The sequence below is a fragment of the Equus przewalskii genome, chromosome 7 (genome assembly GCF_037783145.1).
Source record: "Equus przewalskii isolate Varuska chromosome 7, EquPr2, whole genome shotgun sequence".
Lineage (NCBI taxonomy): Eukaryota > Metazoa > Chordata > Mammalia > Perissodactyla > Equidae > Equus > Equus przewalskii.
In genome coordinates, this window is record NC_091837.1 from 36,231,915 (window position 1) to 36,375,798 (window position 143,884).

At 45.0% G+C, this 143,884-nt stretch overlaps 2 protein-coding genes and 2 long non-coding RNA genes across 5 annotated transcripts; 2 read left to right on the forward strand and 2 right to left on the reverse strand.

Annotated features, from left to right (window-relative positions):
* The first annotated feature begins 992 nt into the window (after positions 1 to 992).
* On the forward strand, positions 993 to 121,609 carry RAB31 (RAB31, member RAS oncogene family). 2 transcript variants are annotated; one of them, XM_070627444.1, is made up of 7 exons: positions 993 to 1,583; positions 56,172 to 56,251; positions 64,390 to 64,471; positions 82,978 to 83,049; positions 84,105 to 84,211; positions 104,861 to 104,970; positions 117,865 to 121,609. In XM_070627444.1, exons 1-7 carry the CDS (start codon positions 1,545 to 1,547, stop codon positions 117,960 to 117,962), a joined length of 588 nt encoding a protein of 195 aa, XP_070483545.1. In that variant the 5' UTR covers positions 993 to 1,544; the 3' UTR covers positions 117,963 to 121,609. The 2 variants fall into 2 exon arrangements, with proteins under 2 accessions (XP_070483545.1, XP_070483546.1); XM_070627445.1 differs by having other exon boundaries at positions 1,251 to 1,583; positions 115,194 to 119,066.
* LOC139084502 (uncharacterized) lies at positions 57,951 to 73,115 on the reverse strand. The gene is made up of 4 exons (XR_011541931.1): positions 72,752 to 73,115; positions 64,997 to 65,087; positions 60,236 to 60,701; positions 57,951 to 58,801 (listed from the first exon to the last, which is right to left on the reverse strand). It is a non-coding gene; the product is annotated as an uncharacterized lncRNA (long non-coding RNA).
* Positions 95,674 to 99,294, reverse strand: LOC139084501 (uncharacterized). Its single transcript, XR_011541930.1, has 3 exons — positions 99,002 to 99,294; positions 98,589 to 98,712; positions 95,674 to 97,054 (listed from the first exon to the last, which is right to left on the reverse strand). It is a non-coding gene; the product is annotated as an uncharacterized lncRNA (long non-coding RNA).
* Positions 121,610 to 140,848: 19,239 nt separating the features above from the next.
* TXNDC2 (thioredoxin domain containing 2) lies at positions 140,849 to 142,854 on the forward strand. The gene is given in 3 exon segments (XM_070627447.1): positions 140,849 to 141,155; positions 141,440 to 142,393; positions 142,396 to 142,854. Coding segments are annotated over 3 exon segments (1,410 nt in total). The 5' UTR covers positions 140,849 to 141,070; the 3' UTR covers positions 142,767 to 142,854.
* The last annotated feature ends 1,030 nt before the right edge of the window (positions 142,855 to 143,884 follow it).

Sequence of the window (143,884 nt, forward strand, 5' to 3'; positions counted from 1 at the left end):
TGAGAACAGTGAGGTATTGTGACCAGGGCTCTGTAATTCCGGACAGGCCTCTTTCTCCCTGCCGGAATAGAAGACTGTCCTTGGGACAGTAAACCAAGGACAGATGCTGACACAATAATCTCCATGTTGAATAGGACTTGTATCTTCTCCATGGCTACTCTCAGAACAATTTAGTCCAGATTTGTGCGAGTGAGTATCTCCCACAAGCCTGCACCTGCCTAGGAGAAGCTCCTGCTGCTATGGGGAATTTAATTGCCAGTTGTCTGTTCTGGGGCCTGTTTCAACTCCAGAGTTCTAGGATTTTTTTTTCTCTGGAGGCCCTGATTCGGAAATCCCCATTGTATGGGGCTACTTGGGTGCTGGGGAGCTTCAACATGGCTTCAGTAGGAACAAAGCCAGATAATCAAGGTGGGTGGTTCACTGGGGGAATGGAACTATTGATCAAAACTGGCAAGTCAGGGGAGAGGCCTGAGAGTTTGGGATAGAGGATGAAGTTTAAAAAATCCTGAAATGTCAGTGCATTATTCAGGTCGATATGTTCAAAAGACTGACATTTCTATAGCAGCTACAAATGAAGTCGTCTGAGTGGATGAGGTACACTGGGCCAAGGATGGGGACGGGAGCAGGGCAGTCCCCACAAGCCTCCCTGACTGTCTGGAGCCAGAGCCTCTCCTTATTTCCTGGTTAAGCAGAGAGGCAGAAGTTCTGCCGGGAGCTGTGCATTTCTAGCTATAGTGCTGAGGGCTGCGTGTCTGCCCAGGCAAGTTGGAGCATTTTCTATACTGAGCACCGCTGCTTCCTCTCTTCAACGCGGCTTTCCTTCCTCAGACATGGACGCGCCTGTTTTGGAGGGAGGAATAGATCGTCGCTTCTATAACCATTTTCAACCAGATATAGAAAAATCAGAGTGCAGAGCTGCACGGGAGTAAATTGAAGCCCCGGCATTAGGAACTGCAGTGGAAGGCGGGCTGCAATGTTAACCCCTCCCTCTCATCCCCACTGCTGTCTCTGGAGCGGCTTCGTTTCTGCCGGGAACCTAGGGCGTCTTTTAACGATGGGTCTACGCAGACTTCCAAGTGCTCCCATATAAATGACCCCGGCTGATGGAGAATGGAATCCTCAGTGACGCAGCCAGTCGTGGGGCCAGGTCTCCCCGGGGCCGGTCCTATCCTCTGCCCACCCCACGGGGCGTTTCAGCCGGGCGGGGCGGGAGGGGCAGATGCCAGGGGGGGCTCTGTCGTGTCGGGTCCAGTTGCTGAGCTGGTCTGAGGCAGGAGGCGCTCTGCCAGGACGCCGCAGGTCCCGGGGCGGCTGACGCCGTCCGGGGCGTTCCTGGGAGCTGGGGGCCGGCGAGGTTAGACCCGAAGCCCGGGAGGAGCCGGCCGGCGGCCACGTGACCGACCGCGGCGGGGCCCAGAAATAGCAGCGGCGGCGGTCCCGCCCGCGGGCGGCCGCGAGGGAGAGGCGGAGACTGGGGGCCGCCGGCTCGGCGCGGGCGCGGCCCCGGAGGATGCTCAGCTCCTGCCCGGCCCGACCCCGAGCACATGATGGCGATACGGGAGCTCAAAGTGTGTCTTCTCGGGGTGAGTCCTGCGCCGCCATGCCGGGGACCTCCTCGTCCCCCTAGTCCGTGCGCCTCCCACGTCCCCCGCGCCCCTCCGTGTCCCCCCCTCGTCCCCCCTGGCGTCCCCTACACTCCTCTGGTCCGTGCGCCCCCCTGGTCTCCCGCGCCCTCCCTGGTCCATGCGCCCCGCTCGTCCCCGCGCCCCTGGGACCGCCCCCCGTCCCAGCCCTGCCGGGGTCTGGTTCCAAGCCTGCTCCAGGGCTTTCTCTATTCCTTCCACCCCCTCGCCGGCCGGCCGGTTTCCCGGGGTCCGGTCGGGCCTCGCCGCGCCCGGGGCAGGGCAGGGCAGCGCAGGGCAGGGCAGGGCAGGGCAGCGCAGGGCGCCGGGACCCTCCGCGGGGGCGAGAAGAGCGGCGGCCGTCCCGGCCCCGGCCCCTCCGCTCGGAGGGCTTTCTCCTTCGCTTTGATAATTTCCTTCCGGCGGAAACTTCAAGTTACTCAGCCAAGGCGCCGAATCCTTTTTGCCTCCCGGGAGCGATTGGTTTATTCACTTTTCTTTAAAGAAAGCCCAGCCAAGGGTGAGAAAACGCGAGGCGATGACCGACTGGAAGGTGAAGAAAGTGGACTATAGAGCGTTGCGCCTGGAAAACTTTAGTGCCGCGGGTGAAGGCGGGATGAGAAAGGCCCCCTCCCACCACTTCCCTCCCAAAGCGGGCCGTTCTGAGCCCGAAGAAACGCGAAAGAAGCCAGAAACGAACACCCGGGCCGGGGGAGAACACCCGGGCCGGGGGACGCAGGGCAGCCCCTCGGAAACCGCCCCGGGGCATTCAGGAACGGAAGAGTCATTTTCTTGTGGGTGCCCAAATCAAATTCCAGAATCACCTCTTTTGGAGGAGCTGGTTTTAAGCGGGGTTTTCAGCAGCCTTTGGCGTCGATGCCTAGTGTACTGCCCTTGGCAAAGCTGGTCCCCTAAGAAAACCGTCTCCTGAACAAAGGGCAGCAAGTGGGTAGTTCTTGTTTGTCTCAAAGAAATACTGACTGGCCTGTCAAGATGGATGTACAAGAAGCAGATAAAGAGGAAATGGTTCTAGGTTAGGACTGAATTGTACGGGACCAAGGACACCCTGCCCCCCACCCCGGGCTCTTCTGGAACCTTTGGCAGGACAATGTTCTTGACTGTCTCCCATCACCGTCCTTTGCCAGAGCTCCGTTTACACTAGATTGGCTGGTTGTCTGGTTCATCTGAATTCTGGGGCACCTGGCAAAGGCCCTGCCTTCCCTGTTACCTCGGCTCACACTGCCCAGGGGGTGTGTGTGCTCCTGCCTCCATGGCTTGCTCAGCCACAGCTGGGGTCGGGATAGGATGCTGCTCTGGTCTTCTTCTGCGGACCTTTACCAGTGTTGCAGGAGCGGGTTTCATCATCTGCCAGACTCTCCAACATAGTCCAGATGTAAATTCCAGGAGTCCTCCGTTTTCCTTGTGAGGAGTTATTTCGGCCTCGGAAGGCTTTCAAAGGCTCAGAAGGAATGGCCTGTCACCAGGACTGGCCTTGGGAATAAATGGAGGAGGACATATTTGGCCTTTTCCCCCTCTGTGTTCTTTCCTTTGTCATCTCCTTAGGTGGCACTGGCCCTGCCCCATCACATGAGTTATTTTCAGTTTCCCTGCTTTGAGATGAGTCTCTCTATCCTTCCACGAGGAAATGGATCAGGTGGAAAGAGCCCCGAGTCAGGAGGTAGCAAACCCGGGTTCTCGTTCTTTCCCACTCACTAGCTGTGCAGTTTTGGACAGGTACCTCGGTCGCCTCACCTATAAAATGGAAGTAATAACATCTGATTTTTTAAGGCAGAGGACTATACCAGATGATCTAAGGTACCAGGTACCATTTCCTGCTAACCTATGATTCCAGGGTGACAGTTAGTAAGCCTGGGAGATGAGAAAGCTGGAGGAAATCCTGTACGTCCTTTTCTCTTGTCTCTCAGAGTGAAACACACTCTTTTCGTGGCTCCCTGGACACGGTGCCTCACCTTGTTGGCTAGTTCCTTGCAGCGGCTCTGCTGGTAGGAGGTTGGACCGGAAGAAGAACAGTGCCAAAGCAGAGCAAGATGGCGTCTCTGGGCAGACCGAGGCTTTGAAGCATCAATCATATCACACCACATTCGTGGCCGCCTGTTTTTGAGTGCCTCTAGGCTTTAGTCTTACTGAAGTCAGAGGATATCTTCTTTGAAAGGGCCAATAACCTCACTATCCACACTGAGTAATATTTCTTAAGTCCCCTGTTTGGCTGGTCCTGTCCCGGGCAAGATGTGTGTGACAGGCTGTATTCTCAGCTGCTCATGCAAATAAGGTGATTCTCTGGGTGAAGTAGAACCTGGGCGAGGCCAAAGTCAGTTTAACTGCCTTGGGTTTCCTCTCCTGGTCTGAGAGAGAAGCCTGTGGGTCAGTGGCTGGAGGAGGCAGTCAATGCCAAATCGAAAAGTCCTCTCAACATTTTAACGGGAGCCCGGAGCTCCTTTGTTCTTTGTGTCAGGAGCTCTGTCTTTTCTGGATAAAGTCTTGCATACAGCTAGCCCTCAGCTTCCTGTTTTTTAGCCAGCACCACACCTCCCTGAAGTCTCAGTATGACCAATACCCTAACAGCCACGCCCTCTGTTGGGATCACTTTCTCTTGGGCCCCTAGAGAAGGTGACAGAGAAGGCGGACCTCCTAACTCAAGTCTTGCTGTCTCACTGGAGAGGCTGAGGGGCTCGCCTTCTGGTGCCCGGTGTTTGCCTGATTGTTGGGGGTTTCTTGGGGCCGTGCTTCCCATCGAAGGCAGAAGGTGGTTTTAGGCATGGGCAGTGCAGACTTTTATCCTGCTTGGCTGCAGTCTCCTGACAGGAGGGTCATTTGCAAAGGTGGACGCGAGAGTGGGCCGGATGGCACATCTTTTCTACCTGTCCCTGTACCTTTCAGAACCTTGATGTTAGGCTTGTCTGGTCTTATTTCTTTTGGTGAGTGCTCCCAGATGGGATTGACAAACAGTCTGTGGAACATTCTCTGAATGCCTTGTGCTCTTGGAAAAAACCCAGGACCCGAGAGCACGGGGGTTTAGTTTGGCTACCTGTTATCAATTCTCAACCCTTGTTGTTTTCATGGGTGGACTTTCTCATGTTGATCCCAAGCCTTTGTGAACTTTCTCAACTGGGCTAAGCTGGGCCGACCCCATGAGTCTTGTTCTTGCCAATAAAGTGCCAATATTCCTCCTTTGCAGTTGTTACTAGTATTATGAAACATGTAGCTTAAAAACAACACCCTTAAAAACAGCAAAGTATGTCAAAAAAAAACTAACAAAAACAATGTTGAGGCAGCAGCTGTTCCAACCCCAAAGGTGGAAAGCTTCCCAGTGTGCGTTTTAACCCACATCACCACGTGGCAGAAAGCAAGGGGAGGGAGAGGGGGTGGGGAGAGCAGCGGGAGGACGGGAGGGGACGATGTTTTATTATTTCCCCTGGGTGTGTGTGTGCGCGCACACTTAAAAACCGCTTGTGGATGGAATCCCAAAGAGATTGATATTTGGACTTTGGTTGTCTTGACAACAGTTTGGAGATTTCTGCCACTTCCTCAACAGCTGAGTGACAGGACTAGAAGATCGCGGAGGGCGTCCCTGCCTCTGGTTAAGGAGCTGGGTGAAGCCTCTCCTTTCGGTCTCTGATAGGATGTGTGTGGTGCTTAAACACAGAGCAGTCAGATACCTGGGATGCGGTGTGACATCTGGGCAGTGGGGACTTCAGATACACGCAGGGCCTTTACATGGAAGGGCTGTGTGATCCCTGACGACACTAGGACCCAAGAGGGGGATGGACTTCTGCTCATAGTGAGGCAGATCAGTCAGAGCTGTGGACCCCCACGTGGACTGCTTGGAGAGATAGTGAGCACCCCGTTACTGGAAGTATTCAGTAAAGTGATATGAATCTGTTAGGGTTATTGTGGAAGGACGAATGCGTAGGATGGGGAGGAGTGGGTGAGGCACCCATCAAAATTGCTTCCCAAGTCTGAGATTTGGTTAGCACACACATTTTTTTTTCTTTCCCAGAAACTAGCATATCTCTTGCGGCTGTGCAGGGAGGCTGGCAACACAATTTATTTCTTACCAAACCTGATTCCTCTAGTGAATTGAACCCCTTGTGGAGCGTGTGCTTCAGTGTTGGTGTCTCTGGGTAGAGAATGAGTATAAATGACGCAGTGGGCTGTCTCCAGCAGCGCCCAGGCCAGTTGATGGAACCCCTCAGGACCCCTTTGTTCCGGGCCAGCATGCCTGCGTCCCTCTCTCAGCTTTCAGAGCTCAGCGCCTCTGGGTGTCTCAGAATTGTTTGTGGAGCATTTTCACCTTCCAGTGGTCCCCCCCCACCCTCATCTGTAGCTCTCAGGCTGTGCCCACCTCTGCCCCGGCCCAGCATCCCTGCTATAATGACTGTGTCAGGTCTGCCTCAAGGCCATAGCCATTGGAAAATAGAAAACTTTACGTTTTAAGCTGCTAGGCCATAAAAAGATTTTGAGCTCATGCATTAGAAAAGGTCTTCAATTTAATTGTGTCCAACAGGTTAAACTAATTTGGATGCTTGCATGTCTATGCAAATATTCCACTTTCTTTTGTCTTCGTTTTTATAATTTATAATATGTGTTTGAAAATGGAATAGCCATTCATTCACTCAACCATTCACTAGTTATCGAGCGCTTCTTTCGTGCTGGGAGCTACGGGTGGCTACAGGTGGGCAGGACAGCGTGATCCCCGTCTTCAAGGGGTGCCCTGCCTTTCCTGGGACGTGGACACACCAGCAGTGAACTAACCGACATCGCTTGTGTTGTGGGACTGCACTTACCACCGAGCCACGCACAACAGAAGTGACAGAGTGTGATGATGATAAATATTGACTGTTGTCCATCTTACCAGACGTGAGGGACAGAAATTTTTTGCACAAGGTCTGTTTTAAGTACCTGCTGTGGATAGGTGCTGTGCTAGCTCTCCTGGAGATGGAAAGTGGGGGGGAGAGGGGGGCGCGTTTCTTGTCCCTGCTCAGAGGAAAGGCTCTTGGTTGGGCAGGAAAGACAGGCATGAGCACAGGAACAAGCATCTGCAGCGATGGGGGTGAGTGGGATGCTGCAGACACCATGTGGCCTGGGGAAGACAGTGGAGGTTGAATTAAATACAACGCGGGCTGGGAAGGGAGCAATCTGGAAAGGTCTCTTGGAGTGGGAAGGATTTGAACAGCCCCCCCGGCTGGAGTAAGGCTTTGACATGAGAGGAAAGGCTGGCGTGGACCCCGGGCGCCAGGGGAGCAGGCTGGGTCTCAGGTATTTCCTGGAAGGCTGGGGCAGGGAGAGTGAGGAGCACAGCTGTGCTGTCCCTTTGATGCCTCGGCCCTCTAGCTTGGGGGCTTTTACTTTTAACTCCCTTTTCCCCATGTTCTCTTTCGAAGACTTTCAACCTTACAAAACAGTTGAAAGAGTACAGTGAATGTCTAGACCCTTTACCCAGATCAGGAGGGATAACATTTTGCTACTCTTGCTTTATCTTTCTGTCGCTAATGTATGTAAATACTAAATTTTTTCCCCGAACCATCTGAAAGCAAATTGCAGACATTATGACACTTCACTCCTAAGTACTTCAGTATGTATTTTTTAGGAAAAAGGACATTCTCCTGCACAACTGGAATATCCTTATCTTACGCCCAAAATTGAACACAGATAAGACAGTAGTATCAAGCCTACGGTTCATTTCAGTTTTTCCAGTTGTCCCCGGATGTCCTTTACAGCTGTTTAAAAAATCCAGGATCTACTCAGAGATCATGTATTACATTTCCTTGTCATGCCTCTCATCTAAAAGAGTTCCCCTCCTTTTTCCCTCCACGACACTGGCGTTTTTGAGGAATCCAGGCCAGCTGTCTTGTAGAAAGTCCCAAGATCTCCCTTTGTCTGATTGCTTCCTCATTGCTTCTTCCGGGTTAAGCGTTTGGGCGAGAACACAACATAGGTGATGTTAAGTGGTCTTATTTTTCATGTGCTCATGTATAATGTAAAAATATTCCTTCCCATTTACCTTGATGACACTCATTCAAAACATATGTCCTCGCTGCTACCAGTGCCAGGCAGCGCTGTGTCTCAACAAAACGCACACAGGGCTGTGACCTTGTGGAGCTTATGCTGGAGCAGGAAGGTGGGAAAAGTAAATTCTACGGCCTGTTAGAATGTGGTAAGTGTTACATGGGAAAAAAGACACAACACAGAGCCAACGCAGAGCTGGACGAGGGGTGTGGGAGCTCTGGGGGTCGGGGAGCAGGTTGGTGGGTGCTGGAGGGTTTGTCTCTGTCAGTGAAGGGGGGTGGGGGTGCAGCGGCATCTGCCTCTCACTTCCCCAGGGGTTGACTTTGCTTCTGCAGCTTCAGTCCCAGGCGTGGCCCCTGAGCTGCTGAGAGGAGCTTCTGTCCTGAGGAGCCACAGTTGACTTTCTTGCTGCCTAACTTGGCCAGCAGAAATAAGGAAAAGAAAAGTGGGATTTAACATCGGGGTCACTGAACGAGTTTCTCATTGTGGAATCTTCTGTTTCGATGAGTCTTTTTCTGATGCACTTCCTTGTTCCTGATGCCTCAGACCTGCTCTGATTCCTCTAGAGGTCATGAATGTGGCTTCTCCTTGCTCAGAATTTCACCCAGAAGGGAGCCTGGGGCTACTTTCAGTTCCCCCCAGAGGCCCCCAGAAGACTTGGGTTCTCGGCAAATGGAATGGGCCCTGCAGGAGGGCAAGCAGACCTAGGGGAAATCATTTCCCTCCCATTTTCTCTTCTTTCAACAAGATACCAGAGGGCTGGATCCCTTTGTATCAACAGTAGATTTCTTCTAGAAGAAAAAGGTACCTGAATTCTCCAGAATTCCTTCCTTTCTGCCCTCGTGGATTCACTATTCTAACTAGGATCTCAAATAAAATGCGTAGTCCTGAAAACTGCCTCTCCTGAAGACTCCACTGGGAGGGAGGGAGAGAGAAGAGAGAGGGAGTTGGGGGCACTGGCGTGTTTGCCCGGGGGAAAGAGCAAACTGTTCCTGGTTTTTTTCTTCTAGTCAAACTATTGGCCAGGGTATTTGCATTTATGACAAGCTTAATTAAAAAAGTCTTTTTTTATTTAAAAAAAGAACATCGCATAGCATCAATACTACATACTTCATAGATACTTCATTTTAGCAGCTAAAATATTTTTTAAACTTTTTCATAACAAACTTCTAAAAAGCTATTTTTTTCCTCGTTACAAAGTAATCCATACTTGTTTTAATTAAATTTTGAATCTACTTATGAGGTAGGGGAAATGATTAAGTAGTGAAATGATAAATGTTGATTTTGGTTTGAGATCATAAAGACCGGGATACGGGATGGTCCCTTAACCTCATTTCTTTATAATGACGGATGATCGTACTGACCTGCTGATGGCTTGTTTTCCTCTAGGTCGTTTGAAATCCTGCAGGTGTGAAGACATCATCCTGCCTGCGTCCCTCTACCTCCTGGCTCACCTGCTGGCTCTTCTTTCCCTGATTTTTGTTTTATATTCACACAGCTGCTTTTCTACGTTATGATCAACACCGAGCTCACCATCCTGCTCCATATCTCTTCGGTTATGTCTCTGTCCTTTTCTGCCCCAGCAGCAGCATTTTCTTCCATCATTTGGTTGTTTTATTTTTGCCGCTTCTCATTGAGGAATCCTCGGCCCATCCTCCTTTGGAGAGGTGTCCAGGCCTTAGTTAGCTCCTAGAGGAGGATGCTTCTGGCTCTGCTTTTCCCCCGCAGCCCCCCTCGGCCCCTGCGGAGGGGCAGAGTGCCGAGTGCGTCAAGCTTTCCCCCTGCTGCAAAAGCAGGCCCGAAAACCGGCCAGGCTTACCCTTTGGAGAGTAATGCAGGCATTTTTTGGGTCTTATTTTGGTTCTAAAAACAACAAAATGTAAGGTGTATAAAGTAAATGAGGATTTGACTACTGGGTCTTGTGCTGTGAGGGATGAATAGACATACTTACTGGAGAGGTGTCGCGCGGCTGCTCTGCGGTAGGAAGGAGGGGACTCCGCCCCTGACGTTTGCAGTCCAGCAGTGCACTTGGTCTGATAGGTTAAGTAGCAACACTGGACAACCCCGTGGGATGTCATGTGATGCGTGATTGCCAGATGTTTGCAAGGTAAGGGCCGGGGGAGTTTGGGAGTGCCAGGGAGGGCGCGTGGGTGCCTGCTGATGAGCCGGAGGGAAGTGTACTGTTGGGCGGGTGCAGGGGAGGGCAGTGTTTGGGAGGGAATGGGAGTGGCTCTGTGTACATTATACACGCAGGTACAGGAAGAGGCTCCGAAAGACTCGGGTATCAAGGCGGTTATCCGCGGGGAGTGCTGATTTGCGCTTATAAATAACTTATTCTTTCCCTTTTCTTCTTACTGGCTTATTTAGTGAGCACCAAAAATTTACGGCAGGGCCCAAGGACATGTTTGACCCGTTAGAGATCTATTGGTTGTTACTGGAAATAACTGATAATGCAATTGGAAAGTAAATTTGGGTCAGACTGTGAAGGGGCCTTGAAATGTGAAAGTTTGTGCCTTAAAATGGTGAAATGAGAGGTTTGTCATTGCGGGGACTGACTCTGATTGGCTTATCAGGGCTGTGCTTTTATTTTTCAATGTTTAAAAAAGATTATTTTATTGAGGTCATATTGGTTTATAACATTGTGTAATTTCAGATGTACAGTATGTCGATGCAAATAATCCATAATCAGTCTATCAATCAAAATTGGGGCAAGTTTATTATGGGTCTCATCTGAGGACTAGCCCCGGGCCTTCGTTCCCCAAGGAAGGAGGGGCGTCAAAGAAGTGGGGTGGACAGAGTGGTTATATACTGTCTTGGGACAAAGAGCATCCATCACATATGACAGGAATGTCCCTTTTACAATAGTCAGGTGATGCTTAACTGGCACAGCAGGTTGGTGGTCAGCAGATCAATGGTCACAAGGTGAGCATGGCAGGTCAGCAATTAATCCTTAGTGTCTGGGAAGAGATGCTTATCCTTAAAGAAATGCCGATATGGGGGACGCTATATCCTTAACTTTAAGGGCAGCATTCTGTCTTTGGGGCACAGTAAATGTTTAAAGCAGATGTACAATGCCTGCTCAAAAGGCCGCGTCAGGCCCTTTTGGAAAAAGAAGGCCAGACTGAATTAGTTTTAACCCAAATGTCTTCCTCATATACTCCAGTATATCCTATTGCTTGTCACTTATTTATCAATCATTTTATATATCAGTTTCTGTATAGACTGCGTCATGCTCACCACCAGTAGGCTAAGTTTTATCCGTCACCATACATATGTGTCCCTTCACCCCTTTTGCCCACCTCCCCCCCAACCCCCTTCCCCTCTGGTAACCAGTAATCTGTTCTCCTTATCTATGTGTTTGTTTACCTTCCACTTATGAGTGAACTCCTATGGTGTTTGGCTTTTATTTACCCAGGTTGTTACTCAGGCTCCTTCTTCCACGAGGGAGGCAGCCACCGCCTTTGGGGGCCGGTGAGGGACCTCTTCTGTGGAGGGCACAGTCTGCCAATCTGTTCTGTGGGGTCTGCAGATTTTCTGTGCCTGTTCATTTTGATGCTGTTCTTTAAAAAATAAACAGAATTACATTCTAGATCTCAGATGGTCATCCTGTAACAAAAGTCTGTGTTATAACTTCAATGACCATTAAAACTGGCTGATGAGAAAAGAGCCGAGGCAGCGTTAGTGCAGAAGTAATGCACTGGGGCCACCTGAAGACGGAGTGATTCCATAGCGAAGGCCTCAGGTGTTTACTGGGTGCCTGCCATGTGCGCTGTTGTAGGGGGCGGGCATACAGCAGGTAACAAAACGAACCCATGGCCCCTGACCTCATGGAGCTGACATTCTAGCAGGGGTGACCAACACACATCCATTCCTAGCATGACAGATAGTGGTGAGTGCGGTGGAGAGACAGAAAGCAAGGAGGGGGCTTGCGAGTGCTGGTTAAGAGTGGTGGCTTTAAGTAGGCGCTTGAGAAGGGGCTCACTGAGAAGACTTTTAAGTTAAGATAAAGAGACAATATTCATGAATTGTCTGGGCCCTCCTGACAGAGGGGACCCTAAAGCTGGGGTGAGGGTGGGGCACGCCTGGTGAGTTGGAGGACCAGCAGGCAGGCCAGTGTGGTTGGAGCAGAATGACAGTGGAATGACAAAGAGGTTTGGGGCCTGATCATGTGGGTCTTTGCAGGTCAGTGTGGGAACTGTGGCATTTTCTGGGAGCCGATGGAGGTTTTTGTACAGAGCAGTGATGCGATGTGACTTCCCTTTTACAAGGATGGCCTTAGCGGCGGTGTGGAGGGTCATCCATGGGAGGATGCATGCAAGGGAGCTGGTGGGCGGTTGCTGCCATTGGGCTGGCGAGAGGTCACAGGGACTTTCTGCAGGCTGCAGCAGCCTGGGTGGTGAGCCGGCTCCCATTTGGGCTGCTTTGAAGGTAGAACTGAAAACTTTGCTGTCAGACTGTGTGTGGAGTTCGGGGAATTAAGCCATCACATGGCACACGGTGACAGAGCGTGCTGACCTCAGAATCCAACCACAGCCCTGAGCCATTTCAGTTCAGCAGAGCAACATCATCCATCATTGAGACTAATATTCATTTGAATGTTATTGATTTTATAGTTTAATTCGTACTTAATTAATAAATTTATCTTTATTTTGTAGTTTTAGAATAGCAAAAAGATTGTGTGTACTTTTATTACTTGTCTATATTTACATATTAATTAATATCTACAGTGGGGTCCATGGGATTGCTTTTCCCCTAAAAAAAAGCCTATTGAGTCTCAAAAGGGCCTGAGAAACACTACTCTCACCACTAAGGTAGGCCCTGGGCTAATGGAGGTGTTGTTCCCTCGTGAAGTGTCAGAGTCGTGGCAGGGCTCTGGGAAAGGAAGCCTGCCTTCCAGGATCGTGGCTTCCTGGGCACCAGCAGGGGAAAGGTGAAGGAGTGTTCTGAGGTATGCTGAGTGTCGGCCTGCGGTGCCATGCCCAGAGAAGCAGGCCCCAACTCGACAGAGTTACTGCCTTTCTAGTGTGACACAAGTATTGGACAACCTTGAAAATCCTGGGTCCTTCCACGTGCATACGCACTTGAAACCTCAAAGTGTATGTGGCAAAATTGAGCAATGAATGTATTAGGCTTCTAAAAAATGCTCTTCTCATAAAGGCATTATTTATATAAGCAAGTGAATGATGAACTCAGTCATTTAAAGATCTTACAAAATAATTCAATTTAAAAGGAACTAGTCATAAATATGGGATATAAATTTTTTAAAAGAATTTAAAAAGATGAATTGTATTATTTCTAGACCTCCACCTCATAGGTTAATCTTAGTGAAATAACTGAATATATAATATTGTACAATAAAATCGAAATATTTAAAAAATATTGTTGTTAAATTTTTAATTGATATAATTTACTGATTTCAATATGTTGCTGCTAGGAATGAATTGCATTATTGTACTTTCGCTTGCATCAGCCCTGTGCTTCTGATTTGTTAATCGTAACTGTTGTGTCTTAACTAACCAAATGTGTACATCCTGATTCTTGCTTATGAGCAGTGTAGTTAGACACTCTGCTTGTGCCTTCATCATGTGTCTTGACTTCTTCCTTATTAAAGATATCCAGGGGCAAAAGAAAAACAGTAATGATAAATTCACAAGCACTGTAATAATTTGTAATTGCCTCTCCCCTTAATCACGGCAGCATCAGTAATAGTTGAGAAGGGTTGGCGCACAGGCCTGGAATGGAAGCCAAAACTTACCCTGTTCTTTCCCACTCAGGAAAGCACTTCAGAGTGCCTTTGATTAAGAATGATGTCGCGATGCAGAGGAGCTTGAAGGCGCTCTAGACTGTGAGATCACTGTAATCATAACAGCTGCAGTGTACTGAGGATTACTCGTGTGTCACATACTCTGCTGAGTGTTTCAGTTATCCATTGCTGTGTGACAAACCACCCGAACTTAGTGGCTTAAAAGGAGGAGCGATTATTCTTTCTCCCAGTTCTGTGGGTTGGCTGGGCTCAGGTGGGCAGTTCTTGCTTGGGGTTCCTGTGCAGTTTCAGTCAGATGGTGGCTGGAGCTGGAGCCATCTGAAGGTTTTGTCATTCATGTGGCTGGTGCCTTGGGCTAGGACGGCTGGATCAGCTGGGGCCAACCAAGCATCTCTTTCTGCGGGGCCTCTCCGTGCAGTAAGCTTGGGCTTCCTGCTAGCATGGAGTCTCAGGGTAGTCAGACTTGTTGTGGTGGCTGGCTGTTTCCAGAGGGAGTGTTCCAAGAGCTTCCGGTGGAAGCTAAAAGGCTTCTTGTGACCTCGTCCCACAGATCCTAGATTGTCATTTCTGCCACATTTTATTGATCAAGCAAGTCACTAAGGCCAGTGCAGAAGCAAAGGGAGGAGAATTAGACTCCACCTGTTGACGGGAAGAATAGCAAGAATTTGTGGCATCTTTTATCTCCCCTGCTGAATAAGTGCTTTGCATCCATGACGGCATTAAAGGACTTGTAAGGGCGCGTTCTGCTATTATCCCCATCTCACTGGTGAGGGAACTGAAGCTCAGGGGTTAAATGACACGCGCAAAGACTCGGTGCTAGGAAATGAGGCTTCGTGGGTTAGATACCAGCTTTGTGCGACTCTAAAACCCAATGCACATAGCCTCTTTGCTGTGCTGCAAACTTTGTTATTAGTCACAACTTACTTGTTCACACTAAGCATGTATTAGGGAGCACACCAGTGGTTCACTAGAATGGTATTTAAAAAATAAACGGTCTTGTATTAAAAAAAGATATTTTAATAATTGGAACCAGGTTTGAAGTACTTCCATGGGAGAAAAAGGCAAATTCCCACAATGTCAGGATCCTGGCCAGGATTTTGGGGAGGTAAGAGGACTGTTTCTTGCTTCTAGGAATTATCGGAGGTGAAGAGGCAGTGCGTAGTATCAGAGGTGCTCGGATCTTGATGACAGTGAGAAGGCCCTGATACATCATGACAACACTAATTCACAGTGACAATGACAACAAAACAGTGCCTCGTATCTGCTGAGCACTTTACGGTTCCCAGTATGCTGTCCGTATGTTGTTTCATTGAATCCTCAGACAGCCCTACGTGGCAGGCATTTTGTCCCTGACTGTGGGTGTGAGAGACTGAGGCTCAGCGATGTTGGCTGCCTTGCGTGGGGTCACCGAGCCTGTGCGTGGGGCCGCCTGGAGCCAGTCTCTTGGGCTGGTGCGCATTTCCCAGCTCGCCCCTCCGGGAAGCAGCTGCTTTCCTTCAGTCCTTTTCTTCCTTCGCTCTCTCTTAGATACATGTTAAGCGCTCTCACTGGGTTCAGGAAATGTCAGTTTGTGAGTTGTGATCAATCTGTCTGGAAGGCCAACCTGCTGGATTGTAGGGGCCTGTTAGATGTCAGAAGTTTCTAGGTCTGCCCTACAACTGACACGGTTGTGCGGGTCACTGCAGTGCAGTGCAGTGGAGAATGGAGGCGCCTTGGGGTGGGCAGACGTGGGTACTTATTCTGGCTTGGCCACTTGCTAACTCTATTCCTGTGGCAAACCTGTGACTTCTGGGGCTCAGTTTCCTCCTTGTAAAATGCTGACAATTTGCATATAGAATCCCTCTACTAGGGAACCCTGCCTGGCATATTATATTAGAAAAATTTGCTTACCTCTTCCCCTGAAAACCATTTTACATCCTGATAACCTCAAAGCTTGGAAAGTTTAAATAGATTCCTCCCACAAGAGCACCTCCAACTAGAAGTTTGCCTTGATCTGCTTTGTTACGGGGTCTGGGCAGGCACAGGTGCTAAGAAGAGCTTTTGATCTATTACAAGGTACTTTTTTCATTAATTTGACCAAATTTGTAACATACTCTTTAAATTTTTATGTTGAAGTATAATATACATACAAAAAAGTGCAGACATCTTAAATATAGTGCACAGTGGATTTTCGCAGATTGAACAGACCGGTGTAAACACCCAGATCCAGAAACAGAGTAATACCAGGCCCTCAGAAGCCCATCCTGTTCCTCCTTCCAGGCATTATCCTTCAAAAAAAGAAAAAGAAAGAATAAAAGTAACCCACTTTCCTGATTTCCAACACCATAAAATTATTTTTGCTTGTCTTTAAATTGTAATGTATACTTACTGTAGGATCTTCATTATTTTGAAGTAACTGTGCTAAAGTGATGTTGTTTAGTAGAAATTCCCAGAGCAGGAGCCTCCCAACTCGTGGGCTGGGGCTGCCATCAGCCCACCGAGGTGCAGGACTTGGATGCTGGCCTTGGCAGGCTGCCAGCCACCCCCTGCCCGTGTGCCCAGTGCTATAGTAATAATATCATTTTCTGTGTTTGCCACCACGTGAAAGAGGTTGGAAAGCAATGTCTTAGGAGAGCTATTTTAATCAGTTAATTAAAATGAGAAGCATATTGGTTGTAGATAAATAAGCCTTTTTCAAGTGTTCAAGGGTGTTTGAAAACCATTCTACCAAATATTCAAAATATTGTTTCCATTTTAAATGAAGAAAACCTTTCTATGAAAAGAACTTTCACCACCATCAGTCTTTCTTAAAGTTCTTTTTAATGAGTAGACTTAATACATAGTTGTAAAGAATAAAAATAGTACAGAAAGGTACAAAATGAAAAGTAAAACACCATCTTCCTCCGCTAATCTCTTATGCTTCTTTTGTATTTTCCTAGATATGACCTATGCATATACAAGTGTTATTTTCTTGCCTTTTTCACCTAAAGGTAAATCTTGAGTATCTTTCCTTGTCAGCATGTATTTATCTACTTCATTTATTTAAAAAGTCACATAGTATTCCATCACAGCAATATATCATGATTTACTTAATTGGTGCCCTAATGATAAATGTTTAAATAGTTTCTATTTTTGGTTATTACAAACAATTCTGCAATAAGAATCTTTGTATCTGAATCTTAATGTATGTGTGTGAAGTATAGCTGTAGGATAATTTCTAGAAATAGAATGTTGGGTTAGGGATATAAGAAATTTAACTCTTTAAAAAGATAATGCAAAATTAACCTCCAAAACATTTTACCAATTTATATTCCCTTTAAGTGTTTAGGATATGATTTTCTGCACCTTTACCAACACTGAATGTCATAAAAATGTTTTATCTTCACTAGTAGTATAGGTTAAAAAATGATAACCTCTTCTGATTTGATTTCTTTAATTATGAATGACTGTGAGCATCTTTTCATATGTTTATTGACTAACTATATTTTTTTGTTACTTACCTATTCACGTCATTTACCTATTTTTTTACTGGGTAGTTTTTCTTATTGATTTGTGAGAACTCTTTGTATATTAAGAAATCAAACCTTTTGCCATTTTATTGCACATATCCCTCAGTTTGTTGTTTTCTATTTTACTCTTTTATTGTGTTTTAAAAATCACATCAATATTTAAAAGTCTTTAGCTAAATATATCAGACTTTTCCTTTATGGTTTTGGTGTTTTATGTCCTGATTAGAAAGTCTTTCCACATGCTAATATTATACAAATGTATGTATGTTTTATTTTGCTCTAGTACTTTTATAGTGTCTTTTTAAAAAAGTTAAAAAAAATTTTTTGATCATGTGGAATTTATTTTGGGATAAAAAGAGAGGCAGGGATTCAGTCTTTTTTTCTTTTTTTTTTTTTACTTCAAATGTCTAGGTAGTTGTTTTGATACCATTTATTGATTAATTCATCATTATTTACTGATCCCATATGCTTTTTTGGTCATAAATGAAATCCCCATGTGTATATGGATCTATTTCTGGACTCTATAGTATTCTATTAAAAATCAGTTGATTTCTGAATCAATCAGATTCAGGCAAATTTAGAAATTACATAAAGGCGTTGGCTTATGGGAGCTGAACAGTGTAGGGTGGGAGCTGAAAGTGTAGGATGGCTTGAATACCCAGAGCTGCAAGCCTGAACTAGTTAATTGGTTTGCTAATTCAGCAAATATTTATTGGGCCACTATTAATATGCAAGAGTTTTGCTAGGTGCTGAATGTGTTGTGAATTTTGATCATCTGTGACAATGCTAACCTTACTGAGAATAATAATATGGAACATTGCATATATTGAATTCATTTGTTGGTTACCGGAAGACACTTTTATCAGTGAAAAATTTGAGGGTAGCTAAAGGGAAAGAGAAGTGTTGTGAACTAAGCCTTAGCTCGGGGTGGTACCTGGCTCTGGAGTGCGATGGCTTATGTGTTTGGATCATTGCAGAAGAAGAAGCAGAGTGATGAGTTACAGTTTCCACCCTGTGCAGCACTTAGGTATTTTCCATGCTGTAAATCTTTATTTTTTTCCACTTCAGTGTGAGTGGGATCATTTCCATTGGAGTCAGTCCAGAAATTGCTATGTCAGTGGGAATTGTGAGTCTAAAACTTAGGGATAAATTGAGCTTAACGTGTAACAGTCCATTTAAAATGATCCTAGAGCCTAGGTTCTTCCTCTCCCCAAATAATGTGCAGTGCGGGAGTCAGTCTTTGCGCCAGATGAAAGTTTTCTGATGCGTGTGGTGTATGGCTATAGGAGATGTACGGGTGATAGTCCCACACTATAGTGCTGGGTCCAGCATTGCTTGTTGCCAGTCAGACTGGGGACGGGCCGCATCCAGGAAGATGGCGCTTCCTGTGCCTAGTGCCGTCCCTTTCTTTGGTATTGGTAGATATTCTAGAGGCACTGGCTCGCCTTCATTCTGATTAATTGCTCAGCCTAGAATTCTGATGCCTACTCTCTGCCTGGAGTCCCAGCCTGCACCCCAAGCCCCGTCCCCTTTTCCCGGGCCCTCGTTACCTCCAGGAGTCGGCCCAAGGTGGGTGTGGACAGAACTCCTGGGACCCTTGGGCTGCTGCCTGCCTCCCAGCTCTCTGCCTCTGTTCCCTGCTCTACTGGGTAGATCCTTGTGCCCTTCAGTTATTTGTCACAGGAGGTGTTGTGGCTGCTCCCTGGGTATTTTCTGAGCCCAGGATAGCGTTTTGCACGGGCACCTTTCTGGTCAGGGTGGAGGGAGAAGGAGGACCACGGTTCTGGGCTGAGAGATGCCTGCCAGGCACCTTCTAGGAGCAGCGAGGAGGAAGCAGCCCTGGCCCTCACGCAGCCTTTCCCGCTTTCACTACAACAGTCCTTGCTGGGCCCTTCCCGCCAGCCTCTTAGAGGAGTCGGGACCGGGCTGCGGGCTGGCGACCAGCCGGCCTGACCGCCGCAGGGAGGGTCGCCCGGCGATTGGCCGGCCCAGCTGCCTGGTGATTGGCTGCACGAGCAAGACCCGCTGAGAGCCGCGTGGCGATTGGCCAGGGCGCGGCTGTGCCCGCACGAGGCAAACGCTGGGCGCTTATAAAAGGCGGGCTCTGCGGCCTCGCTGCGGCACATGTGGTGCTTCTGCCTGATCCCGTTCCCCTCCTCGCAGTGTTCTCGGTTCTGCTCTTCACTCCAGGAGGCAGTGCGCCCCCGCCCGCTCGCGCTGTCCGCGGCCTCTCCTCCCCACCCTGTGCTCCACCTTCATGTTCCCATCCGTCTTTGCGCCCCTCTGGGGTCCTGCACCGGCCACCTCATGGCTGTGGACCCCGGGTCAACTCCAAGGCCCCTGACCCAACGCAGCACAGGGCAGCCGCCGACCCTGCTTCTGTCCTACCCCTACCCCCCGCCTCCCCGCCCCCCAAGTTGCTCACTTGGTGTCCAGCCCCAAGTCTTCCCTGTCCATTTCCCGAGTCTTCATCTGCCTGTGGCCGTCAGCACCTCTGCCAGGCCCAGGTGAGCTGGCTGGAAGAGGCTGCTCCCAGGTAGAAGACACATCACAGTAGTCATCGTGCACCCCCCCCCCCATGCTGCACTCAAAAAATCTGAGCACAGAAGTCGCAGACAGTGAGGAGAGCGGCCTCAGAAACCTCCCATCATGGGGCTGGCCTCGTGGCGAGTGGTTAAGTTCGTGGGCTCCGCTTTGGCAGCCCAGGGTTTTGCTGGTTCAGATCCTGCGGACGTGGCACCACTCATCCGGCCATGTTGAGGCAGCGTCCCACATAGCACAACTAGAAGAATCCACAACTAAGATATACAACTATGTACTGGGGGGATTTAGGGAGAAAAAGCAATAAAAAAAAGAGAAAGCTCCCATCGCCTCCTGGCAGCCTCAGCCCTGGCCGTGTCCTTCGTTCCCAGATGCTGCCCCAACCACCTGAAAGGGAAGAACCGGTCCCAGCGGCCCCTCCCGCCCACGAGGATTCAGTCAGCCTGTAAGACAGAAGGCAGGCCAGGAACCGGGGCAGGGAGAACAAGCTGAACACAAAAAGTGGGGCATCTTGACGCAGACGTGAGACATCCGAGGCCCTGGGCCAGGCGGAAAACCATCTTGCAGCGGAGGGGCCGGTCGGGGCTGTCTGTGAGGGCAGAGGCTGCTGCCCCTGTCGGAGGCAGCTCGGAAACGTCAGTGGTTGGTGTCCAGGTGCCTGGAGCCATTCAGAGTGCGTCCCCCTGATGGGTCACTGTGCCCAGGTGCTGGTGGGCTCATGGCCTGAAGACCTTTGGCCTGGGACTGACTTCAGCCTGATGTCCTGGTGGCATGTCACTTGGGGAGCCTTTCTCTGGGGAGTTCTCTTGTCCAGAGGGAGCAAAGGCGGCCATGCGTTAGAACAGGAGAACGAGCGGAAGTTGGAGGAGCTGTCCGTGGAAATCCAGCGTCTAGAGAAGGGTTTGACAGACTCTGAGAGAAAGCTCAAGTTGACCAAAACAGCTCTTAACACTGGCAGGGAAATTAATGAAAATCTGCGTGAGGGAGTGTCCGAGCCAAAGGGTTTCCTAAAACTGTGTGAAGAAAATCAAAAGCTGAAAAATTCACTTGTCAACTTGGCGTCACAGCGAGGACATGAGTTAAGGCACTTGCCAGAGGACCAGGCCTCCCTGGACACGGCATGAGATGAGGAGGGGGTGTGCCAGCAAGTTCCGGAGGAGACCGGGCCCTGAGCCCAGAGGAGTCCTGGCTGAGCCCTTCCAGGCTGAGGACAGGGCCTCCCGAGGAGGGGACAGGGCAGCGTCACAAGGACAGGCCGAGCAGTGGAGTCGGCCACGGCCAGGTGGTGAGCTGGGGAGCTTCCACCAGGAAATGCAGGATTCCTGGAAGCTTTTGCCTTCCAGGCGACATTTCCACAGTACCAGGGGCTGATGTCCCTGCACACAGCTGCCCCAGGAGGATGTGGAGCTGGGGTGGAATGTGGTCCCTCCTTGGGTGAGGTGGCGCGAGCTTCACAATGTTTGTGGGTTCTAAATAACTGTTGAGATGCAGAAGTGTCCTGGGTGATTGTGAGGTACAGCTTGGGGTCACAGTCACTGCACCGCCACACGAGCTGTGTCATTCTCCAGCTGCTTGGTCCCCGACAGGGCCACTGTCTAATTTGGCCCTGAGAGCAGAGCCGTGAGGGGGCAGGGGTTCCCACGGCTCTGAGAAGGAGTCAGAAACCACAGGGAGGTGACACTGAGCACAGTCTGCTCGTCTCGTCAGAGCTTCTCGCACGTGGTGACTCCTCTGAAACTCAAAGCCGCACTGAGGTGGGCGCCCTCCTGCTGGGAAGGAGGCGGAGCCGGGTCCACACCGGGGTGTTTCTGCGGAGACCGCTTCTGGCCGAGACCTCCCAGCCAATTTGTGGCAGACGTGGGCTCGGACCCCATCGGGATGGCTCCCAGCTCCGCCCTCCCGGCAGCAGGTGCTTCTCCCCCGCAGGCCCCTGTCTCCTGCAGGCCTTTGTTGAGCAGATGTGTGGGGGGAACTCGGAGTGGGGAGATGCCTGAGGCGTGGGCTGCAGGTCCTGACCCTGGGGCAGGTGGGTGGAATGAGGGCAGCAGGGGAGGGACTGGAGATGGGGGCCAGGGTGGGGGGCTGAGTGCTCAGGGCCACGAAGCCCTGCAGGATGGGGGAGAGACGTGGGATTTGCTCCCATGCTCTGGGGGCGGGGGTGGAGGGACAGAGCGGGCTGAGTAGGAGACATGTGGGCACAGGTGCGTCAGGGAGACTGGAGGGTGTCCGTGGACACGGAGGGAGGGGGCCCCTCCAAGAGGCAGAGCTGAGAATCGGTGATGAGTTGGATGCTGGGGGCAGGGAGAGAGGAGGAGGCCAAGGTTCCAGGCTCAGCCCTCCAGGGCATGGGCCCCTCAGCTCCAGGGATTGTGGGTGGAGCTCAGGTTGGGTGCAGTACCAGGTCTGAGTTGTAGAAACTACGAAATTAGATGAAAGAAATCTAGTCTTTTATTTTAGGAAATTCCTTATAGCATTAATTTTGGAGGGAAGTAGATCCTTCTGAATCGAAGCTAAAAAAGGCCAAACATCTCTTTGGCAGCTCGGTTGTGGGCACATGACCGGTTGGAGGCACGTGCCCTGGACTTTCCCCGGGAGCCAGGCCCTAGGGAGCTGGGATGGAGGAGGATGTGTTGTCTGGGATGGACAGTGACCATGGCAGGCAGGCCCTGGTGAGCTGCGTCTGGCAGGCTTACCTTGCCAGCCAGGCACTGTGGTGTGATTTTGGCTGTGGTCACTGTCTGTTTTCCTAGCCCAGCTCTCCAATTTCCTGAAAACCCTGTGAGTTAGGCAGTATGACTCTCACCCCTCCCCACATTGTGTTCTTCAGGTGCGGAGGATTAAATGAATCATACTCCTCAGCTCATGTCACATTATTATCCAAGGTCCGTGTCCCTCCTCTCTCTTATTTTTCGATCTGATTAATTCATTCTTATCTCTCTACTCCACTCTCAAACATCTCCCCAGCTCTGACCATTCTGTTGTGTTTACTGTGTGTCTTTTTGTTTCTGTGCCAGTATATTTTCAGTCAATTCCTTTCTGCTTAAATGCGCCACTTTGACCTCCAACCCCGAGTGGAGAGTGTGGAGAGGTTGTTGGGCCAGGTGGGAAATGTGTCGATGAGCTTGAAGAAGTGCAGCCAGCAATCTGGGTAGGCATTCTGCACGGATGGAGGAAGGAGTCATGTTAGGTAAAGGTGGCGAGCAGTGGAAAGGAGAGGTGGGAGCAGGGGAGAGGACCACAGATGAGATGTACGAAAGAGGCCCAGAGAATCCTCCCCGTGAAGGAAGCATTTGTGAAAGACCTGACAACATGGCACCTCAACCTGGCCGTGGCTCCAAGTTGCTCTGTGGGCCCAGCCAGCCCATGGAGGGAAAGGGACCAACAGTGTGAAGACGTGCAGGGCCCAGGGCCTGAGGGCCACAGAGCCCTCCCCAGACCTTGCTTCAGTGACTGATGCAGAAGAGCCAGTGGACACAGCCCTGGATGACAGAGTTCTTAAGTCAGAAGGGGTGTCAGGAGGCAGCCCTTGGCTTGGTAACCAAAAGATCCCTGAGGTGGCAGCCACTCCGTGCTTCTTGAGTCCAGGACCAAATCACTGTGTGCACGAGCCACGTGCAGGGAAGGACTCGCCGAGTCATCCAGCGGTTTCTCTTTCTCCTCAGCATCGTGGGCCAGATGTGTTGTGTGTGATTTTTTTGTCCTCTCAAAATCTATTTCTTCTTTTAAAAAAGGGTGTTTTTTCTCACTCTTTACTGTCTTGATGTGGAAAGTAAATAGTGTCTTCTTTGCTTTTATTAAAACATTTCATTTTGATTCTAGTGCCTAGAACTGAGGCTCTAGAAGCACACCACGCACGGTTGTTACTGATCTTTAACTCCCTGTTGGGACCATGCAGGACCAGAGCCAGCCCAGGGCCTCCTAGGTGACGCTCAGTGATGCTGGAGGCTGCGGTGGAGGAGCCTTCTCTGTCCCCACCCTCCTGGTTCCCTCTTGTTCATTTGTTGATTGGGAGGGCTGAAATTTCCCAATGGGTGTGAGTTCATGTGTCCAAAGCCAATTCAATAAATGTTTGTTAATAATTAGATTTGCAAAAGGCAAGAGACATCTTAAGTGGGTTAGGCTTTCAGTTTCTAAAAGCCTTCTGTCTATGGTGGTAATACATTTGCCTTGAAAATTGTGTATAATTTGTGTTAGAATACACTAATTTATTTTGAAAGCACAGTACTTTTTTATATGAATTTCCAAGTTTTTCCCTAATACTAAAAAGATTTTGGTGGCAATGTTTCGAAATATTGTCAGATGAGAGGGGAAGGGCTCATTATTTTTGTTTTTAAATCTGTGATATCTCTAGTTTATTCTTTCAAATGTCTATTAAAATTTATTACCTATTTGCATTTATAAATGTCTCATATACCAGTTTTTAGAAGATATCAGTGGATTTATGTCTCTAGCAGAGGACTGGTTAATTAGTTTTGAATAGTGTGCCAAGGTGACACTCTCAGTTTTATGACTTTCCATAGATGATGGATTCTAATACAACAAGGTCAAGAACATAAAGATTCCAATCAAATGCCCTAGAAAGCACAGTTCCAGATGCCAGTTTCATTCTATGGCTATCATTTGTCGGCATAGCTGGCGATGCCATCTGGTTCAGTTTAAGAGTAGCGCCAGTCGTGCTTCTGTAGCAGGTGAGCACACACCCACGCAGGGTTTCCTTATACAATGTGTAATATAATATAAATATGTAGCACATAGGATACAAACTTATATTAAATGTAATATAAATACAGATGTGTACTTATTTAGGTTGTCGTGGAGGCTGAGTCGGTGGCAGAGCACAGTCTCCGTAATTCACTATATGGAGGATGATGCCCGTTTCTCTTTGTGAAACAACTTGTTTCCCGTATACTGCTTGGTATTGGTGGGTACATAATGCTGTTAATAAAGTGTTGCTACTAATGACCAGATGTATCATCCTTTACTGCAGCTCTTCACTGGAAATGACATGGCCAAAGTGAATTGCCTGTGTTTATTATTCTAGTCATGGGATAGCAGCAGCTGTCACAGCAAATCAATCTTGGATAATAATAGGTTGTCATGAAGGCAGAAAATGGCAGGCTAGAGCAAATTGATCTCTACCTGTTATAGAAGCTCAGGGAAAGATGCTTGATTATTGGAGGAGGGAGTGAAATATGGCATTGCATAAGGCATCCAAGCTGGGGTCTCTAAATAGGTCAGAGGGTTCTAGCAGACCCCCCACCCGCTCTGCTTCTTTTAAAAGCTCTCATTACTGAATGGTCTTAAAAAGAGTTTTGTCTCCCCTAACACTGCCAACAAGACAAGATTACCAACCACTTGGTCCTGGCAGGCTGCCAGCCTGCCAGCATTTAAATGATGCCCACTGCCGTGGCAACGCCGCTGGGCCTTATGTGTGTGAAAGTTGATGCAGCTGCTGAAGAAGGACACGTGCAACCTGGCAAGGCATAGCCCCGGTTCAAATGATGTGTTGCCAGCCTGGGTCTCTGGAACACCACAGTGGCAGACAGACCACCTGTCCAACAGCTAAAGATGGGTGGGTGGCATTTTCCAAACAAAGATATTAGGAAGAATATGAGTTTAAAGAAGTGGATAGTGATACCTGGTATAGCATCATACTCTATGAGTAAATCTCATAAATTAGGATCTAGAATTTGTGAGAGTTCAGGCCCAGGGCCTAGGATGAATTTACCTTGTACCCCTCTGAAGAAGTGGTGTGCTAAGAAAATGAATAAGTTCAACAAGCTATAAGGATAATTCTTAGAAGGATAATTCCTCTAAATTCTATTTAGAGGAATATACAGGTTTTTAAGTTTCTTAGATGTGCTACATTGATTAGGATGCAGGCTAAGCTGCTGAAATAAGAGATTCCAAAGTGTAGTGACTAAGCAGGATAGCGTTTACTTCTTCTTTATCAGTCCTGTTAGCTTGTTCAGGGCTGGTTTTGTGCCTTATGGGGTCAACACGTGGCCTCTGCTTCTGTCCTGTTTGCCGGAAACAAGCCCCATGGCCACCTCCGCCAGCCTGGGTGACCTGGTGCCCAGCTAAAACTCAGGGTTCTTTTTCTAATGGTTGACAGGAGAGTTGGTATCACGGACCCCCAACAGTTTCTCCCCTAAACACCTTTTATGTTCCAACAATCACTGCCGGAATATGAGTTTAAAGAATGTGAATTTGTGACTTGACTGAAGTTTTGAATTGATTCTTCTCTTGGGCTCTGGACTTTAAGGAGAGAGAAGCAGGATGGGATCGTGGAAGAGCATGACGGTTCTAGTTAGACTAAGCTGACGGGATCCTGGCTGTCACTTGCTGTTCGTGTAGTCTTAAGCTGGGTCATTGAACCTCTCTGAGACTCCGACCCCTCATTTGTAAAATGTTGATAACAGGATCTATGTCACAGAGTTTTTTAGTAGTTACGTGGCACAAGTATTATGAGAACATCCAGGATGTCCCTGTCACCTGGTAAGCTCTCAGTAAAAGTTAGCTTGTTCTTCCTCTCCAGGAAGAATCGTAGAAGCCATCTACTTCCCTAACGCTTCTAGAAAAACAGGTTGATTTGCTCAGAAACCTGATTTAATTTGCATGATTGCACCAGAATTACACCACTTTACGGTAAGGGTATTTTTACTTCTCTAAATGCAAATATTAAAATTCTATTGATGAACAAATGTTCACCCAGAGGCAACTCATACTGTGTTGACACCTCTTCAGGGCCCTGTCATACCAATGCTAGAATAAAGCAGGTAAACAAAAAAGCCGATTTCCTTGGGAAATGACATGTGCATGCCGCCTCACGGGGGTCTGCAATGGCAGCATGCCACCTGAAGGAGGCTCTGAGGTGGTCCTGAGCGGGAGTGCTCTCCAAGGTGCAGACTGCTCCTCCTGGCCTGTAGCCTGTAGGACCCTGTCATGCAAGATGCTGGAGGTGGGCAAGCCCCTGGCAGGTGCTGCTTTGAGGTGGGTACACTCCTACTGGGGCATTGTGTGCTGCGCAGCGTGAGAGGTGGTTACTGGCACCCCTGGGACATGGCCAGTGAAGTCTGTAGGGAGGCAGCTCCACTCTCGAATCCGGTGGCAGTGCGAAGTGACAAAGACGCATTGTGAGAATTGGAGTGGTGGAGTGGGAATTGATAAGGCTTTCCTGGGAAAGGTGCGCTGTTTGTCCAGAGGGGCTTCCTCTTCCTGCCTCGGGAGCACCCAGCAAGGATTCATGCCCCCTTGGGCAGGCCGTGGGGAAGGCCACATTCTTTCCTGTCACTACTGTCAGACATTTGTGCCAGCACCCCCTCCCTGCCCAGCTCTCATGCGCGTGCACACAGGCGGCTTTCCAATGCTTTGCTGGCTTTCAAGGGGTTGTTAGAGGGAGTGGAGGCCACTGCCTCACAGCCTGAGTTTCCTGCAGCCTCTGTGTGTCGCTTCACCATCTGCCCCCCTGCACCTTGGCAGCCCCCTGCTGCTCCAGCTTTGGGAAGCGACAGGGCCTGTTAGCTCCCTCAGGTGTGATTACTTTTTGCGTGAACCCTGAGGTTGCCATTTGGGGGATTGCATTTGGAAATGCTTGCCTCCTTTTTCGATATAGCTTTTTTGTCTTCTATGAACTGAACAATCCCTCATTCAATACCCGTAGGTTTCGTGATGCTACAGGGGTCCCTGGGGCAGGTGGGGAAACTGAGTCAGTGGCCTTTCCAAGTGGCTTCCAGGCCTGTGGTGTCTTGGGGGCTCCAGCTCACTGCCCTGTGTCCTCTCCAAAGCTGTCCCTGAACCTCACCAACAGCCTGTTGATAAGACAGCTGAGTTACTGCTGATCACCTGGCAAAGCCGAAGTGTTGGCAGTTTCTGGGAGTGGAGAGGAAGGAAGGTCTGAGGATTGAGGACTGCAAGTTTGATTTAAGGCGGGCTTTCAAAGCAGGAGCTTGGCTGGGATTGGGTAAGCATCAGGGCATCCCATGCCAGATTGGTGGAAACAGCCAGGCAAGGCCTTTGAGGGACTCAGGATCCTAGAGCGCAAACTGTTGATGCTTCCCACTGAAGAGGTGATGGGCCTTCTGGGAAGTTCCTGTCATGAACAATCATCCCGTTTGTCTGGGCAGGAAGAGTAAAGAAATGCTAATGCGACAGAGGAACAGCCAAGTCCTGTTCAAGTTGTGAGGAGGGGGTGTGGGGGCCAGCCCTGTATTTGCAAGTTTACATGCTAAGGAGGGTTTCTGTTTTCTTCGCAGCTATTCGTCTTAATAAAAGATATGTTTTTATTCATAAATGTAGATGGGAAAAATTCCAATTTAAAAAGCAACGTAAACAGGCTCTGGAACACTTACTGAGTGAAATGAAGACCCGTGACAATGCTGTAAGGTTCAGCCCTAGACCTACTTTTGAATGAAATCGTTTTGCTTGAAATAATTTATTTTTTTTGAGTTTTATGATTTTTTTTCCAGTTCTGTGTGGTGACTTTCCCTGTATAGGCATTACTGCCATATGAGGACAAAGGATTAACGGATGTACTAATAATTTTCATATGCTTGAAAGCTAGAAAACAATATGTTTGTCACTGAAAATAAACAAGTTAGATGTAATATCTGAATTATATATTTCTCAAACACTTGAAGTATTACCTTAACTCAAATTATAAAACCTGAATGTTTATATAATGCTCATCCGAAAAGTATTTGAAAGTTACTGTTATTTCTTGATTTCTAGAAGGGCTGGTTCACAAGAGAGCTGACTGGTGAGGACGGCAGCTCCCGGTCCCATCCCCATCCAAACTGCTGCGTGGTTGCCGAGTTGGACCCTGGATGGGTTTGGGAAAACGCCCGGGTTTCCACTGCCCATGTGTTCCCTACTCCTGGCTCTAGGAAGCCCCGCTCCCAGCCCACAGCACACCTGGTTCTGTTGTCACCCCTGACACACTCTGAGCCCCATAACCCACTCTGGGAAGCAGCGAAGGAGACCTCGGTGGCAGCTACCGCAGCACCAGGTTTTGCCGTCTTCCAGCCCAGATCGGTTTATTTGTCCTTTGGGGCCCCTCTCTTTTAGGCCTGGGTCTCAGTTTGCAGAGAGATCTCAACAGCGCACAGATTCCACCACGGTGGGCTCCTGTGGTGTGGTGTGGCCCGTGCCTGTGGGGCAGCAAACCCACTTCACTCTTGGTGCCTGGGGCTCCCTCAGACCCAGGTCACCTCTCTGACTGCACTGGGGGCGTGGGGCCTCGTGGTGCATGTAGGCCCGTTAGTCTTTTCCCATTTTAGTTCTCATTTTTATTTAGTGGTTGAGTTGCCTCTGATAATTCCTTTTCTCATTCACACCTTTAGTTTTTCTGTTTTTTATTTTCTATGTCATATTGTGAGGAAATTTGGAATGAGCAGAAAAGACTGGAAAACTATGCATTATGTAGAGAACACCCTTTCAAGGTATTTGATTCTAGCCTTTTCTTGCGTTTGCTCTGTTTTCCACCTCCATAAGTTGTGGGTAACTGATAGCAGTGCAAAATGATTACTGTCGATAGGCATGAAAAAAATATTTCACTATGGTTAAAATGACTCTTTCTCCATTAGGAAAAAAAGCCAGTTTCTTGTTTTTCTTTTCTTTTTCTCCCCAAATCCCCCAGGTTCATAGTTGTACATTCTAGTTGTGGGTCCTTCTAGTTGTGGCATGTGGGACGCTGCCTCAACATGGCCTGAGGAGCAGTGCCATGTCCCTGCCCAGGATCCGAACTGGCAAAACCCTGGGCTGCTGAAGTGGAGCGCGTGAACTTATCCACTCGGCCACGGGGCTGGCCTCCAGTTTCTTGTTTCTTTATAAATTCATTACAACTTTTAATTGGATCATTCCTTTAATCCATATGAATTGTGCTCCTCTGACTTTTCCTTTGAACTGGTTGTAACATCTTACTGATTCCTTCATTAATAATGAGGTCAACATGGGGCCAGCCCAGTGGCGCAGTGGTTAAGTTCGCATGTTCCGCTTCAGTGGCCCGGGGTTCACCGGTTCGGATCCCGGGTGCAGACATGGCACCGCTGGGCACGCCATGCTGCGGTAGGCGTCCCACATATAAAGTAGAGGAAGATGGGCATGGATGTTAGCTCAGGGCCAGCCTTCCTCAGCGAAAAGAGGAGGATTGGCAGCAGTTAGCTCAGGGCTAATCTTCCTCAAAAAAAAAAGTAATAATAATGAGGTCAATAAAGTCCTTAACACATGTTCATTTTATATGTGTATGAGAGTCATGATTTTACCTTTGATAATTATTCTTTAATACAACATTTTATGTTGCCTATTAAAAATAACAAAGGTACTGTGCTTCCTGGTTAGCCAGTGACAGTAACGTAGTAAGAGGATCTTGGATGCCAAAAGAAGAAGAACTAATTAATCCTAAGGAGTCCAAGGCATTGGCAGTTTTTCTGTTAATACTGTAAAAATGAGTTTTGACTCAAACAACCAATGAGTCAAAGAATAATTTACAATGAAAATTAGAAAATAATTTGAGATGAATGAAAATGAAAACACAACACATCAAAACTTATGAGATGCTGCAAAATGCAGTGCTCAGAGGGAAATTATAGCTGTAAATGCCTATTTTAAAAAAGAAGATTTTGGGGCTGGCCTGGTGGTGTAGTGGTTAAGTTCGTGTGCGCCACTTCAGAGGCCTGGAGTTCTCAGGTTCAGATCCCAGGTGCAGACCTATACACTGCTCATCAGGCCATACTGTGGTGGCATCGCACATATAAAGTAGAGGAAGATTGGCGCAGAAGTTAGCTCAAGGCCAATCTCATCTAAAAAAAAAGATTTCAAATCAATAATCTAACTTTAATGAAATAGAGAATAGAAAAACAACAACAAAAAAGACAAACAACAGGGAAATCATGAAACCAAAGTTGGTTCTTTGAAGATCAACAAAATTGAGAAACTTTGGGGCCAGCCCTGATGGCCTAGTGACTAAAGTTTGGCATACTCCACTTCGGTGGCCTGGGTTCCTGGGCTCAAAACCACACCACCCGTCTGTCAGTAGCCGTGCTGTGCTGGTGGCTCCTGCAGAAGAACTGGAAGGAGTTACAGCTAGAATATACAGCTATGTACTGGGGCTGTGGGGAGGAAAAAAAAGAGAGTGAGAAGAAGATTGGCAACGGATGTTAGCTCTGGGTGAATCTTTCCCAGAAAAAAAAAAGAGCTAAAAAAACAAAAAAAAAAATTGAGAAACTTTGACAAGATTAACAACAAAATTGACTAAAAAACTAGATTGCTAAGAGAAAAGAGAAGCAAAGAGATAACAAATGAAAAATGAAAGTTAGGACATTACTACCAACCTTACAGAAATGAAGAGGATTATAACCATGAGCAATTGTATGCCAAGAAATGAGATAACCTAGATTAAATGGACATATTCCTGGAAACTCACAAACTCCCAAAAGTGTCCCAAGAAGAAATAGAAAATCTGAGGAGACCTATAACAAGTAGAGAGATAGAATCAGTTATTAAAAACCTCCCAACAAAGGAAAGTTCAGGACCAGATGGCTTTACTGGAAAATTCTACGAAACATTTACAGAAGAGTAACATCAGTCTCACTCAAACTCTTCCAAACATAGAAGAGGAGGGAACATTTCCTAACTTGTGTTATGAGGCTAGCATTATCCTGATACCAAAATCAAACAAAGACAATATAAGAAAACTACTTAGAAATGAAAAATCAAGGAAATCTAGAAATCAAAACTACATATTGAGGCCAAAATCCTCCAAAAATACTAGCAAACCGAATTCAGCAGCATGTTAAAACGACCATAACCAAGTGGGATTTATCCCAGGAGTTCAAGAATGGTTCAACATAAGATGAATCAATGTAATGTATCATATTAGTAGAATGCGGGGGAAAAAAACACATGATCATCTTGATCAATGAAGAAAAAGCATTTGACAAATTCTAACATCTTTTGTGATAAAAACACTCAAAAAAACTAGAAATAGAAGGGAATTGCCTCCACATGATAAAAGGCATTTATGAAAAACCCACAGCTAACACTCAATGGTGAAAGACTGAAAGCTTTCCTCCTAAGATTAGGAACAAGTCACGGATGTCCACTCTCGTCACTGCTATTCAACATTGTACTGGAAGTTCTGGTCAGAGCAATTAGGCAAGAAAAAGGCATTCAAATTGGAAAGGAAGATGTGGACGTATCTCTGTTTGCAGACGACATGGCCTGCAAATCTCAGAGAATACACAGACACATACACACACACACACTACGAGCTAAAAAATGAATTCGGCAAAATTGCGGGGTTCAAGAAAAACACACAAAAATCACTTGTGTTTCTGTATACTGGCAATGAACAATTTGAAAAGGGAATTAACAAAACAATTCCATTTACGTAACATCCAAAAGAATAAAATATGTAGGAATAAATTTAACCAAGGATGTGAAAGACATGTGCACTGAACACTAAAAACATTGCTGAAATTAAAGTAGACTAAAATAAATGGAAATATACACCATGTTTATGGACTGGAAGACTTATTAAGATGTGATCCCAAAAGTGATTACCCAAAGTGATCAACAGATTCAATGCAATTCTTATCAAAATTCCAGTGGCCTTTTTGCAGAAATGGAAAAGCCAATCTTCAAATGCATATGGAATTGCAAGGGGGTCCTCAATAGCCAAAACAGTCGTGATAAAGAAGAACAAAGTTGGAGGACCCACACTTTCTGATTTCAAAACTTACCACGAAGCTACAGTAATCAAAACAGTGTGGCACTGGTATAAGAATAGACATATAGACCAATGGAATAGAATTGAGGTTCCAGAAATGAGCTCATACATCTATAGTCAATTGCTTTTTGACAAGAGTGCCAATATCATTCAATAAGGGAAAAATAGTCTCTTCAACAAATGGTGCTGGGATAACTAGATACTATCCACATTTAAATTGGACCCTTACTTCATCCCATATACAAAAATTAACTCAAAATGGATCAATGACGTAAATATAAGAGCTAAATCTATTAAAATCCTAATGGAAAACATAGGGTTAAATATTTATAACCTTGGAATTGGCAATGGATTCTTAGATATGACAATAAAAAAGCATGAACAACAAAAGAGAAATGCATAACTTGGACTTCATCAAAATTTAAACCTTATGTGCATCAAATAATATTAGGAAAGTCAAAAGGCAGTTTACAGAATGGGAGGAAGTATTTGCAAATCAAATGTGTGGTAAGAGTCTAGTATCCAGATATGTAGACTTACAACTCAAGAACAGAAAGACAGATAACCCCAAAAAAGAGGCCAAAGAATTTGAATAGACATTTCTCCAGACAAGATATACACATGGCCAGAAAGTACATGAGAAGATGCTCACCATCATGTCATTAGGATAGGCAAATTAAAATCACAGTGAAATACTACTTCCCACCCACTAGCATGCCTGTAATAAAAGGAAAACAAAGGAAAATAGTAAGTGTTGGAGAGGATGTGGAGAAATTTTGGAACCCTCATATATGGCTGGTGGAAATGCAAAATGGTGCAGCTGCTGTGGAAAATAGAAGTTTGACTGTTCCTGAAAAAGTTAAACATAGAGTTACCATACGACCCAGCAATTTCACTTGTAGGTATATACCACAAGCAATTAAAAACAGATACTCTAACAAATACTTGTACACGAATGTCCATAGCAGCACTATTCACCGTAACCAAAAGGTGGAAACAACGCAAAGGTCCATTGATGGATGACTAGATAAACAAATTTTGTATATACATACAGTGAAATATTATTCAGCCTTAAAAAGGAATGAAGTACTGATACTTGCTACGATGTGGATGAACCTTGAAAACATGCTAAATGAAAGAAGCCAGTCACAAAAGGTTACATATTGTATGAATCCATTTATATGAAATATCCAGAATAGGTAAATCCATAGAGACAAAGCAGATTTGTGATTGCTAGGGGCTGTGGGAAGGGGAGAACGGGGAATAATTGCTTAATGAATATGGAGTTACTTTGGAATAAAGAAAATGTTTTCCAATTGGATAGAGACAGTGGTTGCACAGCATTGTGAATGTACTAACTGCCACTGATTTGTTCACTTTAAAATGGTTCATTTTGTCTTATGCAAATTGTACGTCAACAACAACAAAAATAGCTGTAGGCAACTTGCACGTTTGGTATGGTTTAAATGTGAGTAATTAGTTCCCAGGAGAAAGAGGGTTTAGATCAGCAGTATTAATATTTTCCCACCAAAAACACATGACACATGTAACACCTACAGCCGATGGCATGGACACAGGAAGCATGCTGCCTGGAGTTCCCAAGATTATGTGCAATTTCCAGCGAGTTTCCTGTAATTCTGCCTCATCAGCTTGTTAACTCTGACTAACACACATTACTTTTGGTGTACCTCACAGAAGCAAGGATCTGTGATTTAGGTGATGGTCATTTTAAATTTTGCTCATATGAAGGTGAGGGGACAGGAGTGTGGGGAGAAAATGTTAGTGTAAAAAGTTTCATTTATATAGAGAAGCTTTAAAGAAGAATAGAGAATTTGTATCCCAGTGTCTCCACCTAGATCACATCTGTTCATATTTAAAAAGAAATACAAAGAATCCTTTGTATAGGCTTACAAAATTTAAATGATACAGAAAGGTGCAGAATGAAGAGCAAAGACTTCTCACCTTGGACAATAACTGCTAATATGTTCCTGTGATTTTTTTTGTGTCTGTGTGAGGAAGATTGGTTGTGAGCTAACACCTATTGCAAATCTTCCTCTTTTTGCTTGAGGAAGACTGTTGCTGAGCTAACATCTGTGCCAGTCCTCGTCTACTTTATGTAGGACGCTGCCACAGCGTGGCTTGACAAGCAGTGCTAGGTCCATGCCTGGGATCCGAACCCAAGAACCCCAGGCTGCCAAAGCTTGGAGTGCACAAAATTAACCACTATGCCACCGGGCTGGCCCCTGTGATTTTTTTTTTTGGAGAAATGTTTTGTGCTCATGTGTTTGTGCTCACACATGTAGATATTTTTTTCAAATAAAGGAGTCATTACAGATCTGCATGCGGCTTTTTTCTTTTTTCTATTGAGATATAATTGACAAATAACATTGTATTAGTTTTAGGTGTACAATGTAATGATTTGATATTTGTGCGTATTGAGAAATGATCACCACGATAAATCTGGTTAGTATCCATTGCCATACATAGTTATAATTTTTTTCTTCTGATGAGATCTTTTAAGATCCACTCTCTTAGCAACTTTCAAATATACAATACAGGATTGTTAGCTATAGTCACCATGCTGTAGATGACATCCCCAGGACTTATTTCTCTTATAGCTGGAAGTTTGTACCTTTCGACCCTCTGCACCCATTTCACTCCCGGACTCCTCCCCTCCCCCACTGCGTCTGGCAACCACCAACCTGTTCTGGCTTTTTTCCATCAATACATCTATCTGGGAGCTAGATGTATATATGATTCCATAGGTATCAGCACCTACAGATGTACTTTGTTCTTTTAAATGGCTGCATGATCATCATCATGATAATTAGCATTCATTGAACATCTGCAGTGTGCCAGTGGTGTTCTAAGTGCTGCAGACATATCATCTCACTTAATCTTCACAACAGTCCTAAGAGATGGGATCGATTGTTGCCCTTGTTTTACAGATGGGGGAACCGAAGCACAAAGAGACAAAGCAAGAAATTTAAATTCCGTGCGTTGGATTCCAAACCCATGCTCTGACCACCACAAGCATCTCCCCTGCACAGTTAATTTGTGGGAGGGCTGAGGCTTATCATTATTTAGTTTTCATACATCCTACTCCTTAACTGATGTTTTCTAGTCCCAATTTGTCAGAGTGTTCCCTGTGTGTGCCGCGTCTCTCTCACTCCAGGCCGTGACCTCTTGGGGTCTCTGTTTTATTGGAGTTCTCTTTATATTGTCTTTCTCCAATTAAAAGAGATAATAATTATGTGTAAGACCTGTAAAATTATTCCCAAGAATGGCTACCACATCTTGATCCATCAGCCCAGGAAAGAGAGTGTCTATAGTTTTTATAGCTTGGCGTGCATACGAAAAGAAATCTTTAGGGACTTTCATTCTCTCCTGTTGGGGAGGCGAGTCCTAGTTGTTCCACTGGGATGCCACATGGAGATGCGCTGAGCCTTGATGGGCCTCCTCTGCGTGCCCTGCCTCACCGTGACTGGCACCCAGAATAAAAGACAGGGCGAGGAACTCCTGACCCTGGGGTCGGCGGGCCCTTTGCTGTTGCTTTCTTCCTTTCCTTCACACTGGGTCATTGTGTCTCCACAAACTGAGCTTCAGATTGAAATGTAGCTGGTAGCCCGGCCAACAAACGTGCGTGACTTAAACAGGTCAGAGGGTAGGGGGTCGGGATGCTTTGTGAATTTGAGGCATGTATCAGATGAGGGCACATTTTGGAGATGCCTGTGAACAAGGGAACTTATGTTCTGGCTTTTGTGGAGAAGGAACTAAAGGGATAGCACAGTGATGCCAGCCAGGCTTGTTGCTTCCGTTTTGAGGGAGCATAAACGGCTAGCTGGTTTGGATCTAGAGTCAAGATTAAATGCAATAGAAATCTCAGGCTCCCAAATCTTTCATTTGGTCAGCAGGGTGGCAGGCTGCTGCTGCTGTCTGTGTTCTGGCTGACCCTGTGTCCTGGCTGCTGCAGATACAGTTTGCCGTTTAGATCCATTTAACAGAAAAGGATCCCGTCTTACAGTAAAATTGCAGGCATGGCGTGTGCTGGGACTCAGGGAACTCGATCTTAAATACACTAATCCTTCTTTGGGAGAGGGGCAGACACACAAAATAGGGGACTTGTTAGGCAGATTTACCAGCATGCCTTCTATGTGTCAGACACTTGGGAAAGTCTATTTTGTGCCAGTTTGGGTAAGACACCAGATTTATGGTAGGGAACCGAAGTATGAAATTAGCTACTAAGATTGTCTGGTCAGATCACAGTAGAGCAGAAGTTTGTGCTCTGAGTTCAGAGAAGCTCTGCAATGTCCTTCTTGATCTTTGAAGTTGTCCAAACCACTAAGTGAAGAAACACACTTCCTTTGGTTCATCTGACCCAATTATTATCTGTAAACTTTTAGCCTGGTTGCCTCAATCTCACTGCAATCTTCCTGTCTGCTTGAAAGAGGATTTGATGGGGGGAGGGGAGGTGCGTGTCATCGCTCCCCAGAATAAAAGTGTGAACAAACAGAGAGTCCAAACTGAAACTAGAGTGATGATTTCACTCCTGAAGCAGGTAATCATCTTTCCTGGTACATTTATTTTTTTTGTGTGTTTCTCTTTTCCCCTAAAGTCAATCAGTTGTATTATTGTAAAGCTAGAATATAAAAATGAACATTCTCTGACAAATTAAAGGCTGCACATAGCTTTCTGTAACTTAAGCTCTGAGCGCATGTGTAGCAACGCATGACCGTGGCCCACGATGCTAGTGAAATAGGCACGAGGGTAGCCCGTCCCAAGTGACTGCTCCTGGTGCTTTGGCCAGAGGCGGATGGACTTTGCTGTTGGCAAGGCCTGGATGTCAGGCTGCAGAGATCTTTTCCAGCCCCTGCGTGTCGAGTTTTTCTAGTTAGGAGAAGTCATTATTTTGATGTATCACCCCGCAGCCACAGTGTTAGAGCAGCACATTATTCAGTTATGATTTGAACGTAATAAATAATACTCGTTGCAGAAACCAACTTGAACTAGTGCCTGTAAGAAAATAGTGTGTATGGTAGTGTGAGAGCAAACAAAGGGGCCAGATGGAAAGGGGTGGTTGCGATGGTGTAGTATGACCAGGGCTCTTCTATGAAGTCCTTATGGATGTTTGCTCCTGGGGGTCAAGCTTCAGATGGGGCAGCCTGCTGCTGTGCTGCTAGTGGATGTCAGAAGGTTCCCACAGGCCCCAAGGCCCAATTAAGAAAAAACGAAGGGGGCCAGCTGGTGGCGCAGCGGTTAAGTGCGCACGATCAGCTTGCGGCCCTGGGTTCACCGGTTTGGATCCCGGGTGCAGACATGGCACCATTTGGCAAGCCGTGAAGTGGCAGGCGTCCCACGTATGAAGTAGAGGAAGATGGGCACGGATGTGAGCTCAGGGCCAGTCTTCCTCAGCAAGAAGAGGAGGATGGGCGGCAGATGTTAGCTCAGGGCTAATCTTCCTCAAAAAAAAATAATAATAAAGTAAGATAAATTTAAAAAAAAGGAAAAAGATACAGGTGTCCCCTGGAACCCAAAGGCAGGAACGCAGTGGGACCTCAGGAAGACAGAAGTGGACTCGGGTCACTCGCAGGCCTGGAAGTGCCGTCTTAGGGCTGCTGACTTGATTTTTCTCTGCACAGCTGCTTCCCTTTTCCCCTTGCCAGGAGTCAAAAGACGGCTGCCTCCGGCCTCTGCTTCACATGTTACAGTTCTAGCTTCAGGGAGCTTCGTGTCTGCAGCCTGTGTGGAAGTGCACTCTGGAAGTCCTTTCCCCCAGTGCTTGCATGTATTTATTGTATGTAAATCTATCTGTGGCACCCACCAGGTTTATTCTTTTAATTTTATTTTATTGAGGTCATAATAGCTTATAACATTGTGAAATTTCAGTTGTACGTTATTTTCAGTCACCATATAAATGTGTCCATTCACCCCTTTCGCCCGCCCCCACCTCCTTCCCCTCTGGTAACCACTGAACTGTGCTCTTTGCCCATGTGTTAGTTTATCTTCCACATAGGAGTGAAGTCATGCGGTGTTTGTCTTTCTCTGTCTGGCTGTTTTGTTTACATAATACCCTCAAGGTCCGCAAAGCTTCTGATGAGCAGCAATGTGAAATGGGCAGGTGCAGCTGACACCAGCTTCAGCATTCGGTTGATTTCTTTTTTGTTTTTTTAAAGAGTGGCCTTGAACTAACATCTGTTGCCAATCTTATTTTTTTCCTTCTTCTCCCAGAAGCCCCCCAGTACATAGTTGTATATTGTAGTTGTGGTCCCTCTGGTTGTGGCATGTGGGATGCCGCCTCAGCATGGCGTGACGAGCAGTGCCATGTCCGCGCCCAGGATCCAAACCAGCGAACCCCGGGCCGCCGAAGCGGAGCACATGAACTTAACCACTCGGCCCCGGGGCCGGCCCCCTGATTTCTGAACTTTGGTGGCACAGTATTGAGAAGATTCTGATTGACATACCATTCTTTTAAAATTTCTGTTTCTGTATCTGTTCTATATTTGTGTAATATCTTAGTACGCAGTACATGCATGTACTTTGTAAATAAATATACACATATTAGAGGATGCGCGCCAACCTTTTTTGCGGGCAGGGATGTGTAGTCCGAACAGTTTAGAGACCCTGACTTTATGGAGTGTTTACACTGCATAGAGGGTGTTTAGCCGCCATATCTCTGGGAATAGTCAGTGATTCATAAAAGGGGTAGTTCCTGTCTTGAGGAGCATAAATGACACATTTTCTTTCCTGGTTCTAAAATGAACTTCTTAAACAGGTTTATATTCCCAGATCTCGAAGTTTCCACAAGCGGAATTTCACAGTGTTGGAACACAAAGTGCTGATACCCTCTCGTCATGGTGAGGAGGAAGGTGGCCAGTGATCGTTACCACGTTATCTATACTTATTTCCATCAAATTGTTTTTTAACATCAAAATTAACCAAAGTTGTTCATTTGCAAGAAACAAACTGCCTCTTACTTCTCCTTGAGATTTCTTAGCTCTGGATTTTTCCTCCCTGGTGTGTGAAGGCCCCTCCTGGTCCCACATCCTGAGATTCTATGAGGTGTTGTTGACTTCTTAGGACTCAGGATATGGAGTCCTAAACAGAAGGTCGTTTCGTGTTGAGGGAAGAAAGTACTAGGAGACGGAGACCTGGAATTGGCCCTGTCCATTTGTTCGAGCAGTGTGACTCTGGATTACACTAGCCTCAGGTTCTTCAGCTATAAGATGGGAATAATGATACTTCAGAGTCGCTGTGAAGACCAAATGCAATAATGAGCATGAGCATGCTTTCTAGCCCATCCAGCCTTTAGAATGCTGGTTCAGGTAAAGAAAGGCCATTGTTGAGCCAAGCCTGATGGCCCGGTGGTTAAAGTTTGGCACATTCTGTCTCGGTGGCCTGGGCTCGGTTCCTGGGTGTGGAACCCCAGCACTGGTCTGTCAGTAGCCGTGCTGTGGTGGCAGCTCAAGTAGAAGAACTAGAAGGACTTACAACTAGAATATACAACTGTGTCCTGGGGCTTTGGGGAGGGGAAAAGAAAAGGAAGATTGGCAACATCCTAGCTCAGGGCAAATCTTTGCCAGCAAGGAAAAAAGAAAAAGAAAAAAAGTAAGAAATATCATTATATAAAAAAAGAAAAGCCATTGTTTAGTTTCTAATGGTCTTTTGATGAAGGGCATGTTCTAGGACGTCAAGCATAAGGGGACTTGTGAGGTGCCAAGGAAAACACCCTGGGCCTGAGCAGCCATACCCTGGCTGGCAAGGAGGTGCCCCTTGATGTGGTGCACACTGCTCCTCTCGGTGTCGTGAAGATGAATTGAAGACAAAACTCCACCTCTCTGGGCTGTTAAGACCTTGAGGTCTGGCTGCATATTTTGTTCCTGTGTGTGTCTCATGCACTTACCGGGTAAGAGATGTCCTATTGAATCTGCAGGGCCTGATGCAGCGCCTGGTATTGCTTAGGCATGCCGGATGCGTTTAGTGAGTGGAAGATAAAGGCACCATCATACCCGTATGTATCTCTGGGACTTGTCACAGGGTTAGGAGCTCAGGCTGTGCTCGTCAAGAGGCAGTAGGGTATAGGATGGAAGACAAGAACTCGGGCTTCTGAGGCCCAGACCAGGTTCAATTGCTGAACCTCCCTGAGCCTGTTCTCCCAACTGTGAAGGGCACTAAGAGTACATCTCTCCTGGAATTGAGTTGAAGATTAAATGGGGTGATGCAAGTTAATACAGAATCTAGCTTAGCAAAATGCGAACTGTCCTCATCGTCATTATGAATAACATGATAGTAGCATTATTAATAGCTCATTGGTAACTGATTTGGAGCTTGGAAGCTCAGAAGCTCGGTTTTGCCTTGATGCCTTTAACTGCTTTCCCTTTAGTTTTCCCTTAGTCACCATTTTTGTTGTAATTTCAACCCAGCTGGCCACTTGTGCTCCCTTTTTAGGCCAGGTTCACTTCAGCGCCTTTGATCATAACCTCTGCCAGCGGGAACTTCTTGCTCTCTGGCAAGGTTTCAGATGAGTTTGCCTTGCTGGAGGGGTCACAGGTATTTGCTTAGACCAGGGCTGTCCTTCAGTGTTATTGACATGGGGTTGGCTCTACAATTTACTATCTAGTGCAGCACTGAGGCGCAGATCAGCAGCCACTTGCTGTCCTCTTTGACCTTCAGTGGGTCTTCGGCTGGGGAGCAGTGGAGAACACTGTGGAGGAATCAGAGAGCCTGTTTCCATGGCTTTTGCACTTTTTATCGGCAGCACGCTGATTCAGGTTGTCTTGGGAAGTTTGTCCAGTGAGTCTGTCTGTCTTCATCCACGGCCCCAGCTGCCACACCCACTTTTTCTCCTTTGGATGATGGAAGAACCAGGTGCCTCATCTTTGACCCTGGTGGCTCAGGCAATGATCAGATTCCTTAAACTAAGTGTAATAGTTTAGCATTTATTTCCAAAGAGCATAGATTGAAAAAGAGGGTGGTCCTCATTTTCCTCAAGTTGGAAATTCATTGATGACTTATTTGTATTTTGTAAAGTCTCTTAAACACTTGCAGAAGTGCCGGATGACGGCAGGAACTCTAAACCATGAGAAAGTCGGGCTGGTCTGATGGTCAGAGAGGAGGGTGTTTTTCACACTCCACAGGCCCACCCCCCTCCTCTGACACACTTCCTCCCTTTCTGGCAGGTCCTTTTCCTGGTGCTAGTGTGATAGTCAAGTCTAGGCCTTGATGCAGCTGACCTTCATAAGTGTGGGATGATTCCTAAAGTATCACGGGTCGAAAACTATTATTACTTAGCTGGAACAGTGATAACATAGGAAGGTAGATAAGTTATGAGCAGACTGTCATATTCCCGGCTTATAAATAATGTGCAACTGTATTGGCTGCTTGCTCTTCTCTATCCAGCCCGCAAGTGTGCTTCTGTCTCATTGGATTAAATCATGTTCGCTAGTATCTTAAGGGATCACAACAGTGAACTCTATCACACAGGATCGCGACTTGGCGGTCTGTGAAGCCTTCGGTGCTAATTCATATTAGTGAGTGGTCTGAGGATACTAAGCTTCCAGGTTTATTATAGTCAGGATGTCCTTTTGTCTGCCCTACAGAATTAAGCACAGAGTGTAAGCTGAGCTCTTGTCGCAGAGTCTGAGCATTGACATGATGGACTCTGGTCTCTATCATCCATGAAAATGCTTGGCACACAGTTGGTGCTCAATAAAAATGCAGCAAATGAAAAACAGCCTCCTAAATGGCCTCAGTTTCCTGTTTGGTTTCCCTCCGGGCCTTTTTTTCTTTTTTTTTTTTGATGAGAAAGTTTGGCCCTGAGCTAACATCTGTGTCTATCTTCCTCTATTTTGTATGTGGGATGCCACCACAGCATGGCTTGTTGGCCGGTGTATAGGTCTGCGCCTGGGATCTGAACCCGTGAATCCTGGGCCCCTGAAGCAGAGTGTGCAAACTTAACCACTATGCGACCAGGCCAGCCCCTCTCCAGGCCTCTTAAAATTCCACCGCGGGGTGGATTCTTTTGGTTCCCACTGCCCTCTGGACAAAGTCCTGACTCCCTAACAGAACGATCGACCACACCCTTGGCTTTGGGTGTTCTGGGGTCTGTTCTGATTGATTGACATTCTTCTGCTCCATTGGTTCACCATACTGACGTCACTCCCACCAGGGCTTACCTCTGGCTCTAGCCCGTGGCATGTCCGTTTGCACTCTCCTCTTTTCTCTCCAGGCCGCTTCTCCCTGCTGGGTGCATCAGCATCAGTTAGGGTTCAGGCAGGACGCAGAACTGCTGTGATGGGAAAGGGATTTATTGCAGTAATCACACTTGATACCAGCGTGGGCAGCTGGGGGAGGGAAGGCCTAGAAGAAGGAGCTCGAAGATCAGAGGAAAGGCCTCGAACAGAGAAGCACCGGCCTGGTGGTGGGGCAGTGGGGGCTTTCATGGAAGCTCTGAGAAGCCGACATGGCCAGCAGCACGTGGCCCTGCAGGGGCTGGGGTAGATGTCTTCAGGCAACTGCTGCCTCTCACCTACACCTGGAGGGAGGCCTGGGGCCCCTGTGGGGAGAAGAGGCTCCGCCGGGAGCCTGCTGAGACCTCCAGAGTACCGGCTGTCCTTGTCTTCCTGCAGATTCCTCTTTCAGCCAGCTCTAACCCAGAACCCTATTGGAGAAGGGGTTCCTGGGAAATGTTGTCCCTGCTTTAGCCAAATTGACAGTAGGATAATCCAAGACACTGCACAGTGGGCCAGTCAAGTGGTATCTGTGTGGGGTTTGTGCGCCTGTATGCATATGTGTATGTGTGTGCATTCGTACATGTGCATGTATGTGAGTACATGTGCGTATGTGTGGTGCATGTGTGCATGTGCACACATGTGCTTCAGATCCCCTGCAGGAACGTCAGAAGTGGAGAGAGAGGGCCCCTGGGTTAGAGAGCCTCTTTAAGGCCAGTTGGCTTCCACTCAAAGTGGGATCAGCAGGAGGAGGCAGAGGAAGGGGCGGAGGGACATCTGCCAGCTCCTGGCCCCTCCGTCCACGTGTTCTTGGGGAGCTGCTGGCATCTTTGCCTCCCCGAGAAAAAAGCCCCAAACCGCCACTAAACTGAACTCTTGGAGAGACTTTCTTTCTCCCCTGGCCTCTGCTCGTGTTGCTGAAATTCGCCTACCCCTCCCATCTTCATGACTTCTCCAGTTCTGCTCCCTGCCTTGCGTGGCTAATGTGTCTTTTGGTGTTGGATTTAATGCCCCTGCCTCCACAAAGCCTTCTTTGATCCCTCAAATGTGGGTTGGATATCCCCTTATCTCTCCATCATGGCACTGGTCACTGTATGCCATACTCTCCAGTATGCTTGTCGGTTCTTCACTGGACCAGGAGCTCTGTGGGGGTAGGGACATAGGACCTTGCTGGAACTTACCAGCAAGAGCCATTATTTTCCCTTCCTGGTGTCATACAAGTGATAAGTGGTCAGGCCTTTCTGATTCCAAGTTCTAAGCTGTGCATGTGTGCGTGCACCCGTGTGTGTGTTGATGGCTCATCCATCCCCCTGACTCTCTCCTTGTGAGAATGGCCAGATGGCCACCCTTGCTGGGACCTCTGCTCTGAAAGGGCAGTATGGATGGCGGGACCTCAAGACAGCATAACTTATAATATCTTCAGAATTTGCCAAGTTGCCCTGGTGGATGGATCAGGGAGCAGGGCAGTAGAAGATTAAGCAGAATTTATACTCTTGGAATCAGGCAGTGTGAGCCTGAGATAGATGAGCCGGAGGAACTTTGTCCTTTCCAGGGCTTGGACCCAGTGTCCTTGGACATAGACTTTCAGAGGTCGGCGAGGCAGCCTGAGCCGTCGATGCTCAGCAGTTGAGAATGGAAAGGATTCAGAGGGCGTCTGTGTGTTCAACGGATCTTACCAATATTGAGGTCATAGGTGACATGGAGAATCTGGTGAGGGACCTTCTCACCAGAAAAACTTAGCTACCCACAAAAGTTTATGTATCGTTTTGGGGGCTAATAGGTGCCTGAAGTCCGTGATCTATATCTGACCCTCATCCTACAGATGTGGCAACAGGACTAAAGGGTCCACGTGCTTGCCTGAGTGAAAGGCTAGCCGAGACAGAGGGGACATGGGGGGAGCCATGCCGCTCACTTGGATGGAAAGTTGACCTTTGCCTGTTTATGATGGTGGTAGAGACACGGTAATGCCCTCGGATTCCAGTAAGGGGCAAAGCGTCTGACGGTCTTCGGGTGCTGTGGCCCCGATGTGTTGATGCGTCAGTTATTAGGATTGTGTCTGCTTCAGAAGCCCCTAGCTGGAGTGGGGAAAGCATGGGGAGAAGGTGGGAGCATCAGCCTAAGGGGGTCCCCGATAAGCACGTTGGCAGGGGGTGTTAGGTGGGTAAATTGCTGGCTGGGTGTTTGCCTTCCCTTTCGTCTAAGACTTGGCTGCTGCACATTTTCTCCACGGAGGTTTAGGACCGATTTAATGAGCTGTTCTTTAGAACGGTCTTCCGAGGTGAGTTAGCGGGATTCTCTAAAGCCAAGAAGTGAGGAAGCGAGCTCCGGGGCCATGTCCTCCGTGCTTCCTTTCTCCCTCCGTCTGCCCAGGTCCAGGCACCACTCATCCGGGCCGTGGCCTGTCCGCTGGGTGGGAGAACATTCCTGTTTCCCCTGAAGTGTCCTGTCATGCCTGCTAAGGCACACGCTAAGGGTGTGTGGAGGGAGGACATGAGATAGGAGGAACCCAAACTGCCCCACCCCCAGCGCCGGAGTCCCTGTTGACTCAGTGTGTGGAAATGATGCCAAATGAAGGAGAATGGTTCTAAGGAGATGAAAAGGCACTTAATAAAACAGGAAGCTGTGGGAATAGTCACTCAAAGCAGCTCTGAAATGTCTATAATGAGATCTTAAAAGCAAATTCTAGAATCTCCAGTTCTCCGCTTTCTGATCTCGGATGCTGTGATATCTTCCCCAGAGCTTTACCCTTAAGATTGAGTTATCGCTCTGCATTGTAGCTCTTGGTCCACAGTAACTTCATTAGCTGACTTTACGTTTATCCTCAGCGCTTAAATTGCTTTAAATAAGTTTTGTCAGTTGAAGCAATGTCATAGCTGTCTTTGCTCACAGCCCTGGGAGTGGACCCCTGTAGAGTGTTCAGCACAGCTGCTCTCAGGGCAGAGCCTTGGCAATCCTATACAACTTGGCCCTCATCGTCCACGGAGGGTCACCTCTCCCACTGCTGACTCCCCTCAATCTTAATTTCCTACTCTGCTGAATGGGGTGACCCCACTGCGTTAGGGTTGCTGCATGCATTCAGTAAAATTGGTTCAGAGTGAGTGCTTAAATGTCGTCCACTCCATCTGTAATGGTTACCCACTGCTATGTAACAACTTGCCCCAGATCAAATAGCTTAAAACAACATGCCTTACTATCTCATGGTTTTGTGGGTCAGGAATCTGGGTGAGGTTTCATGGGTCTCTTACAAGGCTGCCATCAGGTGTCAGCTGGGGCCACAGTGACCATGATGGAACTGGGGCAGGGGCTGCTTCCCAGCGCCTTAGCGGGTGCTGCAGGATGCTGCTGCTGTGGGCCTGTTGTGGACGTGCACTGCGGCCTCAGTGTCTCTTGGCTGGATCCTCTCTCAGTTCCTTGCCTCGTGGCCCCCCCCCCACCCCCCGCCCCGCCCCATGCATGGCAGCTTGCCTCATGAGAGGGGCAAGCGGGTGTGTGAGAAAGAGGGCAGTCACAGTATTTTTACAAGCTAGCCTCAGGAATGACAGCCAGCACTTTTGCCATTTTCTGTTTTTTGGGAGCAAGTTGTGAGATCCAGGCCACACACAGGGGAACGAATGCCAGGAGGAGGGGATCATTGAGAATCGTTTTAGAAGCTGCCTACTGTAATTATGATCATTGTTCATCCTTATTCGCTGGATCTGCAGCTCGGAACGGTGAATATCAAGTGTTTTGTAAAAAAGTTACAGAATATAACTATGAAACCTGATGTGTAGTGTTTGGTCTCCGTGTAGGCCAGGCATCTCACGGACTCAGCGGGTTTCCCTCTGGGAGGGAGCCTGCGTCTTTGCCGTTTGTCTTGTGACCCGTCTTACCCCACCGAGAGCCCACATGTGTTGCTTGTGAGGAAAGAAGGGTGACAAAAGAACAGCTGGTTCCTTTGGCAGGAAGTGTGATTTAAGTAAAAAACTATGTTAATTTTTTTTAAAAACAGTTAAGGTCACACCTTCTAAGACACATTCGGTAAACTAAGTTTCTGCTTAGCTGCGCAGAGTGTGTACTTCGGGACGAGCTTCTCTGAGCGAGCTGGGAAGCTGCAGGGCTGTGATGAGAACAGCGGAAGTGGGGGAGACCTGAAGCTTGCTCTTCTCCCCCATTGAAACAGCATCTTTCCTCTGCGTTTCCTTCTTTAACTTCTCCGTAAAGGAAGGCCGGAGAAGAGGTGGTGACCACGAGGACTTCCTTGGAGCCGGGCGAGGTCTCGTCTTTTCTCACTCCTCACGTGTCGGTGACTTTGGCTTCCCTGGAACAACCAGGATATTTCTTTGCCATCAGCAGGTCCAGGGGCCAGAGCTCTCTATTCCTGAAAGATTGCTGGACTTTGGAATCCACCAGATCTGCCAACTCTGGAAAAATGAGAGGCAAATCAATTAACAGTAGTAGAAAAGGGTAGTATTTTTTAATGTTATAAACATTTTCTTACTAGGAACAGTCTCTTTGGGGTAGAAGATGTCCCAGAAGCAAGATCATCTGTTCCTTTTAGACCCTTGTCCAGGAGCCACAGAGGACTAGGCTGGTGTCTTAGCTTTGACACCCATGTCCCGGACAAGCTACTGTAATTCTCTTCTCTAAAATGATGATTCTAAGACTTAGTCAAACACGACCAGAGATATGAGGAGACAAGGCAATTTGACTGAAAACCTTTCCACAGACGACAGAAACAGACCCATGGAGGGTCTAGACAATGGAACCATCAAACATGGACTTCAAAACTTAATATGTTCAAGGAAATAAAAGTCATGATTTCAAAATTTGGCAACCAATCAAAAACTATACAATGAAAATTGTACAACAGAAAAAAGTACAATAACTGATAGCAAATCAATAAATGGGATTACCATCAGGTTAGATATATCTGCGGAAAGAACTAGAAGATAGATCAGAAGAAAATCTCCAAAATGAAACTCAGACAAGAAGATGGAAAATAAAGAACAGAAAATAAAGCATATATCCGATAAGGTGAAAACGTTTAGTCCAGGAGTGATTGGAGTCCCAGAAAGACAGACGACATCTGCTGGAGCAGAAGCAATACCAGAAGAGCTAACAGCTGATGCTGGTCACATAAAACGCCTGGTGGGGTGCCGGGAACTTTTCGCGTGCTCTGTAAATGCCAGCTTTTGTTATTGCCCATATCACTCTTGCCCACTCCTGCTCCTATGAAAGATTTGTGCTTGTACTGTTGGCAATATTACTGGGGTCCCAATCTCCAAGACCGTTTGTTCCCCAGAGATCTCTGTACTCTCCTGGGGCCTTCGTCTAAAGGCCTGGGAGTCTGGTTCACACTGGCTGAAATCCCCAGTGTGAAATTAGAGGAAGTTTCCTATGGAAACAATGTTATGCATAGATATTGGGTTCTTCCCTGGAGAATGCTATAGTTCAGCATAAGTTTGGGAAATAATCATTATTTATTTACGGCATTATTTCAACGGAAAAATACAAATCTGAATTTCAGATGGTTAGCCAACAAATGGACTTTTGGAACACCACCATCACTATCCAGTGGATGTATTGGGGATTTGGAGGATTGCCTGTGCAATGATCTTGGTCACGGTCACTCTAACCTCCTGTCTTTGATCGCTTTGTAAAGTCTAAGTCTGATGTGTAAGTGTTCCAACTGCAGGGATCAGGGCTTAATCTTCTTATTTCCTGTGCTTGCGTACTGTGGACCCCACAGGCACTGAGTGAGTGCATGGAAGGGTGGGTGCATGCATGCCTTCTGGAGAGGGGCAGTCTGGTTTGTGAACTGAGTGCTGGATGTGGGCAAGGTGAAGCCTGAATCTTGACTCTACTTTTACTAGTTATACAACTGTAGGCAGTTCACATAAATTTTAGACCATAATTTCCTTACTTGGGAAATGTGGACAATGCCACCTGTCCTCTTCTTTGCGAAGGGTTGTGGTGAGGACCAAGTGAGATAAAGTAAGTGAAGATGTGTGCCTCTGTTCCCTTTGGAACCATCTAATCTTCTCTTTCTTGTGGCTTTCATGCTCCTCATTTCTGCTTATTTCTTCATATTCTCTAGCAGGATTTTTTTAACACCTCTCCTGGTCATTTTGTGTATTTCTAACATGGCACTTTATTCTTTGTATGTGGACTTTAGATTATTTTCATTTGTGTTTAGAGGATTGTGGACATTCCAAAGCTATGTTCATTAATTTGCGTGGGACATTAATCTAAGTGCTTAAATTCACTTGTACTGCTTATATCCTTAAAATTAGGTCTGTAAGCAGTTTTTTCCCCAGGAGGTAGATAGAGAAAACAAAGCCTAGTGACTCTCAAACTCAGGTTAGAACCCACCATTTTCAATATGAGACAATTCATTTCCATTTTTGTCATATACGTAGTTAGTTCCTCTTTGTAAAGAGATTTGTCATAATACCACTCCACTGACGTCCTTCAAAAGAACCGTAACAGAAAGAACTGCAGAGTTGTTTCTGGGAATGCTCGGGAACTTTTTATTTATATTGCGTTTTCTGCAAATAATTTTGTGGTACGGTTTCCTAAATATGGTATGATGCCCAGAGCTGGATTTTTCTTGCATTGTTAGCTCAGCTTTTCCTAGAACCTTGCGTGAAGGCTGGGATATACTCTGCTTGGACAGAAGTCTTACCACCCCCAGAGGAAACCTTGTCTGATGTGTGGTAATCGAACAAGCACGTTATGGACTTGAGTTTCATGATGTTTTTTGCTTTTATGGCACTTATTTTTTTGCTAGTGGTTACTGTGATTTATAAACATTGAACCCTTTTCTTTTCAATGCTGAAGAATCTGGTACAACGTGCTTGGGATACATAGGAATTATTTTAGACCAGCAAGATATTATTTAGGGCTCGGGGGCAAACAGACCCATTAAGTCCATAATTCCAATAAGTCCTTGAACGCATCCAGGAACAAAGTACTTCGGTCCTCCTGTGGGAAAGGAGTTGTAGGTACAGAATAAGGTGACGCACTGGAGATGTCCAGGGAGCTCAGTGGAAGCTCTGCGGGTGATGTGCAGTGTTTTGACCTTGAGTCCTTAGTCCCGCCAGTGTAGGTTCCTCAGACGTAGTGGCCTTTGACTCTCGTAAAGAGTGTGTGATTGGGGTTTTCCGTAGGTTGCTTTGTTATAAACTCAGTGCAGAAGAGTGGAATGAGGGTGTGTATCCTCTTCCTCTTAGCCAAAGCTTTAAAATACGCTTGGTGGGTTAATATAGAATTTGTGCCACATTTCCATGGGGTTTCTTTGAAATCTCTAAATGCAGAGCTTTCCGGATTGGGATTCCTGAGCCTGAGAGAAGTGTAATCCTTTGTGTTGACTCCTGTTTTCTGTTCTGGGTGGACCCAGGTTTCGGGCCGTGGAAAGGGCAGGTGGTGCCAGCAGGGAGCCCTGGTCTGGATGGCTGGGACTGGCCCTTGGACACAGGGCATGGTGATGAAGCCCTGGGTCCCAGTGCCCTACAGCTATAGGAAATGGAAACTATTTCCCTCATGACCTCATCTCTTCAGCAGCAGCACACACTTCCTCCAGACGTTTCTCCCCCATCTTCCCCAAAGTGGAGCTAATGACCAGTGATGCACGGCGCTGCCCCAAGTTACTAGTCACTGCTCTCTGCATCTGCTGTGGTTTGTCTCCACACAAGGCCATCGCCTGCAGGGGGCGGGGGGGATGTGTCCGGTGTCTTTTACGAGACTTTTGCTCCGCTGGATTGGACTCTGCGGTGCTCTTGGCTTCTCTTATCTTTGGGTTCAGAGGAGCAAGACATTAGCCATCCCACTGTTCTGCCTTTTTCTCTCCTTATTTTGTTTCTGTCCACCTACAAGATCTGCTGGCCTCTGTAATATGCCTAAATTCCTACTTAACTGTTTGAGACACTTAAGACTTTTTAGAAGTTTGTACAGCTTAAAGTCTAAACACTTAAATAAATAGATGACTGAATGAAACAAATAAACAAATGCAGAAAGCCTTGCCATATGGGTCCTCTCTGACTCCCAGACCAGAGACGGATGCTGGGATGATCGCATCCGTAGTCAATATGGACAAATCGTATGCTGCTCTTTGACCTTTTGATAGGCATGAAATGAAAGCTAAAAAGATTACTGTCTCTGTCATAATTTATTTAATTTATAGTTATTTTTTAGGCCATTTCTAATTTTTATGAATAACACTTCAACGAACTTTTCTGTGCTTATTTTTTTCTTCTTTTAACTACATTCTTAAGATTGGAATTCTTGAGTCTGTGGGTCTTGTTATAGTTTGTAATTTCCTTTCCATAAGAGGCATGTTGATTTATAATGTTATCAACAGTGTGTATTTTTTATTAGTTTCTCAAAAATCCTCACCACCTGTAAAGATGCGTAAACTGCCTGCAGAGCAGCACTCAGTGAGTTTGGGTGGAGTGGAGGAGTCGGTAGGAGTGTGTTGACTGTCGGGAAGAGTTGAGCGACAGGAGACAACAGCCCTTTGTTCTGGGAACCCACCTCGATTGAGTCAGTGATTCTCTGCAGAGCTGGGTTGAAAAGATTTTGAGGCCCTTTTCAGGTTCAGGAAAATAACGTGTCCTGAATTGATTAGCGATGTCTTCCCTCAGAGCAGGATTAGGCAGTGGGGGTATACTTGCCTAAGGTTTACCGTTCTTTAATTGGAGAGGTAGGAACCCCTCCTTGAAGCCCATTGTGATAGTCCAGGGGTGGATCAAGCCATGCCTGGCGTTTTACGTGGCAGCAGCTGAAAGTTTGTGGTTGATGATTTCATAATTACAGATTTATACGTGATTAATAAATGTGACAGTTCAAACAGCAGAGATTGTAATGTCAGAGTAAGTGGCTGTTCTTAGAGAACAGTATTATTAGCCCCAAATAATAATGTACATGAGAGGAGTATCATGAGGGCCCCATTTCCCAGTAAGTGGATGGAACCAGTTGTGAGACCCCAGCACACAGCTGATACAGCCCTACAGATGAGAATACACCTCGACACTGGTTATCCCCCCAGGGAGGATTCTCCTAGACTTTGCTCCTGGTTGGTGGAATCCGAGTTGGTTTTATTCTAATGCCTCCCAGTAGTTGGTAGTATGTCCCCCTTTCGTTACCAGCAAAACCCAGTAGATCTATCTTGAGGACACACGATGCTACTATGGATAGTAAAACTGGAAAGCAGTAATAAAAAGACCCCTTGTGCGTTCTAGAAAGTGGGCTTTTCTGGGGAAGAAGTCTACACTTGGCAGGGAGGTTGACTTGACCTGGCAAAGCCTTGAGAGGATTTCACTGGGACTCTGAAAATTTGATTCTGACTCTATAGGTGGCTGTGGACCTTGAGGAAGTCGCGCAGCTTCCTCTTTTGCAAAACTAGGAGATTGGACAAGATGGGCTGTGATATTGTCATAATCTTATGAATTGGAAAAGTATATGCAGAGATGAGTTTCCTTCCATTGGTGTCAGGCCACCAACAATAACGTGGCTTTTGAAGAATGCTGGGCATCCATGATCCTCCTCTCTCTCCCTTCTCTTCCTTCACAGACTCCTTTATTCACCCAGCAGGCTTTCTTCTCTTTTCTGCTTTCAACCTTTCTGTTTTCCTGTGCGATGGTCATGACTCACCAGCGTTTTCCTCTTGTGTACGTGTGTCACCGTCTGGATGAGGTTCCTGCAGGAAAAGCAAACCACAAAGCCGAGTGATTCATGAGCATGGCCCGTATCCTGGCCTCAGGCTCTCCCGGACTCTCCTTGGGCAGGGCCTCCCCTGGCGGCCAGCTGGGGAACAGCAGTCGTCCTGGGAGAGGAGGAGGCCCCACGGTCATTTCTTGAGCCGTCACAAAGCCACTGGCCAGAGAAGGTTATTTGACGCAGTTCTTCATAAGAATATTTTCTTTTCTGAGACAAATGAAAACTTTGCCTATTGTTTTGTTCTGTTATTTCTTTCCTATCAAATGTATAAGAGAGAGAGAGAAATGTTCTGAGTTAAATTGTAAAAAGAAAAGAAACGCTGAGTGTATTGGGCTGAAGAATTAATTGTTAAACGTCAATTTGAGCAGGCGTGCCGCTTTAACTTTTCAGAAAAGCAGGTGTGTAGCTTGAGTTCTCTCTGGAAGACCATGAGTGGAGATGAATAGTTTCAAGATGGCTTTTGAATTTTCATCTTCAGGGATTTTTTTTTTTTTAAAGATTGGCCCTGAGCTAACATGTCGCCAATCTTCTTTTTTCTTCTTCTTCTTCCCAAAGGCCCCCAGTACATAGTTGTATATATTTTTAGTTGTAGGTCCTTCTGGTTGTGCTATGTGGGATGCCACCTCAGCATGGCCTGATGAGCGGTGCCATGTCCACGCCCAGGAGCCAGAGTGGCAAAACCCTGGGCCACCTAAGTGGAGCGCGGAGACTTAACCACTCGGCCACGGGCTGGCCCCTTCAAGGATATTTTGAGGGTTGGCCTTGCAGGATCTGTTGGGCTGTTTTGGGGATGTGGAGCCAGTTGTTTTGAGGAGAAGCTTTGGGTAGAGTGAATGGATAGACTCCGAAATGTGCTTCCCAGAGCAAAGCCCCGACTGTGAGGACGCACAGTCTAGCCAAAGCCCCATGCACCAAGGGTGACTCACAGTGAGGAGCGCCATGTTGCTTAGGGGAGGAGGGCCCCTCCAAGGGGCATTTTCTCAGCTTGGAAGTAGGATGAGCCTAGGTGTAAGCCAAAAGGACACCCAGGAAGCCCAAAAAGAAACAAAACTTGGACGGTAAGGATTTGTCTCCTGATCTGTCTCTGGGCAGAGGGTCAGCCCCAGGCAGAGCAGCCCTGGCCGGCTGTGTGCTGGTGCGTAGCTCTGCGGGCACCTGTCACGGTCATAGAATGCAGGGAGGCCGAGGAAGGGTCGTCTTACCTCCCATCAATCAGGGTCCTCTGTATTGGGACGTGGAAGGTAGGGTTTGATGACTACTTGCTGGACCAGTGAAGAACGGACGAATAAAAGAGCCCTGAGAAAGAGAATTCCTAAACTGATGGAGAGGCCCAGTGAGGGCCGAGACAGGCTCTTTTGTCAACCTGCGTTCCCCTCATAGGAATGGCTTCGATGGGTGCAGAGAGGGCAGAGATTAATCATTTAGCATTTCTAGTGGAATAGTAAATTTGAAAACTCTCTACAGGAAGGGGTGGGGTTGCACCCCATGAGCTTGGTGACATAAAAATAAAAATTGGTGTGCTCAGCGTTGGGGAGAAGTTCCCACCCTGCCTGCTGGGCAGTTGGCAGAAAACAGTTCACCGTATGAAAGAGGGCGTTTTCCGTATCTTCCGGGGTGGGGTAGGGTAGCACAGGTCGTCGGCGTGCAGCTTCTTGGGGTTGCATGGACTAAAGGACTGCAAGGAACTGCTCCTCCACAGGGGGTTAAAGCGACTGAGATGACAAGAACAGAATTGTGGTCGGGGGACTGTGGGGACGTCAGCGGGAATTCACACAGAAGGAGCAGCTCAGAAATAGCAGCTACACTGATGCGGAGTCTTTGGAGCTAATGTTTTCATTCTGCACCTCAGTTTGCACACTGCAGTTTTGTTTGGCTCAGCACCAGTGACGGCCACTCTCCTTCCAGAGAATGATTTCCTGATGAGGAGCACAAGCTAATGCCCTTCTTGCCCCAGGTTCACTGGAACTGCCCCCTCAACATGGGAGCAAGAAGGAGTCTAAATAATTCAGATTCTAAGTTGGTATTTCACATTTCAATATCTAAAGAAAAAGACATTTCTCTGAGGTTTCAAGGTTTTCTCCTTGATCTTCAGATTTGTTTTTTGTTGTTTTTTGTTTTTTGAGGAAGATTAGCCCTGAGCTAACATCTGCCACCAATCCTCCTCTTTTTTGCTGAGGAAGATTGGCCCTGAGCTAACATCCGTGCTCATCTTCCTCTGCTTTATATGTGGGATGCCTGCCACAGCATGGCTTCCCAAGCGGTGCATAGGTCCACGCCCGGGATCCGAACCAACAAACCCCAGGTCGCCGAAGCAGAATGTGCGAACTTAACCGCTGTCACCTGGGCAGCCCTGATCTTCAGGCTTTTAAAGTTACACCTTTAACATAAGAGAATCGTATCCCTATTTTCTCCTTCCTGGGCTAAATATGCCTTGTTTCCCTTTCACTTATAGATCTTGACGTCTCAATGATCCTTTCAGATAAGCGCATCCTGACAGGACTTCTCTGTGGTGACTGTCTGCAAGCCATGCATCTTCTTGCCTTGCCACCTCCTCAGAAGAGCAGCTGTTGGCAACTGAGGGCAGCCACGTTGTTCTACTTTGTTGTACTTTCTGTGCAGTCTCCCAACTTTGTCTAGTAACTCTTCCTTTGAAATTTCCATTTCTACCATCATATTTTTAATTTCTAAAGGTTGGTCTTACTCTCTGAATGATCTGTTGAAATAGCATCCTGCCACGGCCGGCCTAGTGGCCTAGTGGTTAAGTTCATGGACTCTGCTTGGGTGGCCCGGGGTTCACTGGCTCAGATCCTGGATACAGACCTACGCATCGCTTATCAAACCATGCTGAGGCGGTGTCCCACATATAAAATAGAGGAAGATGGGCACAGATGTTAGCTCAGGGCTAATCTTCCTCAAAAAAAAAAAAGCATCCTGCTCGTTGTTTGTGGGTATAAATGTCTGGTATTTTTTATCTGAGTGTTTCTTTGTAAGAGATTAAAATGCGTTCTGAGGCTCTGTTTGCACCAGGGCTTGTCAGCTGTGCACACCTCTTCTGTCTGGGCTCACACAGGGCAGGGAATAGCACTGGGCACTCCCTGGGCTGTATCTCAAGTGCCCCAGCCCAGCCCCTGTCTCGTCCAGGTTTCCTGGAAAGTCAGCTTCTCTGGGTCCTCCTGGCATGCGGGTGGGTGTCCTCTGTTCTGTGGCCTGGGGCACCAAGGGTCTGTGTGTGTGAGCCTCTCAGGAGATGCTGTGTTCAGGCCTGTCCTCCAGTTCCTGATATGCTCAGGGGTTCTGTGGCATGAGTGGAGCTGCTTCTCATTGGCTTTGCTCCCTGCAGGCACTTAAGGCTCCAGCTGCTTCTCCCTCGGTGACCACTCAGCCAACTGCTTTTCGTTGACATCACTTGTCTGGTGTGTTTCTTCCCCCATGTCTTTGACCTTGTGAATTTGTTTATTTTATTCCTTAAACCATTTTGCAAGGGTTTTGGAAGGGAGTGGATAGAAGTGCATGCATTTGATTTCCAAGGTGTAACTGGACCTCTGTCCTACTCAGCTTTAGAGAATTATTTAACAGAGAAAGAGCTGAGATGAGACCTTTATATGATTAAGCAAAACTGGAGGTTATTATGCAGTCATCAGACTCTAAAGAGAAAATGTTAGACCTGCAGAAATTAGAATTCATAGGTCTTACAGGTGATACCTACAAAAATAGATTACGCAGTTTTTGAGTGCTAAGGTTTTGAACAAAATCAGTTTGTCTCTACCAAAACAATGCAGTGTGTTGCCATACCTCTCTTCTAGATCCCTCTAAAAATTTGCAAATTTCTGGAAATACACGTACTGTGAACATTGCCAATTCTAGGTCAATTATTGTATATATGGGACATTTCTCAAACTTATTTTTGCCATACTTCTTTTCTTTCTATGAAAGCAATGCAATTTCATTTCAGGAAATACCCACCTCCTCCTCCCCCCTTCCTGCCGCCAGGAGCCACCTCTCCTTCCTCTGGTTCTGTGTTTACACTAGGTCAGAACTGGCACCCTTGGTCTTCATGGCTGTGTCCTCATTCTTTTCCAGGACACCGGGGTTGGGAAATCAAGCATTGTGTGTCGATTTGTCCAGGATCACTTTGACCACAACATCAGCCCGACCATTGGGTAAGTTCCTGTATGTTCTCTTTCACGTTTCTTCCTTTCAAAGCACTCAGAGAGGTCAGCCAGTGAGAATCGATCCCACTGGAAAGACTTGGACGGAAATTCAGGGACTTTGAAGCAGTACGTCCGGGCTTACTGTCCCTGTCAGTAATTTTTTTTCGTAGCCAGCGTCCTCATGCTGCAGCCTGAGGCCATTTCCTTGATCCGAGAGAGCGGTGTTCTGCAAATCATGCGGCCTTATTTCCAGATGGAAGAGGAGACACAGGACAAATCCCCAGGGCTCCGCTTAAACCTGCCTGGCAGTGAACTTGGAGACGCCGTCCACTCACACAGCTGCACTGTCTGCAGCCTGTGGGGCAGGTCGACTTTCCTTTTCTGGATTAACGAGCATCAGCATTTCCATACCTGTGCTTGAGGGGCGGGCTGGATCGGTCCCTTCGCAGGCCCGAGGATCTGGGTGCCGGCTCCCTCTCCTGGGGGAGGCTTTCGCCAGAGGGTCTTTTGCCGTGGCATTTTGCAGATGCTCCATGGTTGCCTGTCTTAGGACTTGGCCTCACTTATTTTCTCCCTGCAGATAGCATGCTCTTTGCAGAGAGCAAGGGTTTGTTTTCCTCAGAAGGGAAACAGCTGGGTATATATTTGGGGAACGCTGCAGGACTGGTGAGGATGGGGGCAACTGTCTCTCTCAGTAGTAAGTAGAGAAAATTCGTGGCAGGGCATAAGCCGGTGCTCAGGAACAGTGGGTCGATAGGCCAGTGGTTGGCGCGGTGGACGTGAGAAAATCCGATACGTTTTGTAATTAAAAAATGGCTTAAAGAAATGTGGTCGAGGAAATTGAGCGTCAAGAACCGTGAAGGGTCCAGAGGCTAACCAGTTATCTGCCCCCATCTCATGGATGCTGGCAGAAGACACTCGGCTCCTGTGTCAGAGACAGGAAATAGCGGTAGCCAGAGTATTATTGCTTGGCCTTGGTTCCCTAAGCCTCACTTTCCCCGAGGGGGAGGCAAAGAGCTGACACCCTACATGCAGTGGGTTGCCTCACAGGAGAGGAGCCCAAATCTTTTCTAACGGGCGGTAAGCATGCCTGTGCTTTGCTCTCTCCCTTCCGAGCCATACAGACATCCCGACAGCACACCTGGGGAGGAGACGCAGTTCTGCCCTCGAGAGGTGTGGGATGTGAGAGGCGTGGGCATTGCCTCCCAACGCCAGTGCTTCTGTAGACGGGGGACAATTTTATAGGGAAATTCTTCTCGCTCTCATCTGTGATGTACTTTTTTCCTCTTTAATTTGCCAGTTTGTGTTTCTTGATAATAAAAGCAAAACCTATAAGAGTGATAAACTGAAGTATGGTTCTGGAAGATGGAAGAGGGACTTTTGCTGTCTACTCTTTTTCTTAATTAAAAAAATTTTTTGAGGAAGATTAGCCCTGTGCTAACATCCACCACCCATCCTCCTCTTTTTGCTGAAGAAGATTGGCCCTGAGCTAACATCCATGCCCACCTTCCCCTGTTTTGTATGTAGGACACCTGCCACACCAAGGCTTGATGAGTGGTGTGTAGGTCCGTGCCCGGGATCCCAACCGGCAAACCCTAGGCTGCTGAAGTGGAGCGTGCAAACTCAACTGCTGTGCCATCAGGCTGGCCCTCTGTCTGCTTTTTAAACTTAAAAAAAAATTTTTTTAATAACAAATCTGTCTTCCTTTGGTAATGATTTCTTTTTAAATAAAAAGGCATAAATAAATGCATGCTTCACCACAAATTATGGTAAATACATAAAAGTGTTAAGCATAACTGTTACTCATAGATGTAAGGACCATTATGCCAAAATTATAATAAGCATATCACTCTGATCACCATCGCTTGGTCAGAGCACGTCATCATGCCAGCCCAGATTCAAGAGGGGAAATACACTCCACCTCATGGGGGCAGTGTGTGGAGTCGTGTTGTATCCAGCGCCCCGCACTGCTCTCCATTCTGGGGATAACCGATCAAACGCTGTTGGTGGTACTTCGCCTAGTAAATACGTTGTGGTGGTTGGGGCTTTTAAACAATTATGTCTTGTATGGAAACTCTCTGTACTTTCTGCTCAGTTTTTGTGTAAACCTAAAACTTCTCTAAAAAATAGTCTATTAACTAAAAACTTTTGTATTTGTTCTTTAAATTATAATGCTCATTGTGAAAAGTTCAGATCATACATAAATGTTTAAAATTAAAACAGAAGTTAGAGGATCTTTACTAGCTCTCCAATCCCATATTCTTCGATTTGTATTACCAATATTTAAAAGTCCAAAGTGCATGTTTAACTTATTTCTTAGAAGTATTTTCTATGTATATGCAGGTATACAAACACCTAATTTTCAAAAACAAAAACAGTATCAGGTCCTTCCTAACATGCTGCAGCATGCATTCTCCGTCCATGTGGGTCATTCTCCGTCCACGTGGGTCATTCTCTGTCCATGTGGGTCATTCTCCGTCCTCGTGGGTCATTCTCTGTCCATGTGGGTCATTCTCCGTCCATGTGGTTTTCCTTATTCTTTTCATGAATACAGATCTCCTGGAAGATGGCATGAACAGGACACTTTAATTGCTGTCTGTGCATTTCCTCGACAGAGTCAAGATTAAAGTTTAATTTTTCTGGTTATAAAAATTCATGTTCAGTCTAAATAAGCTAAAAAACACAGAATTTATGAAAAATAGGAATTATAGTATATATGTAGTTTTTATCCTGTTTTCTACTTAATATATTTTGAACATTTTCTTATAATGTCACATAATCTTCAAAAACATGATGAAAACAATATTTTTTTCTGATTATAAAAGTATATACTCATCATAAAAAATTGAAAATGAGGAGAAATATAAAAATTGCCCATAATCTACCCCCCAGAGTAACTACTGTAAACATTTGGTATATTTTCTTTGTCGTTTTCCTATATATATATATAAAATCATTTTTTCATTCAGCATTATATTGTGAATTCCATGTCATTAAATGGTCTTTAGAAACAATTATTTTTAATGGCTATATTTTCAATTTTAGGCATTTAGGTTGTTTAAAATTTTTTTACTTTGATAAATAATGTTACGATGTATATCATTGGGCATAAATACTTGCGTCTACCTCTGCTTATTTCATTAGATTACATTCGTAGCAATGGGGTAATTTAGTCAAAGAATAAGAACATATTTCAAGTTCTTGATGGATATTACCAAATTGTTTTTCAGAAAGCTTGCCCTTCTGTATATGAACGAGCTTTAGGTATTATTTAAAAATATTTTGCATGTGTCATTTTGAATTCTGTTCTTCTCCTGTAAACTTCACACTTAAGCCTTTTCTCCTAACTTAATTCTTCATAGACACAACGGCAAGCGGCTGCAGCATTAAACTGTGTGCTCCTCTGCTTTCCGTCTACTGCGTGCCTCACTCTGGATCAGGATTAAGCTCAGCTCCTCCATTCTGACGTGTTGTCTTTTCCTGGTATAGTTTAATTGCCCAATTTTAAAATCACTCAAACTTTGTCCTCTTTTCTGGGATTTTGAGAAAATGTTTCCAAACCCCAGTTTCAGAAAAATAAAGCTAGCAGGAACATGCAGACTTCTTGGAAGATGGCGTAAGTGGGATACTTTTAAAAGATTGAGTGCTTATCCCTCAGCAGGTAGGCCGGGAGTCTGGCTTATAGGTATGTTTTGTTTAGTGTGCTTTAAAAATCCTAAAACAATAATGAAGAATCAGGAGATTTTTACATAATAAACTTGAATTCTGACCTCTTTGAAAATCAGTAGAATTGGAGCACTGGGTATGCATGCTCATGTGGCGGAAGCCACTGGAACTGAGCCCCAGGGGCTCCCTCTGCGGGGGCCGGGGGTGGGTGTGGGGGGGCAGGGCTTGCTATCTCCACTCCACGTCACTCCCACTGCTTATTGTTACTGTTATTTTTATTATCATTACTTTTACACCTAGCCCACTTTGCTCATTTGCATGGCCTACCTGGTCCCATAGATATTTCAGTTCTTGTCCTTGGCGCAGAGCCTTTTTTCCAGTAACCCAGCCGGCCCTAAGGGTCAGTGCAGCCAGGTGACTTGTTTGAGCGCACACAGCCAGTGAACGGCAAACTTGTGATTCAAACCAAGTGCGTCAGTCTCAGAGTCCACCCTTGTTCTCTCACTGTGATCACCGACCAGCGGGAAAGGCCACAGGCTCTAAAATGTCATCAGTTCAGCGTCAAAAGAGTTCATTCTTATCATCTCCTGTGACTCACACTGAAAAGTCTTGGCTCTGCTGTTCAAGCAGATTGTGCCAACATCTTGAACATATATATGTGCGTGTGTTTCTCCCTTTCTATTTCGACTTGTAAAAGGAAATTGTGTGACTTCTCTGCCAGATCTTGGTTCCCACAGATAATGAAGTCAAGTCAGCATTGCAGAATCTTCCCCCTCCACTGCTGGAAGGTAATCTGTAGAGAAGAAAAGATGCCTGAGGTTCTTATAAGATTGAAAGCTAGCAGAGGCTGGAAAAAACACCCCAAACAACCAAAAGAGCAATGATTGTCAGTCTTCATTTCAAATATTGATAGTTCTTCTCCTAGTGACAAGAAATCAGGGACAGAGAGGGGTGTGTGCCTGTGTGTGTGTGTGTGCGCATGTGTATACACTATATATGTATGTATGATATGCATTACTTCTGTTACTAAAGCTGTTTCTCAGGACTTACCGTGTAGCAAGGGAGAATTTCACAGTTTTAGGTGTTATTTTTAAAAATGTTGTGAATTTCACAGGGGTCATTTCCTGTTCGACCCTATCACAGCCCCCCAGATCATGCAGAGTAGACATGGGTCCTATTTCACAGATGGGGAAACTCAGGGAGCTTCTTCTCTGACCACGGACAAGGCAGTCTTTCTGGTCTCAGATTCCACCAGCCCCTTATCTCTGAGGTGAGGGGGTTGATATTTTATGTTTTTTCCACCTCTAAAAGTTTATGATTCTAAGATTTTAAAGGCATGAACTTAGTTTTCTAAGCCTGAGAACTTTTTAACGTGTGGTTGATGTATTATTTATCCTGTTACCTAGAATATATGAGGAATGAATGAAAATCTGGCTTACATCAAAGCAAAAGCAAAAACAAACACAAAAACAAAATATTGACATAGTCGTCTACATAAAATTTTAAAAGGCGTTTATGGAGAAACTTCCAGAAACAACATTAAAGGGCAAAGATTAAACTGGAAAAATATTTTTAAAAATATACTGTTACAGGCTGGGGCCGGCCCCATGGCCGAGTAGTTAAGTTCGTGTGCTCCGCAGCAGGCGGCCCAGTGTTTCGTTGGTTCGAATCCTGGGCGCGGACATGGCACTGCTCATCAGGCCACGCTGAGGCGGCATCCCACATGCTACAACTAGAAGGACCCACAACTAAAATACACAACTATGTACCAGGGGGCTTTGGGGAGAAAAAGCAAAAAAAAAATAAAATCTTAAAAACTAAATAAATAAAAAAATAAAAGATTCCTATTTAAAAAAATGTATATATATGTATATATACTGTTACAGGGGGCCAGCCCAGTGGCACAGCGGTTAAGTGTGCACGTTGCACTTCTGCAGCCCAGTGTTCACTGGTTCGGATCCTGGGTGCAGACATGGCACCACTTGGCAAACCATGCTGTGGCAGGCGTCCCACATATAAAGTAGAGAAAGATGGGCATGGATGTTAGCTCAGGGCCAGTCTTCCTCAGCGAAAAGAGGAGTATTGGCAGCAGTTAGCTCAGGGCTAATCTTCCTCAAAAAGAAAAAAAAAAATAATGTTACAAAAGGTTAGTATAAAATACTCAAAAAGTGCATAAGAAAAGGATGAACACTACAACTGCAAAGGGGCAAAGGTCATGAATTAAAGATTCACAAAAGTAAAATACAAGTGAACAATCAACACGGAAGTGATGGCCAGACTTCTGATGAGGATCATACACACAGGAATGAGATACTGCTTTCTACCTGTCGTACTGGAAAAGATTTAAAAGATTAGTATTGGTTGGGGCAAAGGTCGTCTCACACCCTGCCATGGGCGTGTAGGTTGGGACAACCCACAGTTTGGCAAACATAGGAAAGTGGAGCACATCTACTTCTAAGAATTAGGTCCAAGGAAATAGTTGTACAAGGACGCAAAGATTTAGGTACAAGGATATTCATTTGATCATTGTCATAATAGTGAAAAATAGGTGACCAAAATGCCCATGAGTGCATTTTGAGAGCAAATCTGTAATATGGTGTGTAATACTCCATCATTTTAGATAATGATGTTGATCTATATTCATAGAAATGGAAAGATGTCCATGATAAAGTGGAGGAGAAACAAAAAATTTATGTAGAGTCTGATCAATTTGGGGGGTAAAAGTTGTATAAAAATAATTTGGAAGGACATATACCAACTTATTAGCAGTGATTGTGGCTATGTGGTAAAATTACAGTTGAGTTTTATTTCCTTTGTTTTCCTTTTTTGAATTTCTTTTTTGTACATATATTGCTTTTATAATGGGAAAAGTAATAAGGATATTTCCATTTTTGGAATATATTTGCTCTTATCAGTAGTCTGGGATGCATATTTTAAGGACTTTTAAAGAAGTGAAATGTCATGGGACAGATGTGGTTTTAAAATATTGGGTCATATCACTTAGAAAAATACTGAGAATTTCCATTTAGTGCAATTGTACACAGATAATTAGAACTCTCTAACTGTTAACCTTTGGGGTGTGTGTGTATGTGTGGGAATTGCAAGGACATATGCTTTTCTCCTTGGGACTTCTGGTTTGTCTCTTAGTCTTGGGGAAAAGCAGGAGAAGTTGAGGAAATATTTCCAGGATGCGTGCCGAGTGGGTGCAGGGCTGGGCTCTGCGCTGGCCCTGGGGGCCGGCTGGACCACATGAAAGTGAGAGGAGACATCCTGGCACTTTACCTCTAAAAACTCTAGTATGCATCTCCTAGGAATAAGAATATAATGAGAATACCATTATCATACGTAGGAAATTAATTTTGAGTCAATGTTTCGTCACAGATAGTCTAAATTTAAATTTCTCCAATTGTCCTCAAAATGTCTTTTAAATCTGTTTTCCTCCTAATGCAGGATCCAGTCAAGGTCCACATGATACATTTGGTTGTTTTCTCTCTTTCTTCTCTCTCTTAATCTAGATCTAAAACAATCTCCTGGTCTTTTGTTTTGCTTGCTTTTCATGACGTTGTCTTACTTGAAGCATCCAGGCCAGTTGTCTTGTAAAAATGTTCCATGTTCTAGATTTGCCTGATTCTTTCCTCATGATTAAATTCAGATGAACTATTTTTGCAGAATGCTGCATAGGTGATGTGTGTATTTCTTACTCCATCACATCAGCAGGCTTGTCATGTCTTGTTGTCCCACTGTTGGGCACGCTTGCTACTTTTAAATGAATAAGAAGCTTTATTTCACAGAAAAAAAGTCAAGGGTATTAAACATTCCTTGTATTAGATTTTTACATCTTTCATGAGCACAAAGAAAAGCTTAAGAGGAAATATGCAAAAGAAAATATCAAGATATATACTATCTGTACTGAGAATATCAAACCCTTTCTTTTTCATGGAGAGAAGATACATGTTTAAGCTACCAGTCTTTCTCCCTGCATTTATGCTGGCAGGATGGGAGTTAGAGCTCATGTTCTCTTCCTGGCTGTTAGTGTTGGGTTGATAGCACAGGTAAATATGTAAGGCAGTTTTCTGTTTGTGCCATTGCAAGGCCTGAAGAGTAACACGCCCAAATACCAGCTCCCCTTTTCACTCTTAATTGTTATAACAATATATTTTTAAAATCTAAAGCTTTATTTTCTTTCCTGATGTCGGGCATATTATCTTAGAAGAATTGAAGATAAGTGTTTTTGGAAAGGCAGTGTTTCAAATGCATCCTTTGCCTCTCCTCCATCTCCCACAAACCTCCAGTTGGACAACAGAACATGCAGAATCTTTGCTTTTACTTGCTCCAGCTGTCCTTCCTTCTTCTGAGGGGCCCCCAGGACGTGAGCTTTCAGGGTCCCGCTGAGGTACAACCTTAACTTGTTTGAAACAGGAGTCTTTGTGAAGACTGTAGAGGGTAATTGATAATGTGGAGATGTTGATTCTCTTTTTCAGGGCATCTTTTATGACCAAAACTGTGCCTTGTGGAAATGAACTTCATAAGTTCCTCATCTGGGACACTGCTGGTCAGGAACGGGTAAGGAAACGCTGCTGTTGGCTTTCTAGGGAAAAGACCGAGATCAGTTTCTGAAGCCTTCTTTGTATTTGGTGAGATTCTCTTGGTTGCAAGTGACAGAAACCAGCTTGAAATTATTTAAGCAAAACAGGAGACATATTCCTCAGCTATGAGAAAAACGTAGGGGGGTGCGTATCTTAAGGCAGGGCTGAGTTCAAGTCTTCCAAATGCCTTGTGAGAGGCACCCAACCCCATTCCTTTTTCCTTCCTTGCTCACCTCAACATTGGCTTCGTTTTTAGGCAGACCCACCTTCCTCCCTTCCCGGAGGGTGGCAAGGATGGCCTCATAAGCAACTCCAGGCCTGCATTCTACCACCTCAGCAAGCCCGTGAAGGAGAGCACCTCTTTCTCATGAGTTACACCCTACCTGTCCGAGCCTCTGGGTCTCATTGCCTGGTTTGGGTGGAGTGCTCCCGCCTGAACTTGATGCTGTGTAGTGTTCTGGGGGATTGGTGCGCCTACTGGGAGGGTCGGGTGCACGCTTACCCGAGAGGCATGGCTCCACCTGATCCACACGGCGGGAGGTCTGCTGGAGGTCGGGAGCCCTGGTTCCTCAGGGGAAGTCTGGGTTCTTTTACTGGAAAATGGAGGAATGCACTTTGGGTTACCAGAAACAGCTGATGACTTTTCTCTTATTCTTAGTTCTTTTTATTTGCTGAAAATATTTATGGAGAAGATTATTCATTCAAGCAGCTTGTGTCTTTAGATTTTAGAAAGTGAAATAACAAGTGCCAACAGACTGTAACAGGGAGTTTGTATAACAACTAGAGTGTGTGAGAGTTGGAAGGGGTGGCCAGGAAGAAGGAGCACAGGGAGAGCCAGTGCCTTGTCTTTACTGAGAGCTCCAACCTGATCATGACTTTCGTCAGAGCTGATAATTATGCAGTTAGATGGCTGGAACTTTCCCTCGTCTGACCCAGGCTCAGATGTCGCCTTCTCCACTCCGCCAGCGACAGTGTCAGCACAGCGTCCTCTCCCCTCCCTACTGCACTCGCTTCGCCTTTCTCCACAGCTCTTACCAACTTCTTAGATACTACTTAATTCACTTACTGACTCCGTTTGTCTCTTTCTCTCAAAGGAAGAGAATCTGGGGTTTGGGATAATCCATCATTTTCATTATCGGCTCCTAACAAGTTAAGTGTATGTTTATGTAATTTTCATCTTATATAAACCCCCTTTTAAAACTAACGTTCCAGCGTTTGCAGATAAAGGTGTTTTAAAGATTCCTTTTTTTAAAATTAGGACAAATCTTCCGGCCTACAAATGCTAACCTCATTAGAACGTCTTGCATTTTGCCGCTGCACTGAGCGCAGACGCGCGCACACCCGGCGCAGCCGCTGCCCAAGCACCTCTGTGACTCTCTGCGTTGGCCGTGCGTCCCGACTCCTGACACCGGTGACTGCCGGCCACGAGGGGCCTCCTTCTCGCCACCTGTGTGTGCTTTGTAGCTGGTCTGCGAGGTTTTTGTTTTTGGAGTTTTGGTCGTTATTTAGATGTAAGCAGAGAGGTTCTCCCGCTCCCTTTTTACTTTTGGCCATGAAATAGTTGCTTTTGCAGCTGCTTTTAATGAGTGCCCTAAGTCTTTTTTACAAGTAGGTGTCTTAGTATTAGCTGCTTCTGCTAGTGGCTGACGTGCACCGAGGACTTGCTGTGTTCCCTGTGCTGTCCCAAGTGTCTTCTGCGTACAAAGGCATTTAGTCCTCTCACAGCACTCTGAGGTAGCGACCATTTTTATCCCCTTTGAGGTCACTGAGGCACAGAGAGGTTAAGTCACTTGTTCAAGATCACACAGCCAGTAAAGCTTAAAGTTGAAATTTGAATCTAGCAGTTTGGGTCTTGAGCTTTATGGTTTTGTTCTGATAGAAAAACCATACAGAAGCCATACAGTTGAAAGTAAAATTATCCAAAATTCCACTACCCAGATATTTCCACTGTTGACATTAGATGACCATTGGTCAGATATCTCACTATGCGTGTGTTGATAATCTCATCTCAATGCGATCGTGACTCTTTCTAACCTGCTCTTTTCACTTGATAAATCTTGTTCCTAAGGGGGCATTCTGTATGATCTAAACAGAGTAATCGCCACTTACTTACCTCTTCTACTACAGTGTTCAAGGGGTTCACTGCTTTTGATGAGATTTGGTACTCTAAAGGGACTATTGTAGTTTGTAGTTTGGCCCCCTTACTACCTCAAAGCAAAATAGCAATAGAAAATTTTTCATATGACTGTATTTCTAATTATTTGAATTGATTTTCCTAAAATTTGACTATTAGAGATTGTAAATATCTGTGACTATATTGCTATGCCTGCACTTTTGGAAGCATAGCATTGTATAGTAGCATGTGTGTAGTCTGTTATGTCTATGTATTGCTTTAGTATTACAGCAGACCCCCTCACCTGTGGGGGACACGCTCCAGGACTCCCGTGGATACCTGAAACTTCGGATAGAACCGAACCCTATATAAACCGTTTTTTCCTCCACATGCATACCTGTGATTAAGTTTAATTTATAAATTAGGCACAGTAAGAATTTAACAACAGTAACTTCTCTTTGTCATATCTGAATTGCCAGCATCACTACCCTTGCGCTTCGGGGCCATTATTGAGTAAACTAAGGGGGGCTTGAACACAAGCACTGCGGTACCGCAACTCCTGATCTGATAACCAAGAAGACCAACTGCTCAGTGACTAACGGGCCGTGGCGTCTACAGGGGATCTGAGGGACTAAGGGGTGAGTCACCTCCTGGGCGGGAGGGAACCGGATGGCTCACGATTTCATCACACTACTCAGAACGGCAGGCAATTTAAAACTTATGAATTGTTTATTTCCGGAATTTTCCATTTAATATTTTTGGACCTTGGTTTACCACGAGTAACCATGGAAACCACAGAAAGCAAAACCTGGGATAAGGGGGCCTTGTGTATATGTTTTATTAGTGTTACGTGTTGTTATAGTTCTGAGTATGTGTGCAAGGCCCGACTCCGCAGTAGTGTTTCAGGGAAGAAGGACTAATTTTGGATGATAATTTCAGGTGAATGCTTTTAGAATCTAGATTTGTGGAGCGTGTGTGAGCAACATCTCCGTGGCCCTTGCAGTCATGCGATCTCTCTCACCCTCGAAGGCCTGCTGTGGTTATCCTCAGGCTGTCCTTGTCTGGGGCCCCCATGCAGTCTCACATGTCTCCAGGGGTGGCAGTTTTTCACTCGCTTTGGCAGCTTGTTGCTGGACTTAATGGTGCTTGTAATGACATTGCCTAATGTTTGAGCTAAAAATAAATTCCCTGCTGTGGCTTGTGCCTATTGCTATTTGTTCTGTCTCATTAATTGTCGGAGTCCAGCGCATTTTCTTATTCCTCCTTATCTTTGTAGAAATCTGCTACTGTTCTTCTGAGTTTTCATAATTATAAATAAACAAACTCTATTTGGATTTATGATTTGGTGATGGAAACTTAGATTTCTGTGTCCTCAAGAGAGGAAAATGCTCAACGCAGTGCTCTGCATGTGTTAGGCACTGTGTAGCTGCTTATTTGTGGAAGGACTGACCCATGTTCTGCCTGGCATGCACGGCATCCCGGCTAATGCCCCACTCACTGCCCCATACTAATTCGGTGTTATGTTTGCGGCACAGATTCATACTCTTGAAAAATCACTTTTCCCTGTGAGCACTGGAAATGTAAAAGGATCCCCCTTTTCCTCCCAGTCTTTGTATAAGAGAGTGTTCATTCTTCATATGCTGTCTTAATTTTGCTTTGCATTCCGCCATATACAATGGACATCTCATGATTCTTTCAATGGCAGATGGTAATCCTTAGAGTGCCTCCGTAAAAAAAAGTTTAAAAAAATTTAACCGTCTTCCAATTGATTGTTGAATCCCATTTGTTAGAAGCTTAACGTTGTCAAGATTTGTGCATCCAGCTTGTTGCTCTGAGGAGCTGCTGACGGGGAGGGGGCCCACGCTGGAGCGTCAGTGTGGGCTTTCGGGGGTTTTCAGCCTGTCCTCCTTCGATGAGTTATTGTGCTAGTTTCTGCTTCCTGCTGAGCTGTGAGGAGAACGCAGCAGTCGGTCAGCAGATGCCTCTGGCAGCATGTACACAGGAGCTCGCAGTGGTCCCCAGGGGGGAGAGAAGAATTTGTCTGCCCAGCTCTGCTCTCCTGCTTCCTGTTGGTCAGGGTTTGTGACGGGAGACGAGACTTCTGTCCTAACGTGTCAACACGCCATTCTTTCCCATTGAGTGTCCTTTTGACTTCCTTCTTTGTTTTTCTACTTAAACTGGGGGCTCGAATATCCTCATTGCTATTAAAAATGTCTCGTCAATAGGAAGTGCAACCTTCATTTCCTAGATATGTGCTTCCAAATCATTCTGTTTCTGCTTTAAAAAAAATCAGAATCCATAGGATAATCCATTAAAATGTCAGTAACTTGGAAGAATTTCCGGCTTCATTCTCTTGGTCTGATCCAGCAGAACAATGTTATTCTAAGACTCTAACATGGAAAAATAGATCATTTTATTCTTTTGTTTCAGTTTGGTTAAAGTCAGTGTTAGAGCTGTCCCTCTCTCCTAACGCCTCAGTCATAATGGTTGTATTTATAAAGGCTGGGTTTCAAATGAACCTCAGTCACAAATTCCACAAAGGAGAATCGATGGTTCTGTTACTAGAATAAAGAACTCTCCGTTACTTTAACACATCTGAAACTGAACAGATTGACTTCTGAAGTCAAGCTCATTATGTTATGCTTTTTAAAGGTGAAATTGGAGAACACATCTACAGACTAAAAAATAGGCTCCCTTTGCCAATATTTAGCAGTAATTATGAAGCATTGAAATTAATAATGTTAAAAATGACATTATGCAAAGACTTGTGTAGCAAATTACATAATTTATTATTATTGTCCTTTTTTGGTATTTTAAAAAATTTGATAAAACTTTGAAAATAAAAGAAATGCTAAGTAAGATCAAATTGAATAATGCTATACGGGACTGAGTCCACTGATATCACCCGATATAAGATTGAGCTATTGTAGAATTCTAAGTATGAGCTTGAGTAAACAAGACTTTATTTAGAATACAGAGTCCTATTATTAATCCTGAAAATCGACACATCACAGTGTGTGCAATTCTTTCTTTATCATTTTATTAAAAATACTCATACTTCTAGAATAGTGGCAAAAATATTATGGAGCTCTCTAGCTGAGGTGGCTCTGCTTTAGGCTGTGGGTCTGTGCGTCGGCCTGGGGCGCTCTGCTTGCTTGTTCATTCTGGGGTTGGAGAGGCAGCTACCTGGCGAAGCTCTTCTCAGGCAGAGCAGAAGCAGGAGGGCCAAGGGACAGGCACAAGGCCTCTTAGCGCCACGGTTAGAACGAGCACATGTCACACAGCCTACATTCCATTGGCCAAGGCAAGTCACATGGCTGAGCCCAAAGTCAAGAGGTAGAGAGACACACAGACTTTAGTGAGAGGAACTGAAAAGTTTCACTGGCACAAGTAGGGCATAGACTCATGGAAAAGTGAAGAATTGGTGGCCACCATTGTGTCCCCCAGAGGCCTCTGTTGGGTTCTCTTGCTCTGGATGCCTCGGAGGCACAACTTCTTTCAGCCGGAAGCTTTTTCTTAGACACCTCCCTCAGTCTTTGCCCACTGAGCTTTACTATTCCACACTCCATGATCCACCCCGAATAAATTTCCTGTTAAGAAACCTGACACTGTAGAGATAACGTTTGACCTTCCATGGCTTTTTTAAAATATATTCATTACTTCCTCGTGCCTGAGATGGATTCCTCTTTGTGTTGGAAAATGGTTTATGAGAAGAGCCTGATGAAGCAGCTGTGGTGTGGAGGGCTCTGTTTGCTTTTTCCTTGGCAGGGGAGCTCTTTTCCTGTGCACCTCCTCACCTGTTCTAGACTCACTCAGAGCTTCAGTCTCATGAGCTTCTTGTTTTCGTTCCCTGGTTCACCTCAGAAGCAGCTGAGCCAGGCTTTCGTCTTTTCTGGATAATCTATCCTGGAGTTTTAGTGCTTGAAAATCAAATTAAGTGATAAACGCTTCTGTCCACGTTTGTTTGTGTTGATTATTGGCATGTGGAATATTACCAGCCTCTTTTTATTTTTTTGAACAGATATAATTCACATATCATACAGTTCACCCACTTAAAGTGCACAGTTCAGTGGACTCTAGTGTATTAAGAATTGTGCAGGCATCACCACAATCAATTTTAAAACATTTTCATCATTCCCAAAAGAAACCCTGAACCCATTAGCAGGCATTCTCCATTTCTCCCCAAGTGCCCCAGCCCTCGGTTACTTTCTGCCTCCAGATTTGCCTAATCCGGACATTTCCTATACATGGAATCATAGAATCTATGTTTTTTTGTGGCTAGTGTCCTTCACTCAGCATAATATTATCGAGGTTCATCCATGCTGTAGCGTGGATCAGTGCGTCCTCCCTTTTCATGGCTGATTAATGTTCCATTGTGTGGATTCACTACATTTTGTTGATCCATTCATCAGTTGATGGACAGCTGGGTTGTTTCCACTTTTTGGCTATTGTGAATAACGATGCTATGAACATTCACGTACAAGTTTTTGTGCCGACATGTAGTGTTTTTTTGGACTTTTTTTCAATGGGTATATAGCTAGGAGTGAAAATGATGGGTCAGATGGTAACTATGTTTAGCATTTTGAGGACCTGCCAAACTGTTTTCCAAAGTGGCTGTACCATTTTATACAAAGTGGCTGTACCATTTTATACAAGGTGGCTGTAGCATTTTATATTCCCGCTAACAATTTGTGAGGTTCCAATTTGTCCACCTTCTCCCCCACACTTGTCTTTGCCTAACCCAAGGTCACAAAGATTTACTGCTATGTGGTTTTCTAAGAGTTGAATAGTTTTCGCTCGTACCTGTAGCTCTATGACCGATGTGTTGTTAATTTTTGTGTATCTTGTAAGGAAGGGATGCAGCTTCCATATCTACAAAATCTCTTGTCCCAACACAATTTGTTGAAAAGACCATGCTTTGCCCAGTTAGCTTTCTTGGCACCTTTGTTGAAAATCAATTAGCCACAAATGTGACATTTGTGAGGGCTGAATTCTGCACACTCAGTTCTGTTCCTTTGATCGGCAAATATCTGAGGTCAAGTTCAGGCTTGACAAACATCAAAAGAAACTTTTTTGCTCTCTTTCCTTCTTTGTTCAGAGCCCTGGATCTATGGTCAAGAAACTGGTTTACTATTCATAGGCTGTTGCTAAAGTCAGAGGAAATTTTGACCTTCAGGAGTCCTTGAAGAATGGGGCCTCTTACAAACTCCAAATGAGCTGCTCTCTGTTTTCTCCTCCGCTTGCCCTGCAGCCACGGGAAGGAGAAACCCCGCTCCAGGCACCGCCAGCAAACAGCACGTGCTCGGAATCTGCTCCTGACCCGCTGTTGGAGGGGAATGCTTCACCTTGCTCTGCCTTCCCACAGACCCACTAGGGAGCTGTTTCCGTAGGGATCGCCCTTCAGTGGGAGATGGCAAATTCATGACTTTGCTTCCCTCCCCCACCTTTCACAAGAGAACAGTGCTTTTTATTAGCGCACATTGAGATCCTGAGAAGAGGACATTCCCTCCCTTCAGATCCCCACTGCCCCACTAAGGAGACAGATCAGAAGCTTGCGGAAACGGTGTGTGCTATGAAAATGAGATCAGCAGGTGTCCATAGGGCTATGCCAAATCAGCTACTTTTAGAAGAAGCCTCAGGAGTCACCTTTAGTTAAAAGTGTTGCAGCTGAAGAGATTCAGTGATATTTAAAAATTGGTGACAGAAACTCCGGAAGGAGAGTATGACAGTGGCATTCAAGAAGGGCGTCTGATGGAGCGGTGTGGACAGAGCGGGGAGCCGCCTCAGCTCACTCGTGGGTCCCAGGGTTGTGCTGTTTGGGGGTTTTGGTGTCAGGTAGGAAATCAGGAGTTCAGGCGCAGAATTGCCCTCCTGTCAGGAGGCCACTGACAGGAGAGAGAGAGGAAGGATATGTCCGGATATTAAAATAAATTTAGTAAGTCCTTAGGGAAACACTTTAACATTTCTACCCTCAGCCGGTGCGATGGGAAAGCCGGAAGTGAGGGAAAGGGACGGGGCAGTGGAAGACAAAAACAACAGGGAAATCTCACCCATGAGTTGATCTTCAGAAGCAAGGATGAGCTTCTCCTGCCTGAAGGGAGACCCAGCCCCTTGCCCCTTCGCATTCTGTCACAACAGACCTACCGTTTTCTTTGGTTCCCCAGCGGGCATCGCCCCCTCCTCTGTGGGCCTCCACGACGCCTGCGCTGCCCCCTCCTCGGGACGCGTGTGTTCTGGGAGGGACGGCAACTCTGCCTGATGCAGGTTCTTCACAAGCGGAGCAATGACATTTCACTGGTCTGTATCTGTCTGAGATGCGCTAAGTAGCTTCTAATCAGGTGGCATTGTCTGTGCCGCTTGGGTTGAGGCCAGTTCCTGTTCTGCCACGTCTCAGAGGATGTGTGGCAAAGATTATAGGCAGCCTTGCAGGAGCCAGGGTTCCGGGGGGCTCTGGGTTTGCATAGTTGAGACTCTAAGAGGCTCTTTACCTGGTTGTGTTTTCTCCACCCCCTCTCTGCTTCTTTTTCATTTATGCAGCTAATTTCCTAAGTCTGGTTAAAATACAGGAGAAAGGGCCTATAAAGCATATGAATGTCATTCTTGACAAGGAAATTGGGCACACGGACTTTGGTTAATAACAGAAAAGCGTGCTCCTGAGGCACTGAAGGACATGTCCAAAGGGGGACAGCTGGAGGGTCTTCGGAATGCAGACCTCGCTGTTTGGAGACATTTATATCCAGAGCAGCCCTTTTGAAGGCTGCCTAACTCCACCCTTCAAGCCAAGAAAAATGTACAGTAGCCCCCTTATCCACGGTTTTGCTTTCCACTGTTTCAGTTTCCCACAGTTAGCCACGGTGTGAAGATGTTAAATGGAAAATTCCAGAAACAAACAATTCATAAGTTTTAAATTGCGTGAGATTCTGAGGAGCACGATGAAATTTCTTGCTGTCCTGCTCCGTCCTGCCTGGGACATGACTCATCCCTTTGTCCAGCGGGTCCACACTGTGTCCACCACCGCCCATTAGTCACTTAATGGTCGTCTTGGTTATCAGATCAACTATGCAGTATCGCAGTGCTTGTATTCAAGTCACCCTTATTTTACTTAATAAAGGCCCCAAAGCGCAAGACTAGCAATGCTGGCAATTCGGATATGCCAAAGAGAAGCCGAAAAGCGCTTCCTTTAAGTGAAAAGGTGAAAATTCTCAATAAGGAAAGGAAAAAAGTTGTATGCTGAGGTTGCTAAGATCTATGGTAACTTTTCTTACAATATATTGTAACAATTGTTCCATTTTATTGTTAGTTATTGTTGTTAATCTCTTACTGTGCCTAATTGATGAATTAAACCATCATAAGTATGTATGTAGAGGAAAAAACGTGTATGTAGGGTTGGGTACTGCCGTGGTTTCAGGCGTCCACTGGGGGTCTTGCATTGGATCCCTCGGATAAGGGGACTGCTTAGGGCAGGGCTCTTGTTTGTCTTCTTCCCCTTCTCTCTGTTTCCTACAGCTGCTGTGACAGATTAGCACACATTCAGTGGCTTAAAGCAACACAAATTCACTCTCACAGCTCTGCAGGTCAGAAGTCTGAAATGGGCCTCCCCGGGCCAAGACCAAGCACAGGTGGCTGCCTTCCTTCCCGGAGGCTGGAGGGAAGAACCCGTATGTTGCCTTCTTCAGAGACCACCGGCATGGTTTGTGGCTCCTTCCTGCATCTTCAAAGCTCTCCAGCATCCCCCCTCCACTTGTAAGGACCCTGCAATGACATTGGGCCCACCTGGACAATCCAGGCTAATCTCCCTATCTCACGCTCAGCTGGTTAGCAACCTTAATTCCATCTCCAACTTCACTCCCCCTTGCCATGTGCCATAACATATTCACAGGTCCCAGGAATTCAGATGTGGACATATCTGAGGGCTAGTATTCCACCTACCAGCTCCATTGCTTAGAACAGTACCTGTCATGATATGACATCAAGTGTTTGCTTCATAAGACTCTAGTGGTGGGGTGGAAGTGAGGAGAGGGTAGAAACAAGCCAGGGGGCCGTGTGCAGTGATGATCTTGAGGCTAGAGGATGAGAACATGGATGTTCATTATACCGTGCTCTCTTCTTGTGTATATGTTTGAAAATTTACACCATGAAAAGTGAAGAATAGATTCAATGCTATATGTAAGTAAATATCACAATCCTGCAGTTAAAAACAAGATCCCAGGGCTGGCCCAGTGGCATAGTGGTTAAGTTTGCATGCTCCGCTTTGGAGGCCTGGGGTTTGCAGGTTTGGATCCTGGGCATGGACCTAAACACTGCTCATCAAGCCATGCTGTGGCAGTGTCTCACATACAAAATGGAGGGAGACTAGCACAGATGTTAGCTCAGGGCCAATATTCCTCATCCAAAAAAAAAATGAAAGAAAGAAAAAAGAAAAACCCACATGTTGCCTCTGGCCACTGTGTGTATACCTCTGAAATTAATATATTATGTTGATTATACCTCAGTTAAAAAAAACTGAATATAATATATAAAAATCTGCAATGATCAAAACAGTGTAGAGGCATAGAATCAAACCAAACAGTGGGAACAAGAAAGTGTGTCCAAAGACAGGCCAGGTACCAGCATGCCTAAGCACTCAGTGTGGGGTAAGGTAGTGCTTTAGATCAGGGCAGGGAGGACAATTTATCTAATAAATGGAGTAGGGAGGGAAAAAAGCTGGGTCACTACCCCCAAGACATACCCTAGAACACATTACAGGTTGATAGATGATGTATAAGGAAATAAACAAAATGTTTTATAAGAAATTATAGGGGACATTTATACAAATTTAACTTAGATAAGGACTGTCTAGGTATGACATCAACACATCTAGGCAAAAAAATATTAAGGAAAATATTGATATATTTATCACATAGATATTTTTAAAATATGTTTCTTTTAACAAAGCCATGTTAAAACTGGAGAAAATGTTTTAAACATAAATGACAAGTAAATGCTTAATATTCTTAATATACAAAAAGTTCTTAGAAATCAATAAGAGAAAAACAAATTTAAAAAATGGCAAAAAGTACTATAAGAAACCGATAAAGATATGTGATTTGTACATTAAAAAAATAAGGAGGTAACATCTGTTACCTAACAAAGGGGTCAAAGAATGTGTTTATTTGTAATACGTAAGGTTAGCAAAGTGTGAGGAAACAAGCTCTTACACACTGTTGGTAGGGTTATAAATTAATTCATCTTTTCTTGGGGCCAAGTTTGCCCCAGCTCCTTATGATACGTAACCCTGTGGCCCAGCACTTTCGCTTATGAGACTTGATCCTGAAATAGCCGTAGACGTGTGCAGGTGTGGATCTGCACGCATAGATAACACGATCTTACATCGCCATCAGGTATTCCTCATAACTTGAAATACCTGTGCTCTGCAGTAATATTTGCACTTACCTGGAATTTAAAAAGTTTTAAATATGACATTCCCTGAGTGTTATTTGTTAATCTTTAAAAGCTGTGCTTATGTAAATACCCTTGGAATGCCTTTAGGGAAATGTGTATAAAGAGAGACAAAGTAACTCCAAATGACTGGGTTGTGCAAACAAGAAGGGTGGAAGATTTGTTGATTAAACAGGAAAAAGTAGGCAGGGAATTTTTAATAAAAGATGGACAAAAACACCCCAAAACAGGATCCCTCTGGCCGCTGTGTGGCCAGCGTGGAGGCCACTGCCATATCTAATGCTGTAGTGGAAGCTTCCGGACAGCCAGTCAGGGAAAGGTGACCTCGGCTCAGGAAAGCAGGGCGCACAGCGGCTCCGCGCCCGGGCGCCTTGGCGCGGGGACAGGCGCGGACCGAGTCCCTCCCGGCCCGGCGGCGGCCCCGCGGGCTCGGCCAGGGCGCGCTGGTGCTGCGGCGGCTGCCACCGCGGCGAGGTCTGCCCGCCGCCCGTCCTGCAGGGCACGTGCCTCCGAGCAGAAGGGCTAAGGGCGGCGGGGAGCAAGGCAGCCTGCGCAGCGCGGAGGGAGGGGGAGGCGCGGCCTCCGGACGCACGAGCCGTGGCTGCGGGCGACGAGAAACGCCGGTGATTTAGGGAGGAGGGGGCCGTAGTGGTGGACTTGGAGGAGATTCCCTTGCTGAGGAAGCTCTTCGATGTTAATTAGCGCGTTGAAAGAAAAAAAGGCAAGGAAAGGAAAAAGGATTCCCTCTCATTGCAAAAGTAGTATATTCTGTTAAAATTTTTTTTTTTTTTAAGATTTTATTTTTTCCTTTTTCTCCCCAAAGCCCCCCGGTACATAGTTGTGTATTCTTCGTTGTGGGTTCTTCTAGTTGTGGCATGTGGGACGCTGCCTCAGCGTGGTCTGATGAGCAGTGCCATGTCCGCGCCCAGGATTCGAACCAACGAAACACTGGGCCGCCTGCAGCGGAGCGCGCGAACTTAACCACTCCGCCACGGGGCCAGCCCCTCTGTTAAAATTTTCTAAAAAATAACTCAGAAGTATTAAAACAAGTGGTGGTCTGCCTATAATAGCATTATTCAGAAGAGTCATTGTTCATAGTTTGGTATATAGTCTCCTAGCCGTTTTTCTCCTCAGCTTTGCATACTGTTGGGTTTTAGCCTGTCTGAGTAGACATATCAGACAGGCCCTCTGCTTTTGTGTGGAGAGAGGGTCTACGTAAAAATCAGAAACGTTCTTCTGAATGGCACAGAAAGAACATTCAGTAATGGTTTTTCCATTCAACACTTGCCAGCTGAGAATGTTGGAATGTCAGGAATTTTCCTCTAGACTTGCCTCTTTGTTTGAATCCTAATGGCCCCCTGGGTGTGTTTTGGCTTCTGCCCTTGACTGTGGTGCCCGAGGTGGTCCTGGGGAGGTGAGATTCTGGGTTGTGCGCTGGCACCTGAGACAGACCTGAGCTCTGGGCACAGGCCTCCGTTGGCTCTCGGGCTGCGTCGAAGCGACTCACCAGGGACAGAGCGTCCTCTGAAAATCATCATCCATAGCTGATCCCTGCAAGTTCCGGGCGGCGATGCCAGAGCATTCTGGCCGGGCTAACTCATCTGGCAGGGCAGAGCTCAGCTGGAGCCTGTCCTTGTTTGGAAACTTCATGTATTTTTCACCACTGCTCATTCTGGACATGCAGAGTTTTGCTGCTATGGAATTTATGATGCCGCAAACCTGCATTTAAGGAATTTTGCCTGAAGCACACTGGGTGGTCTGAAGCATTAGGAGATTTCCTGGAATAATATTTTCCATTGTGTGCTGAGTTGTGTGACACACAGGATGGTGTGGAATGGGAAGAAGGGAGGTTTGTGTTGTGGGTAAGGCACTCAGAAGTCAAGAGCAGGGCAAGGGAGGGGTGTCCAGCCAGAGCCTGCCTTACCTTGGCCATGAGCATCCTCGCGGAGCTGGGAGAACCCCCGATCCCACCCCCACCGCCACCCCATTTTACACAATTTAAGAGCCAGCATGCAAACAGGCACAGGGCTCCAGGCTCCCTCTTGATACTATGCCCCTGAGGGTGCCCAGACGTTATTAATGCTACTTGAAAAAAGGCAAAAAGTAAGTTGAGAATTCCTAATTAAAACCTAAATAAATAGGTTTCTTTACTAATTGTCAGAGCATTTAATGTACTAATAATACTTTGTAAACCTCCAGGGGAGCATTATTACATGTGGTGTTTCTCAAACTTATTTGGCCAAGAAACCTTTTTTCCAAAAATCACCTCAAGGGCCCAGGGTTCTGCAGAAGACCTTGGGAAATACCAAACTGTGCCATCTCGCCTCATGGGCCATTTCATGGTTTTCAGAAATGAGTTTAATTGCCGCTCAATAGTCCATTGCATGGGTAAGCCAAATTTACATTTCCAGACCCCCATGGTTAGACATTGAGATTGGTTCCAATTTTTCAGCATTACTGATAATTCTGCCAGCCCTGGTGGTCTAGTGGTTAAGATTCAGCACTCTCACTGCCACAGCCCAGGTTTGTTTTCTGGTCAGGGCCCCACACCCCCGTCTGTCGGTTGTCATACTCTGGTGGCTGCATGCTGCTGTGATGCTGAAAGCCGTGCCACCAGTATTTCAAATACCAGCAAGTCACCCCTGGTGGACAGGTTTTGGCGGAGCTTCCACGCTAAGACAGGCTAGGAAGTAGGGACCTGGCCACTCACTTCCGAAAATATTGGCCATGACAACCCTATGAATAGCAGCAGAACGTTGTCTGATACAGTGCAGAAAGGCGAGACGACGGCACGGAAGGACCGGGCAGGCTCCGCTCTGCTGTACACAGGGTTGCTAGGAGTCAGAATCAACTTGACAGCACTAACAAGCAGCTGATAATTCTAGAATGAATTCTGGTTACTTTGTGACCATCTCTGATTATTCCCCTCAGAAGTGGAATTGTTAAGTCAAAGCATATGAACATTCAAGACTCTCAAAGTATATTGTCCAGTTGCTTTCCAGAAAGGTTATGTCCACTTATCCGTCTGCCAGCTGAGGGAAGTGGGGGCAGGGTTAGCAGCCCTCTGTGCAAGCTGAGAAGCCTAAGAAGCTTGAAGAAGACACTCCATTCCCTCTTCTCCTGTAGACATCCAGCAATTAAAAGACAAGGAGACACACGCTAAGGACGTACACAGCCATTTCTTCTGAGGGGACAGATGGGCTTTTCACAATTCCCTGTGCTTCTTTTAAATGAGGAAATGCCACCTGAGAGTTATCTAAACACTTTAACTTGGTATTTTAGGGATTTTGCTGGATAGTTAGGGAAGAAGTGATTTTGAATTGGCATCTTTTGTGCTAATCTTCAAATAACCTTTCAAAGTAAGATTTAAAAAAAAAAGTTGTATGAACCTCCTGTGATTGTGAACTCTTCACAGAAGAATCTTTTATGTGAGTGTTTCATCAGTCTTAATTCTGACTCTATGGAAATTGAATTATGTCGTGCTGAGTGTGGAGGCCAGTTGTGGTGCTTTTGTTTTATATTTGTGTGGGGAGAAGTGTACACATAGGCTAGAAGTGATTTCTCTTTTTGTCCTTCACAAATATTATCCTTTCGTCAATGCATTATTGGGTTTGGAACCCAGATGTGAACTTTTAACTCATTAAAGCCCCAAGTCCCTGGCAGTAAAGTCATTTAAGTGGCTTCACCAACAGATTTATTTCAAAATGATTCTGTTTGGAGGAAAGAAAGAACAAGGAATGCATCCTATACAAAGACCTGTTCAATAATGCGTGAGACCTGCACACCAGGGACCGTTTTAGGTTCTGCTCGTCGTGGTACAGCAGAAAGTGACCTCTGTCTTAGAAGGTGTCCACAGTTTGCTCCTGTTTGTGCTTGAGTCCACAGGTACCTTGATTTTTTGAGATATAAATTTTGTACCTACTTGGTGTATTTAAGTGGACCTTTTTTATATGAAGGCTATTTTGAAAAAATGGGCATTTTATATAATTGGGCTAAAAGGACGCTTTATATTCATTCCTTACCCTTAGTAAAGCAGGAATATTTCAAAAAAATACATTGCTTCTTCCTCCCTTTGGGCAGGAATTCTGATTTTATTTTCTATGTGTGGAATGGATTGCCAAGGGATGGATTAAAAATGGATTTATTGATGCCTAACGATTACACAGCGTTGGCAGTCAGTGAATATGGAAAGGCACGCGTGGCAAATGGCCCACTGTCCTCCAGTGAGTCCTGGCGCGTGGCCACAGCCCTTCAGCTGGGAACTCCTGGGTTCATCCTGGGCTCCATCCAACCTACTCCTTTTACTGAAAACCACAGAGGTACCAGGGCAGTTTCCCTTCAAGCTGGAGAGTGCGCCAGGGCGTGGAGTTGGGGGGGTGGCCTGCCTCCCTCCATACACTTGTAAGTGCTGTGCTAGCATTCTTCAGTGCACTGAAGGAAACAGGGGGCCCGATGAGCCCCAAATTTCCAGATAGGATCATTTCAGTTTGGCAAGTATTTGTTCAATGATAAGTATTGCGTGGGAAATAAAAATGAATGAGTGATGGTTTTGTTGTTTGCTGGGAAACCTTCAGAATCCATCCTTCCTTCCCTCCTTGCTCCTTCCTCCACTCCCCAATAAAAATGGTGCCCTTTTTTTTAACTTAAAAACCATTTTATTGAAAAAAATCATTGTACAAATTTATACTATACAGATTCTTATAATGAAAATGTACAAATCCCTAGAAATCCCACCATTAACATTTGGAGAAACAGAATAACTATACACACAGGCATACACCCACATACATTTTACCTGAAATTATGTTATGATACATATGCTGCTTTGACACTAATTTTAACAGTATGTCAAGGATATCTTTTCCTATAAAGTCCTCACTATCATTTTAATGGTTTCAGAATATTCCATTATATGAATACACCATTAATGAATTCTCTATGCTGAACCTTGATGCTGTTTTCAAATATTTGCTCCCATACACAGCATAGGGATGAGTATGTTTGCGTGTGTGAAGATCACTCTAGTATATGTTCCTATAAGTGGAATTGCTGGGTCAAAAATGTGCACATTTCAACTTTTGGTAGATATTATGAACAGTGGCTTTGAAAGAAGATTTCTCTTTTATTAAATAAAAATTATATATACTGATTTAAGGTGTGCAACATGATGATTTGATGTATATATACATAGTGAAATGTTACTGCAGTCAAGCTAATTAGTATATCTTCTCACAGTTACCTTTTCTTTTATGATAAGAACACCTGAAATCTACTTTCTTGGCAAGTTTCCAGATTCAATACAGTGTTATTAACCATGGTCATCACGCCGCACGTTAGACCTCTAGAACTTGTTCATCCCACGTAACTGCAGCCTTGTCCCTTTGACCAACCTCTCCCCAGTTCCCTCCACCCCCAGCACCCACTGTTCTACTGTCTGCTTCCATGTATTCCACATTTTCAGATTCCACGTGCCAGTCAGATCATGCAGTTGTTTTCTTTCTGTGTCTGGTTTACTTCACTTAGCATAGTGTTCCTCAGGTTCATCCATGTTGTTGCAAATGGCAGGATCTCCTTTTCTTTTTTTAAAGCTGGATAATATTCTATTGTTTACGTATGCACCATATTTTCTTTATCCCTTCAATCATCACCGCACACTTAGGTTGTTTCCATATCTTGTCCGTTATGAATAATGCTGCAGTGAACATGAGAGTGCAGATGTCTCTTCACGGTACTGATTTCATTTCCTTTGGGTATATGCCTAAAAGGGGAATTGCTGGATCATGTGGGCGTTCTGTTTTTGGTTTTTTGAGGAGCCTCCATACTGTTTTCTCAGTGACTGTACCAATTACATTCCCACCAGCAGTATACAAGGGTTCCCTTTTCTCTATGTCTTCACCAACACTTTTTTGATAACAGTCATCCTAACAGGTGTGAAGTGATATCTCATTGTGGTTTCGATTTGCATTTCCCTGATGACTGGTCATATTGAACATCTTTTTATAAGAAAGTCTTAAAATACATTCCTGTGTAGGATATGAGAGTGCCACCCTTCCCAAATACACACCAAAAATGGATGTGATAAATCTTTTCAATACTTAATAAATGAACACAAGCCTCATCATTGCTTTTATTTTCATTTCTTTTACTGTAATTGAACATGTTTTGAATTTATTGGATATTTCTCTCTCTTCCTCTGTGATTTATCTATGTTATATCCTTTGTCCTCTTTTCTATTGAGCTTTTTCTTACTGACTTTCAAAATCCCTCCACAAAATATTCTTCAAATATATTCAACGATATTTAAATACATTCAAAGACTTATTCTTCAAAACATACATGAAGTCTGCGTGTATCCCCACAATAACTGTCTGTCCTCAGCATAGCCGTCTATGCTGCGTAGGGGTGGATATTCCATCGAGCGGTGAGACTTGCTTTGTTCACATTTGGAATGAAGTTCACCTGTCTCACCATTTGCTGTGCGTTTGAGCTGGGCAGCCATCCTGACCGAGGGCGGGCTGCCCAGGGCCGTCACCACTGTGTTTCTCATGAACGGCTCCGCAAGGGGCTTGGGATCTGTGCCAGTCTCCCCTTTTTCTCCTCTTGGCAAACATCTTTTTTCTTACCACTGTGTAATGCTAATGGGATTGCCCTGGGTCAATCATATTAAATAAGTGAGCAGTAGAGAAAAGAAAATTCGTAGGATAGCAAGATTTGAAATAAAATTTATTTTTGGCCTTTGCCCAACAGTGAATTTCATGGTCTATAAACCACTAGCGCATGTGCCGTCAAGGAGGAGTATTTATTATCTATTATGAGCCCTGGGGAGATTCAGGATCCTATAGGGGTGGTGTAGGATAGTAATTTTATATTTAATTTAGGATTGCATAAAATGTGTCCCCTTTGGCCTAAAGCTCTTCATTGTTCCTCTGCAGTTTCATTCCCTGGCCCCCATGTACTACCGTGGGTCTGCTGCAGCTGTCATAGTGTACGACATCACCAAACAGGTAAGAGCGCCCCTTTGAACTCAGATGCCATCTATGGTGATTCTTTGTCCTCGAAAGACCAAAGCAGAGACTTGCCTGCTTGCGTCTTGCCAGTACCTGGCATGAGATTTCACACCATGGTGACTGGGGGTCATGAACACCACAGATTGAGTTTATCTCACCTGTATGTAGCAGCATTTCAAATTTATCTGCCAAATTAAATAAACAACAGTGAGAATTCATTTTTAAAATTGCCTGTTTGTAGAGGCAAGGTCATACCTGCTAGTGCTGTTCTCCAGAATGTCAGCTTTTTAGGAAAAGGAAAATTATTTTTAAGTTCTGCATGTTTTGTAATTGTGGAATACTTATTTTCTATTAGTGTTTCAATCATATTACTTAAAATGCCAAGAATAATGTTTATGTATGCGTCATGTGCATATGATATAAATATCTTTTTGGTTATCACGTTGAGGATCTAGGATATCCGTCAACGATAACTGTAGTGGTTTGCTGGCATTTTTTCCCACTCCTGCAGTGCTGACTCAGTGCTCAGGACCTTTAGTTTAATGACCCATTGCTGTGGCCATCCCTGGGTTCCTGACCACTCCTACCTGAATGTGGGGTCTCCCTCGGCTCGTTTCCTGGAGGATGGTTGTGAGTGAAGGGCAGATGGGAAAACAGGACTCTAAAGTGTGTGTGTATGCGTGTGTGTGTATATGTATTTGTTTCTTTTTCTTTCCTGAAGTAAGTATGAACATTATTTTAGTCCTACAACAGTCCTTATTCATGTTGAGCCAAGGCTATAATTTAAAATTAATATTACTTATAGGAGACAATTACTAATATGTTTATCTTAACTTCATCGTTTCGATTTTAGAAAAGGAAACTTTTACAGGCTGTTTAAGTATAACTTGGCTAACATTAAATTTTGTGCCAAGACAGGGGTAGTATGTTAATCTATGTGAGTCTCTTGAAAATATTTTTCGTCATTAAATTACCATGGGTTTGTATATCTACTTGGTTGAAATATTATGTTGATGGGTCTTTCCCAAGATTGATTTACACTTTTGGTTTAGGATTCATTTTATACCTTGAAGAAATGGGTAAAAGAACTGAAAGAACATGGCCCAGAAAACATTGTAATGGCTATTGCTGGAAACAAGTGTGATCTCTCAGATATTAGGTAAGATGCGTTTAAAACATTTTTTTCTGTTAATAGCCTCCACCCCTGACAGTCTGTGTGTAAAAAGCTGTCATGCCTGTTTTGTTAAGTTTGTTCTCAGTGTAATAATTTAATCCTGGTCATTCAGTTGTGGTGGTCAAGGTGGTATTTATTCAACCAGAGTAGAATTAAGGGGAAAATAATAGAGAAACACAAATTGGATGGACCAGCTAGTAATGAATATTAAAATCAAATCTCCTGTTCAGAGGACAGTTACATCCCTGACTCTAGATGTCTTTGGACTAAATGGTTTTGTTATCTTTGTTACCTTTTCTGTTATTTTTATTGTTACTATCACCATTTTAGTAACACTTTCATATGGTAAGGAGAGTTAGGATTCTTAACATTTTCCATTGCGTCCCTGCTTGTTTTAGTTCTAGACTTTAACTTAAGGATGGAGTCAAGGCTGTGTAATCTCAGTGTTTCATTCTAAGATCTGAATAGGATGTGTTCTACGTGATCACTCTGGCTTTCTCCAGAGACACCGAATTGTTTAACTTCCTTTACCCGGAGACATGTTCGTACGGACCCAGTCCACGGAGACTGCAGATTTCATGATAGCTTTATCTAGCCTGAGAAGCTAGCTATTTTTACTAAATAAAAATGGTATAAAAAAGGAAATAGTGAATTTGCATTGTCTCCATTCTCCTGTTTAATTTAATTCTCAGCAATTCCAGTAGCTGATTTTCATAAAGACAATGACATCATGCTTCAGGTTTTGCTAATCCAAATATGATTGAACCAGAGTTTAATGAACGGTGAAGATAGATCTTCCAAAAGCTCTTAACATGGCCTTTGACAAATTGCTGTTTCTTGGGGATTTTGAAAGCTTTATATCACGTTGCATCAGGTTGGTTTATAACAACAGCCATAAACACCGCTTAATCGTTTGTTTTTCTGGGGGCTGGACAAATCTTTAACTCCCCAGATTTAGTCCAGATCTCTTTCTCTTTATTGTAATCCTAAAACAGCTTACTCATCTAGAATTCCCAGCAGAGTGGCTTTAATTTTAGTCATTGGAAGAGGGTGGGAAGAGACTGCCTTTGTTGAGAGAAGGTGCTATCATTTGACACCATTGAATTGTGGTAAAGGTGCGACTTTAAGTGGAACTAAGCCTTGATGAAACAGAATAGAGAACCCAGAAATAAATCCCCACAAATAGGCTCCACTGATTTTTGACAAAGATGCAAAAGCAGTTCAGTGGGCGAAGGACAGCCTTTTCAACAAGTCGTGCTGGAGCCACCAACCGTCCATAGGAAAATTTAAAAAATCCACCTAAACCTCACACCTTATACAAAGATTACTCTAAAGTGAATCATAGACTTTAATGTAAAATGCAAAACTATGGAACTTTTAGAAAAACTCCTAAGAGAAACTCTTGAGGATCTGGGGCTAAGCCAAGAGTTCTTACAGCTTGACGGCAAAACATGAGCCATATAAGGAAAAGTTGATAAACTGGGCCTCTTCAAAATCAAAAACATTTGCTCTGTGAAAGCCCGTGTGAAGCAGGTGAAAGTCAAGCTACAGACTTTGCAAACCACATATCCGACAAAGGACTGGCATGTATGTGTGGATATAATATAAAGGCTATCTAAAGAACTCTCAAAACTTAATGGTTAAAAAAAATCTGATTTGAAAATGGGAAAAATACATTTCACATGAGAGAATATGAAGAAGGTGAGCAAAGGCGTGAAAAGGTGTCCAACATCATTATCCAACCTATCAGAATGGCTAGAATAAGAGAGCAATGACACCCAATGCTGGCACGTATGTGGAAAGACTGGATCACTCACACGTCACTGGTGTGAATGTAAAATGGTACAGTCACTCTGGAAAAGAGTTTGGCAGTTTCTTTTGAAAGTAAATGTGCAATTACCATATACACAGCAATCACACTCTTGGGCATTTGTTCGAGAGAAATGAAAACTTAACGTTCACACAAAACCTGCACATGAATATTCAGAGAGACTCTATTTGTAATAGCCCCGAGCTGGAATCAGCCCAGACGTCCTTCAACAGGTGAACGACTAAGCAAACTGTGGTGCATCCATACATGGGATACTACTCAGCAGTAAAGAGACGCAGACCATGGATGCATGCAGCCTGGACGAGCCTCCAGGGGAAAGATCCTGGGTGAATAAGGCCAGTCCCAGGGGTTCCATAGTGTACGATTCCACTTACGTAACACTTTTGAAATGAAACCAATTTAGAAGTAGAGGACAGACTAGTGGTGGCCAGGGCTTATGCTCAGGGGTGATGTGAGCAGGCAATGGGGAGGAAAGTGGGCATGGACATAAGGGGGCAACACGAGGATCCTAGTGATGTTGGAACTATCCAGTGTCTTCTCTGTAGGGGCAGACACTCAAACCTACACCGCTGATACAATTATGTGGAACTGCACACACACGTGCACACACACACACACAAATACCAGTAAAGCCAGGGATATCTGATTGGGATAGAGTGTCTCAATGTCAGTGTCCTGTCTGGGACATTATACTGTAATTTTGCAAAATGTTGCCATTTGGGGAAACTGGGCAAAGTACACAAGGAATCCCTTGGTGTGATTGCATGTGAATCTATAATTATCTCAATAAAAATTTCAATTAACAAAAAGTTGAATTAGATAAAAATAAGAAATAAATATTAGAACAGTGGTATATGTGCATGTTATATGTGTTATGTATGATTAACTAAAGTTTCGTAAACACACTGGGCCAAGTGATGAATTTAACCATTCTCCGCATGCCTGACACAAACAAAAAGCAGGACAAGCATATTAAAAACTCCTGCTTAGGAAAGTGGGTATTGGTCCTTGCCCAGAGTGTAAACTGTTTCCTGAGAGACAGGAATAGTCGGGTAAATGATAGGGCCTGCGAACCTAGTGGGCATCTGCTCTTGCTACCTTTCCATGGCAGTGGAATCAGGTTCTTGGTCAACCAATCTGGCTGCTCCAGATTCTGCCTGATGGTGTGATTTTTCTGGGGAGTTAGCCAAATCTTGACACACCAGACCTTATTTAGAGCTTGACCGTCTTTTATTCTAGTCCTAAAACACTTTGCTCTTCTGTAATTGCCAAAAGACTATATTTTATTTTTCATTGGGGGTTGGAGAAGGATAATATGTAGATTTGGCGCATGCCTGTGCATGTGTGTGTGTGTATGCATGTGTGTGTGTGTGTGTGTGTGTAGGTGGCAGCAGTCTCATCTAACAGACTTTGATTGTGTAAGCTTGTAAATTCTTAAGAGGAGCTATACTTGGCGTATTTTGATAGTGTCCTGGAATTTATGGGGTTAACTCTCTGAGCCTGACTCCGCCCACTGGAGGCATTTGTGTGCAGAAGTGCTTCGCAGAGGAGATACAGGCTCATTGGGTCAGTGTGTTTCATGTGCATACATGTTCCAGGAGATGGTATAAAGGTCTGACCACACTACCCACAGTGACAGGCATTCATAGGTATCTGCTCAGGTAAATTCCAGACTTCTGGTTTGGATTTTTTTAGGCTCCTGATCTTTGTGAGAGATTTTCTTGAATATCTTGAAGAATTCTAAACAAAATCTCTTGTGCTCAAATTTTTGTGAAATTGGAGTAATGTGTAGTCTCTTTGAATCTGGGGCATGGAAGCAAGCTACAGTGGGTGGCACTGTATGTGAGAAGACAGTCCCAGGCTCGCACACAGTGGGTGCTCATCAGGTGTCACTTCCTTTCTTTCCTGCCTCTCATCTTCCTCCCCAGTAAAGACGTGCCTTAAAGAGAAGATCTGGAAACAGAGAGTGTGTGGTTCCCGGGGCGGGGGCTGGGAGACTGGGCTATCCCCTTCTCCTTCTGCTGATGCTGGGACACGGATGAAAAGTTGGGGACATTTTAGGGACATACAGTGTTGAAAGAAAATGAGAAAACCTTGACTGCACTGATGGTGCAGGGCTGAGGTCACAACTGACTTGAAAGCATAGACAGCTCAGAGTGGAGAGTGCGTCATGCAGTTTGCAACCCAGGTGGCAGGAGAAGCGGACACAAGTGCTGAGAGGGGCAGGTCACCCGGTTCTGATCAAGTATCGTGAGGCATGGGGCTAGTTCCATGTGGCTCGAAGGAAGCAGATTTGGCCAGGGGTCTAGATGGAAAAGTAACCTTCTTCTCCAAAAGTCTAGGAAGCCCACAAGAGACTGCATGGCCTCGTCCTAGGCCCAGCTGAAGAATTGGGGCAAACGGGTTTTGAAAAGAAAAAACAAAATAAGTCACCTTGCTTCAGTAGTTTTAAAAGTTCCGTGAACATAAGAATCACATAGGGCAGTGGTTAAAAATTCAGATTCCAGGACCAGCTCCTGAGATTTTTTCATTCAATAGTCAGGGTCAGGCTGGGAATTTATGCGTTTTTTTAAAGTGACTTTTTTTACAAGTGGTCCAAGGGCCATACTTGGAAAAGCATTGTCTTAGGTGGTAGGAGTTGATGATAGGGAAAAATGGGGAAGTCCTGGAGCCCAGCTGGGCATCTGTCCAGGTCTCTGGCTGCCCTATACCTCACCCTTCAGACTTCATGGAGAAGGGAAATAGCAGCTCATCTTTCAGGATCCAGAAGTAGCACCATTGACCCATCATCTTGTCATCTCTTCAGAAGCAGTTCATTCTCTGCCCCCTCTCTTTTGCGTCTCACATCAATAGTCATCAGAAGAAAAGATGTGATTGGGTTGGCTTGTCTCCATCTAATTAATATCAGGCTTCCCCTTGGGCCAGCATCTTGTACTCACTCACCTCCTGGATGGCTGGACTGCCTCGTATCCAGCCTGTACTTGGTTGTCTTTGGCTTGGGCAAGGGATTAGGGTCACCTGGCTCTGGCGCTTTCATGAGAGGGGCTGCAGGTTTTTCAGGAACCATCTGCTTTAATTGGCAATGGGGGCAGGATCTTCCAGGTGTCAAGGTTAGAGGAGGACTCCTATCCTACCCCTGACCCTTCAGCCAGAATTACCCCCTTCATATTCCCTCATCAGCCTTCAAGGAAGCCTTGACCTGTAGCCATTATATAGAGTAATTTCTTGGAGAAATGACTCCCCCACCCCCAACCTCATAGGAGGTTTCACTTCTACATTTCTTTTGCTTGATCTTCTTTTCCTCATTTTGAAGTCTTGACTCTGTACACACATCCCCTTTGACATCTCCAAATTATGAACTCTTCCTGCCTTTCTTGATGATTTGGACATTGGCCTTACTCTAATAGATTCTGACTTGACCTGCTCTTCAAGCTCAGGGGTCTCCTATTGGCTTTCCTTGGAGTTCCACCCCTCGCTGGTACCTTTAGGGCTGTGAAGGTATCAGAAAGGGTGAGGGAGGGGTCATGTAGAAGTGCTGATAGGAGAAAGCCCCTCAGGCCTAATTTATTTTACCTTGTAAGTGGTAGCAGTGGGAAGTCAGCCAACAACAGTGATGGTGGAAACGAGGGGATTTTGAGAGTGAGGCAGCCTTCTACTCAGAGGTGGTGGGTAATGACTTGAGGGTGGCTCTTCTACTGCTGTCCCTCTCTGCCCAAGGTTCCTCCCATCCCCCATAAATACAGCCCAGCTGATAATCAGGGACTATGGAGTCCTCTCGCCCCTTCTGAGGAATGGAATTGTAGTCTCTAAGATTTGACATCAACACTTCTGGTATCTCTAAGGGAAACTCTGAGAGAGATTGGTGGGGCCACTGCTGGTGGTAGTCAGAAATTTTTTCCTGGAGTAGGGGTTGTACACCAAGAAAAGAACATCTGGGGGTGCTCTTCGGAAGTGAAACTAGGGTGCGGTAGGAGGAAGGAAATTTGTCCTGTCAGTTTTCAGCCATCCGATTAGCAAATAAATTTTGGTAGTTCTTTTGTTGCAGCAAAGCACTATGGGAAGTACAAGAAAAGAGAAGAAAGTCTCTTCCTCAGAGCTACTTACTTCTATTTGGGGAGCCAAGAGTAGTAGTCCATGTGAGAGGAAGTATCTAGTGAGTGGTCCAAGGCTGTGGGTAATACAGTTCCCAGCGTTATGGTGCAGAAAGAACAAAGGAACTCAGGGAAGGGAAAGGCTCCTGGATGAATGTGGCACAAGTAGGGCTGTTTAGGATGAGTCGGGAGGAGGAAATTCCAGGAAGGAAAGGTAATGGACAAAGGTGTGGAGGTGGGAGGGAGTTTGACAAGTGTAATGGGGAAGGGAAATCAAGAATATCACCTGACCATTTGCCCTGGGGTGTGCGGGAAGACAGTTGGCTGGCAAGGGCATGGTTTATGAATAGCTTAAAAGTAGGCAGAGGGGTTCGGGCTTGATGTGCGGGGCCAGGATGGCAAGCACCAAGGCTCCTGCCTCCTGCTCCCCGTGTCTCACACCCTTGGCACTGTTGCCCATCAGTCATGGCTCTGAGCCTGCTGTGGCCTCAGGCTCCTTCTTAACACAGTGCTTCATGTAGTCATCACCAGTTAAAGAGATGAAACCTATTGGCCAACCTCAAGGTAGGCTGTGGAGCCATCTGGATTCTTGAGCAAGTGAGGGTTTGTGCAATTTCCTGTACAGTCTAGAGCTAGAAACTGGACTTTGCAACCCAAGTGCCTTCTGCAGCTTCCCAGAATACACACCAACCAAGTCAGAAATCACCAGGCATCACTTTCAAATTTTTGGATAAAGTTGAGGTCTTTAGCAGATTAAAAGTATATTTGGAAATAAGTATTTTCTACTGAGTACATGAATTGCTCTCATTTCTTACATGTGACTCCAAAACTCATTCCAGTCTTAAAAGTGGGCCAAAAATGGGTATAGGAGTTTCTTTAAAATTATACAAACCAACTAAAAGAACTTGAGATGCTGGATAATAAAAAATCCCATTTATTCCAAATACTAAAAGCACAAAAACCAATGAATGTCAAAAGGTCTGGAAATATCGTGGCCAGCATTAAAACGCACACAGCATTTTCTCCACATGAGATGAGGAGGCAGGTAGAGTCTGTGCTGTTGAAATGTGTGCGGAGATGCGCCTCCCCGTGTCTCCACCTTCTGGTGCCGTGCAGGTGGCTGAGCCTGCCTCCCCATGCCACTGCTGGAGCAGGAGGGAAGCAGCTGAAGACTGAACCCCCTAGAGAGCCAAGCAAGGGCATCTGGAATCTCTCTCTCTCTTTTTAATTATAAAGTATTCTTAATGAATAATCTATAAGACATTTATGTATATTTTAAAGAATAATGTGAATTTTAAAGAACAAAATGAACTGTGTGTAACTATGAGTGAGTCTTCCCTCCCCAGTCGGATCCCCTTCTCTCCACCCAGAAGTAATCACCACTCTGACTTTTGTGACAATCATTTCTTTGTTTTCTTTATACTTGACTACCCACATTTGCATTTCTAAACAATAAATTCAGGTTTGCCTGTTTTTGACTTTATGTAAATGGAATACCCTTGTATATCTTATATCATGACTTGTCTCTTGCACTTACATGCCTGGGAGACTCATCCTGGAATGTTAGCTGTAGTTTGTACATTTTCTTGCTGTTTACTGTTCTATTTTATGAGTGTAATACAGTTTACCTATCCATCCTGCTGTTGATGGATATTTGAGTTATTTCTGGTTTGATGTTATTCTGAACATTGCTTCTTGAACATTCTTCTACATCTCGTAGTGCCATGTGTGGGCATTTGTCTAGATTCAGGTGTATAAGCGTTTAATTGCTGAGTCACAGGCTGTGCGCATGCTCAGTTTTACTAGGTAAAGCCAAGGTGTCCCAAAGTGGACACCAGTGGTACATGAGACTTCCTGTTGCCCTGCGTCCTCGCCAAGTCTTTGTACTGTCAGACAATAGTGTGTGGAGTGGTATTGGTAGTAGTTGCAGCTTGCATTTCCCCAGTTACCAATGAAGGCGGCATCTTCTTATGTATTTATTCGCCATTCCAGTTTCCTCTTATGTAAAGAGCCTATTCAAGTCTTTGCCGCTTTTTCTAAGGGGTTGTTTACCTTAATCTTGTTTATTCATAGGATTTTTAATAATATATATCTGATGCTATTCCTTTGTCATATGTATGTGTTGAAATCTTCTTCAAATTTGTTTTATCTTTTCATTTTCTTTATATTGTCTTTTCAGCATTAGAAGTCCTAAGAAGTCTATGTAATAGAATTTACCAGTTTTTTCTTTTAGCTTTTTTTTTGGTGGAGGGGGAGGGTGGAAGAGTAAATCTTATTTAAAGATTCTTTTCATACCCCCAAGACCATGAAGATATTTCCCTATGTTGATTATCTTGTAAAAACTTGACGGTTTTGTTTTCCTATCTGTCTTTAAATCACTTGGAATTGATTTTAAATATGCAGTCATCTCGTTGGTTGTAAAGTCTGCTCTTTACCCACCCATGTGCAGCACCCGCTCGGTCATATGTCACGTGTCCTGTGTGCGTGGGTCTGTTTCTAGGCTCTCCGTTTTGCCCCATTGCCCTACTTAGTCATCCTTATACCAGTACCACACTGACCTTAATTATTACAGCTTTAGCATTAGTCTTGATAAATGGTCTGGACTTACGCCATGGTCTGGAATCCCTTTAACCCGTATTTGTTGGCCCCAGAAAGAAGACTCCATGAGGGTGTATGCTGTGGGTGTGGATGTGTGTGTGTTGTGGTCTGGTGGGGATTAGGGGAGTGTTCAGGCCCATTATCTGCATGGGGTGAAGATGTGTGTGTTGGGGGGTGGTTATTTTTATGCCTGATTTAAAACAATATTTAAGTAAACTTTTTTTAGAATAGATTTATATTTACAGAAAAGTACAAAGGTAGTACAGAGAGTTCCCATGTACCCCCCATCCAGTTTCCCCTGTTGTTAATATCTTACATGATTATGGTACATTTGTCACAACTAGGGAACTAATACTTCACTCAGATTTCATTAGTTTTTCCCTAATATCCTTCTTTTATTCTAGGATCCCATCCAGAATATCATATTAGATTTAGTTGTCATGTTTCTTTAGGCTCCTCTGGACTGTGACAGTTTCTTAGACTTCCTTTGTTTTTGATGACTTTGACAATTTTAAGGAGTACTAGTCAGCTGTTTTGGAGAATATCTCTCAATTGGGGTTTGTCTGATGCATTTCTCATGATTAGACTGGGGATATGTGTTTTGGGGAGGAAGACCACAGAAGGAAAGGACCATTTTAATCATTTTATCATTAATTAAACTTATCAAGGGTTCATGTTATGAACATGACTTACAACTAATGATGTTGGCCTTGATGCCTGGCTGAGGTAGTGACTGTGAGGTTTCTGCACTGAGGTTACCCTCTCTCCACTCTCCTCACTGGGCTCTGTGGAATGAAGTCACTGTGCACGGCCCACACGCAAGGGTGGGGGTTATGCTCCACTCCTTGAGGGAGGAGAGCGTCATAGACTGTTTGGAATTTTTTTGCAGGTGCAATTTGTCTTTCCCCCCTTAATTAATTATTCAATCATTTATTTATATCAGTATGGAATCCTGGATATTTATTTTATAATTTGGGTTATAAGGCAATACTGTGTTATTTAATTCATTGCTCAAATTGTTTTAGCTTTGGCCACTGGGAGCTCTTTCTCTTGGCTCTTGTGTCCCCTTAACATATGCCTATTGTTTTAGTTTTTGAGCACTTCCTTACTTTTCGGCACAATAGATGTTCCAGGCTCGTCTTGTGTATTTTTGGCTATATCCCTAGGATCAGCCATTTCTCCAAGCAGCCCTGGTTCATTTTATTGGAGATGGTATTTAGAAGCCAAGATCTGGCCTGGGTGTGCTCATTGCTGCTGGGGTGTCATTAGGTCTAGGGTCTCTCAGTGAACAGAGCTAGGAAATAGACATAATGTATACTAACTCGAGTGTACACTCATGTCTATAATTATTTCTCTATCCAGCCATCTGTATCTATATTAAGATAAACATAGGGAGCCAACCCGGTGGTGTAGTGGTGAAGTTCAGTGTGCTCTGTTTTGGTGGTCTGTGTTGGCTGGTTCAGATCCTACATCACTTCTCAAGCCATGCTGTGGTGGCAGCCCAATACAAAATAGAGGAAGATGGGCACAGTTGTTAGCTCAGGGTCACTCTTCCTCAAGCAAAGAGGAAGATTGGCAACAGGTGTTAGCTCAGGGCCAATCTTCCTCACCAAAAACAAAACAAGACAAAAACAAAAAAAGATAAACATAAATTCATATTGATGCCTCTGACTCTAATATAGAACCACATGGCTCATTCTAACCTTCTTTCAGGGCTGGGAAGGGATGTTTTAAAAAGTCATCAACTAATGTATGATTAAGCAGAGTGGTAATCCTTTGCTCCTGGAGATTTTGTTAGAAGATAAGACAATCTTTTCCCTTTCACTTTACATATTGCCCATAAGTTCCAGAGTTCAAAATGTAACTTCCATTAAGAATTACAGCAATCTCAGCGATTATTTTCAAATAGCACAGCATTTTCTTATATTTATATTCTGTTCACTTAGGCAGTGGACTGAAAACAAGTTCATCATCATCATCATTATCATCACTGCCAACCCAAATTGAATGCTTATTATGTACCACACACAATTAGAAGTGGTTTAGGTTAATCCTCATGATCCGGTGAGTTACTATCATTCTTCCATTTTATCAATAAGGAAACTGAGGCACAGAGGTGGAGAAGCTTGTTCCAGGTCCTGTAGCTAAGAGGGTATGGGGCCTAGCTTTAAACCCAGGTAGTCGTCCCAGAGCTGAGTTCTTGACCATCATGCTATGTTTCATCTCCTAAGAGGTGTGAACAGCATTGAGGAGGGAGAAGAATTTCCAATGGCAGCCCATTTGATTCTGCTCATGGGATGTGGGGCCAACAACTCTTCCCAATGGTTCTGTCTGGCCTCTTGGGACCAGCCTGAAATCTGTCTGGAGAAGCATATTAAGAGGCAAAGGAAGGGCCATGTTTCCCTAGAGATCCTATGTTTTCTGCTCAGTCCTCATTTGATTCAAACTCTGACATTTTCCTTTAAGTCTGTGGGAGAACCCGACACTGCTTATGGGAACCTGACACCAGGAACTTGGCCTCAGGTGGACAGCAGTTACGGACACACATTAGTAAGCAAGTGAGGCCCCATGGAAACAGAAGTTCTTCCCAGGGTACCCATGTCAAGTGCTGTAACCGTAAGCGCTTAGACCATTGTAAAGTGTTATTGTCCAATCAGATATTTACTGCGAAGGTGGTACTTATTTGTTTTTTTTAAAAAAGTTTATTTTGGGGGCTGACCAGCCCCATGGCAGAGTGGTTAAGTTTGCACGCCCCGCTTTGGAGCCCCAGGGTTTTGCTGGTTCGGATCCTGGGCGCGGACCTAGCACCGCTCATCAAGCTACGCTGAGGCGGCGTCCCTCCTGCCACAACTAGAAGGACCCACAACTAAAAATATACAACTATGTACCGGGGGGTTTGGGGAGAAGAAGGAAAAATAAAAAGTAAAGTCTTTAAAAAAAAGAGTTTATTTTAGTTTCACTTCCTCACAGGTAAACCAACCCATGTGTCTAGAAGAACCAGCATTTTTTAAACAGAGATTTTGCTGCTTTAATTATTGCTAAAATGGTTGCCTCATCTGTGTGTTACACACATATCTTGGATATTTAGGGAAAATACGAGCTGATGGGAGCACCACCAGGCCTGATTCCTCATTTCTGTGGCTGCCTGAGGGAGTGGGGGAGACTCAGACTGCTTCACGGCACACAGCGCCTTCGCAGACAGCCTGCAGCCTTCCTCGGCTGGATTCCGATGGAATGTTGTGAATGATTTCCGTTGCTCTTGGCTAGAATACCTTAAACATGTGGGATGGTTTTGACAAAAAATAATTCCACCAGACATTTCACAGCCGGCTCCTGCTCACTGTTGCCTGTCTACTTGCTCATGGCCAGCTTAAGTGGCCTAAATTAGCTTGACCTTGGAAGGGGGAGGGGACAGTGGCTGGAGAAGAGAGTGAATGTATAGGGCAAACAGTTTTAAATGATGTCTTAACTGTTATATTCCAGGAGTTTGGCAGAATATAAAATGCTTCATGTTGCTCTAATGGTATTTTCGAAATATGGTGTGTGCGTTAGAACACACCTGACCCTCCAGAAGATTTCTTTTGGGAAGAGCTCATGAGGCTGCTACTCTTATTTTGTCACCGTACAGTGGTGCCCTGGGGATAGTCATGTTAATACAGATTGCCAGACTCTTGACCTCATAGTGTCACGTTATGAATTGGATAGACTGCAAAAATATCAAACGCAGTATTTTACAGTCCATCCCCTAAAAGAGCTATTCTCAAGCTTCAGAATGTGTAAGAAGCTGTTGGGAAGTTGCTTGCCCAATAGACCTTCTGGTTCAGTAGGCCTGGGGCACAGGGATCTTCATTTCTAACAAGCCGCAGTCGTCACTGGTGGCTGATGTAGGACACGCCTGGGAGTGATGCCCGAGATATTCCTGGGTGTCTCTGAAGATGTCTAGAGGAGGCTTGGTTGCAACTGTTATGTGACAGAGAGGAGTGCAGGAATCTTGGGTGTTTGTCCTCATTTCGTCTCTTTGTTTTTAGCATCGAGTTGTTTTGTTTTTGTTTTTTAACTTCTGTATTTAATTTTCCGAGAGAATGAATTTTTCTGCGCTTGCTCTAAGATACCTGAAAACATCTTAGGAGATGTGGTTTTTCTGCAAGTAAGCTTCCATGAGCTCTTTGGAACATATGTTGTCCTGCCAACAGTGTACGAGCATCAGTCTCTCCACACTCCAACACTGCAGATATTCAACTTCTCCATCTTAGCCAGTCTGATATGCGAATAATGTGATCCTCATTTTCATGTCAGTTTCTTTAATTGCTAGCAGGGTTAGGAAAACCAAGATCATCTACTGAATAACTATTCTTCAACTATATGCAAATAATAACCAATTAGAAAATCAAATAGAGGGGCCGGCCCCGTGGCCGAGTGGTTAAGTTCGTGTGCTCCGCTTTGGTGGCCCAGGGTTTCACTGGTTCGGATCCCGGGCGTGGACATGGCACCGCTCATCGGGTCATGTTGAGGCAGCGTCCCATATAGCACAACCAGAGGCACTCACAACTAGAATATACAACTAGGTACCCGGGGGCTTTGGGGAGAAGAAGAAGAAGATTGGCAACAGATGTTAGCGCAGGTGCCAATCTTTAAAAAAAAAAAGAAAACCAAGTAGAAGTTAAAACTCTCCTATGATAGCAATACAAATTTGAAATACCTAGTAATAAACTTTTTTTGTTGTGTGTGTCATTGTTAAAATTGTGAAGTTTTTTAAATCCTAAGAATAAATTAAGCAAGAAACAAGCAAGACCTACATAGATAAAAATGTTACAGCTCTCTGATAGCACATAAAAGAAGACTATTTTAAATAAATGAAAATCTGTACTTTTTCCCTGGATAGAAAAACTCAGTATTGTAAAAATGTCAGTTTGCTCTAAATTAAACCATGAATTCACTGAGATTCTAGGCAAATTACCAAAATAACACTTTAAAAGGACAGTTTATTACAAAATAACCCTAGAATTCATCTAGAAAAATAAACAGGCAGAAACAGTATTGGAGGGACAAACGCCAGCAGTTATTGAAATATATTCTAATGATTCTGTAATAAAATGATGTAGCATTGTCATAGAACTAGACAGAAAAGCAACGAACAGAGCATAGAAAAAAGAAATAGGGTGAAATATATAGGATGATTTAGTATATGATAATGATGATATTTAAATAAGTGAAAAAAGAGATAGTTGAATAAATGGTTTGGGGATACTTAGTCATAGGGAAAAAATAAGAGAAAATAAATTCAAAAAGGAATAGGGCTTTAAATGGAAAGTAGCAAAACCATGAAAGTTAGAGGAAGCAGTTGAATTTTAAAAATAATCTTGGAATTGGAATGAACTGCTTAATTATGATACAAAACTCAGAAGCCGTAATAAAGAATGTTCAAGAAGTCTGACTATATAAAAACTTCTGTGTGGCAACAATATTACAAATTATATCCAATACAAATGATAAACTGAAAAAAGTATGGAAAATATTACAAAAGGCTCCATTCCTTAATATGCAAAGACACTTACAAATTAATAAGAAAGAGATTCAAACAACCCAAACCAGAGTGTGCAGAGAGCATGCACAGGAATGTCACAAGAAATGTTCATGATCTCTGAAAAGTTGCACACCATCTTTGAATAAATAACTTCAGAATTAATGTCAGGTCTTTCTTATGGAGAAAGGACTTTAAAACACGATGGGATTTTACTCTTGGGGTGATTGATGGAAATTAACATATTTAACGAGTTGGCTGGTGTAGCCTGGGTTCCCCTGTTCTTCTATGGACCAGTGATGGCTGAACTGGGAGCCTTACCTGGGCCACGAAGTGAAGGGACTGAGTCAGAGGAACTTCTGAGGGCCTCGAGCTCTTAAGTAGTTGGAGCCTCCTTTTTACTTGTTTCCTCCATTTACATCATTTCCTCAGTCTTTTTGGCACTCTGTAAGAAAATGGTGTCATGCCATTGTCCCGGCTGCTACATCTTTGTAAAGATTTAAGTAAACGCTGATGTTCTGAGCACTTTGTAATGTCAACTTACTTGACATCTACAGTGGTTGTAAAGCATTCACCCTGGCCGGGAGAATGACCGGCCTGAGACCTGAGGGAAGTGGACATTGAGTGAGGGGCTGTTCACTGAAGGAGAACACAACCATACTTCTGTGGGCAGCACTCCTGAACCGCCGTTCTCGCATCAGGTGCTTGCTAGGCCACCTGTGAAAGATTCTGACCTGAAAGCCGTGGCCAGAACGCGCCCCTTCAGCACAGGTGGGCTCAGTGGAGGTCATCTTCTCCACCGACGTCCAGCAGGAGCCCGCAGAACCGACCCTTGCGGGTGAAGCCCTGGGGCTGAAGCGTTGTTCTGCCTCAGCCTGCTGCTGGTCCCCTTCCTCACTGGTGGGGCTTCTGGAACGCCGTGGTGCACCTGTCTGTCCTCCTCTCTCCCTGCGGCAGCGGAGGAGGAGCCTGGAGAATTCAACAGCCCTGAAATTGGAATGAGTCAGCTGCCGTGTTGCCTGGTTACACCGAGAACAACAAAACAAGGACCCTTATTGGGCAGCACTGCCTGCTGAAAAGTCTGCAGCCCACAAGAATGTTGTTTCCTGACCTCCCTCCCCCGCAGAGAGCCGACAAGTGCTGTGGCCAGCTCAGGCCTCTGCCTGTGTCTGGGGCACACCACAGGCCACTGTGTGGACCATGCTGACACATAAGCTGATTAATGTCAGAGCCCGGGCCAGGAGGAGACCCCTCCCCGTTCGTGTGCTGTCACCCCTAAGCTTCCCTCCCCGCTCATATGGAGGGTGGGGGTGCCTCCTCCCCAGGCCTTTTCCAATTGATTCCTCAACACTCCCCACACTGCCCCTTAAGTCTGCACGGCCCCTCCTCCACCTGAGTCCTTTCTGCTGAAGGAGACTTGGGTGATTTTGTCATTCAGTCGTTCAACAGATACTCATTGATTACCTCCTAGGTGCCAGGCTCTGTTAGGATGCTGGCACACTAAAACAAAACCGTGGTCCTGATTTTAAGAAATCCACAGCCTGTTTTGGGAGCCAGACGGTTTCATAAGGGTGATAGTATTATGCCGGAATAAGCACAGGTATGAGGGCACAAGGGGAAGAGCATCTACCCTGGAGGAGGGGCTGTGAGGCTGAGCTCTCCAGGAGGCCACGGGTGGAATATTGCCAAGTAAGAGCAGGTGCACGACCCAGAAACAGACATGAGCACAGCAAGTTCCCAGAATGGCAACTGGCTTGGAAGGGCCGCAGCTCTGGGCAGGGCCAGAGAGCAAGAAGACCTGAAGCCTCGTCCTGCGCAGGTGGTGGGTTTTATCCTGGGGCAATTGGAAGACACTGAATAATTCTGTTCACGGAAATACTGGATAGATTTGTGATTTTGAAAGATTTCCACAGTGTGCATGTGGGCAGTGGGCTGCAGGAGGCTGGAGGAGCAGTCAGAGACAACTGCAGATATTCATGTGGCAAATGAGGCAGGTGCCTGGAGGGGAGGCTACCAGGGAGGGTACGCAGGCTTCATTACTAGCGTCAAGAGTAAGAGAGGAGAAGCCACTTAGGACGTCTCCATGGTCTCTGGCTTGGGAAGTAGCGGGTTTATGAGAAGGGCAGCAGGTTTGTGGGGGAAAGGCCGTTAGCCAGGCTTCGACAAGTTACGTTTGTGAAGCCCGTTTGCTGTTCAAGTAGCGATGACCAGCGATCAGCTGGCTCAAGAGGGAGATGTGTCTAGATATAGAAGAGAAAGGATAGCGTCTCCGGCCCTCTGAGCATGTAGCCACATGCCATGCACAGACAAGTCCATCTATTGCACAGTGTCCACGTTGGAGGCAATCTTCCTTTCCCAATCCTGAGTGGTACTGCTTTCACTCCCCTTTGCTCAGCTCTTGACCCTGACCCTGACTCTGGTCTCTTCTTATGGGCCCTGAAAGTCAGAGTTTCCTTGGTAAGGGGACTATCGCGTCTCCCATGGGCTCCAGCTTTCCCACTTCTCCCTCCGTTCATGTCTGCTGGCTCTAGAGGGAATCCAGCGCCGGCTCTGAGTCCCAACCTCCATCCTGCCCACTCGGCCTGCCTGAGGCTGGCCAGTCCCACTGCTTTGAGGTGGCAGTAGGACTTCAGATAGATAGTCAAGAAAGAAACCCTGGGCAATGCTGACATTGAAGGGTCAGATAGAATATAATCAGCTCCTTAAGGAGGGTGAAGGAGCCACTGGAGGAGGGCGCAGGCGAGGAAGGAATCCAAGTTTACCCTTCCCAGCGAGTTTGCATTAAGGCTTCTGGGTGATTTCTGGGAGTCCTTACTATCTGTATGTAGCTTGGTCTAGAAAGTCTAAAAATAGCCTTTACCATCAAAATTGACTGTGTTTATATCTTGGCTTGGGCAAATAGGTTTCAGTTTACCTGTTTCAATGCCTAGCACAATGTCCAGCATATGGCAGACACTTGATAAATATTTGTTAAAAAAAAAATGAATGAAAGTCACTAGATGCCATATCTCTTGTAATCATACTGGCACCTTCCAGCCTAATGGGTCTGTGCAGTGGGCCTCTGCTGAAATGCAGCTGGAGGAGTTCCCAGTGGTCGCAAGAGGCTCCAAGGAATTACATTCTCACACTTCTAAGGCTCTTTTTTCAGATTGTAGTTGTAGCCTTTGTTCCAACAACAATTTTCCTACACCAACTGGGTATGCAATTCAATTAAATTCTTTTTTTTTTAAGATTTTATTTTTCCTTTTTCTCCCCAAAGTACCCCAGTACATAGTCAGATATTTATTTTTAGTTGTGGGTCCTTCTAGTCGTGGTATGTGGGACGCTACCTCAGCATGGCTTGATGAGCGGTGCCATTTCCGCGCCCAGGATCTGAACCACCGAAACCCTGGGCCACCGAAGTAGAGCACACAAACTTAACCACTGGGCCACAGGCCGGCCCCAGCAATTCAATTCAATTCTGACCCTAAACTACCTGAAGTTAGCACAGACCTCACAAATTAAGGACTCAGTCTCACAAACTTGCCCCCCACTTCAGATGCCAGTGGCACGTCTTGGGTATCCCCAAGTTACCCTTACTTCTGCCCAACAGACTACATATTTGGAGGTTCCCATGACCCCCAGCCCCCAGGTTTGATAGTTTGCTAGAATGGACTCAGAGAACTCAGGAAAGCACTAGACTTATGATTACAGTTCTCTTGTAATGGATACAACTCAGGACCAGCCAGATGGAAGAGGTGCAGAGGGCAGGGCATGTGGGAAGGGGCAGAGCTTCCATGCCCTCTCTGGGCACACCACCCTCCCGGCACCTCTGTGTGTTCACCAACCCAAAGCTCTCCAAGCCCTGCATTCAGGAGTTTTTACTGAGGATTCATTACTTAGTCATGACTGGTGAAAACTCCAGCCCCGATTCCCTCCCTAAAGGTTGGGGAGTGGGGCTGAAAGTTCCAACCCTCCAATCGTGTGGCGACCAGTCCCCACCCTGAAGCTTTCTAGGGGCTCCTGCCTGTCAGCAGCTCAGGTATGGTCTACGGAGCTCTTTATGTATAACAAAAGACACACCTCTGTCTCGGGAAACTTCGTGGGTTTTAGGAGCTCTGTGCCAAGAACCAGGGACAAAGATCAAATACATATTTCTTATGATACCACAGTAGTGGAAACATGTTTTGGCAGACCCAAGAAGGATCGGTCCTTCTAATTTCAGTTCCTGGTAGCGGGACTTTCACTGGCCTTCTAGACTCTTAGAGTGAGAGCCTGTTCCTTAGGAGGCTCTGCCCTCCCCTGCCTCCAGCCCTGACTCCAGCGTAGTGCAGTTCGAGAATAGTTTGAACCCCTCATGTTCTTTGTCCATAAGCATGGAAAGAACGGCCTCGGGAGTATGGGTGCCAGCTGGGTGGTTGTGTTGTCAAGGCCTGATGGGAGCAAGGTGGGCAGAACCAGAGGCCGTGGGTTAGACCCTGCCTCCACCCCAAATTTGCTCTGTTTTCAGCAAGTCATTTACTTAACAAGATCTGTTTCTAAACATGGGAGAAGTATGAGGACACACTTTTCTCATCTCATTTCAAGGTCCAGCATTGTAGCCTGTGAGGTAGTTAGCCCATCTCCATTTGCTGTTATCCTGAGGATGGATATTTTGGATTATGTTGCAAGTGACTTTGTTCTCGCCTTAATCCTGGCAAAACCTGGCCTCCTCCTCTTTGTCCCACAATGAGACTGCTGAGAGGGGAGCGAAGGAGGCCTTTAACGGTGTACGTAAGCTCTCGCGTCAGGGTCTCTGAAGCCTCCTTGACTGCCAGCTGCGCCTCCACCCCAGGCAGAGATCAGCAAGCCACAGCCTGTCTTATCTGTCCCACATTTGGGCAGAGATGAGCCTCACCTTTCCGTAAAGACTGCCAGGAAGAAATAAAACACAGGGTCACATGCCAAACTAAACATAAAAAAGCCCTTTTCTGGAATGTTTCTAACGTAAAATTCATTGCTACCAGAAAACTTGTGTTTTTTAAATACCTGTAAGAGGCCAGGGCTTGTCAGTTAGAAACAATAAGGATGGTAGATTCAGGAGTGTAATTTTCCCGAGTGTGTCTTTGGCAGGAAAGAGTACGGAAATACGGATTCCAGCAAGATTCTCTTCTCTGGCGTGGCATCTGCGACAACCGTCTAGCGCATGGTAGACTCCAGTCAAGCCCTCTCCCAGCTAGTACCTGGAAAGCCCTCTTCTCATTTGATTTGGGGTACATAAAGAAGCTAAATGCCACACTACAATTTTCCCAGTAACTTTACAAACCAGCTAAAACTATTTCTGAGGAATTTGGAGGGCATGGAGGAGAGGGAGGGAGATGGGGAGACAGAGGAAGTCTCTTCGCCTCCCTCCTGGTTGCGTTTTTCTGTCCTCCCTTTTTTCTTTTCCTATAGCCGTCCTCCTAGTGCAGCATTGTACTCTCTCTCGCCGACGGGTTAGAGGAGCTTCCAGAGCCTTCTCCTCACTCCCCTCCTCCAGTCCCCTTTGTGCTCGGCTTTTCCCTGGAATGCGGAGCTGACCCCGTCACTGTTCTTCGGTCGCGAGGTGCTTTCCTGCCCTTCTGCCACAGTTCCTGCTGGACCCTCTCTCTCGGCTCCCGTCCCTCTGACCTTCTCTCCCCTTCATGGCCACACTTCAGGTGACCTCCTCCCAGGCGCCTTCCCCGGGTCCATGGGTCAAAGGCATCTCTTTCCACCCTCCCCTCCTGAAGCACTTTATTGGCGCCTTTGTTATCCACATATTGCAGATGTTACGATGCAGTGGATTAGAGTGACCGTGAATGTGTTTGCCTTTGCTCTCAAGTAGATTCCAGAAGGCAAGGACTAGTGTTTTCTCTGGCACCTGCAAGAAAGACTGGCGTACAATAGCTGCTCAGTAAACATTTGTTGAATAAATGAATACGTTTCTGGAGGATAGGAACTGTGTGTTTTTTATCTTTGTATCCACCACAGTATCTTCCCATTGAAAGCAGATCAATAAATGTCTTTTTAGATTATTCATTTAAGTGGATTCATGTCCTGAAACCTTTGCGGGAACAGCCTTTTAAAGGTGAGAGTCCAAATAGGCCACGTTGCATCATAGCCATGGCAGCTAACCACGTTCATTTCCAAACTTTCAAACCACGTCAGTATCTTCCCTGATTTGTAGAAGACGATATTTGAAAGTCTTCTAAGGGCGTACGAACACGTACTTGCACACACATACAATTTCTTAAGAATATTGAGTCATCATTATGGGGAAAAAAATTTGAAGTCAATGCTAACTCTGAAAGCTGGAATGTACACTGCCGTACTCATAATGACTTTTCCTACTGTTCTGGAATTTTTTCCTTCTGTGGACTGGGGCCGACATTTTATATATGCACATCTTGTCTCTGTGGATGCCAGAGACCAGGTTTTAAACTCTAAAAAGTCTCACCCATACTAGGTTTTCAATACTTCCTGAGCAAGTGAATTGCTATTATACAGGAAAATAAAGGATCTTTTTCCACATGAGCTTTTTGTTTGATCTGTTGGGGTTATTTATATTTTACAAATGAGCATTCATTTCTGTCTGGGTTTGGTTTCTTTTCCAGGGAGGTTCCCTTGAAGGATGCTAAGGAATATGCTGAGTCCATAGGTGCCATCGTGGTTGAAACAAGTGCAAAGAATGCTATTAACATTGAAGAGCTCTTCCAAGGAATCAGTAAGTACCTGGAATTTTTGGCTTACGTTTTATGCTCTGAGAGTAAAGGATGAAATCATAGAGCTCTGAAGTGGAGCTTTTCGTGTGAATTTGTTTGATGCTGTGGATATAAAACCTACAAGCATACACTTGTTAATTCTGACCTATATTGTGCCTCCCAATTCCAACTTTCCATAATTCTGTGCTGTAACCTGTTGATTCTATGTTTTGTGAATCAAAACGTAGTAATCATGCTGCAAAATAAAATTTATTTTAATTGAAAAATTATGTCTTCCATAGCATCTTATGTCAGTGTGTGGAGGGGAGGAGAAATAAAATAGACAGTGATCAGATATAGAAAACCAAAGTCACCCGTCCAGCTGAATGACTCTAGGCGAACAAAATAAGAGGAACTTTTAGTGATTTCATTTGCTGGTGATCGTCAACAAAAAATAGTATCCCCATCCACTGTGATCTGAAGTTGGGTATTGGGTGAAGAGTTGAATTGTAAAGGTTTTCCTCCGTCTGATCAGCTAATTAATAGAAGGTGACGGCTCCATCTCCAGTTCTGGGCCATGTTATGCTTCCCTTTCTTTACGCTGCTTCCCCATGAATAACCTTTATCTAAGATCTGTTTCCCAGCTGATGGCCAGACTTCGCCTTCGCAGCCTCTCTGGTAATGACGTTCTGTTCTGGGTGCCCTCAGAGGCTACCTGTTCTTGGGAAACTGTGCTGAGATGCCCTCAGAGCGTAATCAGGGACTTTGCAAGAAGTGTGTTTAGTGATTTAGTGAGGTCCTTGCACACAAAGTCCTGGGGTACCCACCTTAGGAAAAGTCAAACCCCTGAATAGTTGGCAGTTGTTCTCAAATATCTAGGCTCCAGACAATTCTAGAAGGAAATTCCAGAAGGGAAACTGATAGTTTGATCTCTCTTCTGCCTGAGGTCATTGTTGGCGGTGCTCTCAAAGTCAGAGGGGCCGCTTCCCAGAACAGATTTGATTTCCTTTTAACTGGTTTTGGTTCATTACTTTAGACTCTGAGAACCCACCACAGGGAGTATTTTGTTTGTTTTTCTTGGCTTGAGGGGGAATTCACTGGGATGGGGAACTCTGGCACGACACAGAAATGCACCAAACAATGCAACCCAGCTCTCCAGAGACCCTGGCCCTGCTCACTGGGGTCCACACCACCTCCCCTTCTTTCCTCCTCCAGAAGGATTCGTTTTTCTGCTATTTCACCCTCTCTACAGAATGGTGTTCTCTGAGCTTGTTGACCTGAGTGGTTGAACTCTAGAGAGCTAGGGCTGTCATTTCATGTTGGAAACCCCATCTCCCAGACTCCTGTTCCATCCCGAAAATGGGCCGTGGCTGCAGCGCCCTGCTGGGAGGAAACTGCTCGGCCGCCCTCTGTGGCTGTGGAACTCTGGGTGACGTCTAAGAGAGGTGGGCTTGAACTCATTCCACCGACCTCCTGTTTCCTTGGACCAAACTCATTCTCTTCTGGGGACATTTGGCTTTTCTGGTTTGTTGGGCTAGTTGTACAGCCATGGAAAGTTTGGTTTTATTAATGGTTTTAATTCATGAAGCCAGAGAGCTGCTGATGACGGTGACGTCCACGCCACTCTGTGCGGCTCCTCCCTTCCCTCGAGCCCTCTCCCCAGCTGGCCCCTGGGAGGCAGACGGTGCAGAGGGCGGTGTGCAGCAAAGGGAGCACAGAGTTCCGTATCCTTGAGATTCAGCTTGAGGCTTCTGCACGAGCTAGGAGACCTTCTGAGGCTTACGCAAGTCATTATTAAAATAAAAAATGAGGGGCTGGCCCCGTGGCCGAGTGGTTAAGTTCGCGTGCTCCGCTGCAGGCGGCCCAGTGTTTCGTTGGTTCGAGTCCTGGGCGCGGACATGGCACTGCTCATCAGACCACGCTGAGGCAGCGTGCCACAACCAGAAGAACCCACACCGAAGAATACACAACTATGTACTGGGGGGCTTTGGGGAGAAAAAGGAAAAAAATAAAATCTTTAAAAAAAAAAAATAAAATAAAATAAAAAATGAAATAAGGACCTCAAATAAGAAAACAAACCTAAGCAGCAAGTATTAATATCTTAACTTGAAAAGTGTTTCTTGGTGTGGTCCGGCCAGTAGACAGCCCGTCACACGCATCCGGTCTTTACAGCTCAGAGTGATGGGCACTTTGGATAAGGAGTTCCTGAGAATCCTGGTGAAGAGAAAACAAATATTTTGCTTAAAGCACCCGGTAATTGTGGCTTCCAATACTTAATTTCTCTGGAAGCCATAGAATACTTGTATCACCTCATCTTCCATATCAAATAAACAATTGTTTGATTCTGTTTCCTTATGCTTTGGTTAAATTGCCTTAGCAAAGAGCCTGTAGACACACAGGCCCTGCCAAGGTGTCTCTCCATATACGTGCTGTGAGCACTGGTGCCCAACGGCCTTTCTCCTTCAGGCAAATTTCTTCGGACCAGGGCGTGGCAGCCTGAATACAGGTTTGTCTCCAGCGCAGCACCGGGTACCTGTAACAGTGCAGCTGACGTTTCCTTTATTTTCCTTTTCCCCAGTCTTACGTGTATTCTTGTGCTCCTCCCTGAGCTTGAAATAGAATGAGATATTGCTGACACCTGTGCTTCCCAAAGCTGTGTTCAGAGACAAACGTGCCTGGGAGAAAAGATGCAATAAGAAATCAAGAAGGGTAGTGAGAATAAAAGCCTTTTAAGAAGGGTGCGTAAACAAAATTAATTCATACTGACTTGGATAGAGAGACACCTTTCTCTTTCACGTACCCGGAGTGTTCATAAACCAGAAATGAGACAACTGTGCTTTCTGAATAGGAGTTAATATATTTTCTAACTGGAAATTGTTTAGCAAAGACTGTCTGCTTTCAAATACTGAAGCTACCCTCTGAGGATTTCGGGGCTGCCCTGTTTTGGGTGGTCTGCGCACAGTCAGCCCTCACACAAGGTGCCATCCTCTGCTTGGCATCTGTCTGGGTCCCTTTTCTAAATCCCATGTTTGGAGCTCCTGTACCCCACTGCATGTCGCTAGTTCTCTTCCACGCAGTTCCAACCAGGGTTGTCCATTACACTTTCTTAGGTTCTTATGCCTTTAATATGAACTTTAAAGATTTGCCCTTTGAGTCAAAATATAGGAAGAAAAATTCTTGGCCAAGAAAATTATTCTACGTTTGAGTTCTTAAATTGGTGTAGAAAAATGCACAGAATATTCTGCTGTTTATTTATTACAGTGTTAAAATCAATGCCCAAAATTTTGATGTTCTTCCTTATGCATCTACCCTCTCAGCCTGTCTCCGTCATCATGATTTGAAAGGCAAGGCGTGGAGCTCCGAGCTGGCGTTTGCTCCCGGGCAGGCTAGGTCTGCGTTCTCTCCTTCCGGAATTTGCTCACTCTGCACCCATGTGTGATGTTCATTCCTGCAAACCTTTGTTCCCTCAAGGCCCCGTTCAGGTCTCCTCCCTTCACGAAATCTTCATGTGCCCCGACTCTCACAATGGTTCCTCAACGCCTTTCATTTGAGGTTTCTTACTGTCTGCTCCATCATTTTGACTTGGAACCTATTCCCTCTTTAAATGATTCTCCGCGTTTCAGGTACTCATCCGTTCTTCTGGCGAGACTGCACGACCTCTGGAGCAGGTCTTATTCTGTCATACTAGCTGAGACTAGTAAATAGGACAGTGCCAAATTCAGGTTTTTGAATTTGCATCTTCAGCCTCATCTCTTGATGTTCCAGGAGATAATATGTGAGAGGGTTCACAGATCAAGAGAAGTGTAGTCACTTTTCTATGGGGACTTCAGGTTGGATAACACCAGCCAATTAGACAGGCCTAGTGTCTCTTCACTTGTTTATCCAACAAATGTGTCTTGTGCTCTTTGTGAGTCAGGCGTCATGCTGGATAGCGGGGACATCATGGTGATCTAAACAACTGACAGTTGAGTGGGGAGACAGGCTGTGGGCGGAGTCAGACAGGTGTATAATTGCACATTGTAATAAATGCTGTGAAGCAGAAGAACAAGGACTGTGACAGGTGGGACTCTAGATTGCGTAGAGGAGGTCTCCCCAAGGAAATGATGTTAAGCTGGACCTGGAAAATGAGAAGAGGCCTGTGAACACCAGAGCTGAGTTCCTGAGGCAGGAGGTGGTGTGGTGCATTTAAGGAAGAGAAAGGAAGCCTCTGGACTGCAGGTGGGGAGCTCAGGGATCGGGCTGGGGGTTGAGCTTAGAGACTGAGCCAGGTCCTTGCCTGGCCTTGTAATGGGAAGGAGGGGATGCAGCTAGAAGCCACTCGAGTGATTTAAGCAGGGGGTGGCATATCCAGTTTACAGTGACAAAAAGATCGCCCTTGGAGAATGTATCAGAAGGGGGAAAGCTTGGAAATGGCTCACCCAGTTAGGATGCTGTTGTAATACTGTAGTCCCCACTTATCCATGGTTTCGCTTTCTGCAGTTTCGGTTACCCTTGGTCAACCATGGTCTGAAAATATTAAATGGAAAATTCCAGAAATAATTCATAAGTTTTAAATTGTGCGCCCTTCTGAGTAGCATGACGAAATCTTGCTCTGCCCCTTGCCATCCCGCCCGGGATGTGACTCATCCCTTAGCCTCGCTGTATACGTCACCCCCCATTAGTCACTTAGTAGTCGTCTCGGTTATCAGATCAACTGTGCAGTATCCCAGTGCTTGTGTTCAAGTCGCCCTTATTTTGCTCAATAATGGCCCCAAAGTGCAAGCGTAGTGATGCTGGCAATTCTAATATGCCAAAGAGAAGCTGTAAAGTGCTTCCTTTGGGTGAAAAAGTGAAAAGTCTCGACTTAATAAGGAAAAGAGAAATTTGTATGCTGAGATTGCTAAGATCTATGGTAGCTTTTATTACAGTATATTGTTATAACTGTTCTATTTTATTATCAGTTATTGTTAGTCTCTTATGATGACTAATTTATAAATTAAACTTTATGATTTATCGTATTGGAAAGAACATAATATATATAGGGTTGGGTACTATCCGCACCTTCCGGAGTCCACAGGGGGTGTTGGACTAGGTCCCCCGTGAATAAGGGCGGCTACTGTAATCTAGAAGAGAGGTGGCTTGGAGTAGGTGGAAACAAGTGGACGTGAATTTCAAAAATCTGGAAGTAGAACCGATCACACGGGAGGGTGTGGAACGGAGGACGCGGCAGGGAGAGGGACGGAGAGCACCCCAGGGCTCCCTTTCCTGGAAGGAGGAAGATTCTCACAGAAGCAAGTTCTCTCGGGTCTGGATTTGCGGTGAGCCTAGCAGACTAGATTCTGGAGTGGGAGGAACACAAGTTTTGGTTTGTGGATTTTAACTATTCAATTCAAATACTTTTTTTTTTCCTTAACTCTCCCTGAGAGCAAAAAGAGGTGGGGCTGTGCAGACTCACCAGGAAAATGTCTGGCCTGGGGTGGGCCTCGGCCAGGCAGCTGTTGCTTTTACTTGAGTTAGTTGGAATATTGACTGTAGAGAAGAGAACATGAGGCTTTCTCCTGAAAATCACGTCTGGGGACGTTGAAGGTGTTGAACTAGGTTTTTTGTTGGTTACTGTTAGTTTGAGAACAAGGTGAGAAATATTTGGTTTTTAAAGTGAGTATAATTAGAAGTACAAGAATGTTGGTTTGGAAAAATTAGAATAGGGTATTAATATGAAAGACAGGAAGTTAAGACTTGTGGGCAGTAATAGTGTCTTGTTCTGTCATCATTTGTTGCACAGTGTTAGCTATTTTAAGTCCACTGGATTTTTGAAGTTCCCTAGGTAGTTACTTTTGGTTGGAGCCGGTTAAAGAAATTTGAAAACAAAATAAAACCTTGGCAGATTTTGTGATAGTACAGCAAGCTGTCAAATGAAGGCAGAGTTAGCCCTAAGGAACGAGGAAAGGCCAGGGACAAGCCTGTCCACTTTCTCTCCACCAAAAATGTTCATTTCACAAATGCAGAAATAGGAGACATCTGTGAAGTAATGTGGTTTCAGAATATGGGCAAGTTGGATATCAAAAGCCCTAAACATACGTATCTTTTGTCCCAGTGATTGTAGAGAAGAAATTGATCAGGTGTGTAAAATGCAGTCATAACGTTTGACATCTAGCGAGTTCTCCTTCTGTGCTGTTGTTGCAATTGCTTAACTATATCTTAACTCATTAGAGCACCGTTTTTCCCTGAAACGGGCACTGTGCTCCTTCCTATTTTACGTGTGAGGAAACCGAGGCACGGAGAGGTTTGTAACTTGCTCTGGGTCACCTAGCTAAGAAGGGAGAGGGCCAGGATCCGGAGGCAGGCAGGGGGCTCCAGAGCGCTTGCTCTCCATTTCTAGTGTGTGTCACTTCTCAGTGCGTATGGTGGTTTATGGTGACATTATTCATGATGGTGAAAAGCAGGAAATGACTTAACTGTCCAAAAGTTGGGAAACAGTGTTGAAAAATTCATGGTACATCAGTGTAAACCAGTGATTAAAATGATGAGGTAAACATGTATTTACTGAATAAAAAGATAACTTGAGTGTGAAATAAATGTTACAGAGCGGTGTGAGTAATAGCCTGATTTCATAAAATATGAACTGTGAAATATATAATAATAAATTACGTATTCTTCTGGGCAAAGATTGGAAGGATACATACACATTAAAATGTTAATAATCGTGTCATAGTGGTGAGATTCCAGGGAACTTAAGAAAAAAGACTTTATTATGGAAAATTTTAAACGTTTACAGTAAACCAAATAATATAGTGAACCATCATGTACTCATAACCAAGCTGGTTTCGTCTCTACCCCACACATCCCCTGCCCACCCCTTGCCTCTGTTATTTTTAAGGGAATCCCAGACATCATTTTATCTGTAAATATTTTCAGTATACAACTTTGTTTTACATAACAACAATTACGTTATCACATTAATAATCATAATGCTATTATCATATTAATATCATCAAATATTCAGTGGCCAAATAGCTCATAATTGTCGTAAATGGTTTCTTTGCTTCATTTTATGGTTTATTTGAATCAGGGTGCAAATAAATTCCACACACAGTGGTTAGCTGATATGTCTTTTAAGTCTTTCTTTCCATCTTTCTCTCTTTTTTCTCCCTCATGCGATTTCTTTATTCAAGAAATTAGATCACTTGTCCTATAGAGTTTAACACAATATGGATTTGAGTTCCTTTTATTGCTGAGTGGTATTCCCTTGCATGAGTGAAAATTAGTTAATCTGTTCACCTGACATCTGGGTCATTTTCAGTAAGTTTTGGCAGTTACAGTGAGGTTGCCATGAGCATCCATGTGCAAGTCTTTGTGTGGGTACACACCCAGAGTGGAACTGTTGGCTTATCTGATAGGTCACATTTAACTTTTTAAGAGACTGCGAAACTGTTTTCCAAACTTTTTGGTTTTTTGGTTTTCGCATTTTATATTCCCACCACCCACGTCGGAGAGCTCCAGTTACTCCACATCCTCGCCACTGCTTGCTATGGTCAGTTAATGAAATTTCAATCATACTAGTGGGAGTATGGTGGTATCTCCTTGTGGTTTGAAAGTTCGTTTTGCACATGACTACTAATGTTGAGTACCTTTTCATGTGCTTACTTGCAATTCTAGTGTCTTCTTTGGTAGTGTCAATTCGAATTTTGGCCATTTTATATTGAGTTGTTTGTCTTCTTACTGAGTTCTAAAGATTATTTATATATTTTGGATACATATTCTTTACAAATATTTGTTTTTCAAATATTTTCTCCCAGTCTGTGGCTTGTCTTTTCATTTTCTTGGCAATGTCTTTGGAAGAGCAGAAGTTTTTAATTTTGATGAAGTCTAATATGTTAGATTTTTTTTGCTTTGTGGCTTGTGTTTTTATGTCTTATAATTTTTAAATGTTAAAATAAAAAATTAAAGGGATCTATCCATACCATGGAATGTTATCCAGTGACAAAAAAAAATGAGCTAGCAGGCCTTGAAAAGGCATGGAGGAACCTTAAATGCGTATTGCTGAGTAAAAGAAGCCAGTCTGAAAGGCTATGTCCTGTGTGACTCCAACTATATGGCATTCTGGAAGAGGCAAACTGTGGAGACAGTAAGGAGATCAGTGGTTGCCAGGGGCTTGGGGGGAAGGAGGGAGGAGTGGGTGGAGCACAAGGAGTTTTTAGGGCAGTGAAACTATGCTGTACGATACTGTAATGGTGACTACATGTTATTATACATTATCAAAACCCATAGCATGTACCACATTAAGAGTGAACCCTAATGTAAGCTATGGACTTTAGTTAATGATCAATAATGGCTTGTCAATTGTAATAAATATTCCACATTCACACAAGATGTTAAAATAGGGGAAATTGGGGCTGATGGGGAGAAGTATATGGGAATTCTTTGTAATTTATGCTCCGTTTTTTCTGTAAACCTAAAACTGCCCCCCCAAAATACAGTCTATTAATTTTTTTAAAAGACAAAGAAAAAATGCCTTTGAATCGTCAGGAAGCCTAATGATTTTAGGATAGCCTAAGGCCCTCTGTGTTGAAGACATTTGGCATCTTGGACTATTAGCCGGTGGTGGCCTTGCCCCCTTCCCTGTCTGTTGGGGCATGGCCGTTCCTTTGCTTCCTAGACTTTGAACTTCAGTTTTCTTTGTCCCTCTCTTCACCCCCCACTTCCCATCGGTTGTCCGTCCTCCAGGCGTCTTCCTGCGGTTCTCTTCCATCTTTGTTTGCTCCTTCTCTCAACTGCACCCAAATTCAGGCTCTCAGTCTCCCTGCCGGGGACTTCCTGCAAGCCCCCCGGCTAAATGCACTCACTTCCCGCCTCCTAAGCCCGTCTGGTCCCGTGGAGAATGTTAGCTTATTCTGCAGGTCTAGACTCTAATGTCCAAGATCATCTAGTAATTCCAATATTGTCTTCTTTTTGGCAGCAAAAGGACAGTTTAGAGAATGGCTTCAACTCTCATGCGTGTTTCCCCCGCCCCCAAACTGTGCTCTTAGGGCAAAGTTCCATGGTTGTGAGTCACTGCAGTGTTCCATAGAGACCCCCTTTTTTAATGGAGAGGCTTGAAGGTCATTATCAAGAGTAAATACTGCCAAGTCCTGGTAAACTTGGTCAGTTTACTAATCTGGATGATTCAGAAAATCAAGATTGAGAAACAGAAGTTACCCAGCAACTGCCAGCACCTCTAACACCGAATAAAAGGTGGCCAAGCCCAGGAAATGCTGGAACTGGAATGAAAGGGGAGGACAGAGACAGCAAAACGTCAGGGATGACTCTGAGCTCACGAAGGAAACGGCTGGTCCACCACACAAAGAAGGACAACAGCTGCAGCTAAGCATGCTGTTTATTTGTGTTGCGTGCAAAAGCATTACAGCCTCCGTCCAGAGCCACGATAAAATTGACAGGCTTGGAATTTGTTTTTGCGCAAATTGCATTCCTGAGAAATCATTTATCAAAACTACTTTTTCTCTGGGCTGTCAACTTTGAGGAAAACTGAACTTCAAAAAAAGGTCTTAACTTTTCCCAAGCAGAATCTTACACAATCCAAAGCTTATTAAAATAAACACCCTGGCGTAGGCTTGTACTCCAGGATGACTCGTTCTGGAGACTGTGTGCTCAGAGGACATTTTGTAAGAGTAGAAACACGCAGATGATACTCACAGCTTTTCAGATGTTTGTATGTATATATTTGTCTTATTCTTTGCCCATGTAACTAATACTGATTCAACAGTGTTCAAAGGTGATCATTTCGCACAGAGCGCTAGGGCTATTTTCCAGAACTATTCTCTTGTCTAAGTACATTTAACCTTTCCATAAGTTCCAGAGAACTCAGACCACAAGGTCAGAGCCCCGTTGTATTCTCACAGCGCTGCTGGCTTTCTTCTCTTTTTAAGGTGCTTGCCTCCTTGTTATGACCTGGCTTTCCTCTCTCTGCCTTAAAGTGTAAGCACTTCTTTCTTCTCACTGTTTGATGCCGGAATGTGTGGGACACCTCCAAGGTTGAGCGTTTCATGAAGAGCAGGATGGGTCCTGATCTTAGTAAGTGAACCCTGAGTGTCCACCACCGTGAGCCACTGGGGAGGGGTTTCACCCCCTGCAAACGCCGCTTAAGCTGCGCCCAGAACCCTGAGACAGCTGGGGACTCTGTTCATTGCCATGAGTCCCTTGCATATTGTAATAGCTGCCTATCTATATTGTGCAGGAGTTGTCAAGTGACTTTCTCATATTCTTTTTATAGGTGAGGAAAGGAAGTCTTGGAGATATTAAACAACTTGTCCAAGTTCGCTTAACTGGAGTACTGACACTCAGATCGCAAAACTCTTTCTGCCAAATGAGAAAAACAAAGTCTGAGGAAACTGCAGTAATTCTGTCTTTGAGAAATATTTTTTTCTAATAAGTGAGGTTTTCAGGATTCTGAAGAGAAAGAGAACCCGGTGCCTCTAAGAAGCCAGGTTCAACAATTGATTTAAAAATGTTGCTAACAGTTTAAAACAAATAAGAGGGAGTCCCCCTGAGCTGTGACTTGGGTCTTACTTAATCTGGGGAGACTCCCCAGATGTTGTCTCCTTATTGTCTACTGGGGGGAGGGGTGAAAGGCGGAAAGATAGAGGGAGAGGGGAGAGCAAGGCAGGGTGTTGGGGCTGCCTTAGCATTCCCATTTTGCTTTCTATATGCTCTTTGTCGCTATATTTTCACTCTACTTTTGTGGCTTTAATGAATATCTTATGTATAAGCTTTTTCTATATTTGGGGTACTTGGAAGAGGAAAAAAACTTAGGAAAACTTATGACAGGAGTCATGTAGCACAAGTCACGTGTGGGAGGGCTGACGGCGTGCTGCTGTCCTGCTAACTTTAGAGTTGACAACATCAGAAGAGCATGAGGTCGATGTTAGTGTAGGATGCTGATTTTGATATTGTCAGAAATACCGACCAGTAAATAGGACTGTCTTGGTTAACTAGAGCAACAGCTTGCACCAATCAGAATTATAATTTTGTCTGAAAATATTTCAGATGCAAAAGAAAAACCCCCTCGTGCAGCACCTCACACATTCGGGAGGCACCTGAAATATTATTATCCTAAATAATTTAAATAATGATATAACTTGACACTATCCTCCCTCCAAAACACATCGCTTTCTCTAGAGGAGTAAGTAGCACTTGATTGGCGAGATCTGATCCGAATAAATCAGAGTATTGGCAGTCATTGGGGACTTCCTCCTCTATCGCTTAAGATAGACAAAGTAGAACAGGCTTTTTGTTTACTTCCTTTTAATTATGACTAATAAAAAAACACAGCCTGTCCAGAAGAGGAAAATACATACTTACATCTGTATTCGCTTCTGCATTAGGACCGAACTGTTTTGAGAATGGCCAGAAAAAGCTTTGGATAACTTTATGGGCTATGCAAAATGGCAGAAGCAACAGCTGCAGAATTATTACAACCTTCCCATCTGTTCGGTAGTCAGGTGAAGAGCTCTACCATTGATTTTGAATTGGGGATAATTGCCAGTGACCTTGATCTTTATGCTTGAGCTTTGATGGATGACCGTGCCACCCAATCGACACAATGAATTAATACCCTTGAAATTAACTATTTCTGCCCTTTGTGAAAATGTCCTCTGCCAGGGCGTTTTAACTCTCTTTATTGTCCTTAGGTAACATCCACTTGCACTGAAGGACTTTGTCTTTGGAACTAATTTCCCTTCCATTTCTAATTACTGGTTACTTAGTAAACTGATACTGCACTAAACTAATTAGCTGGGGGGAAAAAATCCTGCTTTTCGAGCTAGTGTTTCATGCCTTTTTCACGGCAACTAGAACAATAGCATAGAGAGCTACGTGTAGAGCGGGAGGAGCGCTGGCTCTGGGATGCCTCAGAAAATCGAGATGCAGGTCATCATCAAAGAGCCGCCTGAGGTGTGACCTTCAGCCTGGAGCCAAGGTCCTCTGAGTAAACTCGTGATAATCACGGCCACCACGCCAGCTTCACAGGATTAAGTGAGGAAGGTGCCTGTGACAATCCTTGAAAACTGTGAGGTTCTAAACACATATTTGTTACTTCCAGATTCCACTGCCTTTTTTAAAGACAGCTTTTTGAGATAAAACTCACATACTATGCCTTTCACCAATGTAAAGTGTACACTTCAGTGGTTTTTAGTGTGTTCACAGATATGTGCAACCATCAGCACAGTCAGTTTTGGAATATCTTTATCGTCTCAAAAAGAAACCACACACCTTTTAGCTACCCCCTCCCTAACCCTCCATTCCTTTTTACTTTTTACGTTGTGTATTTACAGAGACTCTGGGATAATTTTTCAAGTTAAATTTTACAGGTAGGATTACTTGTGGATGACGTGAAAAATACTGTTTCCTGTGAAGAACGCCTCCCAGGGCTTTCCAGTTAATGCTCTAAGTGCGTTGGCAGGATGAAGGGTGGGGAGCTAAGTGTCAATAAGTGATATTACTAGGAAGATTACAATTCCCAATCCAGCTCTATTTAAGAAGCAGAAAAGACGAGCGCGCGCTGTTACTGCTGAAGCCTCGGGTCCATGAAGCAGCCCATTGCAGTGGGACAGACGCGTGGGAAGCCGAGGGAGGGACGAGGCGCTGATGTTCGTGCCGAGAAGCGGGATGGGGACTTTCTCTGTACTCAGGAGCAAGGGATTCCAAGTCCAGGGACATTTGTAGTATCTGGAAGCTGCTTTTGCTTTTCCTTAACTTTCTAAACGCGGTTTGACTTCATGCAGTGGAGTGAGGAAGGAAGAGAGGGAGGAAGAAAGGAGAGGGGAAAAGAGGGAAGGAGGGAAAACGAGCTACTTCTGTAGCTTCTCCACTTTCTGTGTGACCCAAACCTTAGTGGAGGTGTTGAAGCAAGGTACAATCTATATGTGGCCTCCTTTCTGTTCCAGGTCGCCAGATCCCACCCTTGGACCCCCATGAAAATGGAAACAATGGAGGAATCAAACTTATGAAGCCATCCACGCAAGCCGGCCCGCGGTGCTGCTGACCCGTGGGCCAGGGTCCACTGTACTGGAAGAAGCCAGAGCCCCCCGCCCTGTGCACTGCTGAAGGACCTCCCACCCTCGGTGGCCTGGCACCTCACTTAGAAAGAGTGAGCGCGCTGGCTTGGCATCCTGGAAGACCTGCAGGGAATGGGGCAAGATTGTCCCTGGAAAAGGGTTTTAGAAAACTCTGGAAAAATCCACCATACCACCGCAAAGTGGCCTTTAGTGTATGAAATGCACCTGGGAGGGAATGGATGTTAGGTAATAAGTATATTTGAGTTTTTCGTTAAAAGTCTTAAAATATTCTTAAATTTGTACAGAAGTCTTACTGGCTCATTATGTGTGTGAGATTCTAAAGTGGAGGTCCACTCTGATGTCCTGTGTCCCCCGCCAGATTTCAGTAACTTCTTCAGTGCCATTGCCTTGCTGCCTAACCAGCCTTCATGGAAAGGTTAATTTAATTTAGTTTAATTTACCTTTCAGTGGAGTGTAATTGGACCATCACTCAAGCTGTGGACTTGAGCTGTTATAAAAGTGGAGAAAGATGTATTAGAAAGTGTTGTCTACATCTCTGACTTTTACTTGATAAACCTTTTTTTAAGTTTTGGTCATATGTAAACAAACCAAATCTGACTAAAATATTGCGTGTGATTTTGGGATTGGGAGGCCTGGTTTGGAAGACTCATTTAGTAGTTATTGTGTAATCAGTGACAGATGTAGGATATAAATATTATTCCAGACACCGCCTGGTATGCATTGCCTCCACAGTAACAAATTCCTACTTTCTTAGAGAAATTTAATGCACAGAGTATTATTTTATTAAGAGAATATATCGGGGCCGGCCCCATGGCTGAGTGGTTAAGTTTGCGCTCTCTGCTTCAGCTGCCCAGGGTTCGCTGGTTCGGATCCCGGGTGCAGACCTAGCACCACTCATCAAGCCATGCTGAGGCGGCGTCCCACATAGCACAACCAGAAGGACCTACAACTAGAATATACAACTATGTACTGGGGGCTTTGGGGAGAAGAAGAAGGGAAAAAAAAGGAAGAAGAAGATTGGCAACAGATGTTAGTTCAGGTGCCAATTTTTAATAAAAGTGTTTTAAAAAGAGAGAGAATATATCATAGTGTCATATCTAGGGGGAAAATTAACTAGAGGATGTTTGAGTCTAGACCAAAGGGCAAACATCTAATAGCATCAATTTATAATAGATTACAGGAAAGCCAGCCAGACGAGGTACCAACACCTTAAGATTCTCAATTCCAGATTAAGATTCCCAAAACTATAAAATTGGAGAAAGCGTTTTAGAAGATGCCAAGCTTGGGGGGTGAGTTTGGGGGAGTAACCAGAGGTCCAACTCTGGAGTGCAAATTGGCTGAGAATAGGCTTCGATAAAACCTTCCTTTTCAGGTTCTCTGTCTGCTCAATTAATTAAAGATATGTGAATCCAGTGGAAGTAAAGGGAAAGAAGGCATGAAAAAAGGGAAAAGCTTTTCCATGGAAAATTCAAATCCTATTACCATTCTAACTGTCATAAAAACCCAGGGTCAAGAAGCAGTTGATTTCCTAGTAGGGCTCATATCGGGAGGTGATTCTTAAAGGACATTTGGATCGGGGCCTCTTGTGGGGGCTGCAAGGGAACAGCCTCACGCAGCGTGGCAGCAGAGCCGATGAACCTTATTTGCCAGGAGCGTTCAAGGCCAGGCAAACATTAGTTGAACACCTACAGTGTAAAGCCAGGAAAGAGATAGTGAGCTGATTAAACCTTGAACTTTGAGTCACTCAGCGTGACCTGGTACTTAGAGTCCTCTCTCGGCTGTGCGCACCATGCTCACGGCAGGTGGAGACGCTGAGTCCACCATCAACAGAAAGCAAGAGTACTTGAGAGACCAGGGCCAAGTTTACACTCCTGTAAGTGGTCTGCAATCAAGAAAACAGGTGGAAATCACAGATTTAGGTTTTTTTTAATTCAAGAATATGCTGTCAATTTGATGTTCTAACTGCTTCACCCAGCTTGCCAGAGTAGTTGACAATCTTAGGATGTGAGGGCATATTTTTGGTTCAAGGGGGCCCCTTAGGTCTCCCAGACAGTACCTCAAGAACTGTTGGCAAGTGGCATTTGGATGTCTTGGCAGGGGTCCTTAGGGCTTTCTGCACATTGTCAACATTACTGACCTACATGATTCTGCTTGCCGGCCAAGTGATTACCGTGCCTCTTTCCAAAGTTAAAAAATTTGGGTTCCAAATTGAAATGACCTCTTTCTGGGTGACGTGCAGGCTTATTTTGGAACCCTTCCTCACCCAACAGTCCCTGAGAACCTGGGTTTATCTCTAGACAGCCGCTGGGTTGCCAAGCTAAGGTGGTACGCTCCTCAGCAGCCTCTGCAGCTCTGGGCCAGCTCTTCAGTGGTTGTGTCTTGCATAAAATAGCTGATCTTAACCACACACAGCCAGCTACCCATGAATGAGCCCCTGGTTTTATTTCAGAAGCACCTGAGGGTGTGAACCACTCTTACCTTAACTATTCAAGCCAGTCAGATGACAGAATATATATAATCACTGCTTGGAGCAACTGGTGTCAAGAGTGGATGGCACTTGAGCACATGAGCATTTGCATAAACGCAGAGGCTTCTCTGAAGACGGGTGCTCCAGCCTTGTCTGCAGCGAGGCCATCTCATCTGCCTTTGATTTGTCTTGAGATTACTTTCTGGCTGTTCTAATATTGAACTATAACCATGTAATATTATGTAAAGGCCTGGAAATTACTATGGCTCCACAATGTCAAGGAGTTTTATGTGCTGTAGCATCCTTCACATCATTTTTCCAAAATTTACTCCTTTTCCTCTGTTTTCTTTCCTTTCGTGTGTGGTATGTACGTGTACATGTGTAAATATGATTTCGTATTTGTTAGGCCAGCGTATAACCCCTTTCACTGGCCGCATTTGGCTCGTGACGGTGTGTTATCTAATGTAGGCGTGGGCTCTCCTAGGGGTTATCTCCCCATGGAAATCCCAAAGAGGGCACTGGGGTCATATAAATATTTTATGTAGGTACATAATTGACTTGCCATTTTATAGTAGAAAATGGTACATTAGGGTGCTGAATATGACGTTACCTTTCAGACCATAGAAGGTTGAAGATCTAAAGCCAAGCTTTAGCCAACAAAAGGGCTGTGCACCAATAAGAACTGAATTTATTTTCTGAGGGAGGTTTGGATGACTGAAATATTTCCTGTAAGATCAAGGAAGATGGCTTGTGATGGCCGACACTGAGCTCCTTCTGGGGGGCTCCACTTCTCACTGCTCAGCAACGCTCACAGCAAGTTGAATAATGAGCTGGCTTACAAATGAAAGCGCCCTAAGCTGTATTCAGACCTGTTAGGTATCCAGTTTACTCTTTTAACCATCATTGCTGAAACCAGACCCAGTGATCCAACATCATACTCTGTTGTGTAAACTCCTTTTTCTCATGTTTTTATAAAGAGCTTCTGTCTGGGCTGGACCCAGTTCTCGCGTATCGAAGACGCTGCTGCAGACCATTCCACCTTGTATTCCACGGTAAAGCTTTGCCCTCAACAGCGTCCAATTGTATCTGTTATTTTTGGTTTAACACACACTGATTCATACTAATAAATATTTTAAGTTTTACCAAGTTTGTCTTTTTCTTGTTGTATGTTCTGTTGAATCATTTTTTACAAATCAGTCTCCTCAGAATAAGAATGGTGAGTCCCTGTGGAAACTTGTGTGCCTGTACCTATGAAGACCTGTATAAGGATGTTCACTGGTACTGTTTCCAACAGCAGAACATTCGCTTCCCTTAAGGAAATGGATAAATAAAATGTGGTACAGCCACGCAATGAAAACTATAGCGTAATTAAAATGGATGCGAGATCTACCATGCATCGGTGTGTATCTCAGCACAGAATGTGGAATGCAGGGCTGCCGTGCCCACATCCCCAAGGACCACTCTCAGTGGTCTGTGTGAATGAGCCCTCAGGAGCTGTGCAGTGCACAGGCTGAGCAACAGAGCCGTGGCCCTGGCTGAGTGAATAAAGCAAGCTGAAGTACAAACATGTATAAACTTACACAAAACAGTAAGGTATGTTGTTTATGAGTGTGTGTGTGTGTCTTAACATAAAAGAAGAATTAGATAGAAAAACATCAGCTTCATGATAGTACTTACCTTCAAGAGGGAGGGAAGTAAACAACATCAGGGAGGAGAAAAAAGCATTTAACTCTCAGTAATTTTTATTTCCTGATATAAAAATCTGAAGCCAATATAACAAAGTGATAGCGTTTGGTAATTTCAAGGTGTGTGTTTTACTAGTCCCTATATTCTGCTGTATTAATTTTTTTCAGAGACAGGATATGGAGACAAGAAACAATGAAAAATTAGGCTGACTTTAAATGTGCTGGCGTGACTTCAGAAGTGTAATTGCCAACTTAGGGTACTCAGTAAGCTTTCCGAGGTTCACTATTCCCATCGCTCCACATCTCAGCTCAGCCCCCTGGCCGCCAGCACACGCACAGCTTCTCGTACACACTCTGGACCTTATGCTTTCTCTGTGGAGCTTCGTGTGACACACAGATGACCAGGGGAAAGCAGGCTGTGAGGAGGGAGGAAGGCAGTGCCTTCTGTTCTCAGAGTTTGAGTCGCTACCCAAGGCACGTGCTGGGAAGCTGCTTTCAATATATAATCAAACAAGGGAAAAAAGACAATCCACCATCACCAAGAGACCCAGTGTTCTGATTTTGTAAGAAAACAAGTCTTTCTTTTGCGTTTATTAAGAAATGGTTACCTATTTGTGACACTTTTGGAAATGTTTTTAGAAAGAATCCCATGATTGAATTAGGCAGCAAATTGTGTGCAGCCCAGCCCTCTCTGTGGGTAGCATTCTACACAGGGATTCCTCCCTCTCCTGCATCCCTCAGTCGGGCTTTGTCCCACTGCTTTATTTAACACGACCCAGGGTCTGGGGCGTCGTGCGCTGAGGTCCCTCAGTCTGGCTTTGTCCCACCGCTTTATTTAACACGACCCAGGGTCTGGGGCGTCGTGCGCTGAGGTCCCTCAGTCTGGCTTTGTCCCACCGCTTTATTTAACACCACGCAGGGTCTGGGGTGTTGTGCGCTGAGGCACTTGGCACATTTTTACAACACAACTTTGTGTGGGGCCCTGGGGAACAGGCATAAGGAGTCCGGGGCTGTCCTCAGCTTGACCCTGAGCATTGCCTGTGGCTGCTCTGGATGGTTCTCAACATCTGCTGTTCAGGCAAGGACTGTCCCAAGCAGAGGAGGGAGACCTCATCCTAATCTCTCGAGCATCCGTCTCCAGGAACGTCCTCCCTAAGCTTTCGAGACACTGCAGTAACCTGTAGTTCAAGTGGCTTCTTGTGAGGGTGTCTTCTCCCCTTCATTCCAGTGTTTATTAAAAAACCAAACAGATAATACCCAGCATTGGCAAGTGTCCTGAAAATGGCCACTCTCATACATGCTGGTCAGAGTAAATTGGGGCAGCCTTTCCAGAAAGCGGTTTGAGAACATGTATCTAAAACGTTTAAAAGATCACATCCTACGACCCACTAATCCTGTTTTTCTATTTCTAGGAATTAATTTAAGTGTGTGTGTGTGTATATGTATACATACGGATGTATGCTATACATAATACATAACACACATATATGTATGTATTGTATATAACTTATATACGTGCATATATTACTACATAACACATCCATCCAAAACTTAGTGGCTTAGAACAATAAACACCCATTATCTTGCAGTTTCTGTGAGCGGGAATTTGGGAACAGCTCGGTTGGGTGGTTCTGACTGAGGTGAGATGTCAGCTGGGGCTGCACCATCTGAAGCCTTGACTGACTCCCTCACATGGCAGCTGGCAGGAGGCCTCATTTCCTCGCCAGCTGGACCTCACCACAGGCTGCTCGTAACCTCACGACATGGCAGCTGACTAGCACAGGTTAATTAGTGATATGCACATACTGAGATGTTTGTCCCAGTATCGTTTATAACAATGAAAATTTAGAATAACCCAAATGTCCTATGATAGGAAATTAGTTAAATTACAATACATCCCTAAAATAGAATACTGTAATCATTAAAAATTACAGTATTATAAATAATTGTTACTGGCCATAGGACTCAGAGGTACAAAACGGACCCCTTTCTTTTTTCCGTAACAACTAAATTTCTGCCCTGAACCCCATTCTGTCTAATGCGGAAAGCTGAATTTAGTTGCATCTAGTTTTACCTCGTCGACTCAGTGGCTTCTATCATTTTAGGCTTACACTTGTTACCAGGATTTAACCCTCTGCGTTTTCTTCTTGGGGAGTGTGAAAGGGTGGGAGGGATGCATGTAAGCTTCTAGAGGGCTTTTGTAGCATTCCTGGGTCTAATTGTCTGGTCACCAGGCCCACAAAGTGGTCTCTCTCTGTCCCCCTTGTCTCATGCACCTGGCTACCTCCAGTCTGCTTCCACACCCCACCCAAGGCTCTTGAGAAGATTTTGGATGGAGCGTTAGCCTCTCTGGAGTCCTCAGAGGCTGGTAGGGGAACAGACTGGGGTTGGGTGGGGGGTTGTCTCAGGTGGGCTCTGCCAGTATCCCTATCCTGTTGCTGGGATCCCATGATGACAGCTTCAGGTGGGGCCCCCTTTCTGGGAGGGTGATGGGAAGCCAGAGAGGGGTCCGCCTTACTCAGGTCGTATGTGCATGCAAGCTGTCTCCACTTCTCTAGGGCTCCCTTCCCACAGCCCAGGGGGTATAGGAGTGGGGAGAGGCAGGCGATACCTTGTACTAACTTTGTTAGAGCTTGCCCTTTTCAGTTCCAAAATGCTCTGCAAACGTGCAGACTTTATCGGCCCAAAGGGACACTTTTCAGAGTGAAGGAGCTGCTGCTAACATCAAGCTGGGACAGCAGGAGTAATTGGATAGTCCCAGGCAAACTGGGATACGTGGTCATTCTGGTCTAGCCAATTCCGCATCTAGCAACTGGGAGGTGGTTTTGGGTCAGTGGGACAGAAAACTCATGAGTTCCTAGCTAAGCACCTTATTACCACTGTCTTCGTGAAGTCATCCATCCATCCAACAAATATTTGTTCAGGGCTCTGAGTTGGTGCTGAACGAGCCTGCCATGCCCCATCAGATGTGCACAACTTCCAAGCTTACAAAGGAGGAAACAAAGACAAGGGAAAATAAGAGAGCCAAAAATGGCAGGAATGAGAAGGGCAGAAAGGGCGGCTTGACTGAGGGGGCCCTGTGACCACGGGGGTAGGAATGGGGGCTTGGGAATCAGCCTACCCCTTACTCATCATAAGATCCTGAACAAGTGACTTGGTTTCTCCGAGCCTCGGTTTCCTCCTGGAAATCAGATATAATGCCCATGTCACAGGGTTGATGACAAGATTAAGTGAAATCATCGCTTATATAAGGCACTGAGCACAAAGAATCTGGTGGCTATGATTACGCCATAGGCTTCAGCCTTTGCCCTGGACTTCGGAAGACGTCTTTTTTCCTGTCTTTCTAGTTGCCACTTTCTTATTTTTGTTCCTTTCCTTGGAAAGCAATGTAGTATAAAGATTAAGATCAAGAACTCTAGCGTCAGACAACCTGAGTCAGACTCCCAGCTCTGTAATTTGCTCGCGGTAGGACGTTTGGTAGATTAATCTCCCTAAGTCTGTTTCCTCATATGTAAAAGGCAGAAAATAATTCAGATGCACACGTCCATAATTCTGGAAGCCAAAAAGCTTTGTAAGTGGAGAGATTTTTCTTTAGTTTGATACGGACTCATTCGGCAGTAAAACCAGACTTGAACTGATATGATGCTATTTATAGTTGCTATTTATCCAAGGGTGAATTATTATATATTATCCAGGGGTGAATATTGTACATTTAGTTGCAGAAATACTACTGGGTTTGCTTAAGGATCCTATCCCTGAGTCTACTGGATGTTCTGTAATAGATGTGATGACGATTTTTAGGCTGGTTAATTTTAAAACTGCAGATGAGAAGCAGGCTCCGAGGACTGGAGTTTGCTTGCCCTTAGTTGGGAAACATTTACATTTGAAAGGAAACCTCCATCTGTAAAGACGCCTCCCTCTCTGTGCCAGGAAGAAGGGGGATGGCCTTACCTCTAGAAACTCTTAATCAATGCCAAAGGCAAGAACTTAAGTTGGTTACTGTCTGGCAACCTCATGTAACTGATTTAGGGTGGTGGCTTCTGGCCTTTACTTAATCCAATTTGATTCCTATCTAAAAGTTGTGGGACCACCCAATGGCCAGACCCCACTGCACTGATACCATTTTAACTTTTTTACATGTTCTTTCCTTTGTCTTGTAAAGAGGTGGCTCACATACCTATGCCTTGAGTTTAGCCTGACTCTCCACCCATGTTTGCAGCAGGAGCGGGGGCAGCAGCAGCTCCTCCTGCCCGTGGGCCCTGTCCACATGCAGCAGCTCTGACTGCCCATGGGTCCTGTCCCCATGCCGGCAGTAGCAGCAGCAGCTCTGACTGCCCATGAGTCCAGTCCCCACGGTATTCCACACTATTCTCTAAATAAAAGAGCACTACTGCCAGATCTTGAGAGTCCAAGAAATCTTTCTTTCGACTCCTCAGCTCACTGACCCCGCATCAGATGCACTATATTACTTTTATAAAATCCAAACAAAATTCTAAATTCTGAAAACACCTGCCCCTAAGGTGTCATATACGGTGTTGTGGGGCCCATCATATCTATCTTGCAGGTGTGTCATGAGGATTAAATGAGAATATGCGTGTGAAGAGGCTTTCTTGTGGGGAGCTCCAGGCAGCCTAGGGGCCACTGTTTACATGATGTCAGTGCTCTCCATGCCTCCTGAGTGGGGCTGTGTGGGTTTCACTCTACAGAAAGCACTTCTTAGGGTCCTGGCACCGAGCAAATACCCAAAAACAATAATAGCTAACACAAATATGGCAACTTGCTATGTGCCGGTACTGTCCTAGGTGTTTTACAACATATTACTTCTTGTTATTTTCACAACCCCCTCTAAGAGGTAGATACTGTCATTATCTCCATTCTACAGATGAGGAAACTGAGGCACAGGAGGTTAAGTAAATTGCCCAAGACCATAGACTAGTAAGAGAGACAGAAGTCAAATATTAGCTACTCTGATTTTCTCCTTTCTTTTATTAACTAAAAAAATTTTTTTCATTGAGGTGTAATTGACATATGATAGTTTCAGGTGTACAACATAATGATTCAGTATTTGTATATATTGCAGAATGATCACCACAATAAGTCTAGTTAACATCCAGCACCTCACATAGTTACAATTTTTATTCTTGTGATGAGAACTTTTAAGATTTACTCTTTTAGCAATTTTCGAATACACACTACAGTGTTATTAACTGTAGTCACCATCTTGAACATGACACCCCCAGGACTTACTTATCTTGTAACTGGAAGTTTGTACCTTTTGGTCCTGTTCCATTTTCGCCTTTCTTTACTCTCGTTATAAGTACTGCAAATATAAAGAAATGAAGGAGAGGACATCTATGCTTATTGAATACTTCCTATGAGCTAAATACTTCCAAATTGCATCTCACCTTATCCACAAAACAAATCTGAGAAGGATGCGCAAGTGTTCTCCTTTGTGTAGAAGGATCATGGAGAGCTTAACTTCCTCGATTTTATGCAGTTAGTCAGCGGGCAACCAGCCTTCCTGCAAGGCCCATGCTATCATTGTTGCATCTCGGGAGGAAGTGCTGGCTGGGGAGCTAAGGGTGAACCAGCTCAGGCCAGAAGAGCTGAATCACTCCATTAACGAGATTTGCTGGTTTCACTGAACTATTATCTGATGCCAAACTGCTGGGGTGGCTCTCCTTGGCCCTACCGCTCAGACAGCTTGATCGATCTTTTCTGTATCCCTGACCTTGATGTTGACGCTACTGCTCATCCTTGATGGAAGTTCTTTACTGGATTTTGAAGTGACTTCTGCATCAGGGTTCAACAATTTTGACTTTGCAAAGGCTGAGGCCTTGAATTCATTTCTGAGAACCCAGGGCCAAAACTGTGTCCCCAAGTGGTCCTGGACGACCTGAGAGAGGCCAGCTTTCTGCACCCAGCGTCTTCTTTGGATTGTACCTATTTTCTCCTCTGCTGCTCCTTTGGAAAAGGATCCCAACTCACTTCTACAGCACATCTCAAGCTTTTCTTTTTTTTGCTTCCATCTTAAAATTCCTCTGCACTGTTTTTCCCCCTTGTCAACTTACATATATGCATCAATCTAATTTTGATCAACTGCCATCCGTCTATCTCCCTTTCCCCATCAAGCTACCCTCTTTCCTTCACATTAATGAAACTCTTAGAAGAGAATCTTGATCTATTCACTTCCACCTGCATTTGGCCGCTGTCCCTCATTCTGCACTTTCACAGATCACCACCACATACCTGATTGCCCACTGCTGACCACTGTCTCCTCACTGTCCCCACTTCCCTGTGGGCATTTGAGGCTGTTGACCTCTCCCTCCTGATGCTCCTCCTCTGGCTTGTGGGCCTGGGCCCCACGGTTCCCCTAGCTTCTTCCATGAGCATTTAGACTTCCTGTCTGCTGAAATGCAGGTACTCCCTCCAAATTCATGCTCCTAATCCCACTCAATTTGTACCCCCTCCAATTTTATGATTTTAACCATTACCTCAAGCTTCCAAACTGTGGTCTGGCCTGACTTCTTTTTAAAAGATTTTATTTTTCCTTTTTCTCCCCAAAGCCCCCCGGTACATAGTTGTGTGTTTTTAGTTGTGGGTCCTTCTGGTTGTGGCATGTGGGATACCGCCTCAGCATGGCTTGATGAGCGGTGCCATGTCCATGCCCAGGATTCAAACTGGTGAAACCCTGGGCTGCCGAAGTGGAGCGCGCGAACTTAACCACGGGCCACGGGGCCAGCCCCTGGCCTGACTTCTTCCCAGACATCAGATCTTGGTTCCCAGCTGCCAGTGGATGTGCACTGTGGATGTCCTGCTCAGGTACTGATGCCCCTTCTGGGCACGCAGACCCTACTTCACCTTGTTACGGTGGACGTCACACACTGCTTTCTCTCAGAGACTCAGGCTTCAAATTTGAGAGTCAGTTTCAGCTCCTCCCATTTGTCAAGTGACGTAAATTCTGTTTCTGGGATTTCTTAAACCTTTTACCCTCTTTCCACTGTCCTAGTTTAGGCTTTCCATATGTTCTAGCTCAACTATTGTGATAGTTTCTTTTTTTTTGTTTTTTAAACATTTTATTTATTTTTTATTTTTCCTTCTCCCCAAAGTCCCCCAGTACATAGTTGTGTATTTTAGTTGTGGGTCCTTCTAGTTGTGACATGTGGGACACCACCTCAGTGTGGCCTGATGAGCGGTGCCATGTCCGCGCCCAGGATCCGAACTGGCAAAACCCTGGGCTGGTGAAGCAGAGCGCACGAACCCAACCACTCGGCCACGGGGCCGCCCCGAGGTAGTTTCCTAACAGATCCCTTTGAATTCTGTCTTTGGCCCTCCAATCTATTGTTGACCATGCAAACAGTGAACCTGCTAAAGTACAGATCCGAGCATGTCATTCCAGAACTTTCTGTGACATGCCATTGCAAATTAAGTAAAATCCCCACTCTGTAACCTGGGGTGAAACATTCCTCTCATCTGGGCCCAGCCTCCCTCTGAGCCAGTCACTCCTGGGGCCCTGCTCCTGACCACCTTCTCCAAGTGGTTGCTCTCCCTGCGCTCGGAAGCCAGTCCCCACTGGCTCCTCTCTGCCCGGCGGTGCACCACCGCTTCCTGAGGCTGGGAAGCACTTCTCAGACTTTCCCAGACCTCCCCAGGGAATTGCACCCCCTCTTCTAATCATTGTAGAGTTTAGGGTAGCAGGTCAGCCTGTAAGTTAAAATCAAAGGTTTTTATCAGAAATAGTACATTTTTTGCACTAAACATGATGAGTCTAGTATTAAATTGTCATTTTTATTCTCTACACTCATTGTTGTAGCAGAGGATCAGGAAGTTAATTAGGTATTACCTTGGAGAGTCATAAAAGAAGAGACAGTCACATGGCACCTAAATTCCACAGTGCAAGTTTTCCTTGCGTGTCCGGTGTGTTGCATGCCGGGAAAAGACTGGAGATGCTGAGCAACACCCCTTATCCTCAAGAAGCTTATACTTGGACCGAGGAGGAAAGATTTATGCCATGTGACATCGTTTCACTAAATGTGTGGTGCTGACAGGAGAGGCTGGGTGACTGGAATTAAGTATGGGTGTGTGACATTTCACTCTTTTTTGGTTTTAACACTTGTTTTTCAATATTCTGATTTTGTACTTTGTATGGATGGTTCAGAAAACTCTTCTGGGAAAGTTTCTTTTACCCCTCTCCTATTTCTTTATTCAGATGCCAAGGTGGAGATAGTGGTCTGCTAGATGTTAATAAAGATGATTTTGGCAAAAATATATTTTAAATTAAGTGTTTTACTGTAAACCTTCTTCAACTGTTTCCCATTATGCATACTGTAGTCCATTCATGCCTTTATCCATCCATTCATTAAGTGCCCACTGAATGCCACACTCACATACGGGGAGAATGAGTTTGGGCCCTTCCCAGGAAGTTCAGTGTTGTGACACCGAACACCAAAGCCACAGTTGATGTGCTGAGAGAAGTTCAGCGGGACCTGTTGCTTTGCTTGCTCTGCTGTGGGTGCCACTTGTCCCGGAGGCAGGCACACTCCGTAGTCTGCTGACTTGCTTGTCTGGCTTCCTGTAGAAGGTGAGAATTGGGACATTCGAAGAACTAAGGGCAGACAGCAGTGTTCCTGCACTAGGAGTGATGACCCAGGGTCATGTGCATTTTTAAAGTCTTTGTAGAGCCTAATGCCAATAAAACATCAACAAACTTGTAACTAACCTGAATCTTACCAAAGCAACTCTAAACAGAATTTTCCAGTAAATATTCACACAGGAGAGCTTTAAACATTATACTAGAAGTCTTTCCAACCACGAAAATGTTGGGGGTCAAATATTAGAACAAAGGGAATGAATATAGTCAATAATCCACTCCTTTGAGCAAAACATCGACATCTTGTGTCCAGAACTGATGAGGAATGATTGAGTGACGAGCTCAGACAGCCAGGTCCAAAGGCACAAGATCTGAACCTCAGGTAAAAAACTGATGGTTTATGACAATCCTCTGCAGAGCCATTTGGAGGTCAAACAGAAAAGCACTCATTTAGCATTTTTAAAAATAATGTTCTTTCCCATTATAAAGGTCTATTCTTGGAAATTTGGAAAATCCAGAAAAGTAGAAGGAATAGTAAGCAATTTCCCACCTTGGCATTCAAAGCACCTAGAATGTTTTAGGAGTTTGTCCAGGGTTTGTCACTATGACACTGAGAAACTGGGGAAAAAATAATCCTCTAGTAGGTGTTCAAATGGATCTACTGCTTTATTTATTCTATGTGAGCCCATGACAATGTCTTTCAGATTTGGGGGATGTTATAAAGGAAAGTGGGATATGGTGGGGGAACTAAGTAAAATCCAAGGGAAACTGAGTCCAGCCCCGCGTAATGACTTACACAACTCATTGCTCCCTGATTACTTTACAGAACGTACTTAAATAGCAGTCATATTGAAGAGAAAAACTAGGATGGGGATATGCAATGTAGATAACTTTACACTTAGAGCAATCAGTACTGAAATGAAGGCTTTTATGGAAGATAAGCATTCTTATATTCCAGCGGCAAGCACACAGCAATCGTGCTATGTTGGTCTGATTGCAAAAAAGTCTTCATGAAGAATGACCCTCTGTGATAAATGCTTCTCTGTTCGAGTAATATTCTCCACAGTTCTACTTGAATTGTCGTAGCGAGACTTCCAGTTAAGTTCCTTCAGAGGTGCCTGTTCTCAAGGAGGTGACAGGTCACTGCAACGTGATTCACCTGCATGAAGGACGTCACCCCCCACAGCCCACCATGGCTCTTATCATCCCACATCAGAACGTGCAATAACTCCCAGCTGGTGTCCCTGCTCTTTCGTGTAAAGTCTTACAAATACATTTCAAAGATTAATGCAATGAGCCCATGACTGTGTGCCCATCATCCAAAATTAACAAATACTAACGTTTTATTTCTAAATATGCATGTTATACCTGCACACATATATTTAACGAAGCAAAAGGAAATTGAATATAATAGATAAAGTTGAAATCCCTTTTGATCTTCTCCCCAGGCCCAGTACCCTCTCCCTTCACCTGCTCAGAGCAATTAGTATTCTGAGTGTGCTGCACAGCCTTACAAGCCAAGGTTTCCCTTTATTTCATATATTTACATTTATAAATAAATGTGTATATATATTCATATGTATGCATATCTGAATCAATGGTATTGCTTACATTTTTGGACATAAATAATAGAAACCCCATTTTTTGGTGTCTGTTTTCCTTACTACGATAAAAGCCCTAAAGCGGTAGACACAGGGTCTACTCACCTGGTCTATAACCTCATTTGTGCCCTGTGTAAATGCTCAACAAATGTTGAACTGAACAGTAGCTGCCAATGTGTTATAAAATATTACTAAGTGGTGTTAGTTGATGTTTCCACCATGGTGGGTATGCGTGCACACACACACATGCACACACACACACTTGGATCCCAAGAATAGTCCAAATAGCATTTCTCTGGCCATGGAGCTTCTTCTGTATTGGACTTCTGCAACTCTTCAGTGTTCTCCCCTATCACATGCTTACCCACCCTCTCTCTCCTCCGTCCTGCTCTGGCCCCCTCTAGCCATCTGAGCCCAGGCCGCTGAGACCCTTGGGGCTCTGCTAATGTGGCAGTGGTTCCAGGAAGCAGTTGCAAAAGTGCCTCTACCACCACTGCCACCAAAGGCACTGTGCAACACTGTCTAGCTCTCCTTCCTGCCCACTGACCCCTAACTCTGCTAATTTGAGCCCTTTCTCTGAAGCTCTGGATGCACAGAAAAGGCACCATGTACCCCACTGAAGAGGGTAACCTTGTCTCCCTTCTCCTTTCTGTCAATTCCTAAGTCACCGCTGCTTTGTGCAGGGTTACTTTCCAGCAGTACAGGATGCCCGGGAGGTGTCTTTTCTCCTGACTCCCTCCTCCAGAGTGCAGGACTGTCCTGTGGTCAGAGTAGACCACTGCCCCCAGCTCCACGCTGGCAGGGCGCCTCAGGATCCTCAGTTAGGTTTTCAAGCTCTACCAACAAAACTTTCTTCTGCTCATACTGATCGCCTCTTGTGACAGACACTGCCAGCCCTCTGCTCCACGCAGTCTGTCAGCACTCATCTCTCTTCTCAGATGATTGCTTCCTGCAAACACCTGCTATCCTCTCAGGTGGCTGTGGGTACAGGTAGAGCACGAGCACGGAGCAAGCAGAAGTGCCAGACTTAACTCCCCTGGAAAGAGTGCTCCAAAGAAGGAAGGAAGGATCGCTCGCTCGGAGGCATGCTCTGTACTCCCCTCCCGGTTCCCCAGGGGGAGAGCCTCAGTGCTCACAGAGGCGACTGGCTTGATGCCTTTTCCGCTGCCCCACCAATGTCTCCTGGGGTCACCTCCCAAATAAACTACCTGCACTCAAATCCTTGTCTAGGGTCTGCTTCTCATAGTTTAGTTAAAATGCATTGTTGTCTATTCAGTAACCAAAAGAAACAAACTATTGATACACAAAACAACACAGGGAAATGTAAATGCGTACCGCTAAGTGAAAGAAGTCAATCTGAGAAGGCTGCACACTGGATGACTCCATTTATATGGCATTTTGGAAAAGGCAAATCTGTAGAGACAGGGAACAAATCAGTGGCTGCCATGGGTTTGTAGCAAGGTGAAAGGTGACGGTGAAGCACAGGAGATTGGTTAGGGCGGTGAAACTATGTCATACGGTCCTGCAGTGCTGAGTCATAACGCTGTCCACTTGTTAAAACCTGTAGGATTCCACGGCACAAAGAGTGAAACTTACTGTATGCAAAATCGAAAAAAATCAACCCGGAGAGCAGGGGATCCCAGAAGGAAATGCTGAATGTGATGAAAGAATATATCCATTTCCAATGTGTGATACAATGTCACTGAAGGGGTGGGGGAAAAGAGAAGCTGACCTAAGCAACTTTGGAAATGACAAGAAACTGTAAGACTAAAGACAAAGGAATTATATGTAAACACTGTGCTCTAGTTGATAAAGTTGTTAACCATGGAGGTACAGATTAATTATCCTGAAACCACTCTGCATGTATACTGGAATTGAGCAAATGAGGAAACGCATGGCAGACGGTGGGAACCAAGTCACTTTTGGAGTAGAGGGTTACAAGACAAGCACGAGGGAAAGGCTACAGTGAACCATGTAGTGCTGAATTAGAGTTGAGGACATCAACATGAACTCATATTTAGCTTAATACAGATACTCATATAGAAATAATTATGAACTTGTGCGCATGCATGGGTTAGTATACATATATATATTTCCTAGTTATGTTCACTGAGAGTCTAGAGGCAATGACACCCAGTATAAGGAGCACACACAGCCCAGATCTTGGTTTCTAAATACCATTCTCCAATAAAAGAAAGAAGGTCTCCTTAAAGAAATGGATGATTCTAGGGCTGGGGCAGTGAATCTACAGGATGAGCCTAGAGCAACTTATAGTGCTAGAAAGTAAGAAAGCGCCCCCAAACCAAAACTACAAGTGTATAACCGTCAAAAGGAGACAGGCGTCATCTGAAGGAGCTCTTGATGGTCAAAGCTGGAACAATTTGAATAATGAATAAATTACATAGTATTGGATTATAACCCAAAGTACAGAATAAAGGTATTAGTCCACACTGATGTAAATAAATGACTGAAGAAATAAATAAGTGGGGGACGGGAGAGACAAATCTTCCAAACAGAAAAATCCAAAAAATTTATGTCAGTGCTCCTCCCTTGAGAAGGTGGAACATAACCCCCACCCTTGTGTGTGCGCTGTGCACAGTGACTCCCTTCCACAGAGCTCGGTAAGCAGAGGAGGGTGAGGATAACTTCAGTGCAGAACCTGACAGTCACTACCTCAGCCAGGCGATCAAGGCCAACATCATCAGTGGTAAGTCGTGATCGTAACAGGAACCCTTGATATGTTTAATTAATGATAAAGTGATTGAAATGGTCCTTTACTTCTGTGCTCTTCCTCCAAAAAATATGTAGCCCTGGTCTAACTCTGAGGAAAATACCAGACATACCCCCAATTGAGGGACATTCTCCCAAATACCTGACCAGTACTCCTCAAAACTGTCAAGGTCATGAAAAAAAGGGAAGTCTGAGAAACTGCCACAGCTCAGAGGAGCCAAAGGTGATATGACAACTAAATGTAATGTGGGATCCCGGAGCAGATAAAAGGGCACTAGGGAAAAACTAACGAAATCAGAATAAAGTCTGGCCGTTGGTTAGCAGTAATATATCAGCATTCGTTCCTTAGTTGTGACAAAGGTACCATAGTCACGTAAGATGTTCACAACAGGGGAAACTGGATGTGGGGCACATGGGGACTCTCTGTACTACCTTTGCAACTTTTCTGTAAATGTAAACCTATTCTAAAATTCAAAATTTACATAAAAATACATTGTCATGCTAAAAGGTCTTCCTCCCTCCCGCAGTAAGATTGGGAGAAAGGTAGGAGGTAAAGGGCAGAGAACTTTTCCTGCTTCAGTCTTTACTGTAATTAGAACAGAGAACTTGGGGTTAAGATCTTTTTGCTTTGAAATCTTAAACTGGAAATAGGATTTCTGGCAGGACGCTCACAAAATTCCACAACCTGTACCCATTTTATGTCTTATTTGTGTTTTAGCGGTGATTCATACTAAATTTTCCCTTTCCTGTCACCTATCCATTACGCTGAGTACCCAAAAGAGTATGAATCTTTACAAGGAAAACATTTTTATTATTCTATAGTAAATTACTGGGCACTTTGATGCATGTATCAGAGTCACTGAGTTAAATCCTGAAAGTTTTAGCACTATTATTTTTATTGTTATTATTATTGATTTGGGGTTGTGCGGGAGGCAGTTTCAGAATCAGGAATTCAGAAGTTTATATACCAATATGTCACCAGGAGTGAAAATCACAAAAGACAAAATTGATGGATTTAACTACACAAAAATGAAAGCATCTCTATAGTATTTGAAAAATGCAATACACAAAATTAAAAGAGAAACAAAAAAAACTATGACGATAATTGGCCAAAAGTTAAAGAAATAAATATATGTGGAGATGTCTCCCCTTCAAGAACTATCATGCAAAGACCATGAAATGTCAATTTGCAAAGGAAGAAATATAAATAGATGATAAATATGCCAAAAAAGTCAATTTAATAAGGAAATGCAAATTAAGATACTGTAGGGAGCTGAAATTGGCCACCCCAAGATATGTCTCTTTGGCATCAGGATTATTTGAGGCTGATTGCTTTTGATAAACTGGGACAGGGAAGGAGGCTCTGAGGAATGGAACTTGCCCTTTGTTAGGACACATTTACATTTGTAAGGTAAATCTCTATCTGTAAAAGGTGCCTCCCTCTCTGTACCAGGAAGAAGAAAGGAGATGACCTTCTCTCTAGAAACTCTTAATCAATGCCAAAGGCAAGGACTTAAATCTGCATTTTATTGTACTTGTCTGGTAACCTCCTGTAACTGATTTCCCTCCCCCTCCCAAAGTTGGCATTTCTTTAAGGATTAAGCATCTTTTCTTAGGCTACGAACTGGTTGCTGCGCTCACCTGTGACTGCCCAGCTCAAGACAATAGACTTGCCTCCTGCTACGCCCACTGAGACAGCAGACCACTACCTGCTGTGTCCATCAAGTGATGTGCCGACAGGGCAATCTTGTGACTATTGTGGGAGAGACATTTCAATCATATGTGAAATATCCTGTTTGGGGGGGTATATAACCACTCTGTGCACCCCACTTCTTCGGTGCTCTTTCTTCCTTTGGGAAGAAAGGCCCCGGGCCATGGTCCTCATAAAGCTTTGTTTAATTTTCTCTTGCTATTCTGTCTCATGTGAATTTAATTCGTTCGCCAGCCAGACAAACCCACATTTGGGAAGAGGAAATGTCTTCCTCCCCTACAATACTAATGACATAACTTCTTTTGTCCATCAAATTGCACTTTCATACCCTGCTGATAGTTACAAATTGGAACAGAAAAATCTTTAAAATGTCTACTAATTGATCTAAGGATTCCATTTCTAGAATCTCATTCTAAGAAAACAAGGACTATGTGAAAAGATTTATCCATAAACATTATTATGTTTATTGCTTATAAGAGCAAAAAATCAAAAACAACTTTTATGTCCATCAGTAGAAAATTATTTAGATAAATTGTACTTTGTTCATTCAAAGGAATGTCGATCAGTCACTAAAAATTATTTTTTTGGTCAGAGATCAGCCAACTACGGCCCACTGGCTGGCTGCCTACTTTTGTAAATAAAGTTTGTCAATGAAAATAATCCATAACCAATCTATAAATGAAAATTTGGGTGAGTTTATTTTGAGCTTAAATCTTAGGATTATAACCTGGGAGAGTCTTTCCACAAAGGAACAGAGCACTCCAAAGAAGTGGGGTACACAGGGTGGTTATATACCCTCAAAGAGGGTGTTTCACATATGATTGAAATGTCCCTCCCACAACAGTCACAAGATTGCCCTGTCGGCACAGCACTTGATGGACACAGCAGGTAGTGGGTCTGCTATCTTGGTGGGCGTAGCAGGAGGCAAGTCTATTGTCTCCAGCTGGGCGGTCACAGGTGAGCGCAACAATCAGTTTCCAGCCTAAGGAAAGATGCTTAATCCTTAAGGAGATGCCAATGTTGGGACGGGGAGGGAGGTTGCACCTTTATCTCAAGGGCCTTTGCTTTTGCCATAGGAAATCTCTAAAGCAGCTCAACGGCCTCGGTCAGGCCCTTTTGGAAAGACAAGGTCAGGCCGAATTAGGTTTACACCAAATGGCTTCCTCATATATTCCAATATATCCTATTACTTGCCATTGTTATTTGTCAAGTTTTATTAGGACACAGCCATGCCCGTTGGTATGGCTGCTATGTTAGTTTGCTACAGCTGGCACAACAAAGCACCATAGACTGGGTGGCTTAAATGACAGAAATGTATTGTCTCACAGCTCTGGGGGTTAAAAGTCCAAAATCAAGGGGTCAGGAGTATTGGTTCCTTCTCAGGACTGTGAGGGAGGGATCTGTCCCATGCCTCTCTCTTTGGCTCGTAGACGGCTGTCTTCTCCTGCGTCTTCACACCATCTTCCCTCTACGTGTGTCTGTGTCCAAATGTCCCTTTTTCATAATGTTGGACCAGTGGCCCACACTACTCCAGTATGACCTCATCTTAACTAATTACGTCCGCAATGACCCTATTTCCAAAAAAGTTTCACATTCTGAGGGCCTGGGGGTTGCGACTGCAGCATATGAATATCGGGAGGACACAGTTCAACCCACAACAGCGGCTGGCGCACCACAACAGCAGAGGCGAGCAGCTGTGATGAGACCATGTGGTCTGTAGTCTGAGATAGCCATGCTCCAGCCCTTTACAGAACAAGGGAAAAAAAGCTGACCCCTGTTCTAGGTGAACATGTTTTGACTGACACGGAAAATCTTCAGAATGTATTCATAAGTGAGAAAGATTACAATATAGTATCTTTTAGAAAATTATCTCATTTGAGAATATCTACATATGAATAGAAGACAAAAAATATACGTCACAATATTAATAGTGGTGATACCTGAAGATTGGCACTATGGGTAATTTTTATTTTCTTTTTACATCTGTGTTTTCTAATTTTTCGATTGTGAATGTGTATTATTTTTGTAACTATAAAACCAAAAAATGATGCCAGCATAATGTGTCAAAAACTAGATGGTCATGTTGTCACTGTGTGTGGTAGAAATGAATTTCCACTCAACATTTATACTTCTAGTGTGCTTCCCTGCGTTGCAGAGGCTGGAAAACTCAAAACCACTTTTTCTTGACTCCTCTGTAGCTGAGATTCTGGATGCCAATTAGATTCTAACAATAAATGAACTTGCGTGAGAAAGAGACCAACTATCTTGCCTCTTTGCCCCTTTCTGTGCAGCCAGGTGGTAGAGACACTGGAGCAGACGCCAGTGTTCATCCCTAGCTCTGAGCTGAGGGAGTTGTAGCGGTGGCTGACTCCCCCTGGACTGTAGCCATAGCAGAAAGTTCTTGAAGCCAACAATTCTAGCAGTGACTTTCTGATTCCCTACCTTCCTGAGATTATGGAGGTGGCAGCACCCCTGGCAGGCCAGGTCAGCAGCCTTGCTCATTTTTCTGGGAATCATTCCCGGACACCTAGCCCAGAGGTGGCCTGTCCAGCTATTTCATACTTACCTAAATTTTTCTATGCCTAAAATAGCTGATTGCTCATTTCCCTGACTGAACCATGACTGACATAAAGGTTCGTAAGCAATTTGGGGACGAGCTTGTGCTGAAGGAAAAAATACATTTTATGACGTTGAATGAAAGTTTTTGAGAGATATCTCTATTTCAAGTTGCTTGGAATCCATCTGAATTGCAGAATGAAGAGTAAAAATAATGGGAACAACTCATTGCCAAACCTAAAACACAACTCAGATCTCCAAGTATAAATGTAACAGAGTCACAGGTTTCCTCACATTTACTAAGATGCTCAGATGGAGCGTGGCTTTAAAATTTTCCTATAATGGACCCACTCTTCCTCGTGAGCCTTATCTCAAAGGGATGTGGCGAGGAGCAGGCACACAAAATTAAATCTGCCTCTTGGTGAAATTTCAGCCTGAAGAACACTTCCTCCTGAGAGCAGCTCAGTCTTTCTCAATCCTCTCTTTCTCCACAACATGTGCGCGCACAGGGCTATGTGGACTAGTTGTGGCTGGGCCTCTGCCTCTTGCTGGTTTCCCACGTGGAGTGGCTCGTCTGGCTTGTCCCTCAACTGAGGACTACTGAGGACTGCTGATCCCATCTAGGAGTTGGGACACTGTGCTGTACCCACTGAGAGCCCATGCTTCTGGTCACAGATCCCCCTGCCCGGTGGCTTCTTTGTTCTTCCTTGAGGCTTCCACTGGTTCACTGGTCTTCTCAAAACACTCACATCCCCACTCTGGGGTGTGCAAGACTTCTGGATCCCTGGCTTCCACACGGTAGGCTGTGAGGCCAGGAGCCAGCCCTAAGCCCAAGAATCCAGTTACATCCACTGCCAGGGGCCCATGCCAGTGGCCGATGCCGGCTACGCTGACATGGAATCCATGTGGACGTGGGCGCTTCTTGGCCTTCCAGATGGAGCATGAGTCAAATATTCCTCTGCTTTCAGCTTTCTTTTGGACACAGTTAACCTGCATGCATGTTAAAGTTTCAACCTGGAGAGGGGAGGCCAGGACGCACGTGTCTGTTCTTTTGGTTCCCCATCTACCAGAATGGAAGGAGTGATGGTTTTCACTTCTTCCTCTTGGTTAGGGAATTCCTCTGTGTCACAATCTACTCCTGGTCAAATAGCTCAAACAGGTCATCTGTCAGCTGGGCAGGACTTTGCAGAGGAGGAGGAGATACTTAGTAGATGGTGACGGGTGAGTCATAAAGAGAAGGCTGCAGCTGGAGAATCCCAGAGGGAGATTGTAAGAAAGTTGGTTCCAAGTTACCCATCCTGGACAGGGTGTTCGGTAAACAGTACAGCACAGTGTAGTATTCAGAGTGGGGGCTTGGAACCTGCCCCACATACTAGCTTTGTGACCTTGAATGAGTTACATAACTTCTGTAAGGGTCAATTTTCTCATTTGTAAAGTGGGGATCATAATGGTACTTACCTCAGTGGTTTGTTGAGTTATAGGAAATAATGCCTGTGAATGCATATCAGGCACGGGGCACAGCCTCACACACAGTGGGCCACTGTAACCAAAGCTGTCATGAAACTCTCAGATAGTACTGTTGTGAGTAGAGAGGGAAAACCAGCTGTAAGTACTACTCGAATATAAGTTGTTACTCATTTCATGATGTTAGGTTGGCAAAAGCTGGAGAGTACGGCCTTGTCTTCACTATGAGGCGTCTGTAAAGTAGGAGTGGATATAGACAAGGAACTGGAAATGGAAAATGATAAACCTGGAGCCCCAGAAGAGCCAGAAGTGAGGCCAGACAAACAAGAAGGAACAAATGAAGGTGATGCTAATGGTAAGGGGGAGAGGAGAAGGTCACCTTAGGGACCCAGGTGATTAGGGAGTAGGCAGCAGTGTGAAATTAAGCAGAAAACTGTAGTTAAACAAAACCCTACATAAAGGATACAAGTAATCATATGCTGCTTGTCTTCTGTTGAATGTGATTATTCAAATTAATACATCATTCGTAAGACTACATTCTTGAGCTCTAAGAATGATACTAGTGTTCCTTGGAGTATATGATCAGAATTTTTTTTTGTTTCTTCTTTTGCATTTTTATTTATTTACTTTTTTGTTCAGAAAGTCCGTTGTTACAGGTTCTGTCCAGCCATATGACTCTCCTGGTCCCAGAGTTCTTGGACTCAGCACACACTCAGGAGAAGGCCTTTGTCCATGAGGCCGGCAACATACAACACAAGCCTGCAGAGGAGTTCGAAGTCCCACAGCCCCCAGACACGTTCCTGCCAGAGCAGAGTGGTGACATCTCCAATTCCTCAGCAAAAACCATGCAGCCCAAGGAAAGTGACACCCTCAGTTCTTCAGCAAAAAGCATTACACCCAAGCAGGCTGACACCCCCAATACCTCAGCAAAAACCATGCAGGCTGACACCCCCAATTCCCAAGCAAAAACCATCCTGCCCAAGCAGGCTGACACTCCCAATTCCCCAGCAAAAACCACGCAGGCTGACACTCCCAATTCCCCAGCAAGAACCATGCAGGCTGACACCCCCAATTCCCAAGCAAAACCCATCCCACCCAAGCAGGCTGACACTCCCAATTCCCCAGCAAAAACCATGCAGGCTGACACCCCCAATTCCCGAGCAAAAACCATCTCACCCAAGCAGGCTGACATCCCCAACTCCCCAGGAAAAACCGTCCCACCCAAGCAGGGTAACACCCCCAATTCACCAGCAAAAACCATCCCATTAAAGCAGGGTAACATCCCCAATTCGCCAGCAAAATCCATTCTGAGAAAGCAGAGCAACATCCCCAAGTTCTCAGCAAAAACCATCCTGCCCAAGCAGGGCAACACTCCCGAGTCCTCAGAAGGAACCATCCAGCCCAAGGAGGGCGACACCCCCAAGTCCTCAGAAGGAACCATCCGGCCCAAGGAGGGCAACACCCCCAAGTCCTCAGAAGGAACCATCCGGCCCAAGGAGGGTGACACCCCCAAGTCCTCAGAAGGAACCATCCAGCCCAAGGAGGGCGACACCTCCAAGTCCTCAGAAGGAACCACTCAGCTGGTAGAAGGGGACAAGGGGACATCCCGAAGCCGGCAGAAACAACAGTGGAGCTCCTGGAGGCTGACATGGTGAAAGTGATCCTGAGCAAGGAGGACTTCAAGCTGGCGCTCCAGGAGGCTGGGGAGAGGCTGGTGGCCGTGGACTTCTCTGCCATGTGGTGTGGACCTTGCAGGACCATCAAGCCTCTTTTCCGTTCCCTGTCTGTGAAACACGACGATGTGGTGTTCCTGGAAGTGGATGCAGATGACTGCGAGGAGCTGGTGAAAGACCTCGAGATCTCTTGCATCCCAACCTTTCAGTTTTACAAAAAAGAAGAAAAGGTGGGGGAATTTTGTGGCGCCCTTAAGGAAAAACTCGAAACAGTCATTGCAGAATTAAAATAATCATGTATTCTGCAAGCATTGTAAACAGTCAGCTGTTTATTATAGCTTGTGATTTTTTATTTACAAAAAAGATGATGTATAATGAGAATGTATGTCTAAATGGCACCTGCTTGTAAATTATGAATATTAATTTATTCGTTTCAAAATGAAGTCAAAGCACTAAAGCATATTGCGACCATGTTTTTGTTGATAGGGAAGAATTTCCTTTGCTGGAGATTGGAAGTCCAGCTGTTCCCTATTTTTCAATCTTTGATTTTTTTTCTGCTCACTGCCGAAAATCCAGCTCACCTAGTGTTAGCAGCAACATTGGAACCCTAGACAATTCTTCCGTAGAATTACATGATTTAAAGACGAGTGGAAACTTCTTTTCTCATGCTCATGTATCTTTCAAGTTTCTGATAAGAAACTTTTGGAAATAAAGAATTGGAAGATTTGCATATCATATGTAACCTCCTCCCTGTGTGGAGAGTGCTATGGCGGCCTTGGGGAATTCCATGGGCTCGCCAACCCGCAGTGGGCTTTGTTGGTGGCAGAGTTGAGACCAAGGCCATGTTTCCAGATTTCAAGTCCAGGCCTCTTTCTACCAATCCATACTCACAGAATCTGAGACAGAGCTCAAAACTTCTGCTTTCTCAGAGCTTTATTATTCAGGTTTAAGTCAGTGTGATCCTCAGTGCCATTATGACATCAACTCCCTGGTGACAAAGTTTCTGCTTTATCCTCCCTGGTAACTGGGTTTCTGAGACCTGCTCTCAGGTCTCTCAGAGCCCAAAGACCCATGCCTGGATCACAGGTAGTGACTTAGTCTAGAGATTTTGTGGTTTTATATATATATACACACACACATATGCATATATATACAAATAACTGCATATACATAATTATGTAATTTGATGAATTTGGATATGTGCATACACCCATGATGCCATTATCACATCAAGGTAATAAACATAGCTATCACCTCTAGCAGTTTCCTTGTGTGTTTCTTTCTCTTTTGTTTTTTACGGGAAGGTCACTTAACATGAGATCTGTTCTCTTACCAAATTTTTTTTTTAAAAGAATTTTTTTTTTTTCAAAGATTTTTTAAATTTTTTCTCCCCAAAGTCCCCCAGTACATA

Coding starts and splice junctions, on each gene's coding strand:
- RAB31 (XM_070627444.1), top strand. CDS start 1,545: ATGATGGCGATACGGGAGCTCAAAGTGTGTCTTCTCGGG. Junction 64,472..82,977: donor ACACTGCTGGTCAGGAACGG/GTAAGGAAACGC, acceptor GTTCCTCTGCAG/TTTCATTCCCTGGCCCCCAT. Junction 104,971..117,864: donor AGAGCTCTTCCAAGGAATCA/GTAAGTACCTGG, acceptor TTTCTGTTCCAG/GTCGCCAGATCCCACCCTTG.